The sequence below is a fragment of the Podarcis tiliguerta genome, assembly GCF_965153285.1.
Source record: "Podarcis tiliguerta genome assembly, chromosome: 6".
NCBI lineage: Eukaryota > Metazoa > Chordata > Lepidosauria > Squamata > Lacertidae > Podarcis > Podarcis tiliguerta.
In genome coordinates, this window is record NC_139539.1 from 5,474,253 (window position 1) to 5,605,484 (window position 131,232).

Here is a 131,232-nt window from a genome sequence, read left to right on the forward strand (position 1 = left end):
TCACATGATACGTTTCTTTACATTTATCACTGTTACATTTAAAACTATGTCCATAGCAGGATTGAAAGCCAAAAGCCAAATCAAGGAGTACTGTTTTTAAAATTAATGCATACTTCGCATAGTCTCAGATATGCAAATAAACATATTATCTTTCCCACCTTTCATAAGTCAAACATTTGGAAACATGCCATATATCTGCCATATATCTATATCTGTATCTATATCTATACACACAGTGGTACCTCGGGTTACATACGCTTCAGGTTACAGACTCTGCTAACCCAGAAATATTACCTCGGGTTAAGAACGTTGCTTCAGGATGAGAACAGAAATCGTGCTCCGGCGGTGCGGCGGCAGTGGGAGGCCCTATTAGCTGCAGTGGTGCTTCAGGTTAAGAACAGTTTCAGGTTAAGAACGGACTTCTGGAACGAATTAAGTTCTTAACCCAAGGTACCACTGTATACATATATCTATATATCTATATATATCTATATATATATATATATAATCTCCGTATATATACATCCATATATATACCCCTTTCTTCAAGGAGGCACAGTGGGGCATGAGGATTGTTTTAATTAAATAAGTCATGGCAGATCACCATCTTTTTAATTCCATCAAATGTATTAATTCTCATCTATCATCACATTGTTGTTGTTTAGTCATTTAGTCGTGTCTGACTCTTCATGACCCCATGGACCAGAGCACGCCAGGCGCTTCTGTCTTCCACTGCTCCCGCATCATCACATTAATCACCATGTTTTGATCAGCATTGCTTTCTGATAAGCCTAAGAATCAGGACAGCTGTATTAGTAGTCCCAATTGTCGGCATCAGCCCCACTGCGCCTGTGCTGAGGGAACGGCACTATTTGTTGTTCACCTATCGGGCTATGCACAAGGCCTTGTTACTAACATATAAAGTGCTGAACAACTTGAGACCAGGTTACCTGAAAGACTGCCAGCCCCTGTATAGACCGGTTAGATTAGTCAGATAAATTTTACTCATTACACTGCACCTTAAAGAACATCACAGGGAAGTGACCGAAAACCCATTTTCCCCAAACCCATTTTCTACTATAGTGACCCTACACTATGAAATACCTTCCCACCCCCTGCCATATATGGAACATAATCTTATTAGCTGCTTCAGCCATCTTGGGAAGAAGACAACATATTTTGGGAAGAAGACAACATATCTTTTTACCTAGGATTTCTCTGACCCAATAAGATTGGACTCTTACTACTGCTGAATTCCTGTTTATACCTGTTGCTCTTTTTAATCAGTTTTATTTACTGGTTTGATGATACTTGGTTTTAGTGTTAATATTTACAAATCTTTAAGTGGTATAGGAAGTGATTTAGAAATGCTTAAAAATAAATAAATATCATAATAATCAGCACCCTTCATATTTTCTGAGGTTCAAAGCACATCACCACATGCACTGTCTTGGCCATTTTTACAATCGCGCTGTAAGGCAGGTCCATATTATTGCTATCACCATGTTGCAGAGTTGGGATTCAGTTTGAGACTTGCCTTAAGCCACTGAAGGAGCGTCTCCACCCCCATCGTTCTGCCCGGACACTGAGGTCCAGCTCCGAGGGCCTTCTGGCGGTTCCCTCACTATGAGAAGCCAATTTACAGGGAACCAGGCAGAGGGCCTTCTCGGTAGTGGCGCCCGCCTTGTGGAACACCCTCCCATCAGATGTCAAAGCGATAAACAACTACCTGACATTCAGAAGACATCTGAAGGCAGCCCTGTTCAGGGAAGTTTTTAATATGTGACATTTTAGTGTATTTTTCATCTTTGTTGGAAGCTGCCCAGAGTGGCTGGGGAAACCCAGCCAGATGGGCGGGGTACAAATAAAAAATTATTATTATTATTATTATTATTATTATTATTACTTTGGGAATTTACAGTTGATGTGATGTCTTCCTGACAGGCAGCTCATGCTCTAACCATGGCAGTGCCCCAGCTTTCAAAAACGAATTGGCTCTCATGTTTGAATATGCCTGAAACAGACATCAGACTTGACTGGTGATACAATAATTTAGGATTCTGAAGAGCCAACAGACTGGAAATTAGTATCTCTATATTGCTGAGGTGATGTAGTCTGCATAAATGGTATTATTTAATGGGCATACTTTAAGCAGCTTTCCGTAAGGAGAAAACTTCATGCCAAATAAACTGTTTGGCTTAGATGGAGTCATTATATATAAAACTGAGAAGCTGAAGGGCTATTGAAAACTTCGTCTGAATACTTGAAAGTCAGATAGTTTTGCAAAATCCCCAACCAATAGTACAAAACATGAAGTGTTGGTATTATGATTATGATTATGATTATTATTGCCCCGCCCCATCTGGCTGAAGTGAGTCTTCAATAAAATTGTCCTCAATGGAATTTCATTGGACCTTCAGAATGTCACATGGGTTCCAAGCACATAATCAGTAGAATGGAAATGTGGAAAGAGACCCGCCAAAAATTAACCAACAGACACAGAGTATTCTAAGAACGCACCTGAAGAACCAAAAACATTTTCCAAAGGTGACTGAATGCCAAGTAGAAAGCTGATTCATAAAAGTTACCTGCTCAAAGGTACTTAGCAGACCAAAATTGGAATGAAAGTTTAGTTATACGTCCTGACTCAATTGGTTAAAACTCAGAACAGGGTCATTTCACTTGTTGGCATTATTGGCATTGCAGAGCTCTGTAAAGACCTCCTGAATGTTGTAGAGAGATTAAAAAAACAAAACACCCCCCTACCCTCAGGTTCACAGTCTAAAAGGCATAATACAAAAGGGAAAAAAGAATGGGAAGGAAAGAAGCTATGGCAGGTTCGAATCTCTGGTCTGCTGTGAGGCATACCGTGTGACCTTGAGTTACAATTTCTCAGGCGAACCTTTCTCCAAGAGTTGGTGTAAGAATAAAAGGGGGGATGAGGTGACATCAGGTGCACCATCTTGTCTTTTGTGGAGGAAAGGAAGGACTCAAATGCAATAAATTAAATAAATAATCATAAATATCAGGAAAGATTAAAATGTGTTGTGGAAATTAATGGCTTTGTGGCGTCTTCCAACTCTACCAGTTGTATAAAAGCCAGCTACACTGAGTGGAGTGTTCTTTCCCATTCTGAAGGATTACTGCAACTCATCACTACACACAGAGCATACAGTTTACACAGAGATGCAATGCAATTGAGCCAAATCTACTCTCTGCTTCTTTTGAGCCAGTGTGGTGTAGTGGTTAAGAGCGGTAGACTCGTAATCTGGTGAACCGGGTTCGCTTCCCCGCTCCTCCACATGGAGCCTTGGGGTAGTCACACTTCTTTGAAGTGTCTCAGCCCCACTCAACTCACAGAGTGTTTGTTGTGGGGGAGGAAGGGAAAGGAGAATGTTAGCCGCTTTGAGACTCCTTCGGGTAGTGATAAAGCGGGATATCAAATCCAAACTCCTCCTCCTCTTCTTTGTCTTCGTCTTCTTTTTCACTTTGCTTTCTTCCTTGAGCTGTGCCTGGCAAGTGTTCTCTTTCTGCTGCAGGGAAATAGACTTGGTTTCCCTGAAGGTAAGCCAGCTATGAAGCGATAGGCCAGAAATCTAGACTGCCCAGCTGCTTCCCTCTCTGTTCAGTACGACCCTGCTGACAGGGATCTTGCAATGAATGAGCCACATAAAACATGGGAAGACACAAGAAGGAACGAATGAAGCATTTCGTGGACTTGATAAAACCCTACAGTTTCCAGTTCTTTCCATAGCCTTGTTTTTTTAAAGGAACAATCTGGGCTTAAATGTAAGTATTTGATGCATTCAAAACCTCCCTTTTTTTTCAGGTAACTATCCCATACTTCGGATTATTCTCCCTATTGAAGGTTGTAATCCTAAACACAGAGAGACTTACTTGGTCAGGATTGACCTGCAAGTATTATTGTGAAGGACATCTTAAGGGCAAACAATGCAAAGCAGCATTTGGGGGGGCTCTTGAGGAAGTGATTTAGAGAAAAACCAGTGATACTGCTATGCTAGAGTTGCAGTATTGGTAAACTAGGGCAAAGATACAATGGGAAGACAGAGAAGCATCCAGCCAGAGCTGAGTCACATCAGAATCTATCTATAAAAATAAAACAGTTCCTGACTCATTGTATTTGCTACTTGCATTTGGGAGTTGTCCAGGATTCCCTTTCCCTGACAGAATTTGCTTTCTTGATCATTACTGTAGAACTCACCCATGCTTGATATAATGAAATTCCCTGAAAGATGCAGTAAGATAAAAGGAACAAATATGAACAATACGTCCTGGAAGTGTCACTATAGCATGCTATATGGCAGGTGAGAAAGAGGCTTGGAAGCTTTTGAAACTGGCACCTCAGTTCTGCAGATACATGTATCTGTGATGCAGAATGACTTGATAGGGCTGCAGTGTAGTCAAGTGGATAAAAGGTTTGCTCTGGAAGATGTGCCTTAAGACCTACTTTTCCCATTGACCGACCATGATGCCTTGGAAAATTGATAAGCCTGCTATCAGTAACTCAATGATTGTATGCCTTTCTGTTGCTTTTAAAAGGGACTGGAGCACTATATTTTGTTTTGCTGCACAAGATGACAACAAATAATAATAATAATTTATTATTTGTACCTCGCCCAACCGGCTGGGTTTCCCCAGCCACTCTGGGCAGCTTCCACAGAGACCAAAAATACACTAAAATGTCACACATTAAAAACTTCCCTGAACAGGGCTGCCTTAAGATGTCTTCTGAATGTCGGGTAGTTGTTTATCGTTTTGACATCTGATTGGAGGGCGTTCCACAGGGCGGGCGCCACTACCAAGAAGGCCCTCTGCCTGGTTCCCTGTAGCTTTGCTTCTCGCAGGGAGGGAACCGCCAGAAGGCCCTTGGCGCTGGACCTCAGCATCCGGGCTGAATGATGGGGGTGGAGACGCTCCTTCAGGTATACTGGACCAAGGCTGTTTAGGGCTTTAAAGGTCAACACCAACACTTGGAATTGTGCTCGGAAATGTACTGGGAGCCAATGTAGGTCTTTCAAGACCGGTGTTATGTGGTCTCGGCGGCCGTCCCCAGTCACCAGTCTAGCTGCCGCATTCTGGATTAGTTGTAGTTTCCGGGTCACAACAAATTTCAAATAAGCCTGCAGACACCCCTGCTGAAAATCGGTTCCCACTTCTCTCCCACCACTAGTCCTCAAACAGTTCCCTCATTCTAATCTTGCCCCACCCCTTGCCTCTGACTTCCCTTCTTCCCACATTCCTGACGCAGCTGGTGCTGGCAGAGGCTCCTCATGCCAAAGGCTGACTTGAGCAGAAATAAATGACCATGACTATGCTCTCTCCCCTCCCGCCAACAACCTCCACTGCCGCTGCTTGTCTCAGCCCCAGCGATTGACTAGAGGGTTGCTGATCCCTGGCTCCGGACATGCTTGAGTGCAGGAGAATACTCCCTCCTCTCTGCTTGCAAAAGTGCCTGCGTGCTGCTTGCTGCCAGGAATATTCCCTGCTGTCATCGTGGAAGCTAGGCAGTGGGAAGCAGAGAAGAATCTGAGCCCCTGTTGTTTTCTCTTGCTACTGTGGAAGGTTGCTCTTCTTGAGACTCTTTTCCATCTTGCTGCTGACACAGACATTCATCTTAGTATAGAGTGGGAAGAGACCCCAAGGGTCTTACCCATTGCAATTCAGGTACCACATAGAATCTCTGATAGATGGCCATCCAATGTAATGATCACACCATTGATCAAACCATTTGCATATGTTCCAGCTTGCCAATATCCTTCTTAAATTGTGGGCACAGGATTCCAGGTGTAAGGATGCAGGTGGCGCTGTGGGTTAAACCACAGAGCCTAGGGCTTGCCGATCAGGTCACCGGTTCGAATCCCTGCAACAGGGTGAGCTCCCGTTGTTCGGTCCCTGCTCCTGCCAACCTAGGAGTTCGAAAGCACATCAAAGTGCAAGTAGATAAATAGGTACCGCTCCGGTGGGAAGGTAAACAGCGTTTCCGTGCGCTGCTCTGGTTCGCCAGAAGCGGCTTAGTCATGCTGGCCACATGACCCGGAAGCTGTATGTCGGCTCCCTCGGCCAGCAAAGCGAGATGAGCGCCGCAAACCCAGAGTTGGCCACGACTGGACCTAATGGTCAGGGGTCCCTTTACCTTTACCTATTCCAGGTGTGGTCTAACCAAGGCAGAATAAAGCGGTACTATGATTCCCCTTAATTGGGCCACTATATTTCTGTTGATGCAGCTGAGAATAGCATCCACTTTTTTCGCTGCTGCATCACACTGTTGACTCATGTTCAACTTGTGGTCTACGTAGGCCCCTAGCAAGCCAGGTGTCCCCCCATCTTATATTTGTGTAGCTGGTTCATCCTGCCTAAGTGTTGTTGTTGGCATCTGTCTCAGGAGACAATGGAAGAGCGGGGGGACAGGGGACAGGAGAGAAGGACTGGGGTGGCAAATCTTAAGTTATTTTATTTAGTGTATGCTTGAGGTTTTTCTGTCAGCGTCACTTGGGGAAGTTAGCTTTCTATTCGCTTGTTATGTTTCCTTGGTGGTGAGAGAGGTTGGGGTGGCCTAGGGTGTGGTTGATTGTCTTTGGCTGGCTGCAGTGGGATTTGTTTGTGCGTGGGTGAAGGGGGGGTTGTCGGGTTAAGTTAGCCATATTGAATCGTATGCTGTCAGTGGGTTATGAGCTCTTTCTAGTGTGAGTGGGCATTGTTATCTTGGAAGATCTTCAGCAGGGCCAGTTCTGGGATGAGTTCTAGTACCTGTTTAGTTATTTTGCTTATTTCTGGTTTGACTGTGCACGCTCCTTTTCTGACTGGGTCCACGATTACTTGGTTTGGTGGGATCTGCTGATTCAGACACAGCATATGTCTGAGAAGGCCCCACGAGGGATCATGGGGAGGAGGTGTGAGGAAAAAACTGTTGTGACATTGATTTCTTGGGCAACTTGGAATGGCCGTGGTGGGATCCAGAAACAACCACCTCCAACAGCTCTCTTCTCCATCAGCTTGGGAGCTTTTTCTGAGACGCTTGCGGGGTATGATAGCATCCTTTGTTGTTTGAGCATCTTTATCAAGATGCTAACAGATCTGCCTGCCTTTGATCAGTTGTGCTTCAAGGAAAGCTCACCAGTCCTCTGATTCTTTAATATTTTCCAGCCCAGATAGATGTTAACCAAAGGATCTCACAACAGTCATCTCTTTGCAGTAGCAAGAAAGCACAGGAGAATCAGATGCACCACAAGAGCATCTCGCAAGGAATGGCTTTCAAAGAGGACTAGACAATTGCATGGAGGAGAGGCCTATCAAAGGCAACTAGCCATGATGGCTATGCTCAGCCTCCCCTGTTGGAGGGAGCAATGCTTCTGAAAAACACTTGCTGGAAGCCACAGACTCCCCAAATGTGTTTCACCAGGACCCCTTCTCTGCCCCAGTAGGGTAGAGAAGTCTCTTGAGGGTCGTCAAGTCTCTCCAGGGATTTGACCAGAACAAAGTATATATTGGGAAAAGGCTCCCTCTCTGCAAAGAATACGGAGGAATCAGCAGGCGCCTGGCTCCCAGCCATGCTAGCACCAGTCTGGCGCATGAGGGTGGGGGACACAGGAAGGAAGCATTCCTATAGTATAGGGCACTCAATTGGCATTTCCACCTACCTGAACTCTGAGTCTTTCCCCCCTTGTTCTGGACTGCCTCTCTCTTAAGGAAGATGCAAGTTCTTGCTGCTGGTAGCCACTGCTGGGGAGAGTGTTCCTATGATTCCCAAATGTTTCAGAAGCATCTTTTTGTTCCTTTAGCTGCTTGATATTATCATAGCATGGCAGAGGTGGAAGGGATCCCAAGGGTCATCTAGTCAAACCCCCAGCAATGCAAGGATCCTGTCCACAGCCAGCCCTGGCTGGCCTCCAAACTCCAGCCTTCTGGTTACCATTGCAGTTCTGCATGTTGTGGAGAAAGGCGAGAGAGAAATGTGTTGCTGACACTCTCATAACACTGATATGAGATCAACACCATGCAGCCCTTTCAATAAGTAATGTCTAAAGGGCTGTCACATGGAGGATGGAGCAAGCTTGTTTTCTCCTGCTCCAGAGGCCCTTAGGGCCTGAAGCAGAAGCACTGACTCTCCTTCCTTGGAGGTTTTTAAGCAGTGCTGGGATGGCCATCGGCCATGGATCAACTAGTTGAGATTCCTGCATTCGCAGGGGGTTGGACTAGATGACCCTCAGGGTCCCTTCCAACTCTACAATTCTATGATGCTATGGTTTAAAGAGCTTTCAATGCACCTTTAAAGCACATTTAAAAGGTAAAGGTAAAGGGACCTCTGACCATTAGGTCCAGTCGTGGCCGACTCTGGGGTTGCGGCGCTCATCTCGCTTTACTGGCTGAGGGAGCCTGCGTACAGCTTCCGAGTCATGTGGCCAGCATGACTAAGCCGCTTCTGGCAAACCAGACCACAGCAGCACATTACTTCTTCCGAAATTATTTGTGCCATTGTGGCTTCCCTCTCACAGACCCACAATCCCCAGAACCCCTAACAGACTACAATTCCCAGGATCATTTGGGGGAAGATACCCGGTTTTTAGAACAGGGATGGAGAACCTGCAGTTTGCTCATCCCCATTTCCTGGGAATCAGGAATGGGAAGCTCAAGTGCTTCTAACGGTATGATTATAGGGAGCTGCGTGAATAAAATATTGTAATAGGGTTATTAAGGTAATTGTATCAGAATTATTATGGGAATGTTAAGGAGGGAGGGGAAAAGAGAGATTGTGGAATTCTGGTGGTGAGTAATGATTGGATGAGGATTTGAAAGAGTTTAAATGTGAGGCAGTTGAGAGCAATGGGTTCTGGAGGGGGTGGTTGGGCAACTAACTATTCAGTTTAGGATCAGTAGTCTAGTCGTCATTTTTGTAATAAAGCAGCATATAAGATAAAGAGAATTTGAGGCCATAAGCCCAGGTACACATTCATCATTTAGTGAATCATTCATACAATCGCCTTTAGTGAGGGTGTAGTACCTAGATTCTGAACCAAACATTGATATTATTTGCTTTTTTATAGGAAGGATGTGGGTGGGGAGAATTCTGGGATTAATCTCCACAGAAGCATTCCCAACCAGTGTGGACACTGAGCTCTCAAATTTAAAGGGTGCCCTGTGCAGTGCTAAAATTCAGCACCCTTCCCTCTTGTTCTTCAGCATTGTTTTGGCACCCTCTGCAGTGTGATGCCCAGTGTAAGCACACCAGTCGTGCAATCCTAAAACTGCCCAGGCCCAACCTTGGGATGTGTTGTTGGCATGGGAGAGGTCCTTGTCCTGCCCAGGTGGACCACAGATAAACACTTCCCATAAAACTATAGGAATATCTAAATCAGGCCTGCTCCAGCTGGCAAGATGACCGAGAAACACTTCCCCTGCCACAGAATATCTGCAAATTCTGGGTTTTCCCATGGCACCACTGGGCTGCTGCTGCTGCTGCTGCTGCTTGGCCTTTCCCAAACCATGGCCCTGTGAAGAAAGAAAGGCATTGTATTCTCTTGGCACAGGCATTAGCTCTAGGGGACAGGGGTCCCGTGGGCTCTTCCCAGTGCTTTTCTTCTGGGGCACAGCCCCCTCAATGTTTTCTCTCCCCCCCCCCCATCTGCCTTCCCAGCTCCCTCCCTTCCTTAGTCTGCTGCCTCCCCCCAGCCACATACCTCCTTCTCCTGTGTGGCACAGAGCAGCTCAGAAGTAGCACAGGGGAAAGCAAGCCAGCAGAGGCAGGGCCCTCCTGCACTGGGGACATAGGCCCTGGGGGCCCAGCCCACAAACTACTGCAAGAACATCCTGAGCACCAGCAAGGGTGCCTGACCAGCGGACTCAGGGAAGGAGGGAGGCAGAACAAGCAGCCCTGCCATGCTGCCCACGCCCGTCACCACTGGCTGCCAATGCTCGCTGCTCCTGCCTGGGCACACGATGGCCCAACCCCTTGCTTGGAAGGAGTGGGGTGAGGGGTTGGGGCGAAACGGACCTACTCCCCACCCCAGCCCCGTTTTGCTCAGGTTGGTGCCATAACCTCCTGGCACATATGGGGAATGGATTCCCCATGGAATTAACATACCACGACTTCCAAGTTGCAGTTTTTATACATGGCAGCTTCCCCTTCTTTCATTTGCTCATGAAGCCACAATAGCTTCTGAGGCCTTTTCTCGCAAGTATCTCACCATCATCTGACAGGCATCCCTCTTGCAGGGCATTATAAGGCTTGCTTGCAAAGCAGCACTTTGTGACATCAGCTGGCAAACAGGGGCCAGGCTGCTGGGTTGCCAGGCAGCTGAATTCATAGGAAAAAGGGGCGGGGGGGGGGGCAAAGTGGGATGAGGCCACCATGGGTCAGGCCAGAGTGTGCTGTTGGGGTGTGGTTGTGCCTCCCCTTGTTCTCCATCTTGCTCCCCCACCCGTTCCTTTAGCTGCTCGATAGAATTACCGTATTTTTCGCCCTATAGGACGCACTTTCCCCCCTCCAAAAATGAAGGGGAAATCTGGGTGCGTCCTATGGGGCGAATGCAGGCTTTTGCTGAAGCTTGGAAAGCTCTCCAGGCTTCAGGAAGACATCCACAGCCTAGGCAGCCCTGTGGGAGGTCCCGCAGGGATGTCTAGGCTGCGGATAGCAGCCTGCTTCCCGGAGCGTCGGGCGCCCTGAAAGCAGAGCGCCCGGCGCTTCGGGAACACATCTGCAGCCTAGGCAGCCCTGCAGGAGGTCCCGCAGGGATGTCTAGGCTGCGGATAGCAGCCTGCTTCCCGGAGCGTCGGGCGCCCTGAAAGCAGAGTGCCCGGCGCTTCGGGAACACATCCACAGCCTAGGCAGCCCTGCGGGAGGTCCCGCATGGATGTCTAGGCTGTGGATAGCAGCCTGCTTCCCAGAGCGTCAGGCACCCTGAAAGCAGAGCGCCCGGCACTTCGGGAACACATCCGCAGCCTAGGCAGCCCTGCGGGAGTCCCCCACAGGGCTTCCCACGCCGCGGATAGCAGCCTGCCGCCTGGGGCGCTGGGCAGACATCCGCAGTGTGGGGAGCCCTCCAGGAGTTTTTCTTTATTTTTTCCCCTTTATTTAAATTTTATTTTTTTTAAATAAAAAATCCTTTATTTCCCCCCCAAAAACCTAGGTGCGTCCTATGGGACGGAGCATCCTATGGGACGAAAAATACGGTATAGCATGGTAGAGTTGGAAGTGATCCCAAGGGTCATCTAGTCCAACCCCCAACAATGCCAGGATCCTGCCCACAGCCAGCCCTGGCTGGGCTCCAAACTCCGACCAACTTCTTACCAGCCAGATGCACTGACCCCTTGCAATTCTGCATGGGATGGAGAAAGGGGAGAAAGAAACGTTTTGTGCTCTGTCTCAGGACACTGATATGAGCATGCCTTTGGGAGGTAAAGCCAAACAGTTGGAGAGTGAGTCCCTATTGAAATTCATGTTGTTACACGTCTCCAGGCTGTTAAGGTTAGAAGGTTAGGAAAGGCCTCATCCTGAAACCTTAGGGGAACGCCTGTCAGCTGATTAAGACCAAAGCTTGGCAGAAGGCAGTCCACTGGTGCCTATCTAACGTCCCCTGGTTGCTGGAGTTTTAACAATGAGCACAGGACTGGGCGGACTTTGAATGTGGGAGGCAGCAGTGCTTCTGAATACCAGTTGCTGGAAACTGCCTAAGTGCTCCTCTGCTCAAATTCTGCTTGCAAGTTCCCTGCAGGCATCTGGTCGGCCACGGTGAGAACAGGATGCTGGACTAGATTGAGCCGTTGCTCTTATTATGTTCTTAACAAAGCACATTCATTGTGTGGAAGCAAACTGAGTGACTCGGGTGCCAAATTCAGCCGTCAGACTAGCCTCCCTCGTGGGGCTGTTGTGCAAGGATGGAAGGGAGAAGCCTTCTGGGGAGGGAGGCCCGAGCTCCGTGGCCTGTTGTTGTGGTTATCCGTCTGTCTGGGGAGACAATGGAGGAGGGCACCTAATTCAAGGCAAACGTTACTGTTTTTGTTCCTCTGAAACAATACGTTGGGAAAACACCGTCCTGCCTTGCGGGAGAAACTCTTTAAACCCCCCTCAAAGCTCTATAATAGGGGAGGGCAATGCTTTTCTTGGTTGGTTTTCCCAGTAGTGATGTATGGAAGTGAAAGCTGGACCATAAAGAAGGCTGATCGCTGAAGAATTGATGCTTTTGAATTCTGGTGCTGGAGGAGACTCTTGAGAGTCCCATGGACTGCAAGGAGATCCAGCCTAGCCATTCTGAAGGAAATCAGCCCTGAGTGCTCACTGGAAGGACAGATCCTGAAGCTGAGGCTCCAAGACTTTGGCCACCTCATGAGAGGAGAAGACTCCCTGGAAAAGACCCTGATGTTGGGAAAGATGGAGGGCACAAGGAGAAGGGGACGACAGAGGACAAGATGGTTGGCAGTGTTCTCGAAGCTACCAGCATGAGTTTGACCAAATTGCGGGAGGCAGTGGAAGACAGGAGGGCCTGGCGTGCTCTGGTCCAGGGGGTCACGAAGAGTCGGACACGACTAAACAACAACGATGCTTTTCTTCGGGGTGGGGGGCGCTGAGAGGGAGTCGAGTCCCCCCTCTTCCTCTCCATTTCTGACTGGGGCGACTAAGGGGGTAAAAGTAGACCGCGGAAAATCCGAAGCCCCTGCGACTTCCATGGCAACGACACCAGGCCGCTTCGCCTCCCCTCAAGGCGAGAAAAGAGGCAGAGAGAGAGGAGGGGGGAAAACGGCTGAGGGGAGAAGCATCCGCATCCAGGCCTCCTTCCTGCCGTTGCCGGGGCAACGCCTAGGGGAAGCCTCGCGAGACCTTGGGAAGCCGGCGACTCCCTCTTTCTCGTGAGCGGGAACAGGAGGAGAGCCGCTTGGCGAATGGGGTTGCGGAGGAGGCGTCACGTGGCGCGGCGCGCGCGCGGGCTGCCAGGAAAAGGGGAGGGGCTGACTCCGAGGTGCGTGAGGGGATTTTGTTACCGGCGGGTGGCGGGAGGCTTTGGAGGCCTACTCGGGTCCGCTTCGCCTCAGCGGGCCGCCTTCCCCGTACCCTCCGGTCCTTTGCCTGAGGAGCGGCGGAAGGAGCCCGGAGGCGGAGGAAAATAGCCCCGTCCCTAGATAATTGGGATGAATGGATGGAGGAGGCGGCGGGGGCTGTGTTGTAGGCCCAGGGGTGGCCCCCTCAGGATGGGAAAGCCAGCCAGCGCGCCCAGTTGGGCCTTTGTAAGTCGTAGCCCAGCGGCGTGTGAAGGGCCGCGAGTTTTCGCATTGTAGGGGGTTGGACTAGATGACCCTTGGGGGTCCCGCCCAGCTCCATGGTTCTGAGATTCCTCCTGCCGGCGCCACTCGCAGTCCTGGCGGTGCTGGCTGGCCGGAGGCGGCGAAGCTTCTGAATATTAAGCAATTCATTCTAAATGCCGCCCTTCGGGGTCCGCAGGGCTGTTTGCAGGACACCAGGAAGGGGAGAGTCTAACTCGGGCTCAGACTCTTCCGTTCTGCTGAGAGATCTGAGCCCATGTTTCCATCTAGCCCCGTGTTTCTCAACCTGTGGATCCCCCGATGTTGTTGGACTACAACTCCCATCATCCCTGACCACTGCTCATGCTGGCTAGGAATGATGGGAGTTGTAGTCCAACAAAACATCTGGGGACCCACAGGTTGAGAATTATGGCCTACTCTGACTCAGTAGATGCCTTTCCCAGCCTTACTAAGTGAGATGCCAAGGAAGGACACAGGAACCTTTTATGTGATGAGTGTGTGTTCTACCACTGAGCTGTGCTTCCTGTTTAAATGTAAGCTCATGAAGCTTCCTCATATCTCATCAAACCCATCAGTTCATCTAGCACAATTGCTCCAACTGTGAGCTCCTTTCCAAGGTCTTGCTGATTAAAATCCTGTTATCGAAATGTCAGGGATTACACGGGGGTGGTGCTCTGCCACGGTGCTGTGATCAGACTCTGCATTTACTGAACACTTATAGAACAGCCTTGCCAAAGTTAAGCAAGGCTGGGACTGAAGATCCAGGGGGCAGCAACACGAGAATGGGCCTTTTTTTGTAGTGGCTACCTGCTGGTGGAATGCTCTCCCCAGGGAGGCTTGCCTGGTACCTTCACTACAAATCTTTAGGCACCAGGCAAAGACATTCTCTTCTTGCAGGCCTTTGGCTAATTAAACAATTTATGGCAATTTAAACTTGTGGTTTTTATGTTGTAAACTTCCCTGTGATCCTTGGATGAAAGGCGGCATAGGAGCCAACTCCTAGGGCTTGAGGTCTCTTCAGCCCCCCCTCCCGTGGCGTGGGGGGCACATAGCAGGCAGGGGTGGGGCTGGCATGTGTCCGGGAGGGGGGGGCAGGGCGCATTTTCTGGGGGCGGGGGGGGGCAGTCATGATGGCACCCTGCTGGGAACGTGCTGCCGGGGGCAAGGCGCTACCCCCCCGCACTCCTCTTCCTCCACCAGTGCTCCCCCCCAAACATTTGAGGAGGCCGGGCATTGCTATTCAAATGGAGTGTGTGTGCTGTGTCTTGTGATTGTTAATGTGAGGCGGGGCTTACTTGCCCCCCCCCCCCATATTTTATTCAAGTTGGCACCCCTGAAGGGCTGTATAGAAATATAATAAACAATAATAATGTCTGGGCAACTGCATTTCGTAAGTTCCATGGAGGCAAGATGAAATATAAATAAAATAAAATTGACCAGATTTACACACCTTCAGGCAATACTGTAGCATTAAGTGGGCCCAGACCATTCATTTGGCATAGTGATATATTTTGAACATTAAGAAGTCACAGTTTTCCAATGTTAAATCTTGCCAGTTGTTTCTGGAATGTTCAAAATAACCAGCTGCTATGCATAAAGAGATATGCTTTAAAGGTGAAGCGACAGGCTGCAATTCAAACTTCTTCTGCACTGGGTGGATTGGTCAATGAAGAACTCATCATTCTGCCTACTAAACATGCCGATCGATAGAAGTATTGCCAGTGGAATCCCCACAGCAGCCTGTGGAAAGCCTCAGAATTGGCAGTTCTGGGGAACTGGGAGGAGCTGGTCTGGGATCCACTGGATCCTGAGCCAGCCCCTCTGCTGTATTGCTTGATAGCATTGGCAACATGTCCAGTGCAGGACTTTCTGCCCTGGTTGGTGTGAGTGGCAGGGGCAAAGATGGCAGGGCCGGATTGGGATTGCAGTGATACACCACAATTCTATATTCTCCACTTAAAAGCGTCATCATTGAGTTCTCTGGAGCTTCTTCCCAGGGAAACGTCCAGAAGGTTGCCGACTTTGGGCCATAATCCTGTGCATGCTTATTTGGGAGTAAATCCCATTGTATTCAGTGGTACCTTTGAATGATTGTGCATAGAATTGAACTATGCCAAGAATAAATTGCACCTAGTCAGATGACAACATTATTTGACCATTGTCAAATACAGTCGTACCTTGGTTTTCGAACAGCTTAGTTCACAAACAACTTGGAACTCGAACGCTGCAAACCCAGAAGTAGGTGTTCTGGTTTGCGAGCTTTGCCTTGGAAGCTGAACGTCCAGTGGTGTGGCTTCCGCAGCTTCCAGTTGACTACAGGATGCTCCTGCAGCCAATCGGAAGCCACACCTTGGTTTCTGAATGTTTCTGAAGTCGAACGGACTTCCGGAATGCATTCTATTCGAAAGCCAAGATACGACTGTACTTCAAAGTGCTCCAGAAACAATACTTTGTAAATGGCAGGTGATCTTTTTGTTTCATGATTTTGCTGTTTATTAGCAAGTCTAGCTTGTGTTATTCCAGACTAAATGGGTAGACTGCAAAGCAAAGTGTTTGGTCTTTTATCATTTGGAGAAGGGAGGTTCTAAAGTAAGCCTAAGAAACTAATCTTATCCCATTATGTTGCTGACTGGCTGGGATTAGGATTGTGAAGGTGTCCCAGTGCAAAGACCATCACTACACCTGCAGAGAGCTTGGTGGACAAAAAAGTGCTGCTGCCGCCAATATTCCCACAATTAATACCAAGCAAAGGGTCACAAAATGGACTTTTGCAGGGGCAGAGGCAGAAGCAAATGTGGGTTTGCCGGATCCAAACTGGTTCTGTTCCTCGAGGGGCTTAGATTTACATGATTTCTCTGCCCGCCTCCAAAATAGGAATTGGGAGGAGGAGTTTGAAAACACTGTCCTTGTTAATACTGTATTTTAGCAAAATGACACCTTTAACTTAAGGAAGTGTGCTGTTGATTTCAGACTCTGAGATCCTGACATGTCTGATGAAATATGCCCCAAATAAAATTAAATGGCATCACTGTGGACTTCCCATTTCAACCCTACAAATGTCAGGAAGAATACATGTCTAAAGTGCTGGAATGCCTGCAAAAGGTAAGTAATCTGAGAAATCCCAGCCAGAAACCTCTGCAGGGCACTTCTTAAACAATGTTTAATAATGTGTGTCAAGAGCAGGAAATTTAGAGTCTAGTCATGCTAACATCTCTGAAATAATGTAAGGTCCAGCATTTGGGATGCTTTGTTGGGAAAGAATAGATTACTCCTGGTTACCATTAGTTTGCTCTCAGACATAGTTGCAGTATTACACAATACATAATACACACAGGGGAGAAATGTGCATATATTATGCATAACACCATGAGATTGCTGACCAAGCCATTGTTTTATAAGTTTTGAATGTTTCAAATAGATGCAAAAGTACACTGTTTCAAAATGTCTTCTTGAAATGAGTTTTATTATTTATATGTGTTCAGTTTTGGCTCCCATCGAATGCAATGCAGGCTTGGCATTGTGAATGACACAGTTGTTTGTTTTATAAGTATCTTTGGGAGGATTCGAAGACAGCAGAGCATATATACTTGTGGCCTGCTTGACTGTGAATATCATGGGCAATTTTTTTATTTTTAATTGGATAAACTATTTTGGGATTTTCATGTTATATTGCATTTTTGAACTAAATTTGTTCATTCTACAAAATTATCTGCCTAATATTCACAGTTGTAAATGGTAGTATAATGTTCTGATTAAGTAAATGAAGTATCGTGAGCTTGGAAGTAACTGGGTCATTTCTCAACTCACTCATGAAATGGGACAGTGCAGTATAATGCTAAAAAAATTGCCATGTTGTAAAGATTACTGTTATAGAATATGAAGTGCTGAGAGCATTCAGGAGAAATGCTATTTAAATAATAAGAGTGCAATAATTTAGACTGCAAATAATCTAGACTGCAATCCTTTTCGTGCTTACTCCAGTGTAAACTGCTGAACCTAGTAGTACCTACTTTCAAGTAAATTTGCATGAAACTGTTGATTTAGTTGATTTATTTAATTTTCATATCTGCAAGGGATAGAAATCAATAGTTCCAAAAGAAAAAAAATCATATTCTTGATTTTAGATGCACATATGTCACAGTAAGCATCTTAGAGGATGCTTCTATCTGCAATTATAAAATTTCAGGATGGTGTCACTCATGATGCTGCTATTAATAATCAAGAAACTGCAATGCTTGTTATTTAGAAGTAAATCCTAAGGCAGCAAATCATATACTCATATACTGTTGTCAGTTTCCTGGGAGTAAGTGCCATGGAACTCTGTGGAACTGAATTTTGGATTAGGATTGTGTTTAGGATTGTATCTAAAGCTATGTTCACATGCAAGTGGAATGAAGTATGCTTGTGCCACAGGGTCTTGCCTTCCCCCACCCCCTTACATGCTCTCAAAATAATTTTCTGGCGGGTAGGTGAACCCTCTGGAGCACCTTCTAGGGATATGTGAAAGTTTGTAGTGGGGAGGAAATGAAATTGAAGTTCCAGTGCACAAGGAGAAATATACTTGTGTAATGTTCAGTTTCACTCCCAAATAAGTATTCTTTGTAACTTAAAATCTTGCATAAATTCCCGTTAGTTGAAATTGGCTAAATTCAAGACATTGACTTCCATTTCTTGTTTTTGAGATATATTTTTATACTGTTCAGAACGGATGCATTTTGAACATATGAAACCTGCTCAACACTTCCTGAAAAGAGGCTATTTTGCAAACCCTTCTCTTGTTAGTGCCAGACGTATCGCATTAGATCTGTTTGTAGAGAAGTGGGTAGGTGGGATTTCTCTTACACTTGCAGATGAGGGGAAAGAAGCAAATAAGTAGACCTTATGTTCATACAATCTGTTCTTAAGGCTTGAGAACTGAGACCATGCATTCCATTATCTCTTTTGCACGTCTGCAAGAAAATCTCTTAAGGAACCATTGTGCTCAGAGGCCATTTTGTAAATCTTTATTATTATCACTGTCCTACACAAGTGCTCTAACAGCTGTTGTAGAAGCAAGGGGATCTGTTTACAAAGTGACATGCAGGCCTTGCCATTGCTGTAATGCTGTACATGAGTTTCAGGGACACTCCTCTGTAAAAAGTGTGCATAATTTCAAATGCAATTCAGCAGCAGAGGTTTTTTTCCCTCTCCAAGAGTTCCAAATCACAGAGTTCCTGTTGTCAGACTTGGAACAATTGTTTAACTCTGTCTCAACACCAGTTTGAAGTACCAACTAATTTAAACAGATCAATTGAAACTTGTAATCATAATATTGGTGCGTAAGAACTTTGGCATGTTTGCCCTAAAACTGAGTCTGTCAACGACCCTCTCACTGTCACCAACAATGCCTGTTCCTTTCTTAAGTATTTCAGTCAGAGATGGCTCTAGGTTAGAATAACCTTTGGAGCTCTGTCTTGCTACATTTTCCTTTTCCAGTCTGGTAAAACAAGAAGCCAGAAAGAGAGCTTTGGTTGAAGTTTGTAACGTCATAGAATCAGAGTTGGAAGATACTTCTAGAACAGGCTGCTCACAGCAGGGTATTAAATTACTGTGGACATATAAATTCTCCAGTAAATGCTGAGTCAAATGATTTATGCAGATTAAGCTATACAGTGACAGCTAGAGAGAACATTGTTCTTGGTCAATTTAACTAAACCACACAGTCCAGATGATATGTGTGCATCATCCTGTTTAGAGTGGTAACTTCCAGAGAAGACCAGGTAGCCAGCTGTGATCCTCATTACTAGTTTGGTTCTGTCCTTAAGAGTTAGGTTCTAACTGAGCAGCTAGAGGAAGCTGCCCTAGCTTTCCCAGTTAAAGCTCACCCTGCCTAATCTGCTACCTAGTCCTTCCTAGCAACCTGTCTTCCATCCAGGCTGCCAGCATTTGTCAGCCACTTACCATATTTTTCACTCTGTAGGACGCACCCGACCATAGGACGCACCTTGTTTTAGTGGGGGAGAACAAGAAAAAAATATTCTCCCCCTCTCTGCTCAGCGCTCCTTCAGCGAAGCGGCAGGAAAAACGGATCCCCTTCCATTTCTCCTCCTACTTGGCTGAAGGGGCACTGCTCAGCTCTCCCTCTCTGCTGAAGCTGGGAGAGCAAGACTCTCCTGGCTTCAGCAAAAGGAACCTGAAGCCTCCGGAGCACAGCAGGAACTCGTGTTGCTATCGCTGAAGCCAAGGAGCCTGCATTCGCTCCATAGGACGCACACACATTTCCCCTTAATTTTTGGAGGGGAAAAAGTGTGGCCTATAGAGTGAAAAATACGGTATTTGTTTCTGTACAGACTCATGGGGAAAATGCTTGACAGTTAGCTGGCACTTAAATTGACTGTCCACTTTTCTAACTGTTTCTTTTCTCTACTTGTTACCATTATTTAAGCAAGTGAATGGGATTTTAGAGAGTCCCACAGGCACGGGGAAGACACTATGCCTCCTTTGTGCATCTCTGGCTTGGCGGGACCACTTCAAAGATGCCATCTCTGCACAGAAGATAGCCCAACGACTGAATGGAGCAGAACTCTTCACTGATCGGCCAATGTCATCTTGGGGCAATGCTACCACAGGTGCTGATATCCCAGGTAAGTCCTGGGTCTTGTGGTTCTGTAAGCAATGTCATGTTCATTTGGAAGCTACAAGGTGGCATTACTAGGGTTCTTAGACTGGACTGTTTGACCTTATAGAAGAAGTAGAAAATGAGATGTGACAAGCTGGCAAACATTGCAGTTGCCCAGCCTCAATAGAGTCACACACTCTAGTTGTGGAAATTCAGGTGCATGGAAGGTGGGGAACATGTGAACCTAGGCAAACATTGCTGAGTGTTATGGTTAGTTTCTATTCTTTATCAGAAGCAAGAGAAAAACTTGGGGACTCTGTTAATTTGATTCTTTCATCAGTGTTGGAATTTGCTCATTAGCAACCCAGTGGGACAAAGAATAAAGCATAATCAGTGATAAAAGACCACAGACTCAAGATCGTTTTTGAAACAAATCAGTTTATCGATGTACAGTGCTTCATTCAAATCGTATTATCTTCATATGGAAGTTAATGATATTCTAAACTTTCAGTTATAACATAAAAATAAAGTAATGTAAGAGAGCAAGTTAACACTTAGAAAATAATATAGAGTAAGAATAGACTAAGATTATAATTGTAATTACATTGATAAAGGAGCTAATCAGAGTTTGTTTTTTCCCATTCTAACTGAAATTTTGGCCTTCTAACATCCTCCAGCTCATGTAGTTGCTAAAGTTTCATAGCATATCTGTATTTCTAGATTTTCTACCACACTTTGGAATAGAAGTCCTAGTTACTCAACCAGTGCAGGGAGGGAACATATAAAAAGAGTGGGAAAGGCGGCAGCAGCAAGGAAAGAAGGAAGAGAGTGAGAATCAATTCACTGAACACTTTTTATAGGGATTAGAAACTGGGCCAGGAAGATTAGACTTCCCATCTTTTGTAGACCAAGGGTTGTCAACGTGGTCCCTACCGCCCACTAGTGGGCGTTTCAGGATTCTAGGTGGGCGGGAGGGGGTTCTACGGCACAAGCTGAATCCTCCTTCCATCGATGGTAAGGAAATTTTACCATCAAGAAAGATGCATTAGTGGGCAGTGGGTATAAAAAGGTTGACTACCCCTGATGTAGACTCTAGATATCCATAATCTATGGGTGAACATTTTTTCACCAAGGTCAGGTGCAACCTTGACACATTCCAGCAATTCCTTTGAAACATTCTAGCAGTATCTATAATTCCACATCAGGAGCAATCCCATTCCTCCTCTCTTTAGGATCTTATTATACTGGTGGTGGGATGTTGTATTTAACATTATCATTAGGTTTTCGTCACCCAAGATGCCATGGTCTCACATGACTGTCTCTGAAATTCAGTAAAAAATTTTCAGGGAGCCTTCACAAAGTGACACAGTGTTGAAATCCATTTCATCCATGTTGATCCATCACGGTTGCTGTGCTGTAGTTGTTCACTCTTCAGGTCTGGCAGGGCCCAGATTTGCACTCTTCCTTACATTCTGATATTTTGGGGGCCTCTTTTCCTTACTAACTTCAGTATGTATAAATCAGGGCATTAGTTTTCACTGTCATGTGCAGATGCTTATCCTACAGGTGCTTCATAGAACGACTCTTAGCTAAAGTGATTAAAAATATGCACTCTTGTTCCTTACAGGTGAGTGGTTGAGTTGCAAAATCCGCCACTGCCTCCGCAGGCTGAGTTGTTACCATAGCACCAGAAGGGGAAAAGCAGACTGATGATATATTTAGCACTAAACAAGAACTAATTTTTTCCCTTTCTGCTTCCTCCCCCCAATCCCCTTCTCGCCTTCCCCACTTGACAGCTTATTACACTGACGTTCCTAAAATAATTTATGCCTCCAGAACTCATTCTCAGCTTACTCAGGCCATCAATGAATTAAAGAACACAGTTTACAGGTAAAGAAACTTAAGATACTGATGCTCACTCCAGGTGCGAAACAACTTGGGATATATGTGTCTGGCAATTTTTGTTTTAGCTGTATTATTGTTGATAGAAATGTTTTTGAAAACATTGGTTATATAAGCTGTCGCTAAGACATTTTGCAGCCATAGTAAAGGAGCTCTCCCTCAACACAGAGGGACTATAGTTTTTGCAAAATACACTGCCCGTTGATGCTGAAAAGCTTATGCATTATGCCCTGCTTCATTTCCATGTTTGAAATGCTTGCCACAACCCAGCCATGTATATCTTCAGTGTCTTGTCTTGATTAAAATGTCAGTGCTTGTGTCATCCCCCCTATTTAATAGGCCAAAGGTATGTGTATTGGGTTCTAGAGAGCAGCTCTGCATCCACCCTGAAGTTAAAAGACAGGAAAATAACCACACGCAGGTAAGAGCATAAAAGTAAAACCGCACTGACTCTTGTTCATCCAGTGAGTGTTGTGGGCAGTGGGAATTTAAATCCAGGTCTCCCTCACTAATACTTTACCTGCTTCATCCAGCCCATTTCTGGGCCCATTCCAAAGTTCTGATCGGCTTTTCAAGCCCTCCACTGCTTAGGTAGTGTATGGCACCTTTTCTGGGTTTCCACCTGTGGCATCTCTGTGGTGGCACCCCAATTATTGAATGATCTCACCTGAAAGGTTTGCATGGAAGAGAGGTTCCCCTGAAACCTACTTTGTCATTTTGGTGCCAGACAAAGACATTTGTATGTTCTCGGGCCTTTCAGTCATAAGTTTAAATCCTGCTGATTGTTTTTGTTTTGCAACCTTTAAACTCTTTTTCTTTTGGTGACTATTTGGACATTTTGGTTTGTTTAAAGTAAACCAAAAACCATATTTCTTTGGGGGAGGTTGCGATTGCAGAATCAATAATAGATATGAAATAGATCGCTATGGAGCAGTCAAGTTACATGGCTTTTGTTATATGAATTATAGCATATTCTCTGCTGCTTAGTAGGGACGGATGTTTTTCCCTGTTCATTGTCCAGCAAAGCTTTTCTGGAAATTGCCAAGTAACAGCACTTTCTACTTGAACATTGTAGGAGAGCTTGCAGAACCATTTTTCTCAAATCCAGTTATCATATGTTGCCCTCTCTTGAGAGCTATTTGTGGTAGTGATTTATATTGTGCCAGTAATGTACATGGTATTTTAAAGAGTTGCATAAATTAAGTAGATGGGTCCCTGCTGCAAGGAACTTACAATGTAAATTCCAAGGGAAATAAGGGGTGAATAGGAGCAAGTGCAATTATACACTTATTCGGGCTTCATTATGTTATGCACTGAACTGGAATTTATATTGTTTTGCAGATCCACATGTGCCGTATGAAGATAACAACTCGCACGTGTCATTTCTATAACAATGTGGAAGGTATGAATAAACGTTTGTGAAAGTAATTCTCAGTTTGGGAGTCTGGTAATTGATGTTGGGCTGGTTTTATATCAGTCTTTCTGTTGACTACTTGCATGTAACTGTTTCTTCCGGGCAAAACTGCCAGCCTCTGCTGTTCATTTTGGTTAGGTTTGTAAGCCTCATTAACTAGTTCAGATTGTACAACCCATACTTGTCTGTACGCTTGTGAATGCTTTGCTTTCAGGTAGATATTGGCTAATTTAGTTCTCAAATTGCTGGCTGTGGAAACTGGATTCCCACCTAAGAAATTGACCTAAGAGGTTCAGATGTGGCAATTTCCTGTGTTCAGTGGGCTACATTCCAGCTAGGCAAAATGTAAAGGTTTCTAAATATACCCCCATGCACACTTCTCCATTACCCATTTAGGCAGACAATAGGTATAATTGTAGCCAGGTAAAAGCACACAAGGAGGGTGCAGACCAGATGAGCGAATTAACCTGGTGAGGGCGTGTGGGAAAAATCCCAAGGGTGAATAGAAGCACTTACAGAAGGCTGCATTTCGGCCCTGGGCCTGAGGTTCCCCATCCCTTACATTGCAGAAGGAACGCTACTGAAAAGCACTCCACCATACCACCATAGCGCTAGTCCACAAGAATTCAGTTATAGGTGCAGATGCTGCAATATCTAAAGTGAGACTTCTCAGACATAGTGCTGCTTTAATATAGGATGCAGAAGCGCTGAAGCTCAGTGGGAAAGTACATCAATTACATGCAGAAGGTCCGAGATTTAATCCCTAGCAATCCCAAGGAGATGGGGCTGGGAAAGTCTCCTCTGAAACCCTGCGAGCCATTGCCAGTCAGTGTGGATGATACTGAAATAAATGAACCAAAGATCTGACTCCGTATAAGGCAGCTTGCTAGATTGCTAAAAAGTAGCTAGGCAATGAGGTACCACTATCCCAAAGATTTTTGAAGTTCTGATCCTATCAGAAAGTCTCACTTATATTGAATACTTATTCAGTATACAAACTTCACTCGGAAGATAGCTTCCAAGAAGTAAAGCTGGGGGAACCAGGCAAAGGGCCTTCTTGGTGGTGGCGCCCATCTCCCATCAGATGTCAAGGAGATGAGTAACTATATTACGTTCATGAGACATCTGAAGGCAGCCCTGTATAGGGAAGCTTTTTAAGATTTAATGTTTTACTATGTTTTTATATATGCTGGAAGCCGCCCAGAGTGGCTGGGGCAACCCAGTCAGCTGGGCAGGGTACAAATAAATCATCATCATCATCATCATCCTTTTAACAGTGTTGAAGTTCAAGCTTATGGCTCTAGGTAGTCAGCTGGTTTTAGAAAGCCACTGACTATTATACCATGCACATTCAGCTATAGTTTGCGTTATGTGAAGTGACCTGCTTGCACATTCAGAGACAATAAGGCCTAGGAAGGTAAAAGGCTGCCTCCCTGTATAAGGAATACTAGGAGCCCAGAATTTGGGGACCATAGAAAGTGGCATTGATCAATAATTTCAAGTTAAAGTAAAACACTCCCCCCTCCCCCCCTCTCTCTCTCACACACAAAAATATACATACATAATGGGGGGGGGGGGATGGTGCCATCCATGAGCAGAGTGTGTCATCTGCATATAATGTGGTATCTTATGAGAAACGTAATTAAGAACTAAATCAACAGATGTTCAGATATTTTTGGAACCTTTCCTGGAATGTGGAAGCAGCAGGCTCTTATGTTCATATAATCGTGTAAGTTAAAGATAGAAGGAGCAATCCATCAAGTGCTGTTGATGCGCAACCTGCATTAATTTTAAATGTGATTAGTGCAGGAAATGGGCAGAGGTTGCTTAGCAGCAGTGTTGGGTGGTTGCACCCAGAAAATGATAATTAAGGGCGCACATGAAAGTATATAATTTAAGCAGCAGGGTCATCGTGGAATCGTACTCACTACATTTTGTTCACAAGTAGAGTTCAGGGGAAATGCTTCTGTTTTCTGCTAGGTTGCAGCAGAAGCCAGCTGCACACTACACAAATTAGCTGGTGCCTCTGATGTCATGAATCCATGTCTTGTCCCATCGCAGGCAGGGTTTTTTTGAATTAAAAGGGGGGAAAGGACTTGCAGGTTTGCTTGTTTTAGGGCTGCAGTATTAATTGATTCATCAAATGAATAAATTAAAATGGTAGAACTCAATTAAAACTTAAGGCCTGATTAATTGGGCATTGCCGCTATATCATCCAATCTTCTATGAAACCCCCAAGGGCATCACCCTTTCTCTTCTGCTCAGCTAGGCACTGCTTCTAGTGGAAAATAGGATATCATCCCAGGGCCCCCCTATGATGATGAAGGGGCCTCCAGGATGACATAGCATTCCTCACTGAGAAGAGTGTTTGGTGTAGGACAAGTCTTCTCTCCTCCAGTCTTTCAAACTTTCTTGATAGGACCTGCTTTCCATAACCCTGACCAACTAAGGCAGGGGTTGGCAAGGTTTATCTTGCCTGGGCCAAATCGGTCCTGTGGAGATCTCTCCGTGGGCCGGATTGTGTGTGTGTGTGTGAGCGTGCACACCCATGATTTTCGGCGTGTTCGTGTCCGCAATTTTCAGCGTCTGCACAGACGTGATTTCCAGCATTGCAGAAATGAGTTCCTGCACTGCGCCAGTTTAGTGCAAGCGGGCAACTCGGTTCGGGGGCGGCTCATGCGCCGGTCAAACGACCTCCGTGAGCCACTTCTGGCCCATGGGCTTTAGGTTGGTGTCCCCTGACCTAAGGCTACAATCTGGGGAATTTGGATTGGGCAGAGGTGTCCTTTGCCCAGCCCTTCTGGCCACCCAGCTGTGGAATGATGCCAACATTTCTCTGCTAGTCTGGAACTTGGCATTCTACCTGCTGAATGGGTGGGCAGGCCCAAAATGGGATGTTCAAGGAGCCGGGAATCGATGAGCCAGCCTGGGATCTGCTGGAATATGCTAACTCCTCTTTTCTTGTCTATAGAGAAGAGCACTGAAAAAGACCTGATCAGCTCCATCTTGGATATTGAAGACCTGGTTAAAAATGGGAACAAGCACAGGTCACAATTCCTCTTCACTTTTCTCTTTCTTTATGCCTCTCCCCATATGAACCAACACGGACCCTATGTTCATCATCTTAGGCCCGTGTTCATGTGCCTCCTTCATGAGAAATCCAGAGGGTGGCAACATGAGAAGGAGCCTTTTCTGCAGTGGCTGCCCTTTTGTGGAATTCTCTCCCCAGGAAAGTTGTCGGCTGCCTTCATTGCATATTTTAGGTGCCAGGCAAAACTGTTTCTCTATAACCAGGTCCTTGGCTGATTAACATTTTATGGCCTTTTAAATGAGTTTGTGGGAGGTGGGGTTATTAGTTTGTTTTTGTTTTATGTATTTTGTGTTCTTATTTTGTATTTTTATGTTGTGAAATGCCCTGTGATCTTCAGATGGACAGTATACAAATTTCATTAACAAACAATTATTAATAATTTTAGCAGCATATTCTCAATAGATAATTGCATTAGTGCTGAACTGAAATGAGGAAAGGATTCAGTTTTTACAGTCTTTTTCAAAATTCAGTCGTTGTGCACAGTAAATTTGTGCATGTATTTGTATATAGGAAATGTATATGTGCATGTATAAAGGAAAATATAGGAAACTTTTCTAGTATATTAGGAAAATGCTCTTTAAATATGAAGTGCTCAAACAATTTCATATAGTCTATGTTGGTAATCCATACATCAAACCTGAACATGGGGTAGGCTTAGACTCAGATGTATTGCTTTGATTTAATAACACCCAATGAGTTCATGACTAGGCTGAAATTTGAAGTGGGGATACTGTCATTTGTCGCTCACACCTTCAACCACCATGCCATGTAAGTTGTATGATCTTTCTATGAATAGAAAGCGCTGGCTGCATTCACTTACATCTACATACTTGACTATTGCACAAAGAGTCAACCCAAATGTTTTATTTGTTGGCTAAATTTATATCTTGCCCTTCCTTCCAAAGGAGCATTAATCAATCATAAATAAAATTGTTATTGCAGAATTTGGAAATTCATTAAAGAATGGCATGGAAAAAGAAAAACCCACTGTTATATGAAATTACTGCTTCATTTAGTCATAGAAAGATTAGAAACTGAATTGCATTCCTTTGGCTAGGGAATTCAAAATCTCCAGTGCAAGTCTGTGTAAATACCAAGACATCTATGACTAATTATCAAACGAGCGCTATTGGATCTATACCACTGTAGCCGATGTTCATACAGTGATAAGCTCATCAGGTGGGAGATAATTCCAAATCTCCCTTTTCTATACTTTCTAAATCATGAACAATCCATCTTTGTAAGCATAAGCCCCATGACACATCTAATTAAGTAAACAGATACTTGCTTAATGGGCTATAAAGCTGTGATTGAAAAATGACTACATGATAAGCATCCGCCCCCCGCCTTTGTGTAATGATTTATCAAGGTTCCTTCCCTCTTTTACAGTTTATTTTTTTGGTTGAAGGTCTGGTTTTTTAAAATATTATTATTATACCCCAGCCACTCTGGGCAGCTCCCAACAGAATTAAAAGCACAATAAAACATCAAACATTTTTAATGTTTGATTAAACATCAAACATGGCTGCCTTCAGATGTCTTCTAAAAGCCCAGATAGTTGTTTATTTCCTTGACATCTGATGAGAGGGCGTTCCACAGGGCGGGCACCACTACTGAGAAGTTCCTCTGCCTGGTTCCCTGTAACCTCCCTTCTTGCAGGAAGGGAACTGCCAGAAGGCTGTCGAAGCTGGACTATGTCAGTGAAAAAGTTGAATGCCTTAAATCAGGCATAGGCAAACTCGGCCCTCCAGATGTTTTGGGACTCCCAGTGGTCAGGGATGATGGGAATTGTAGGCCCAAAACATCTGGAGGGCCAAGTTTGCCTATGCCTGCCTTAAATGCTAAGCTTACTAGCAGCCTCTGCACCACCACCTTCTTTTATCTTGTTGCACTTGCAGGGTCAAGCATTCTCTTTTATCAAATGAGAGAGGGGACGGGCCCATGTAAACCCACCAGACCATCTGCCTTTAAGACTAGCCCATTAAGAATATTAATACAGTGGTGCCTCGCAAGACGAAATAAATTCGTTCTGCGAGTTTTTTCGTCTTGCGAAGCACCACTGTGTATTGACGGTTTCCCATAGGAATGCATTGGGGGTTTAAAAAAAAAGGCACAAGACATTTCGTCTTGCGAAGCAAGCCCATAGGGAAATCCGTCTTGCAAAGCAACTCAGAAAACGGAAAACTCTTTCGTCTTGCGAGTTTTTCGTCTTCTGAGGCATTCGTCTTGCGAGGTACCACTGTAAATGACTGTGGAAAGCATTTGGTTGTCTTGAAGCACTCTGTACATTTCCCTCCCTCTCTCTTTATACAGAGTTTGCCCTTACTATCTTTCTCGGAGTTTGAAGCAGCAGGCAGACATCATTTTTATGCCTTATAACTATTTACTGGACCCAAAGGTACGTGGGGTATTACTTTAAAATTCAAGTCAGTTTTACTGAATATTTTAAGAGGGTTTTAGTGGATATGCCAGTAAACTGCTTAATTAACTCATTACAGGAAACATTACAGATGCTAAATGCTTATCATATAAGGCAGAGATATGTCTGTGCGTGTGCGCGCGCACATGTGTGTTTCTTTTATTTTAACATATTTCCTTATCAGAAAGGGAGATAGTTTTGTTCACTAGTTTTTTTGTTGGAAGTCATCATTGTAGCATTTCTCACTCATATGCTGAATATTGTTTGGTTTGTTGAGCTTCCCTGCTGGGCTAGGCATACAAGGGAGAGCTTCAGTTGCTTTTCTTTGTTTTCATCATAGAAACTTTCCCAGCTAAATTTCTCCCTTCTGTATAACTAATTCAAGTCACAGGAGTCTTTGTATATCTCCCTGTACTGACTAACAAGGCTAGTTTAGTGGTGATGTGGCAGGCAAGTTAGAGCCATGTGGTCCTTGATCCACCTTGAATATGGTGCTATCTACTGAGTATTAGAAGCCTATTTTAGAAAAAACTGCTTGTGTAGCTTTTATTCTCCCCTACCCGCTTCTTTTGAAGGCTAAAAACCTTTTCTTTAATCATTACTGCAGGTTACCAGGATTTGAGTGACCTGTACTAGGATCTCCTGGTGAACTGTGGATAATAATGAAATCCCAGTACAGGTCACCATTTTGGGATTGTAGCAATGCAGATTTATGGATCATTTTCTAGTTTTATGAGGTTGATTGAATAATAGAGGTTTCTGATGTGCCGACAAAGCTGTTTTACTGCTTTTCTTCGTGAAATGTGCACTGAAGAAGCAAAATGACATGTTGCTTTGGTTTATTGGCATTAACTGTTCCTCAAACACGTGTGTGCAACAGATAACACCCACACACAACTTCCTGCTTATTGTGGGATTTTAAAGGATATTTTTATGGATTGCCTTACTGTATGTTACTGGTTTTGATTGTGCTTGCTGCAATATTTTTTTGATATTGTTGTGCACCACCTTTAGATGTCTGGAAAACAGGCAGCATATAAAATATTTAATAAATAATAGGTTTGCAAGGAGCACCTGTGTGAGTGCCATTGAAATGGACGTTTACAGGTCCATGCTGAACTGCTTTCACTGGGCCATGTGCAGTTGCCATACCTTGATAGACTGCTTTGTGATGGCAGACGTTTAAGGGTGGTTGCAAATAGTTGTAAACAAGTTGTCCTTCCATCCTGCCTCACATATCTCCCTCTTTTTTTTAAAAAAATAGAGTCGAAGAGCTCACAACTTGGACTTGAAGGGAGCTGTAGTGATACTTGATGAAGCTCACAATGTGGTAAGAAAAGATGCATCTAGCTTCTCTCCATTTTTAACAGGCAAAGAGCCTTGTAGGTATGTTTTCATATAAGAATTCAAGTAATCTGTGACTATTTGTTCCCTCAATAAGTATTGAGCAACTGAGATGATAGGTCACTGGTGTTATTTTTAAAAGAACTTCTCTCTTCCTTTGGTCCTTTGATAATGTTGTCTTCCTAGAGCAGGAATTTGTCCTGACAGACAGACACAAAGTGTGTGCATAGCTGATGTGGTTAAGAGTTTACACTACAAGTGTAACTTTTTGTCTACACCCCTAGGAAAAGATATGTGAAGAGTTGGCATCGTTTGACTTGACACCCTATGACTTAGCTTCAGCTGTGGATGCCATTAACATAGTTCTGGAAGAACAAGTGAAAAACGTTCAGCAGAATGAAAGCAACTCTGAATTCAATGTGGAGCCTGCCAGTTCAGGTAGATTGCCTGTATAGGGCAGTGATTTCTTGAATGCAACAAGAGCTTCATTGGGCTGCATGCATTTAGAAATTACCCTTGAGTTCTGCAAAATCAGTCTGCAGAATGTGGAGTTTGGTTGCTAGGCAGTTCATGTATTAGGATTATGGCTGGCAACTGTTCTGTGAAAACCCCAATGAAAGAAAGATACTTGTGCAAGAACATGAAAATCTTTTGTGCAGCTGTGTATTAATGCCAGTAGGGTTCTGCAAGAGTTTTTTCAGTGCATTCATTGAGCTTGTTTAAAGGGGTGTGTGTGTGTTTTCCATGCCAAGGCAAATCCAGTATAAATTAGGTACTTAAAAGCAAATTGTTTAAATGGCACTTTTGATATTTGTGCTTTGGATTTCTGGATTTTGGTTTGGAGAATTGGTCAAGGAGAGAAATGAAGAGCACATAAAGCCTGCAGGATAGCTATCAGAATACTTTGTAGCCTTCCTGGCCTCCTCTCTTCCACTCATCCACAATCAGAGTCTAATAAGCATTTAACATGCAATGCACGTACATTGCACTTGGAAAGGTACATTAGTGTACAATCTAAATATTGAGATTTATACAGGATGGGCTGGGGGAAGAGACATTGATACAGTATTGCAGTGGAAACTGCCTGAATAAGAATTCTTTCTCAAACAGGATTAAACATGGAGCTTGAAGACATCGCAAAGATAAAGCGTAAGTACAATTATTAGATTTATATTTGTCTATAGAGAAGTTTTTTTAAAAAACGTTTTTGGCAATGGATGGCTTTCAGCTTAGCCAAGAGGATCGTGTAGCTGATTACTCTCTATTGCACAGATATTCCAAATTTTGTACTTTATGCACCACTTTGGTGCAGTAAATTAAAGATCTGTCGACGTAGGTAGTATGTGAAAAACTGAATGCCTTGAACAATACCCAAAGAGACCAGAGGAACATTTATTAAGGGTTGTGTGCATGAGGGGAATGCGCAGTATCCCTTGTGGAAGCAAATTCCTAATCACTTTGGTTTGAGAGAAACATACATGGTGGATGAGAAATGCTAGCTAATTTACTGACAACTTGTTGAATACTGAAGGATATTTCATGTTTATGCATTTGGCTGGCAAGCTACTACTCATTTGCATATTTTAATTGCCTGTAAACAATGTAATTTGCCTGTCATTTTTGTGATATTGGCATATGGCAGATCATTGGTTGACTGGATTCTACTTATCTTACTCAGAACGTATTACCCCCAAATGTGAAAATCTTGCTTCAGCCCTAGAAAAAGTCCTTTGCTTTAGTTCTTTAGTTCTTTTTAACAGTTATGTCCTGCTTTTCAGTAACAAGCCCACTGAGGTGGCCTGTTGTGTAAATGTGGCAATGCAACCCGCCCACCCTAAGGGAGTGTGTCACTTAGAAGGAGCCCTTGTCTTGTTGGGAAGGCAGTGAGAGAGTGCCTGTGTTGCAGTCTCGCCTGAGGAGAAAGAGCAGGATAATTTGGTTATATGCCAGCTGCGTAACATTCCTCCTCTTCCTTTGTTTGCCTTCAAGAGATTCTTCTTCAGCTAGAAAACGTTATAGATGCTGTCGAGCTGCCACCAAGTGGAAGTGGACTCACTAAGGATGGAAGGTATGTTTCAGGAGATACAAAGCGTGTGCCAAGTTGGCATTTCTTGTTTTTGTGTGCCTGCCCATAGACTCATAAAATTGCTGTGTTGCTTGTTTTATGGTGGAGGGTGTTTCCTTGAGAATCTTAGGCCTGAGTCATCCAGGTTTTCTGGAGCTACAGTTGTGGCTGCTGGAAATTGTAGCTGCAAAGGACGAAGGGTCAGACTGGGACACTCGGTTCAAACCCTTGCTTGACTGTGAAGCTCACTGGGTGTCCCGTCAGGTCAAGTAGTACATAGAATGTTTAGACTAGTAAGCAGTGAAGCTCATTTGGAGGCCTTGGGGTACCTCCTACCTCTCTGCTTAACATATTCTACAAGGTTGTTATAATGATAGGGAATGAACGAGCCATTTATGCCACCTTGAATGATAGGTGGGATATAAATATAATAAATTAATGAAATATTGCTTAGCCTGCCCTATCTCGCAGGTTGGTTTGGGAGGATAAAATGCCCAGAGGATACACTATTGGGGCAAGGGTTGATTACAAATACCAAATAAAACAAATCACTCGACTTTCATCAAGCCACTGCATTTCACATTTTCAAAAACAGATACTATTTTTTAAAAGAAGGTTTCTAGCCCTCATGTTTATGGAGGCTCATCAAGCTTTGGTAGGAGGTGGCGGATGGTATTCAACTAAGGTTAAAGGTGAAGGTACCCCTGACTGTTAGGTGCAGTCGCGGACGACTCTGGGGTTGTGCGCTCATCTCGCTCTATAGGCCGAGGGAGCCAACGTTTGTCCGTAGAGAGCTTCCGGGTCATGTGGTCGGCATGACTAAGCCGCTTCTGGCAAAACCAGAGCAGCACATGGAAACGTTTACCTTCTTGCTGGAGCGGTACCTATTTATCTATTTGCACTTGACGTGCTTTCAAACTGCTAGGCAGGCAGGAGCTGGGACTGAACAACGGGAGTTCACCCCATCGCGGGCATTCAAACTACATATTTGATTACTGCTCTCTGTTACGGAATAGGTTCTCCATACTTAGAGGGAGGAATTCAACATGGCATTAAGCAGATTGCTCTTTCAGCGCAAGCTTTTCTGCTTGTCTGATGGAATGATCTGCCTTTTCCTTCCCCCACCTGCTGTCCTGGGGGTTCTCCCACTCTCCCCAGAGTTTGTACTGTCAGTGCTCATTAGCTGAATCTCATCCACTTTATTTTAGCACATCCTTTGTAATAATTCTCCTTCTAGCTGTTCCTTTTTGTTGATTCAGATCTAGGATTAAATATTCTTTAGGCTTAATCCTAGTTCCTTTAGAATTTATCTGAAATCCGGGGTTGATTCTGAGTAGTAGAAGAAGAAGAGTTTGGATTTGATATCCCACCTTTCACTCCCTTTAAGGAGTCTCAAAGCGGCTAACATTCTACTTTCCCTTCCTCCCCCACAACAAACACTCTGTGAGGTGAGTGGGGCTGAGAGACTTCAAAGAAGTGTGACTGGCCCAAGGTCACCCAGCAGCTGCATGTGGAGGAGTGGAGACTCGAACCCGGTTCCCCAGATTACGAGACTACTGCTCTTAACCACTACACCACACTGGCTCTTCTAACTCTATATACATAATGTTTATATCTGCTGAGAACCGTAGAATACCTTAGTGAGAAATGGAGTGAGACTGTTTTGTATTTTGTACTTTGGTTAGCTACTAGGATAAGACTCAGTATTTTGTTTATGTTTCTTCTTGAAATTACAGCTATATATTTGACCTGTTTGAAAAGGTCCAAATCACATCCCAAACCCAAGCATCTCTCCTTGAGTCACTGGAACAAATCTTACAGTATTTAGCAGGCCGTAAGTGTACACATTATACTTTGGAAAAATAGGGGGTGGGGAGAAAGTTTGAAAGTAGAGTATAATATTGTGAGAGTGCACAGCATTGCATGAGCCCAAGAAACAGACCTGAAAATAGTTAAGGTACATCTAGAGAAAATGAAACAAGGCGGGAGAGAACTAGAATACAGGTGAGAGATTCATGGTGAATATGATTGAACACAAGAACTCATTATGAAACCTATACTGTATGGTGGGGGTGGTGAATAAGCAACAGAGGTCCATGGGAAGAGATCCCAGAATTTTCAGAGGCATCTTATGATAAGTTTGCTAAACATTTTGAGTATACAGTGCCTCCATGCCTACAATGCAGTGTTCATAAATGGATTTTTGATGATTGTGAGCAAAGTCATGTAAAAATGTTACAATATTCTCCCCTGCCTTTAGGTACTGGCATATTCATCAATACAGCTGGGTTGCATAAATTGACAGACATAATTCAGGTAAATATATCTTGCCTCCTCTTTTGTACTTTCAAAGACTGAAAGGCACCATGGAGAGAGTTGTTAATTCAGTAATAACATTCCAAGTGAGCTATTCATGTCATTCTGTGAATATCTTCATAATGCACATTATGTAAACCTGGGGCAAGTTGGTAATTAGAGAACAGGATGGTTAAAATCACCTTACAGAATTCTGCTGCACTCTCATGTTCAACCTGCTCAGGTCCGAAGCTGTGATAAGGTAGGGTGGTTGGTTGTGTTTGTGTAAGTTTATTATGGTGAAGGAAAAAGAAATTTTGCTTGATGGTGGCAGCAATCAAGGCTGTGGTCATTTTCACTTGGTATTCTTTTTCTTTGAAGAGAGGCTTTGAATGCCAATTTCCTGTGCACAATGGAATGAGAGTTTTAAGGGATGTGGTCTGCATTTTTCAGTTTAGAAACTATAGCATATTTGTGATTCACTGGAACATAATTGGGACAGATTTAAGGAGACCAGATTGAGCTGGTGCAGTGTAAACCGGGCATAGACCACTGGTCATTTTAGCTGGGGATGATGGGAGTTGTAGTCCCAAAACATATGGAGGGCCAAGTTTGCCTATGCCTGGTGTAAACCTTTCCTTCAGATCAAGAACAAATCCTATGGGAATCCTATCCGTTAGACACAGTAACCTCTATGTTTGCTTTGAGCACTGGATGGGTCTTGACAGGAAATGCTGGCGAGGGTGACCAGGATGATGATAGAGTCTGGGGAAAAAGAGCAGTAGAATAATCTGGGTATGTTTAGGCTGGAGAAGAGGCGGAGGATGACCAGGAAATTGACAGTGTCTAAAACCAAGAGGTTAGGTATGTTTAGTCTGCAGAAGAAAAGATTAAAAGGAGATGGATTCACTGGTGGTATTTCTACATAGGTTTTCATTTCAAATCTTCAAGATTTCAGGCAAGTCATTATCCATTGCAATTATAGGAAATGAACTAAGACTTATTTAACTTGTTCATAAACTTAATGCAAATGAGTTAATTTTTTTGTACATGGATTAAGTTTTGATAGCCTTAATTTTGCTCTTTCTACAGTGCCATGAAGTATATTTAAGAGTACTGAGAAAGGGTACCATCCTTTCAGATTGCCTAAATTTGCGTCATATTAATATCCATATTATAAGAAATATCCATATTATAGGAATATCCATATTCATATCCATATAATATCCATATTATAGGAAACGTAAATCTATCCAAACTGTTTTATCCAGAATATTAGCAGTGATTCTTGGCCATTTCCCCTACCACAAAATGTCCAACAGCATCTCCTGCCCAGTTACCAGTAATAATGAAATTAACTGTTTTTTTAGAAACAGAATTGTAGTAGTCCATTCATTTTTATTAACTTCTTGAGCTCTCTGATGTAGTTTTTTTAACCTCCACTAGGGGGTATTACTCTCCAAGCTATAATACATACTGTACTTTTCTGTGTATAAGACTAGTTTTTTAAAAAACTTTAAAATAAGGTTAAAAATCTGGGGGCATCTTATACACAAATAGTGCATATGCCCATTTTCTAAATTTGGGGTCCCTAAAAGTAGGGGGCGTCTTATACATGGGGGCATCTTATACACAGAAAAATACAGTACTTTTTAAAGATATTTGGAGAGTAGGGCAGCAATAGTTATTTTAATAAAACACATCATATTGTCATTGTATCTCTTTATATCTTTATTGGTGTTTACATATTTGTAAAGTACATTTATTGATGAATTAGGCATGATTACATGCCAGTTAAATTATATACGAGTGAGGTGCTTTGGCAAGGTTGGGCAGGGCAGAGTGAGTTGGAAGGGGCTGCGCCCCCTTAGTAACACTAAAGTTCAGGTAAAGGGACCCCTGACTGTTAGGTCCAGTCGTGGCCGACTCTGGGGTTGCGGTGCTCATCTCGCTTTATTGGCTGAAGGAGCCGGCGTACAGCTTCCTGGTCATGTGGCCAGCATGACTAAGCCGCTTCTGGTGAACCAGAGCAGCACACGGAAACACCGTTTACCTTCCCGCCGGAGCAGTACCTATTTATCTACTTGCACTTTGACGTGCTTTCGACCTGCTAGGTTGGCAGGAGCAGGGACCGAGCAATGGGAGCTCACCGCATCGCGGGGATTCGAACCGCCGACCTTCTGATCGGCAAGCCCTAGGCTCTGTGGTTTAGACCACAGCGCCACCCGCGCTAGTAATACTATAAGAAGGTAAAAAGAGCCTGGCTGCTGGATTAGGCCAATGGCGCATCTAATCCAGCATCCTGTTTTCACAGTGGCCAACCAGATGCCTTAATGGGAAACCAGAAGCAGGACCCAAGCACAAGAGCACTCTCGCCTCCTGTGGTTTCCAGTAACTGATATTCAGAAGCATTAAGCCTCTGGACAGAGCACAGCTACCATGACTAGAAACCATTGCTAGCCTTCTCCATTAATTTGTCTAATTCTCTCTTAAAGCCAGCTAAGTTGATGGCCATCACTGCCTGCTGCAGGAGCAAATTACATGGTTTTACTATGTGCTGCATGAATAAGTCCTCCTTTTTGTCCAGAGCGCTGTATAAGATACACCGTTCATCTCTTATACACCAATATCATGTTCCCCCTTAGCTGCCTTTTTTCCTAAACTGAAAAGTGGCTATTTATGTCTACTCAGAAGTAACCCTGTGGAACCCTAGGAGTAATCGGTGGCAAAATGAGAACTAAAATGCCCACAAATTGCCCTTCGGCACGCTGTTACCCTTTCCTGTTCTTTCAGCCTGGTGATGGAGTTGCAAGACTTTGCAAAGCAAAAATCCTTTATTTTGAAATTATTTTGTTGTTACGATGAAGCCATTCAGAAGCATTCATAATCTTATTTACCTTGCTTGAAAGGCATGGTGGGTTTTCCCTCCCCATCTTACATTTTCTCCCGTCTTGTTTCCTAGACTGTTTTTAACTTCCGTCCATCAGAAGGCACGTCTAGTTCGATCCTGGGCTGCTCGGTGTCAAAGTATTATAAGGTATGTTGTGCTGTTCTGAAGCTGATTTCCTACTTTAGCTTGCTGAAAATAGGGACACGGGCTTGCCAATCAGAAGGTTGGCGGTTTGAATTCCCGCGACGGGGTGAGCTCCCGTTGCTCGGTCCCAGCTCCTGCCAACCTAGCAGTTCAAAAGCACATCAAAGTGCAAATAGATAAATAGGTACCACTCCGGCGGGAAGGTAAATGGCGTTCCTGTGCGCTGCTCTGGTTCGCCAGAAGCGGCTTAGTCATGCTGACCACATGACCCAGAAGCTGTACGCCGGCTCCCTCGGCCTGTAAAGCGAGATGAGCGCCTCAACCCCAGAGTCGTCCGTGTCTGGACCAAACGGTCAGGGGTCCCTTTACCTTTATGGTGCTGAAAAGTCAAAAGATTTTAGTTTTTTATAGGCTTAGCAATAAATGGTTGAATTAAGTTTGAGGAAAAAGAGGGCTGCATGAGTTCACCATTGTATAATTAGTGACTTTATACCTTTTCAGTTGTAAGATACTGCAAAAAAGTAAGTTAATACCTTTTCAGAATTTACTCAGTTCCTTGTTCAAATTGCATATGCCCACTTACAACATGTTGCCTGCTAGTAGAAGCTGGTTCTGTTCATTGCTCCCTTACAAACATCATTGTGGTGATGCAAGTAGCATAGACGTCCTATTCTTTTACTTCATATTTATTGATTCTGCTTCTTAGGTCCACATCCATCTAGATGCAAGTAATCATAAAAAGAAGCAGAGGACAGACCTGTGGAACTCATCAGCAACTAAAAAACAAGGTGACAATGCTGATACATTGCTTTGATCATGAAAATCTTTCAGCCCAGGTTTCTTCAACTTAAATTAGAACTGGAGGCAGCTGTGTGTGCCATGACAGCAGTCTATAATCTCATTTGGCCAGGACATTTTCTAGCCAGCTTTTGTGAAACAATCGCGTAGTTTTGTCATTGCACTGTGTAATTGTGCTTCCAAAATTTAATGTTGTGTTTGAAGGAATTGATGCTGTGCTGTTGATTTTGGGAAGAACTGAGGGGGCAAAGATAGGCAGAAGCAGGGCAAACAATGGCATGACCATGTAGGTTAGGTAGTCAGGGACTGGGTGTCTTAGACATAGGAAGGAAGCTAGGAGGACCAGTATCTTCTATTTTCATTCCCCAGATGATATGCATCAGCCTTTTGACTGCACACACAGACTCCTTACCTCTCTCTTTGCCACAAGTTGTCATTAAATCAGGAAACCTCAAATTAAACAGATTTTCCTGTTTTGCTGCTATTTTTGGAATAAGCTGACTTCAAACTGTGGCTTAATATTCTGGCTTGCTCTGAAGTTTGCAACCATGGTTCCCCTGCTTTGGACAAAACGGGAATCAATGCTTAAATCAGAGCAGGGGTGGGGAACGTGTGGCCCTCCAGACATTGCTGGACTACAACTCCCATCATCCTTGGCCATATCAGCAAGGGATGATGGTGGTTGGAGTCCAACAGCATCTGAAAGGTTACATACTTCCCATCCCTAAATTAGAATTAAGTACTGATTTGTTTTCAGCTTGAATGAAAGGAGGTGTACAGAAGCAAAGGGTGTGTGTATATCTCACATTATTACAATAGCCAAACTTGGTGTGTTCTAAAGAGCAAAAATGAATTCATTTGACCTTTAGCCTCTAATGATGCTGATGCAATTATAAAGGTATGTTCCCATATAAATATTTCACCCCCCACAGTTGTTGTCGTAAGTAATTTGATAAATTATATTTATTTTACACATACCAATTCTCAGTGGTGAAACTCTTGTTTAGGTTTACTTCAAGTGCTTCCTAGAGTTCATAGCATGTCCTTGTACTTTAGTTCCAGAAACTCTTGCAGGCAGTCTGGGCAGTCCACATTTTCCTTGTTCCCCTCAGAGCCCATTCTTCAACCATCTCAGCATTTCTCTATCTTCTCATGTCCTACAGCTAAGCACTTTTTGAAAGTGCTACCTGCCAGTGATAGAATACGTAGCTGCATGGAATTTTTTATTTTGTCCCAAGTCAGCCAATGGCTATTTCTAGTCAATGTGTTCATCCTTCAGAACAGTTTTTCTAGAGGCGATATGGTGAGCTGTCTGCGCTCAGATCTGACTCTCCTTGTATCTATTCAGTTCTGCAGCGATAAACATTGAGGTACACCCAGATACTGCTTTCCTTCCTAAGATTGAATTGTTTTATATCAGTCAAGAACTTGCTCTACCTAACTTCTTCTCTTCTCCATCAGAAGGGAAACCAGTTCTGCACAAGACATTAAAGTAAAGTTGCCTTTCTGCTTGGAAACATCTTCCAAGGCTCTAGGGCGTTTATCAGATACTGCTCTGTACAAAGGACCACTCAAAGGATCCTTTGAATAGTGTTTACATGTTTTAGGGCATTTTTTAAAATTAGTAACTTCTGTAAAAGTGTTTTGGAACTCACAGTTTCTAAATGCTGTGCATTAAGAGAAGATATTAATTAGTTCAAGGCCCGTGATTGCTTACAAGTGGCCTGCTATATCTGCTTGCAGTAACTTACGGGTCGGTGCTCTTTGCTCCAGCCACAGTGAATACCTCTTAACGTTTTGCCTTGGTGTTTTGTTTGATACAGGAAAGGTCTTGAGCTATTGGTGTTTCAGTCCTGGATACAGCATGCACGAGTTAGTTCGTCAGGAAGTCCGAACAATCATTCTCACTAGCGGGACACTCTCCCCACTGTCGTCTTTTACTATGGAAATGCAGATGTGAGTCTCTTTCTGTTGTTCCTATGACAAAAGGCAGCTGGAGTTACGTAGGTCATATCCTGTCCTGGGTTTCAATGGAAGTCATTGAGGAACGAGTACGGGATTTTCAGGATCAAGGTTCATTTCTTACGTGTGGGATGCTTTTGACAAGGTATTTGAAGAAACATCATCACACATTTCCTGTGATGCAAAGTGAGCCCTGAGCACACCAATGATTGGCTGTTCTTGGAGGTCAGTTTCAGGACATGTGGAAGTGCCATGGGAAAAGTCCTCCCTCTAAATCGTTTGGAAATCGTTTAAACCTGCCTCTTGAATTTACTAATTTGCCATTTAATTGTGATCTGAGGATGAGGATGATAATTGATTGCTCGCTCTTCACCCTATTGTCCCAGGGCAAGTTACAGCAAGTAAAACACAATGTTAAAACAAGCCTAAAACAACCTACAGTCACAGAAATAAGGTGGGTCCTAAAAGTATACGTGGCAGAGAGATGCCCAAAAAATTTACTGAAGAGATACATGTTTTTTTCTATTTTTAGTCTACTTACTTTGAGGCAATCATTAATTACATACTGGACCACTATTTATGTTCATATTAACAGGTGCTCAGTTTTAAATGCTGTTGTGCGATAGATTAGTCCACAGTGACCAACCAGATCATAGAATCTAAGAGCCGGAAGGGACCCTGACTTAACTCAGTTTTTTGCTTCTTGTGTATTCTCCTGCCCACAAAACCACCAACCTTCTTGTTAACAGCCAGGCCCATTGGCCCATTGTGCCGCCTGAGGCTAGAGGACTCATTCTTTAAATTTCTGCCTGTTTGCTAAATGCACCTTTTTCCTTGGGCTTGCCTCTTTGGTGTTGTGTATTTTATGTGCACATACTCTACCTCATTATTTTGGGGCATCCCTGTTTCTATGTCATTCCATACCACCTGGGCCAGTAACTTGTTTTAGCTGACCGGACTCCTTTTTTCAAAGGACCTATACAGTTAGGTTTAAAAATATCCTCTGGCTTGCTAACATGTGACGCATCCGCATGAAGGGTTCATTTGCCCAGGCCACACAGGGATCATGTGACTTTGATGATCCACATAACAACCCCTCTCCTGTTTTTTGTCGCTGCCTCTACCCATCCAGTTTGTGTATAACCTCCTCTCTCTATTTCTGGATTGTGCTTTGTTTCCCCTACTTCCATTTTCAACTCCACCTCTTACTCAGTTTTTGCTCCTTGACTGCTCTCTACATATTTTTATGTGTGTGAAAAAAATCCTTACCTTTCCCCCATTAGTTCTCCCCCATCATTCTGCCCGGACACTGAGGTCCAGTGCCGAGGGCCTTCTGGCGGTTCCCTCATTGCGAGAAGTGAGGTTACAGGGAACCAGGCAGAGGGCCTCCTCGGTAGTGGCACCTGTCCTGTGGAACGCCCTCCCACCAGATGTCAAAGAGAACAACAACTACCAGACTTTTAGAAGACATCTGAAGGCAGCCCTGTTTAGGGAAGCTTTTAATGTTTGATAGACTATTGTATTTTAATATTCTGTTGGAAGTCGCCCAGAGTGGCTGGGGAAACCCAGCCAGATGGGCGGGGTACAAATAATAAATTATTATTATTATTATTATTATTATTATTATTATTATTTATTATTATCCATTGCTTTCCAGTGCATTTTCCCTTTCCACAAAAAGATAATTTTTTTGAGGGTGGGGAGCAGCTTTATTGCACGAGACCTTCCAATCAGCTATACCTGTATGACTGGAATCTGCTGGCATCCCACTCGAAAACAGTGGCAGCCTGGATTCTGGAATCTGCTCTGGGGAATCTGCTGGGGAAACCCAGCCAGATGGGCGGGGTATAAATAACAACAACAACAACAACAATAATAAATAATTTGTTATATCCCCTCTTCTTTGCTGCTATGCTGCCTGCAGGCAAAGATATGCTTAGTTCTCAGTCTGAAAAGTGGGACAGCGAAGACAAATACCTTCCAGATTGGCCTATAGCCAGACTGGCAAAAGCAGGACCCAGTCAGGTCCCTACTTGGTGAAAGGTTACTATTCAGTCACCCAGTCAAAACACCTCACCCATGGGGCCTGTGCCAGTGCTGGGATTGCAGCAGGCAGTGTTGGAAGACCCAAGTGCTTCCATCCGTGGATTCTCCCCATGTGGAATCTCTCTTGGCCACCAGGCTTGGGGTTAGAAGAGCATAGGAGGCTGCATGAGGATTTGGCAGCAGCAGGCCCCTCACTTCACAGGCCTCCCCTGAAGTCCACTGCTCAAACCCCAGCACCCTTTCCCCCACCTCTACAGTTGGAGCAGCAGCCATATTCACTAGAGCACCAGTCTTCAACTGCTGGATCAGAACCCTCTATCAAGCCCCAGCCTGATCTAAGGCAGGTCACAACAGCAGCATTGCTGCCATAAAGTACACGGTAAAGAAATGGGTCCCCAAATGCATGTTTAAGTTAAAGTTGGGTCCCGTCTCTGAAAAAGTGTGGCGATTACTGATCTCAAAGAGTTAGGCTGCAGTGTTTTCTTTGACCACCAGAGGCCATCAAAGGACACGATAAGTTTAGTACAGGGGTAGACAACCTAAGGCCTGGGGGCCGGATGCGGCCCAATCGCCTTCTCAATCCGGCCCGCGGACGGTCCGGGAATCAGCGTGTTTTTACATGAGTAGAATGTGTGCTTTTATTTAAAATGCATCTCTGGGTTATTTGTGGGGCATAGGAATTCGTTCATTCCCCCCAAAAATATAGTGCAGCCCACCACATGGTCTGAGGGACGGTAGACCGGCCCACGGCTGAAAAAGGTTGCTGACCCCTGGTTTAGTGCCTTCCCTTCGATTTCAGCTAATAGGGGAACTTTCCTTTCTAAATGGCAGCAGAGCCCGGTAGGCTTATCACAGCTTTACATTTCCTCTTCAAGTGGCTTTGCTGAGTTGTCTTCATTCTTTTGTCTTTCCTGTTATCAACTCTCAGATTTTAGAGCTTTATCACAGACCAAAAGAAAAGAAAAGAAGGGAAACTGGAGGGAGGTTGTTATACCAATAATCAAAGTCACATGATCCCTGGGGAAATCAGAACATAAAACTCCTCATACAAGTTCATTAGGTCTATGCATGGTAAGTGACCTAATGTTCCTTTCTGGCTTCACTGCTGTGATCCCAGAACACTGGGGGTAGAATGCACATATATAGATATCTGTCATACAACTTTTAAAAGAAACTGCAGATCACTAAGAGCATCATTTTCTTCTTTAAATTTTTATTTTTTCCCAATATTGTTCCAAAAACAGCCTCACTATAACAGCAGAATGGGGGGCAGTCAAGGCAGCTGGAGTGCTCTGTGCACCCAGTGCCTTTCCCTGGCCTTGCATTCCATGGGGAAGCCGAGTGCCAGACCACCAGGCAAACTGTGGATGGGAGCCTGGTTCCTCTTACAACCGAAGAGGAATGCAGATAATGGAATTCCCCCATCAATTTCTGATTAACTCCATCTGTCTCTCTCCCACCGTGTTGGGAGAGACTCTGATTCTGGAAGCTGGAAGCCCAGAGCATCATTCTCTGAATAGGAAAATTGATTGTCAAGTGTGACGCCTGTGTGTTTGGAGATAGGATTAAGTTGGTGTCCTCCTACCATGGGTAGAATTCCTTGAGCAACCAAGATGGTTCCTGACTGCTGGAAGGAATAAGAGTTAACGTGCATCTATTTAATGTAGCGCAAATTGCTCCTTAAGTTACCAATTGAAGACAGAAGTTCCTGGCGTGCTCTGGTCCATGGGGTCACGAAGAGTCGGACACGACTGAACGACTAAACAACAACAACAAAGTTACCAATTGCCTGCAAATGGTTGACATCCTAACTGGCATCATATGATGGTCCTGTTGCTCAGGTTTAAGCTAATCTATAAAGTCTATAGAACTGACAGGTTGGTGAAGTCTGACTGCCTTTTTGTTTTCCTTTAGCCCCTTCCCAGTTTGTTTGGAAAACCCACACGTTATCGATAAACACCAGATTTGGGTGGGGATAATCCCTAAAGGACCTGATGGTGGTTTGCTGAGCTCCACCTATGAAAAAAGGTAATAGGGTAATAGGGTTCCTTCCTTCCAGTTAAAAAAAAGGTAATAGGGTAATAGGGTTCCTTCCTTCCAGTTTAATAATCTTGTTGCAGACTTGGGTACTGCATCAATTTACTGCACATGCGCTCGGCACAAATTCTCTGCAGAAAAATCGTATTTGTGATTTTTGGGAATACAGAGCCCAAATTCATACATAACAGAAAATGCTTTATGAGACTGTGTTATAGTGAGACTTGAATTTGACCCCTCCCTCTCTTCACTCCTTCACATGGAAAGGAAAAACAGTTAATATTTTCATTTTCTGTTGTGGAACAAACCCCAGCTTTCTGTTACTCTAAAATACAATTTTTTAGGTCCAGCAACTAGACCTGTGCAAGGTGTTCCAAGTGTGATTGCACCAGTTTTGTACAATGGCATAATGATATTGGGAATTTTTGTTTCATTCCCTTTCCTAATAACCCCTAATATGGGATTCACATTTTTCACAGCTGCAACACACTGGGTCAATATTTTCATCAAGATACCCACAATGAACCCAATATCTCTCTTTCTGGAGCAGTCACCTCTAATTCAGAGAGGAAGGTCTGGGAGGCAAACACAAAAGAGCCAGACAGTAGAGGAAACTTGTGAGAAGTTTCTGTTTCAGAGTTAGAGCTTCACCATATGACTCTCTGTGGCCAGAGATAAGAGTCTACTCCACGTAGGACAATAAGCATGATTTCTGAGGAAGGCTAAACCAGGCACTGCACTCATTTTAACCCCACCTACCCCTTTTTGTTAGTTTAATGACCATGGGCGGCATGGGGGTGGGCAGGGAAGGCAAAGCCCCCTTCATCAAACAAGAAGATTCCTTCCCCCCATTTGCTGGACTTCCATTAACATATCCTGTTAATTTTTTTCAGAGATCTTAGCACGCTCACCTAGAAATATACTTTGCCTCTTCCGTCCCCCACCCATTGTTTCTACTGTTGACACTGTTAATGACTCAGCTATTTAAACTTTTATAACTTCTGTAGATGATTCTTTGGATCATATGACTAGATACATTCTAATAAATTACAGGGACCTGTTTTTTCAGTGAATCAGTCAATAGGGGAAAGAAGAGAGTGATAGTCATGTCTTAAGGGTGACAAACGGTTCATTGTATTCCATTGGTGATGACTGTGGGGGCACCAGGCATTCTTTACTTTCCAACATGTAGAAGCTGGGTGCTGACGGGTAGTTTTTGTTTTTGCAGATTTTCATCAGAGTGTCTGTCATCTCTTGGGAGAACAATAGGTAAGACCAAGAAGACCTTCTGCTTCAACATGACTGAAATCCACACGGATTTAAATCAAAACTGTGCACTTAGCCAAGCAATGCTGCTGCTACACCATGGGTAGGCAACCTAAGCCCTGGGGGCCAGATGCGGCCCAATTGCCTTCTAAGTCCGGCCCGCGGACGGTCCGGGAATCAGCATGTTTTTACATGAGTAGAATGTGTGCTTTTATTTAAAATGCATCTCTGGGTTATTTGTGGGGCACAGAAATTCGTTCATTTTATTTTATTTTTTGGTCAAAATATAGTCCGGCCCCCCACAAGGTCTGAGGGACAGTGGACCGGCCCCCTGCTGAAAAAGTTTGTTGGTCTCCCACCAACTGAGGTGCTAAATACTGTTGGGGGGTGGAAATGTGTCCTTGACTCCTCCACCCTTGAAGAGCTGCTGCCAATCAAAATGCAAATAAAATTTTTAATTAAAAAAAAATAGCGAAATCAGGGTAAACTTGGTCTTAATATTTGTTTGTTTTGTTTTGGCAGGTAATCTTGTTCGAATCACACCACATGGGCTGCTTGTTTTCTTCCCTTCATATCCTGTCATGGATAAAAGCCTGGAATATTGGAGAGTAGGTTTCCATGGCCTTTTCTGTCCTATAAAGTGACATTAAGCAATATGCATTGTTCACGCTGCTCGTTATTAACGAGAACCTATACAAACAATATTAGTGTTTGTGCACAGTTTTTGTGCACAGTTTTGACAGATGGTAAGGAAATAATAAGATTGCTCCACAGTCTTCAGCTCATTCCTCATTAACTGCTGTCACTGCATTGTTGCCAAAAAGGAGTTGAATGGTGACATGGCTTAAAGCTGTAACTATTGGCAGCCTGAGCATCTTCCCCATCTGATCTGAAGCGATACAATCAGATTCTATACAATGAGGAGTTAGGCAAAGTAACTTGTTCACCAGAGGGCATAAAACACAATTGAGATGGCATTACCTTACAGGTTCCAACAGCTATCGCCTCTCTTTCATGTTCTGGCTTGATTCAAATTAGTGCAATGATTTGCAATAATTTTAATTTAAAACTTTCTGGTTTGTGGCATTGGAATAAAGCAAGAGACTATATTTCTTGTTTACTTTAGGAAACCTTGAGTTTCAAAAATACTCACATGTTGGAAACATGCCCCAGGGTTCTTGCTTGCTTTCCCAAAGAATCAGAGCTTGTTGTCTGGTGCTAACAGGCATGAAACCTTTGTCCGGTTTTGGTGTGGAGGCGGGGGGTGTCTTAGGTGACTGCACACCTGCTTGCATTACATCTATCAAGCAGGCAGGAAAATCCCACACCTTGTTTGAAGTAGCTGATTCACTTGCTTGACTCACTTGTACTAGTCCCTCTCTTTCTGTTTTCTCACAGGAAAATGATTTAGCTGGAAGAATTGAAGCAGTTAAACCAATGTTTGTGGAACCAAGAAACAAAGGAACCTTCACAGAGGTTGGCAAGACTTTACACTGTTATTCTGCATAGTAACTTGGTTCCTGGCTGCTTAGTCAGACTGCTACTGAGCAACCTTGAGCCTGGTCCCAGGGAAAAGAGAATCTGGTTGTTAGTGATGTCCGATATGCAGCTTGAGATTGTTGTTGTTTAGTCGTGTCCGACTCTTCGTGACCCCATGGACCAGAGCGCGCCAGGCACTTCTGTCTTCCACTGCCTCCCGCAGTTTGGTCAAACTCATGCTGGTAGCTTCGAAAACACTGTCCAACCATCTCGTCCTCCGTTGTCCCCTTCTCCTTGTGGTCTCAATCTTTCCCAACATCAGGGTCTTTTCCAGGGAGTCTTCTCTTCTCATGAGGTGGCCAAAGTATTGGAGCCTCAGCTTCGGGATCTGTCCTTCCAGTGAGCACTCAGGGCTGATTTCCTTAAGAACGAAGAGGTTTGATCTTCTTGCAGTCCATGGGACTCTCAAGAGTTTCCTCCAGCACCATAATTCAAAAGCTTCAATTCTTTGGTGATCAGCCTTCTTTATGGTCCAGCTCTCACTTCCATACATCACTACGGGAAAACCATAGCTTTAACTGTACAGGCCTTTGTTGGCAAGGTGATGTCTCTGCTTTTTAAGATGCTGTCTAGGTTTGTCATTGCTTTTCTCCCAAGAAGCAGGCGTCTTTCAATTTCGTGACTGCTGTCACGAAGGTAGGTAGGCTAACAGGAATAGTGGCAGTTTCCTCCTAGCAGTTTTATTGGTTTTATCCTGCTCACATAGCACTCCATGCACCAGAAGGTATCTGTTTTTTCTATTAGTGTTTTCCTGAAGCTTGAGCCTTAATCAAAATCCTGGCATTTGGGTTATATGCAGTAGTGGTTGGTAAAGCAGAGTTGCTCACGTGGCTTCCCAGTGCCAAGCATCACTGCCTGTTACCGAAAGGGAGATGGGGAGAGACAAGGCGTCAGGAAGCTTGCCGCAGGGTGCCGCAGCAGTGTAACCAATCAGATGCTTCACCCGTGATGCCAAGTTCCACCCCTCATCTTCCTCTTCCCCTTTTCAGTAATTGATAGTGATAGGGTTTGGAAACCAGGTGAGCAGTGCCACTGTGACAGATATATGACATATCAGAAGTACACATTCATCACTTTGGCCTTGAAACACCATATAACTCTTAATAAAAATGTACAATGAACAGCAAGTTAACAGTAAAAAAATCATTCAGAAAGTTCAAGTGAGTTAAAAGCAAATTGGACATATTTTTGACTCCTGGCAATTTCAGATTTTCCTTGCTTTCTTTATATTTTTATAGACTTTTAATTCTTTTTAGTTTTTCAAATAGTTTTTTTGTATTTTAAATAACTGTAAACCTCCCCCCCCCCCCTTTAGGCTGGCCTATGAACGTAATAAAGATTTGATTAGCTTTGACCCCTGGCAGAAGCACTTTGGAAACAGTGCAACGTTTTGAATAATCTTCTAAAAATCTCTGGAACTTTATTGCATAGAACAGCCCTCGCACACACACACCCCTTAATGAATTCCTATGTATCACTCTTCTTCGGCAAAACCTTTTTACAGGAAAGTTTTTTTTTCTGAAAAAGCAGTGTGTACCCTGCAGATAGGGCTTCCTTCCTTCATCATTGCTTTTTCTTCTTGGTGGGACGGCACGTTCAACTCTTCTTATCAAACAGTTAGTCATGCTTGAATTCCACCGAAAACAAAGTGCAGTGGTGGTTTTTAAAAATAACTTTGTTTATGAACTTTCATTTAAAAACCTCAGATCGATCCATAAGTAAACCCACCATTCTCCTAACCTTGAAATTTCTCTGCCAGGTTATCCTAATTTTTCGAACATTTATGTGCTTATAAAATGCTATATATTTCCTGTTTGTCTTGTCTTGAACATAATTTGCGGGAAGATAAGGAACGGGAATTCTTTGTGTTGTGTTCCATGGAAGCTGCTGTCTCACATGGCCTGATATGAGATTTGCAGGTTTCTTGTAATGAAGGGTGGCTCATTCATGGAACTGAACATCTGCCCGATTGAGCAAAGTCATCAAGATACCGGGATCCTAGATCCTGTATATTTCAGTGGAAGTTGGAAAGCTGTTACGCTCCAGGGGATGGGGCCACAATCACAGAAGCTGTAAGCCTTTATGTAATGACAGGACTGCAGATACAGTACGTTCCAAGGAAACCAAGAATCAGTCGAAGGCCAAACATGATTCAAAGACAAAGTCAGGCAACAGTCTAAGCTCACAGGTTGTCCAGGCAAGGTACAATGCATCAAGTCAGAGTGACTAGATCTGGGACCCAGATGTTTCCAGCAAGTGGAAGGCTCAAGAGGGAGGCCTCCTAAACCAGATGGTAGCCACAGCTGCTGTCGATCATGGAGTGGCATGGATTCCTTACTCACGAGAAGCCCCCTTACGAGTAGAGTGACAGCTTTGGGTCCATAGATGCATAATGTGCCATTTCTCTTCAGCCCAGAACTGAAAGCTTTTGGTGACGGCACTCTTGAAAACAGGGAACGGCGAGGAGCCTTCTCCACCTCCTCCTCTGGCAGTTTTATTTGTTTTATTTATTTCAGAACATTTATATACCACTTGACTGTAATAAAACCCCAGAGCAGTTTACAAAAAGAATAAAGCAATAAAACTACCTGTTAAAAACCCAGTTAAAAAGACTTAGTTTAAAACCCAGTTTAGAACGTTCAAAAGATAATTAAAACCAGCAATAAACCAAAAGCAGATTAAAACACATGATAGCTTCTACATGTCTTGTTAGATTTGCTTAAACAGGAATGTTTTTAAAGGTAAAGATAAAGGGACCCCTGACCATTAGGTCCAGTCGTGGCCGACTCTGGGGTTGCGGCGCTCATCTCACTTTATTGACTGAGAGATCAGTGGACAGTGGAATTTGCTGCCAAGGAGTGTGGTGGAGTCTCCTTCTTTGGAGGTCTTTAAGCAGAGTCTTGACAACCATATGTCAGGAGTGCTCTGATGGTGTTTCCTGCTTGGCAGGGGGTTGGACTCGATGGCCCTTGTGGTCTATTCCAATTCTATGATTCTATTCTATCCGGCGTACAGCTTCCGGGTCATGTGGCCAGCAGGACTAAGCCGCTTCTGGCGAACCAGAGCAGCGCACGGAAACGCCGTTTACCTTCCCGCCAGAGCGGTACCTGTTTATCTACTTGCACTTTGAGGTGCTTTCGAACTGCTAGGTTGGCAGGAGCAGGGACCGAGCAACGGGAGCTCACCCCGTCGTGGGGACTCGAACCACCGACCTTCTGATCGGCAAGCCCTAGGCTCTGTGGTTTAACCCACAGCGCCACCCGCATTCCAAGAATGTTTTTAGCAGGTGCCAAAAAAAGGATTTTTATTTACTTACTTACTTACCTACCACCCTATACCTGGAGGTCTCGGGGCGGGACAGTGAAGGCACCTGGCCGGTGTCAATAGGCAGGGAATTCCAAAGTGTAGGTGCTACATGGGGTAATGCAATCACAAAAGTTTATGGGTTCCAAGCTCTGAAAGGTGTTATATACCGATAGCAGCACGTTTAACTTGGCGCAGTAGCAGATCTGCAGTCAGTGCAGGTCTCTGAGCAGAGGTGTCATATGCTGACGGGGTTTTAGTCCTGTCAGCAGTCGTGCTGCAGCATCCATCATCAGAAGGGCCCCTCAAAGGGATCCTATGCATTGGATTCAGGGGACCGTGCCTGCTCCTCAAGGTCCTGTAGAGTGTCTTGAGAACTCTGTGTCTGGTACCATGCCAGAGCTAGGCACGACACAAGTTTGTCCTTAAATTTTCATTTACATTTCTCTCTCTCTCTCTCCTAGGTCATAAATGCCTATTACGAGAAGATTGTCTGCCCCAAGTCTAATGGCGCTGTTTTCTTGGCTGTGTGCCGGGGGAAGGTATGTGTACCAGATTGCAGATGTCTGAAAGTTATATTCTCTGCAGAAGCCTTGTGCAGAGCAACAGTGGGAATTAATTTATTTAGGAATCATAAGAACTGGGGAAGAGTCGGATTCATATCCCCACTCAGCTATGAAGCTCACTGGGAACTTTATGCTTGAAATCTCTTGGCCTAACCTATTTTACAGGGTTGTAAGAATAATAGAAATCAATTAACAGAATCTGAGCAGTTGTGTTAAATAGTGCAAATATACCGCAACATTTTGTTGCAGTCCTACTTCTGTGAGTTGTTATTATCAGTTACATTTTTATACCAGCTCTCTTCCAGTTCGCTCAGGGTAGTATATATGGTTCTCACCTGGTCATTTTTATCTCTGCAAACAACCCTATGAGACAGTTTTGGCTGAGAGAGAGTGATCGAGAGGGTCACCAGTGAGCTTCATCACTAAATGAGGATTTGAATCCCTGCATTTCCTGTGCTAGCTCTAACCACTGCACCACACTGCTTCTGAAGTTCCATTACACACATGGAAATAATATAAGATTTGTTGGCTGTTACTATACCATTTTCTCACTAGTTTTCATCAGTAAGATGGGGAAATTTTAACTCATTTCCTACTATCTGTTTTTGTCTTTCACAACCCTACCTCCAACAAAGTTTCTCCTTTCATAGGAACTTTAACACACCAGATTGTGTGTCAAATACCCCATGCATGGGTGCCATGAAGCTTGTTTGTGTGGTGTTGCTGGACTGTGGCAACTTCTAGTCTGCATTTCCTCTGGACCATGAGCTTGTTCAGCTGTCTTGTGTGAACTAAGATAATGTCCTGCAGCACTTCCCAGCTGATGTGCCTTCTAAGGAAAGATTGGTAGGAGTGGGCCTTTCAAGGAAGCTATTCCATCATTCCATATCTTTCTTCTGAGAAACTCATGATAAGCTTCCAAGAAACCTCAGGATATCCTGGAACTATTTGAAAATGATGTAACTAGCACAACCTTAACTTTTGAAGCAGCAGCATTGAAGCCAAAATAAAAATAAATGAAGCATGTTATCAGCATGCTTTGAGACAAAGAGACATAATAAAGCTGGCTTCCTGTATTTACGGTTGGGGTTTTTGTTTTTGTTTTGTCTTTTGCTTCTTATGGAAAGTGAAAGTGAAAATGTTAGGCATATTTCTTGACCACTGTAATACTCAGGTTACATTACAGACCTTATTTGGCATCCACCGGGAACTTCCCGGTGACAAGGCTCTACACAGAAGAACAGTAACTTGTTAGCTTTTCCTTTTTTATTTGTGTATCTATTCATTCATTCCTTCATTTACCATATATGACCTTTTTTAAAAAAAAATCATATTTCCCCCCCCCAACAGTGGACCTAAGCTGCAAGATAAAACATAAACATGTACTTAAGCTACAACATATTGCAGTGGCAAGTTTAAAAGGTCTAGATAAAATGCTGGTGGTGAAAATAAAAAAAAGATGTGAGGGAAACTTCTCTGGAAAGGGTGTTCCATAAATAGGGTGCTATAGCTTCAAAATGCCAGTTTTTTATTGCCACCCTCCTTACTTTACCTGGAACTTAGTGTGTGTCCTGGTCCAGCCTTGGAGTGCTCTCTCCACTGTGATAGGAATTTTGAGGACTTAGATATATGGTAATGTTCATAAGTGTGCCAACCAAGCACGTACATAGATCAGCACAGGAAGACCGACCTGGAACCATTTTGATTCCTAAACTGAGCAAATGTTTTCTCTGCAAGGTCAAAGTGGGAAACCTCCCCATTGTCTTTTCCTTCACAAATCCTGTCTTAAGGGTATGTCTGTGTTTGAATAGGGTGTGAGCCTGTGACCTGGCCCAGGAACTAAGTATTTATCATTACAAAAGACTGGCCAGGCTACCCAGGAAATCCAGTCAAGTAACCTGCGAGACAGGAGATAAACAAAAACAGGAGAAAAACAATATTAAAATTTCTATTTTGGACCGCCTTTTCTGTGATGTAGGTGTGATGTATCTGAGGGGTGGTCTTAGGTTACACCCCTTCTGTGATGTATGTATGATGTTTCCGGGGGTGGTCTTGATCTACAGGATGGGAATTTCAAAAGTCTTTATAAGGCCTTGCACACCATTTTTCTAGGTCCTCCTCCTTTCCTGCATGTGAGGGGAGCACCCTGTTGAAACAGATCAATAAAGATCAAGCTTACTAGCTGCTTTGCTTCTCAATATTCTCTGGTTGGCCTCTGTTATTTTCTCCTACAATTAGGGAACCCAAGTAAGGACTCTATATGGGCTCTTGGATACCCCATAAGGGAAAAGGGCAATTTTTGTTTACAACACCACATCCCAGGAGGCCAATGACTTGATCATGTGATGCCTTCACAGAGTGCTGCTTGCAGAATTTTTGAACTTCTTGATGTGTAGATCGAATGGGCTACTAGGAGCCAACAAGTGGGTTCAAAGCATAATTGAGATTCTAACTCAGTGCTTCCTAACCAGCAGCTTACTTTCATCGCTCCTACATTGCACTAGAGGGATGTGGGTGGCGCTGTGGTCTAAACCACAGAGCCTAGGACTTGCCGATCAGAAGGTCGGCAGTTCGAATCCCTGCAAAGGGGTGAGCTCCTGTTGCTCGGTCCCTGCTCCTGCCAACCTAGCGGTTTGAAAACACGTCAAATGCAAGTATATAAATAGGTGCCGCTCTGGTGGGAAGATAAACGGCGTTTCCATGCGCTGCTCTGGTTCGCCAAAAGCGGCTTAGTCATGCTGGCCACATGACCTGGAAGCTGTACGCCGGCTCCCTTGGCTAATAAAGCGAGATGAGCGCCGCAACCCCAGAGTTGGTCACGACTGGACCAAATGGTCAGGGGTCCCTTTACCTTTACCTTACATTGCACTAGTATAGTCATGAAGTGGCCTTTAGACTGAGGCATCCAGAGAATTATATCATAGGCCTTGGCACCATCAAGCGGAGAGACACAGCTCAGATCTTAAGCACCCCCTGTTTGCAACCTTAAATTCTGGCAAGTAGGCACAGCAGCCTTGCAGTGCTGTTCTTGAGCTCATGCCCCTGCCAAGTAGCTCCCCTTCCAGAGATGACCTGGAGCCCCCAAAAACTCAGGAACCAACCCAGAACAACAGCTGAAGTGCGTTCGGGACCCTCAGGGAAGACTGGAGAAGCTGGAAGCGGAGCAGGAATTTGTCTCTGCCTCTTTTAGTGACAGACATCATCTGTTTTCAGGCCAGCGAAGGTTTGGACTTCACAGACAGGAATGGTCGAGGTGTCATCATTACAGGCCTTCCTTTCCCCCCTCGCATGGACCCAAAGGTCATTTTAAAGATGCAGTTCTTGGATGAGATGAGGTCAAAAGGTGCTGCTGGTGGACAGGTAAGAAGGGAGCCCTCCCATTGATATTATGGATATTTGTCATCAAAGCGAGCCCTGCCATTAGGCAGAGTGAGGCAGCCACCTTAGGCTGAAGGAGCTGAACTGTGTGTGCTACATGGCATGCCCTGCTGCACCCCTTAACCTAGCTTGCTGCTCTTGGGTCTGATTCATCACCAATGCTGAAATAAAGACAAACAATAACAGTCCAGTTGGCATGGAAAGTGAGTGGGGCATCAAGTCCTTTGCCTCAGGCAGCAAAAATTCTTGGTCTGACCCTGTTTGTCTCTGTTCTCTCATTGCAACTTTTCTCTATGGATATCGGTCCCAATTCCTTGGGCCACGGATATTTGCTGAAGGCTTCTAAAACTGGCTTGGTTATTTATGAGAGAATTCTCCATTGGCTGTAGACAGTTTGCAAGTGGCAGAGTTAACCTTGTATTAATGCATATCTTTCATCTATCGAAAAGGAATGTTGCAAACGTCTGAAGCACAATGCACAGTGTTATTAATCCAGATATAATAATAATAATAATAATAATAATAATAATAATAATTTGTACCTCGCCCATCTGGCTGGGTTTCCCCAGCCACTCTGGGCGGCTTCCAACAAAGATGAAAAATACACTAAAATGTCACATATTAAAAACTTCCCTGAACAGGGCTGCCTTCAGATGTCTTCTGAATGTCAGGTAGTTGTTTATCGCTTTGACATCTGATGGGAGGGCGTTCCACAGGGCGGGCGCCACTACCGAGAAGGCCCTCTGCCTGGTTCCCTGTAACTTGGCCTCTCGCAGTGAGGGAACCACCAGAAGGCCCTCGGAGCTGGACCTCAGTGTCCGGGCAGAATGATGGGGGTGGAGATGCTCCTCCAGGTATACTGGGTCGAGGCCATTTAGGGCTTTAAAGGTCAGCACCAACACTTTGAATTGTGCTCGGAAACGTACTGGGAGCCAATGTAGGTCTTTCAAGACCGATGTTATATGGTCTCGGCGGCCGCTCCCAGTCACCAGTCTAGCTGCCGCACGATAAATCTTCGTGGCAGGTAGGGGCCAGTTGGGGTGACCAGTTCCTCTTTCAGAAAAGAGGTGGTCCTAAGCTACAGAAACAGAGGGGAAGGGGAAGAAGGGCATTCTTTGTAGATGTGTTTTCAGGGCATCTCCTTAAAGGATGGTATTAATTTTGGTCCGGTGTTTGATGCATTTTCTTGGACATTTAGTATTTATCCGGGAACAGCTGGTACAAACAACAGGCTTCTCGTGCAGTGAACCAGGCCATTGGTAGAGTCATCCGGCATCGACAGGATTACGGCGCCATCTTCCTCTGTGACCACAGGTGACCGACCTTCTTGCTTGGGTAGAGTTCTCGTGCCCTCATCTCCGTCTACTTGAATTCTGTACCATCTGTGCCATCTCCTTGCTTTGTTACTGTGGAACAAGCCTTCAGAAAGTAGGAGAAAATGGACAGTTTTCCAAATGGAGGAATGTAGAAGGTGGAATCGCCCAAAGTTTCATATTGGGATCTGTGTTTTTAAATTAGATCATAAACAAGCTAGAGCTAGGCGAGAGTGGTTAGGTGGCCATGTTTTCTGATGATACTAAATTGCTCGGGGTAGTTAGGACAAAAAGATTGTGATGAGCTCCAAAAGGACTCTCCAAACCGAGTGAATGGGCAGCAAATTGGCTCAATTGGTGCACCTCTCTGATTTCCTTGCTTGCCTTGTTGCCGTGTAATTCCAATGTAATGTCCCACCATTGTGACCATCCTTGTGACTTCTTCTGAGCATGCTTGGTTCCCATTTTCAATCTGAGCTTGGATGGAAGAATGCAGGATGGCTGTGCTGTTCAGATTTATTTGTTTCTAAGGTGTCTGTTCTTGGCGAAGGGTTGGGTGTGTTCAGTTCTTTGGTTAATGTTTTTGTTTTCTCTATTCTAGGTTTTGTGTGGATTTTTGTGTTCGTATATTTTTTTAAAAATAGATGTTTAAATTACTTTAATAAAACAAAACAGCAGAATAAAAATATATACTTAAAAAAATTGTTACAGCAAAAAAATAGTCTTGAGGCACCTCAAACATGACAGAAGCCTTTTCTTTATTTTCGAGAAAAAGCAAGTCAGAGGTGACATGATACTGTATAATTGTATAAAATTATGTACAGTGGTGCCCCGCAAGAAGAATGCCTCGCAAGACGGAAAACCCGCTAGACGAAAGGGTTTTCCGTTTTGGAGGTGCTTCTCAAAACGAATTTGCTATGGGCTTGCTTCGCAAGACGAAAATGTCTTGCGATTCCTGGGGTTTTTTCCCCCCTCCCAGCCTTTTTCCCAAGCCCCTAAGCCGCTTAACAGCTGTTCGCTAAGCCACTGAACAGCTGATCTAAGCCGCTTATCAGCTGATCTAAGCCGCTAATAGCCTTTTAGCAGCTAATCCGCTAATCCCTTAAGCCTTTAATAGCCGCTAATAGCCTTTTAGCAGCTAATCCGCTAATACCTTAAGCCTTTAATAGCCGCTAATAGCCGCTAAACCGCTAATAGCGCTAATCCGCTAATGGGCTTGCTTCGCAAGACGAAAAAAACCGCTAGACGAAGAGACTCCCGGAACGGATTCTTTTCGTCTTGCGAGGCACCACTGTACTGCATGCAAAAAGTGGATAGAAAAATGTTTTCCTCCTTTCATGTTACTAGAACTTGTGAACATTCAACAAAGCTGAATGTTGAATGATTCAGGAGGTACAAATGAAAGTACTTCCTCTTGCAGTGCATAGTTCAACTATGGAATTTGTTCCAACAGGAGGCAGTGATGGCCACCAAGTTGGATGGCTTTGAAAGACAAACCTGTGGAGGTAAAGGCTACCTGGGGCTACCAGCCACAATGGCTATTCTCTGCCTCCACAGTCAGAGGCAGTGTGCTCCTGAATACCACTTGCTGAAAACTGCAGGAGGGGGAAATGGTCTTGTGCTCTGGTCCTGCTTTTGGACTTGCCTCAGGGCATCTGGTTGGCCACTCAGAGAACAGGATGCTGGACTGGATGAGCCATAGGCCTGATTCAGTGGCCTCTTACAGTGGTGCCTCGCAAGACGAAAAGAATCCGTTCCGCGAGTCTCTTCGTCTTGCGTTTTTTTTCGTCTTGCGAAGCAAGCCCATTAGCGGATTAGCGCTATTAGCGCTATTAGCGGTTTAGTGGCTATTAAGGGATTAGCAGCTATTAAGGGATTAGAGGCTATTAAGGGATTAGCGGCTATTAAGGGATTAGCGGATTAGCTGCTAAGAGGCTATTAGCGGCTTAGTGGATCAGCTGATAAGCGGCTTAGATCAGCTGTCAAGCGGCTTAGATCAGCTGTCAAGCGGCTTAGCATCAGCTGTTAAGCGGCTTAGAGAACAGCTGTTAAGCGGTTTAGGGGCTGGGGGAAAAGGGGGGGAGGGAAAAACCCCCCGCAGAACTCGCAAGACATTTTCGTCTTGCGAAGCAAGCCCATAGCAAATTTGTCCTGCGAAGCACCTCCAAAACGGAAAACCCTTTCGTCTAGCGGGTTTTCCGTCTTGCGAGGCATTCGTCTTGCGGGGCACCACTGTACTTTCTTAAGTGATATTTAAAAATAATAATGTGCAGCCACAAGCCTGCAGGATGCAGCTGCACCTGTGACTAGAACTAGGCAAATTAATGGGAGCAGCTATTCAGAGAAAGCTCTGAGTTGTTATTCTGGCCAGTGGAAAGGAAAACTGTTTACCCCATGTATCCCTTGGTTCAAAACCAAAATAAAGAAAGAAATATGATCTAACCAAAATATTTCTCATGTGTTGCTAGCCTGGGTTTCTAAATCCACATCAGTAGTCTTAGAATAATAATCCAAGTTAAACGTATTCTTTCGGGAGAAATTGCATCATCTTTTCGCGGATTTCTTCAAAAACAGGAATGCTCTGACTGAGAATTGGGGGATTCTATCTCACCGCTTGCCACCATATGTGCAAAATGTGGGCTTTGTCCCACTGCAATGACATCAAATGTGAAGAAAGTCACTAAACTGGAGTATGTGGTCCTTATAATTGCACTCCTATCATAAACAGACAAATAAATTTATCTCTGCAGTACACCATCTAAAATGGGGTATTAGGTTATCGGCATGGGATGCAAATAGATGGAGAATGGTTTATTCAAGACTTACTTACTCATGCTGCATATTAATATCCATTCCTATATGGTGTCTAAGGGACACCTCCCAAGTTTAGAGGGGATGCCCACAAGCCTGGAGTTTCTGCTTGAGGGCCTAGGGAAGGCTTTCAACGCTAAACCCCTTAAAAGTCAGGTTGTAGTATTCTCTGCTGTGGGAGAGTTGAATCTGTTTCAGGCCACTCCCATGTCTGCAGGGTGGTTCTAAGTAATCCTCTGGGAACGCACTATTTTCTAAATGGAACCTGTAACTGGAAACTGAACGATTCCAGATGAGCTATTATCTGCAACTGGTGCTCTCTTCCTAGGAAAGGAATGGTTTATGAAACCAATCTATTCTTAACAGCAGTGGCGAATTAAAAAGCAGATCTCATAAGCTGTATAGTTCAGTCAGTCAATTAGACTCTTCGTAGGAATTGCAAAGGAGGCTGGCCTGATCCAGACATTGTGGAGGGGAGCCTGGTGATAACTACTTTATCTCCCACAGGTGGCAACCCCGCAAAAGGGGTTTTGGAGCTCTTAGCTAATTCATGGGTGATTTCTGGCCAGCACTTCAGTTGACTCCCTTATCCAGCACTTGCAATCCCACAGTGTTTTGCAATTTACCATTTAACCTTTTGCTGTATGGAAGAATGAGACAAATGTAAATGTAAGGTTACTGTTTATCCTCTTCTGTTATTTTTGTGATGGGGATAAAATTATTATGGGGTGCTATATCCAAAGGTCTTTTCTTTTACCAATGGTTATCAGATGTTGCAGAGCACTTAGGCATCCAATTCCATCTTTCTTCTGGGTTGTTTTGGTGGGAAAGTGTTACAAACATTTCTAGGCATGTCCCGAAACTGTTTTTGACAGAGCTTACTAGTGTTCTTTCCCACTTTCCAACAGGTTCATGAATACAGATGCAATAGCCCAGTTGCCTTCCTGGGTCCGTCCTTACATCAAGATTTATGAAAAATTTGGGCATGCCGTCAGAGATGTGTCTCAGTTCTTCCGTTTTGCCCAGGAAACTGTAAGTTTCAAGCAACTGTAGGCGAAAGCTATTAGTCTGCAAAATATCTGAGAGTTACCTTATGACTAGCATTCCAAAGGCATAAGGCTGCCCAGCCAATTGTTCACAGACTGCTCTGGGATCTGATACACTTTGGGTTTTATATATATATACAGTGGTACCCCGCAACACGAATGCCTCATAAGACGAAAAACTCGCTAGACGAAAGGGTTTTTCGTTTTCTGAGGTGCTTCGCAAGACGGATTTTTCTAAGGGCTTGCTTTGCTAGACGAAACAGCCCCGCGTCTCCTGTCATGGCGATGGTCACTGCATGCACGCACGCTCGCTTCCCCGCTCCTCCGGCTCCCTCCCACCTTCCTGCTGACGGCTCCTCCGGCTCCCTCCGACCTTCCGGCTGATGGCCGACCTTCCGGCTGCCTCGCGCCGCTGCCCACCCCCCTCGTGCGCTCCCCTCAGAGAGCCGTTGCCGCCTGCAGCCAGCGTTGCAGCCAGAGTCGCGCTCCTGAGCCCCACCGCCCTCCAGCAGCCGCGTCGCGCGGTGTCCACAAGGCGTGGGTGAGTCCAAGGACCGGCTGCGGCAGCTGCCCTGCTTTTAGAACAGTCCAAAGAGCTGTAACACCCTAATGTACAAAGTAACAAAAGGCTTCCCAATGCTGGCCAAACTTTTTACAAAGGAAGCTTTATGCTGCAGCTTTTTTTCTCCATATGTACAAAATGGTACAGTTCCAAATATAGTGTGAAAATTGTATAGTTCCAAATATAGTGTGAACCTTGGACTGAATAAATATTGTATGCATCTGCAGAAATCTCTTTGCTTCTTGAACTTTACATATGTAAAGTGGCTTAAGATCCTAATCTCTTCACTGATTTCTCACCATGTGAGAGAGATCACAATTATTTCTATTTTACAGATGAAAATACAGCACAAAGGGAGTTTCCAACAGCATCTTTTTGCTGCTCAGCTGTTTTGATCGGGTGCGGTGGGGGGGAGACCTATTAGCAAGTACAGCTATAGGATACATCATGTAGTTTTCTCTTTATTAGTTATTCTCTTTAGTCACTAGTTGTTGTTTCTTTCATTTAGTTATTCTGGCATAGCAGCTCTGTTATCAAATGGATCATACACTTTGATTTTAGTGCACTCCAAAAGACATACCCCCCCAAAGGTTTTAACTGTTCTATGGTGTTCATGCCTATCATGGCATATTAATTCTAGCCATCTGGCTTCTCATTTCACCAATACAGAATGTTTTATTTATTTCATTTATATCCTCACCTTTTCCTGAAAAAACTCAAGTTGACATTTGTGGTTATCTTCTTCACCCCACCCTGAGAAACAATTTCTTCACAATGGCTCTGTGAGATAGTGTAATGGTTCTAGGGGTTGCTCGTGCGTAAGCTTGTCCCAGCGTCTGGCTGGGTTGCCTGAGTGAACCTTTCCTGTCCGGGCAGCTACCTGCCCGTGACCGTCTCAATTGCTGGTAGAATCCGTCAGTGGGCGTTTCTTAAACTTCTTCCAGTTCTTTGACGCCCAGTCTCCGCCTACTCTCCCTGCGCGGAAGCCTTCTGCGCAAGGAGGGCGTGGGCAGCGGAGGACCCCTTCTCTCCCCGCTGGTCCCCGGCAAGGAGTCATGGGATCGCCTCGCCGATTCCCCCATCTCCCCCCCTTCTCCACTGGAGCTACGCTGATTCTCTCCCCCAGAAGATGGGCTGCCCCTCCCACTCCCGGGGCGCTCTCTGGGATCCCTTCGGAGCTTGCTCTCTCCCTCGGACACTGATGGCAGTTCCCTGACAGATAGGTTAGGCTGAGAGAGTGTGTCAGTGAATTCCATGACTGAGCAGTGATTTGAAATTGAGTTTTGCCCGTCCTAGCCTAGAACCATTACAGCACAAGGACGTTCAGCACCAGCAGCACTTCCTATGAGCCAGACACAATGGCATGTGCACCTTTTCTATTCAGGCACCTCTCCTTTTCTCATATCAATTGGGGATGTGTCTATATTTTACATCAGATAAAACAGTCTTCATCAATCTCGCGCTGTGATGGCTTGTGAGTGCTCTCCGCAAGAAATGCCTCTGCTCACTCAGAGATACATATATACATCCTTTATTTTACATATGTACAAGCAGCACACATAATTATACGTCCGAATCCTGTGAGTCAGATTCTCGGAGTGACTTACGTCCGCCCCTTTTCCAGCAGAAGAGGCGAGGCATTCTCAATTGATGTCTCTGCCCCCTCCGCTTTAACCCTCTCCTTTCCTGAGCAGATGGAACCGGCACTGCATCGCTGTCTGTGCCAGAGCTTCCTGTGTGGAGTTGAGGCTCTGCTCCAACACCTGCGTTCTCCGTCAATACCATGACACGCGCCCTCCGAAAGCTTTGAACTACAACTTGCACCACAGTTCTGCCTTCTTGCTAGGATCAGCTTTTTCTCTCTTTTCCACCCTACTGCCTTGTCTTGGCACTGGTCCAGAGCCCTCACGGACTTCCCTGATCCAAATAGCATGAGGAGAACTGCATGTCATTGACATGCTGGAGGCACCTTCTCCCCAAAGTTCTAATGACTGTTCCCAGTGGCTTCATATAGATATGAAACAGCATTGGGGAGTGAAGAGCGCCCTGCAGCAGCCCATAGCATAACTGCCAAGAAGCCCAAAAGCACTCTCCCAGTTCTACTTTTTGGACTCAGGCCCGTAGCTAGGACCAGAACCACTGTAACACAGTGACCTCGCTTCCCATTCTACAGAACCATTCCAGGAGGATGCCATGGTCAATGGAATCAAAGGCTGCATAGCACTCGAGAAGCAGGAGCATGGTTGCACTCTCCCTGTCTCGCTCTCTGCAAAAGTCTTCCATCAGTGCAACCAAAGACATCTCAGACCCATGGCCAGGCCTGAACCCAGATTGGGATGGATCTAAAATAATCCCCTTCTTCACCTCTTGTTGTTGTTGTTGTTTAGTCGTTCAGTCGTTTCCGACTCTTCGTGACCCCCTGGACCAGAGCACGCCAGGCACTTCTGTCTTCCACTGCCTCCCGCAGTTTAGTCAGACTCATGTTTGTAGCTTCGAGAACACTGTCCCACCATCTCGTCCCCTTGTCGTCCCCTTCTCCTTGTGCCCTCCATCTTTCCCAGCATCAGGGTCTTTTCCAATCTTCTCTTCTCATGAGGTGGCCAAAGTATTGGAGCCTCAGCTTCAGATCTGTCCTTCCAGTGAGCACTCAGGGCTGATTTCCTTCAGAATGGATACATTTGATCTTCTTGCAGACCATGGGACTCTCAAGAGTCTCCTCCAGCACCATAATTCAAAAGCATCAATTCTTCGGCGATCAGCCTTCTTGATGGTCCAGCTCTCACTTCCATACATCACTACTGGGAAAACCATGGCTTTAACTATACCTCTTGTACTTTATCCCAATCTGGCTCACGTCCATTATTGGGGGTGGGGGGAAGCAAGGGGAGTTCCAACTCCCCTCCTATTCTTCTCCTTTTGATGGAAAGAACACACACTCGTTCGCCCACTTTAGAGATGAACAGCCCAGCAGGCACCTGGCTAAACAAACACATTAGCCATCATTATGACTAGTTTCATCCTAATTCTCTGGGGTGCAACTGGGATTCATTAGCTATAAAACTTGTCTCGGACATGAAGCACATTGTTCTGTAAATCTGTTCAGACAGCAGTTTTTAATTACAGCTAAAGCGAGGGCTACTAAGCGACAGTAGATGGACCTGTGGTCTGAGCTGATAGAAGGCAGCTTCTTATGCTCCTCCAACCAGATTCTGAGGTGGCTGTCACCATCTTGCCCTGCCCTTGGCTTTCAGCATTCATTTGATTACTGTTGGCAAGAGAATGATGTAATGGGTAGATCTCTGAGTAACCTTTTCAGGATTGGAACTGTCAGGTTGTTAATTATATTAACTGTCCTGTTTTACATAATTTCACGCTGTGGTCAGATGAGACGTGGTTCTTTGCTAAGGGTGTGTGTCTCCTAGACTAACCTTAGACTTTCTTACCAGTATAATTAGATGGGCCTCATCTCATCTCGGATGGGCCACATATGACTTGTGTCATGCCAAAGGCTCATTTATACCATGTGTCTTGACAGAGTCGTACAATCAACCTGTGCCACCTCATTATTGGTATCCCTTCTAGGCATTATCATAGTCCCACAGATGTATAGCCCAGTTTCCACCTAAATATAATATATTAACCATGTGATTTCTCAACACGCTTCTCCATATCATGCCGTTGTGTCTTAACCTTCACTATTTTTACCATGTTTAAATTAAACACTGGTTTAATGCAAACAAGCAATTTGCTATTATTGTACACTGTTCTAAAGTCCCACAGTGCTTCTACCAGACTCCTTTCTTCAGCATATTGGGAAGAAAGAAATCAGAGGCTGGCTTGTTACATGCCAACCTGTGCTCATGGTTTCTTCGTTTGCTCACAGACCCATGATGGTTACTCAACATCCTTGGCTTACCTCCATGGTTTGTAAAGAGGCAGACACATAATGGCAAGCCAACCTCTCGTTTGTTTACTCCTTGGCGAAGTGATGAAGTAAGAAGTGTTGCTCATTCATATTAAACCGTAGTTTAATTTAAAAGAAGGCTTTAAGCAGGGCTTGTGAGCACAGTGCCCATGGGTGGGATGGTGCTCTAGAGGTCTTCCCCTGGTGCCCACAAAGCCTCTGAGCGCCACTCACCCCACTCATTGTTCCCCTGGTCATGAGCTGTTGCCTTTTTCTCCCTTGAAAAGTACATAGAGCTGGAGGAGGAAGTTGGAAGAGTGATGGTCTTTCTCACTCCCTCTTTCAGGTCTATGGCTCAGATTAATTCCACTGGGTGTGATTTTTACCCAGATCCCTTGAAAAAGCAAAGGTCCTATGGACAAAGGAGGGAGGGGAGAAGGGAACAAAGTGGGTGGTGCCTACAGCACTTGCTCAAAAATGCAAAGGCCTAAAAAGATTGGAAAAAAATTAAAGTATATTTACAGAAATATTGCAAAATTAATGAATGTTAGAAGAATACTGGAATGAAGTTATATGGTTTTAGCAGAAATGTTATAAAGAATTAAGCAAAAACTGATTGTTAATAGGCTAAAGTGGAAAGTTTAAAGTTAGATTGTGTTAAGATAAATTATAGAACAAAAAATTGAGAAAGAGGGAAAGGATTTGCTGAATTAGCTAATTTGAACTAGAATACAAAAGAGGGAGGTGTGAGGAAGTCGAGAAAATAAGTAAATGAAAGATAAAGATATGGAAATTGGATGTGTTTTTAAATGTTTTTGTTTTTTCTTGTTGTTTTGATGTATTTTTCTTTCTCTTTATTTTCGATGTAATGTTTGTTAAATTTTTTATTGCTTTTTTTCTCTCATACTTTTTTTTTGTATCTATAAAACTTCTAATAAATATTAATAAAATAAATAAATAAATAAAAAGGTTGCTGACTACAGTTTTAAAGTGACGTGTGAATCAGGCTGTAGAGTTCAAGTCATAATATTTAGGCAGGTTCTTAAGATGTTGGAAGTTGAGTGTTTTACATTTTTTCTTGTGTAATGCTTCCAATTTCTGTGCAGGTGCCTCCTCCCCCACTCCGAGACCCCTCTTGCACCACTACTGGAGAAGAAGGCAGCCCTACAACTTCGGCTTCATGTGAGAAGTTCCTTTCTGTGACCAAAGCCAGCAACACGGACAACCATGTTCCTAGTTTGAAAAGGAAGAGGATAGGTAAGCGGTTGCCTTTTTCTGTTGTGCAAAATAGGCACTGGAATAATCTCACCTCAGAATCTTAAAAAGGCAAGGTGTGCTGAGGTCATAAAATGTCAGCAAAACGAGCTAGGGAAAGTTGAAACACCGAATATTTGTCTGAAGGCAGTTCTGGCATGGGGGAGGGCAAACAAGCCAAGACTTGAGAATTGCTGCTGTTAGATAAGACTTCTCATGTAGATAGAAGCTTGTAGCATGTATGGGTATTTTCCAGGACTTGGTACTATTTATGGAACTACAGGTGACATCAGTGGCTAGGAGTACCTCTTCCCATCTTCATTTTGTTCAGCAGCAGTGTTTAGAGAAAACAGACGTGGCCTGAATTACACATGCCTTGGTTGCATCTTGGGTAGATTACAGCAACACTCTTTTGTTCGGCTGCCTCTAAAGACAGTATTTATATCTCACCTTTTAGACTAAAACCCTCACAAGGCAGCTTACAGCAGCCACAGCAATTAATAATAGTATGACAGACAATAAAGCACAGAAAACAAAATCAGTGCATCAAAAATTAAAGTAGCAACAACTAAAACATGAAGCCAGATAAAGGCATCATTGAAAAGCAAAGTGGAATTAGAAAGTTAATTAAGGAACCTTCTTTAATGTCACCAATGAAGGGTCCATAAATAACTCCTAGTGGTGGGAATTCCACAAAAGTAGGGCCACCACTGAAAAGACCCTATCCCTTGTATGTGATAAACTGATGCTATTTAGTGATAGGCTAGAAAGAAGGGCCTTTGAGGCCAATATCAGGACCCAGTCAGGTATAATATGGGCACAGATTTTCCTTCAGGTAGTCCTATGCCAAATTAAAACAATGTAAATCAGAAGTAAATGAGATATCTAGAGCCAAACATATAGGAACAGACCATACCAAAATAAAACGTAATAAATTAATATCACAAAGTATTAATATCCAAGTAACACAAATGGATTTACATACATCTGTACTTTATTAGCATTTGAGATCAGTTCTAGCTTAATTATTACTTCCCCCGCAGCTGTGGTTTCCTTAAAGGAAGTCAGTATGAACCCATAAAAAATGTTAATCACTTGTGTTCTCACAAAAGGTGGTTTCCATGTATTTAAGACCCGCGTCAGCATTTAGTCAAATATACCAAATGCACCAGAATGATTTGATTGGGGAGAGCCTCTAGATTTACCATATTTAACAGTGCTCAAAAGTCCTCTATGCAGTCATATATTATTCAGCTGTCTCTTTTGAAAACTTCTGCAGGAACATAATCTTTACCATAATAACAAAACTTTCCCTAAAACTTAATAAATACATGCTTTGCTTTTAGTCCCAGATTTTTGTTTCATTTCCTTGTCCATGGATGGAGAGGGCATCTTTCTGACACTTTAGTGGACTGAATCTTGCTGGCAAGTCCTTCAAACTTCTGCTTTATTGTTTGTTTAACTTTCAGACTGCCCTTCATCCTGAAGGATCCCAGGGTGGTGCACAAATAAATGCACATTAAAAATAATGATGATAAACACTTTTAAATACCCCTTATCTGCCCTTCTGCACAATTTGGGAATCTGCTCATTAGTGTTATGGCATCTGCACTTTGGAATTCCCTCCCTATTATTATTTCAACTTATACACCGCCCTATACCCGAAGGTCTCAGGGAGGTTCACAAGAAGACCACAACTTATAAAATGAAACCAAAAGCAGTAACCCAATAACTCCCCCTCCAAAAAAATCCACATTCTAAAAGGTTGTTGGATGAATATTAGGCACCCTCTCTGTTGTTGTTTTCAGTGTCTACTGAAAACCTTCCTCTTTCAACAAGCTTTTTAAGTGGAGATACTAGTCTGCAGCTGTATTAGAATTGTTTGTAAGATCTTTTTATTGTTTGCTTGTTGCTCACATGCTCAGAACATTTTGGCCCCAGCTGAATTTGAAAATAGACTTCTTGCTGGTCATGCTTTTAAAGTGGAGGATGCTTACCTTCCGGAGACAGAAATTGGTATAAATTTTAGGATTCTTCTCATTTTATTCTGAACATCTAAACTGGATATACTCTTCTTTTTACTCCTCCTCTTCCTCCTCCTGTCTCAAACTGATCTAACCCTGAGCAGAGAAAAATGAGTTGGGACATTCAGAATCTAGGTACTTACAGGCTGTGTATCTTGTCTCAGATAATGGAGTGGCCAACCTGTGTGTAGAGTATGACCAAAGGCCGTCCACCTCACAAAGACAACCTGGTAGCCTCTTGGCTGCACTGGAGTGCAATGAAAAGAACTGCGGAGAGGCAGGTGAGGAAGACAGCTTGCCAGGAGAGGAACAGGTATGAGAGCACAGTTTGAGTTTCAAGTCCCTGATTTCTCCCCACCCTCTCCCAAAACAGGTAATAGACTAGTGTCCTTCTGTTAGGCAGAGATCTCGGGCTACAGAGGTGTCACTCAGGCACCACTTTTTACATGCTACAGTGAACACTAAGAGTACACCTGGGGGTACAGGTGTGTGCCTAAGATTCCCATGAGCCAAGGCTTCTCAGTTTTCTTCAGAGCCTGCATGTTTCTTGCTTATTATCTCTTGACTAACAGTATCTGTTTTGTTTTACTGTCATAGACAGAGTCATATAACAGCACTATATTGCTGGAATGAGATGTGTCTATTCAGTTTTCTCAGATTCTTGGATTCTCAGGTCAAAGCCAGCTCTTCTAGGCAAGGCACTTGAGGTCCATTTATTGGCTATCCTGTCCCTTTAATGTGTAAAGGTAAAAAAAAAGCAGGCGGGGAGATAATTCACAGCATAGTGCTGGAGGAAGGGCAGGGGTTAATCCTTTCCCCATTCGCTGTTTTCCAGATAGAAATTGCCTGTGTGATTTGACCCACTGGGCAGAACTTAAGAATATCCATGTGTTTTCCCTAAAAGGGTGTTTTCCCACTCAAGGAGTGGGGTGAGCAGGGTGTAAAAAACCCCCCAAACACATCCAGTATTATGGTTGCAATCTGAATCTTCCTCACCACACATTCACTTATCCCTTAGTTACTTAGGACCCTCGTACCTATGGGACTGCGTCTCCTGGTATGCCCCGCGGAGGACCTTAAGGTCCATAAAAAACAACACTTTGAAGATCCGAGCCTCAAGAAGGTTAGATTGGTCTCAACTAGGGCCAGGGCCTTTTCAGCAATGGCCCGGACGAGGTGGAACGCTCTGCCACAAGAGACTAGGGCCCTGCGGGATTTGACATCTTTCCACAGGGCCTGCAAGACGGAGCTGTTCCGCCTGGCCTTTGGCTTAGATTCACTCTGACCCCTTATATGGGATTTGGTATATAATTTTTTTCTTGGCTTTTTTGCTGGCCCTTGTAGGACCAGCAGGGATAGCTGGTTCAGGTGAATCTGATGTTTCCTCCCTTTATGGTCTTGATTTAAGGGCTACTACTAAAATGAGAGGGACGCAGGTGGTGCTGTGGTCTAAACCACAGAGCCTAGGGCTTGCCGATCAGAATGTCGGCGGTTCGAATCCCCGCGACAGGGTGAGCTCCCGTTGTTCAGTCCCAGCTCCTGCCAACCTAGCAGGTCAAAAGCACGTCAAAGTGCAAGTAGATAAATAGGTACTGCTCCAGCGGGAAGGTAAACGGCGTTTCCGTGTGCTGCTCTGGTTCGCCAGAAGCGGCTTAGTCATGCTGGTCACATGACCCAGAAGCTGTCTGCGGACAAACGCCGGCTCCCTTAGCCTATAGAGCGAGATGAGCACCGCAACCCCAGTGACTGGACCTCACGGTCAGGGGTACCTTTACCTTTACTAAAATGAGGCTTCATTTTAAGCTGTATTTTAAGCCTTTTTTAAAAAAAATTAACTGTTTGTTGTTGTTTCTGTTACATTTTATTGTAATTCATATTTGGTGTTATTATTGAATCTCACTGCTTGATAATAGTGGCTCTGAGTTGACCTGATTTTTTTCAAATGTTAGCAGCCTATTTTTTATTTCTGTCTCTGTTGAATTCTCCCCGCCGACCCACCTTGAATGTGAGGTTACTAAGAGATGCAGAAGAGATGGACCATAGCTTTGAAGTGCTAGCATTACTTTCCAGTTAGGGAAACCCCACATTTCTAAACGTTGGCTTGCATTTCCGCCACATCTCCAGGACAATGACTTCGCTTTGTTCTCTCTCCATTAAGTGGGTGTCTTCCCAGAAATGTGAACATCCTTTCATGCACGACATACCTAGTCAGAGCAAAGATTGCTTTTTTGTTCTTGAGCATTGCTGGGAGGTCAAGCCCAGCCTTCAGTGCGAAATTCTTCTGAAAGAGAGGGAGGAGATTGCATTAACCCTGTTAACATTTACAGGCAAAACGTTTGTCAACTCTCTCCCTTCGATATGAGAAGAAGCTCATGGATGAGCAGAAAGGAGGCAGGAAGAAAATCAAGATAGTCAGCAATCCGGTATGTTTCAAGGAGTCAGCGAGCTTTACGAGAAATAGGAGAAAGATGAGAGACCCCCTTGAAGCCAAATGCAGGTGTTATTGCTCAGTCCTCAAATGCTTCATTGTTCAAAAAGCACAGGTGGCCTCTTGAAAATAGTGATCTCTAAAAGCCAAAATGTAGATGAGTCACTTGGGGAAACCTTTGGCATAAAGGTTTCGGTTAGTAGTGGGAAACTATTTCCATCCCAAAAGCCACATTCTTCGGCAGCCTTTCAGGGGCCTCATGCCAGTGTTAGGTGGGGCCAAGTGCTAAACCAGGCACAGTGGTGCATGGAGCTGTTACCTTTGCATGGTAGGTTCCATTCCAGGCATGCAGAAGTCAGAGGTTTCCATACACACACACACACACCCTCTCCATCCTCCTTCCAGACAAACGAGTCATTCCAGGCAGGCAGGTGGGCGAAGGCACTCAAGGAGGGCATGGCATGTGGGACCAGTGGGGCCCACGAAGGGTCTTGGGCCACATTTGGTACCCAGGCTTGTAGTTTCTCAACCCTGGTTTATTTCCTGAAGCTCATCTCTTAAAACCTTTTGTTTCCACAAACCTTCCCAGGCATTTAATTATAACATGTAATGTACCATTGTTTTTAAATTGTCGCTCTTGTTTGTAATTTAAAAACTACAGTGGTGCCTCGCAAGACGAAAAGAATCCGTTCCGCGAGTCTCTTCGTCTTGCGGTTTTTTTCGTCTTGCGAAGCAAGCCCATTAGCGGATTAGCGCTATTAGCGGTTTAGCGGCTATTAGCGGCTATTAAAGGCTTGAGGGATTAGTGGATTAGCTGCTAAAAAGCTATTAGCGGCTATTAAAGGTTTAAGGGATTAGCGGATTAGCTGCTAAAAGGCTTAAGGGATTAGCGGATTAGCTGCTAAAAGGCTATTAGCGGCTTAGATCAGATGATAAGCGGCTTAGATCAGCTGTTCAGCGGCATAGCGAACAGCTGTTAAGCGGCTTAGGGGCTTGGGAAAAAGGCTGGGAGGGGAAAAAAAAACCCCAGGAATCGCAAGACATTTTCGTCTTGCGAAGCAAGCCCATAGCAAATTCGTTTTGCGAAGCACCTCCAAAACGGAAAACCCTTTCGTCTAGCGGGTTTTCCGTCTTGCGAGGCATTCGTCTTGCGGGGCACCACTGTATACATGACCTTGTTTTTTAATCCTCCTTTTGCTGATATTTTTAATGAATTTACTGGTGTTTTTAAACTGCAGGTATTTTTAATTACTATTTCAGATTTCCCTTTGTAGAACAAAGAAGAAAACTGCTTAGAGGTTTTCTATCAATTAAGTGGTATATACACTTTGTTAAATAAAATAAAACAATTCCATCTCCCCTTGGTTGCTTTGGAGGAGGGAGAACTCTTCTTCCCTAATCATTTGTTACAAGGAAGAAATTGGGTCTGGAGAAGTGTGTGCAAAAAAGAGCTTGCTTGTGGATCGTGCTTACTTAAATCTCTCTCTCTCTTTTTTCCAGCAGGCTAGCAAAGCCCAAGACCTCTCAGAGACTAAAACTGCCAGGGCTGCAGCTTTCATTGCAACGGTGAAGCAGTCTTTGAGCCAGCTGAATTTTAACACGTTCTCAAGGGCTCTGCAGCAGTACAAAACCACAAATGACTTCAGTACTATGTTGTGCCAGATGAGCTCACTTTTTGTGGAAGACCAGAAAAAACATGTCCTATTGAGAGGTATTGTGGCTCCTGGATATCTCTTGTGGGCACCTGCTGGTTTTCATGCACAAATTATTATGGTTAATGAAAGGTCTTCTGCAAAGTGCAATGCAGGAGAAAAACCCGTGCGCTGGTTGCACTTTTTAATTATCCTTTTATTGTTATTCCTTCTGCTGTGCAAACAGGTAATGTTGGCTGTTTTTATCGTCTCACTGAAGGAATCCATTTGGATTTGCGATTGTGTATCTGGAAAAACAAGCAGTTTCCTCGCTTAACCCTGACTCTTTTAGGATGCAGATGCACGTTCTTTCTGCTTGGTTATATAGGGGAGGGGGAAATAGTCCCAATAAGTCTTGTGATCAAGGAGACATCAGAAGCGGGGCAATGGAGGTATTGGGACAACGCGGGATAGACACCTTGGAATAATATCAATAAAAATAAAATAATCAGGCCAGTGGCCTAACCCCTTTGTCCATGTGCTATTAGAAGATGTGATGGTGGCCACTGGCTTAGATGCTTTTAAAAGGCGATTGGACAAATTCATGGTTGGAGGAGGGTGGTCTTTCAAAAGCTAATAGTTGTGATAACTAGATGGAAGCTTAGATGCAGCTTGCCTCCAGATACCAAAGCAGGGAGAGGAGGAACAATGAGGGAGCTCTTGCCTTTATGGGCTTCCCAGAAGCATCTGTCTGGCCACAGCTGGAAATGAAATGCTGGACAAGACAGAGTGACCCTTGAATCTAATCCAGCAGGGCTTTCCTTTTGAAGATGGTTTTGAAAGAAATTTGGTATTAGCGGCAGTTTCCCATTACTTGTCAGAACTTGAATAGACTGTAACATGAGCTATGGAACGTTAATCTCAAGGTGGCAAGCCGCCTTTTGTCAATGTGCTACTGTTGTACCCTGAAAATACTTTGGAACAGGCAGGTGGGGGGTGACAAATTTCTAGGAACATGTTGATGCCTTCCTGAATAAAGCACCTTTTCAGTGTTTGATTCCTTGAACTTACCCTTCCTTCTTTTCTATGCAAGAATTTTACCAGTTTGTTCGGCCTCAGCACAAAAAGCAGTTTGACGAAGCTTGCTGTTCCCTGACGGGGGTGGGCTGTGGCTACAAACCTGAGCACAGCCTGAAGCTGGAGGAGAGGCTGCGGCTGGCCAAGAACCCAGGTGAGAACAGCCTTACTTTTGAGGAGTTGGCAGCCCTCTGAGAGTTCCTGCCTCTGTATGTTCTCAGTCAGGATCAGGGAGGGATTCTTGGCTTTAGAATGCGTGCATCATTGCTCAGTCATCCCGAGTTGCTGCCCACCTGATCATTAAGTCCTTAAAGTCATGGAACTTTGAAGTGTCAGGCATAGCTCTAATGGCTTTAGCCCAAACGTAGCAGAGTTTTCCTGCACAGCAAAGAAGCTAGTTGAGGTGGAAATGACTAGTCAGCTAGACTCAGAATAACTATTTACAGGATTTATTAAAAAGGGAAAAGAAAACAGCAGAGTTTCTGCATACAAAACAAAGCAAAATAAATCCTTTCTTTCTCTCTCTCTCTTAACCATACACAGCACTCCTACTCCTAACACACCTAACCCCAAACTGTGCTAGCATTCCTAGATAACAGAGTTGAGTGCTGGTCGTTAACCAATCAGAGTAAGTAGTTTCTAGGTCAAGCAGACCTTGGCTTTCTGCCAAGAGTAAATTGACACTACCTTGAGTTAATTGTGTGAAGCCAGAATATGTAAGTTTTCATGAGAATCAATTAACAGAAACTGAACATAAAGATCCCTAGCTCAGTGTTCCCTGCACTGACTGCCAGCAGCTCTCTGGGGTTTCAGGAATTGAACCCGGAACCTTTTGCAAGCAAAGCGTGTGCCCTGCCAACAAGCTAATTCAAATTCAAAAACCCTTTATTGGGCATAGCAAACCACACATTATCAAACAGACACCGTATGCAAATTGTGCAAAATACGAGCTCAGCGTAACAAGGTTTGTCCCAGTCAGATCTTTAACTCCAGAGGAAATCAATTTGCATAAATAATACAATACAACACGACCACATCACCAATCAATTAAGAACCACTAAATCTCTTTATAATGGCCCAGTCTTTCTACATGGACGGCACTCAAAAATTCAGCCACTATTAAAGTAATTTGATCATTCCTAGAATCATAGAGTTGGAAGAGACCACAAGGGCCATCGAGTCCAACCCCCTGCCAAGCAGGAAACACCATCAGAGCACTCCTGACATATGGTTGTCAAGCCTCTGCTTAAAGACCTCCAAAGAAGGAGACTCCACCACACTCCTTGGCAGCAAATTCCACTGTCGAACAGCTCTTACTGTCAGGAAGTTCTTCCTAATGTTTAGGTGGAATCTTCTTTCTTGTAGTTTGGATCCATTGCTCCGTGTCCGCTTCTCTGGAGCAGCAGAAAACAACCTTTCTCCCTCCTCTATGTGACATCCTTTTATATATTGGAACATGGCTATCATATCACCCCTTAACCTCCTCTTCTCCAGGCTAAACATGCCCAGCTCCCTTAGCCGTTCCTCATAAGGCATCGTTTCCAGGACTTTGACCATTTTGGTTGCCCTCCTCTGGACACGTTCCAGTTTGTCAGTGTCCTTCTTGAACTGTGGTGCCCAGAACTGGACAAAAAAAGGTCCTGTCCAAAAGCAGGTCCTGAACCGTTGGTATCATGGAATTCAGCCTATTGACTTGTAAGGCCTCTAATAATTGTCTTCTGGCATAAATGCCAAAATCACAAGAAAAGAAAATATGCTCCAAAGTATCAGGTTTCTGTCGCAGAGAAGCTCTGATTCTGGGAGAGCTAAATATCTTCCTTTCACTGTCATTGAGGGAAACATATCAAACTGCCAACAAGCTATGGCAGCTTCTTTGGAAGAAGTGCTAAAGACCCTCAGTGCCCGTGCCGTTGCTAGAAGAAGCTTATGCCTGCGTGGTTAGTGGATATGACGTAGGAACAACCTGGCAGCACCGTCCTCCTTGAGTCCTAACCATTTTGTGGAAGCTGTCAATCAGGGACAGGTAACCTGTGATCCTCCAGATCTTGTTGGATTTCCAACTCCTAGCCAGCGTAGCCAGTAGTTTAACTCCTTCCTATAAGTCCTAGCCAAGGATAAAAGCCTTCTTAGTAATAACCCTGGGGTGCACCCTACATATTCCAATTTAGGGGCTGTATTCAGTTATTTCTAACCTGGTAGGACCTTGCATTGTATCATGGGCTTCTTAACTCTGTGAGAGTTTCTTCATTAACAAACGACAGGTTTCTAGAGCAGCAAACATGGAAATCATCACTCTCCACTTTCTCTGTGCCATGCATAACTTTAAAAACCTTGATTATATCCTCCTTTGCTTGCCTTTTTTTCAAAACTAAAAATCCCCAGATGTTGTAACCTGGCCTTTTAAGGGAGTTGCTCCAGCTTGCAAGAGGAAGAAAATCACCCTGTGTCAATTTGACTTCAAATGTTTCCCTAAAAGTAATTAAAATGTTATATAAACCCATGGTCCCACTGGTTTCCTACCTGGACCCTGGACTGAACTTTCCAGTCTCTTACTAAAGCTCCATTTGGCTCATTAGACCAAATTTCCATTGAATTTCCCTCCTAGAATATCATTCTCCGCCCAGAACTATCCTCTGCTGGGTGGATAGCACACTTGGTTAGACTAGAGCCTGGTGCTGATAACACCAAGGTTGCAGGTTCGATCCCCGTCAGGGACAGCTGCACATTCCTGCATTGCAGGGGCTTGGATTACATGATCCTCAGGGTCTCTTCCAACTTCATGATTCACGGTATTTTGGAAGTGTCCAAAATACCATAAATCAGTGACTAATATATGATATGTCAGTGACTAAGATGCTCTTGTGTTTCGTTCCCTAATCTAGCTTTTCTGCGGTGAATTCAGTCTTTCATAGACCTCAAGACCTCTCCTTTGCACTGATAGGAAATACTCCCACAAAAAATCTGTTGCATACTCAATATTATACTGATATTATATTGGCTCTGCCAGACCATTTCAGCATACTAGTTCTGTTTTTTGTTCTCTAAATAAGTATGTCTTGCTCAGACCTAATTGAGGAGGCTTACTGCAACCATGACCAAGTGCCATTTTGGAGCACTGCTACCTCAGTAGCCTTGTGGTTCTGAAAAGTACCTCAAAGGTCATCTAGTCCAGCCCCCTGCAATGCAGGAATCTCAACTAAAGCATCTATGACAGATGACCATCCAATTTCGCCTAAAATCATCCAATGAAGGAGAGTCCACCACCTTCCAAGGGAATCTATTCCACTGTTGAACAGCTCTTACCATCAGAAAGTTCTTCCTGATGTTTCATTGAAATCTTTCTTGTAACTTGAAGCCATGGGTTCAGGTCGTACCCTCGGGAGCAAGCAAGAACAATTGAAGATGGCTATCAAGTCTCCTCTTTTCCAGGCCAAACATGCACAGCTCCCTCAACCCATTCTGATAGCCTTGCCAAGCCACTGGGAAACTACCCTTCAGATAGGCACCAATTGTACTTCTTATTGTACACCACTTTGGTATTGTTTTAATGAGATACGGTATATATGGCAAACAAATATGTGGTATATTTTACATAAAAATGGTCAGAATTGGCCTCCCTTAGGAAGAAGTTGTTATTCTGTTCATTTTTCCTATTGTTTGGGAAAGGGATTTTCCTGTCATTTTAGGATTAAGAATAAGGATACATTGCAATGATTTCGTTGGACTTCCTTTCTTTTGTTCTTAAAGTACTCTCAAGACTTCCCACCTTCATTCAAGCAATTTTTGTATCTCATTCTCTTTGATATTAGAGAAGAAATGTAATGAGAAAACCACCTTTTCGGATGGTTCAACTGGGCAGCTGAACACTGAGCAGCATTTGAATAAAGGAGGTTCCCACCTAACTTTTGGGTCGGACGGTGCAGGTATGCTTCCTGTAAAGAAATGCATAAAGTATGTTAATGGCAGGAGCAATAAAACTTGATTTTACTTCCTGTATGTCAATGAAAATAAAGAAAGTGGTCCCTTCAGTCAAACCTTCACACGTTCATTGGGCTGATATTAAGATCACGAGATTGCACACAAACTCTCTCCCCCCCCCCAATCGAACAACCCTATGTTTTTAATTTTATAATTGTAATGATTTTTTTTAATTTAGTTGTATTTTAATGGCTTCTAACGCAATCATGAGATGTTTGGGGTTTGTTGTGAAATGCAGCAAATAAAACAGCGATGGAGAACTTGTGGTCCTCCGGATATTTTAGTTCAGCAACTCCCAGCATCTCTGACCACTGGCCATGTTGGCAGGATGGATGAGAATTTGATTCCCACAACTTCTGGAGAACCGGAGGCTCACTAACCCCAATATCAGAGTTAAGATTAAATAAATCTGTGAGTCACTTTTGACTCATTGAGTTAGTTTTGACTCACACATGATTTGCGTACCCTGTACATGTTAAATTTCTTTTTTGTTACCATTTTTCAGCATTGCACATCCATCACTAAGGAGGAAACTTTTCCTATGGCTTACATCAGTGTGTATTAAGAGATGTTGGGCAGTATGCAAATAAATTGCTGTGCTAGCAAAGCAGGATCCCATCTCCTCCAAAAAGGGGGAAAACCCCAAAAACCCTAACAAGGAACATTCTTAACTTTGCTTCATTCATTTCATATGGCTACATTTAGGATCCTGTCCTTATGTGACTTGCCTTGTGCTTTTTAACAGGAGGAGACAGTGCCTGTGTGACTGCTGAGCCCTCCAAAAAAATGCCCAGCTCCCTAAAGGAGAGCCGTAACCAAATAATCCGATCAGCCTACCTGAGTGACCTCAAGGTGGCTCTGGACCAAAGCAGCTTAAGCAGTTTCTTTTCAGCACTGTCAGCATACAAGAAGACTGATGACTACGATGCCATGGTGTCTGTGGTTGCAGCCCTCACCACAGAGAAGCCAGAACATTTCCATCTGCTACAAAGCAAGTATCTGCCTGATTGTTTTTCAGAGTGTCTTGCTGCCCGCATAACTCTGCTCTTTCCACCCACATGTTACTAAGCCCGTTCCTCAGTGTGGTGGGGCAGGGAGTTCAGTTGCCATCACTGACAAGCTGCGTGACAGCCGTGGCCGAACTTCTTTATGGCACATCAGCATCAGATACGGATGGGGGAGAAATTTGCATTTTGATCCGAATTTATTTCGTTTGAAAAGGTTTGCGGATTGAAACACATCTAGGCTTTGAAATTCACCTTTCCAACCAGAAGCATGCTGGAAAATACATATGTTAAGGGCAATAGTTCATATACAGCGAAGGCGCCTACTTTGATATTAGCAGGCAGGGACTTCCAAAGTGTGGGTGCCGCCACACTAAATAATCAAGTTCTTACAAATCCAGGTATTGATTTGGATAGACAACAGTTCCGCTAATAAGTTCATCAACCTCCAAGGAGGTTAAAGATTAAGTGCCGTGCAGAAGAGGCACTCTGTCTTTTCATCTCACTAGATTACTTTAGAAGCACCTTTACACTCAGACAAGTTGACTCAACAGGCCAGCTCTGGATCTTGTACAGTCATTCTTGGCACTAGACATATTTAACCAGAAAACTGCAAGGCTTCAGACACTGTAGGTCTAAGACAATCATGCAATATTCCATACTGGTTCCCAAGAGGATTTCCCCAGCATGTGTTTTTCAGAGGGCAGACAAGAACGCATTTTTTGCTGCTCTTTGTGTGAATATGACATTCAAAGAGTCTTTCTGACTAGTAAAATGATTCCGCCGCAGTAGCTGGAAACCAGAACAGGCTGGATTTAGGGACAAGCCACAGGGGTTTTTTTGTTGTTGTTGGTCTTGATCGTTTTGAAGTAAAGTGTTTTCCCCGTTCCCCTGGAATTCCCTGGCTTATAACGAGCTGGCTCCAACTGTGTGTGCATGTCATTGTTTGTTTATGTTCACAGGGTTCTCCATGTTTGTGCGCCCCCATCACAAAAAACAGTTCAGGCAGATGTGTAAAGAGCTGACTGGAATGAGTTGCCCTGAGGAGAATGAGGAGGCTCTGCTACCAGCACAGGAGGAGGGCTCCCTTGGCTTGAGGGACTCAAACTGCACGGTGGAAGAGAGTAAAACTCAGGATAAAGCTGCCAGCCCGATTCCAGGTTTGAGTTGCTTATTTCAGTACAGTTTTCCCTCCTCCCCAAATAAGTCTGCTCCAGGTTTTCTTCTTTCCATCCACCGATAAGGGAAATAAAAAGAAGTTGCAGCCTTCTCCTGTTCACTGAATCAGAGGAAGATTAACACAAGATTAAGGATAAGATACAACAGCCTCTCTTTTTTTGCAGTGAAATTTGCTGCTTAATAGGAAAAATGCGGCACCCCCAACCCTGGCACAACAAGCAAAAATGAGGCAGAAATGTGGCCTCTTTGTTTGCTCACCAGATAAAATTAAGTTACAGGTAGGTAGCCGTGTTGGTCTGCCGTAGTCTAAACAAACAAACAAAATCCTTCCAGTAGCACCTTAGAGACCAACTAAGTTTGTTATTGGTATGAGCTTTCGGGTTCATGCACACTTCTTCAGATACACTGTGCATCTGAAGAAGTGTGCATGCACCTGAAAGCTCATACCAATAACAAACTTACCGTATTTTTCGCCCCATAGGGTGCACCGGCCCATAGGTTGCACCTAGATTTTTTTTGGGGGGGGGGGAATAAAGAAAAATTATTTCCCCCCCAGGCGCGGGGCTGGGGCGGGGGAAGCCCGAGCTTCCCCTGACCCCAGCCCCCAAAACAGGCTGCTATCCGCAAGCCTAGGGAGCCCGGTGGGAAGTCGCACCGGGCTCCCAAGGGTTGCGGAGAGCTGCCCGAAGCCTGGGGCGAGCTGAACAGCCTGCCCCAGGCTTCGGGATGCAGGCAGCTCTCTGCAACCCTTGGGAGACCGGCGCGACTTCATGCTGGCCTCCCAAGGGTTGTGGAGAGCTGCCCGAAGCCTGGGGAGCGCTCCGCTGCGCTCCCCAGGTTTTGGGCTGCAGGCTGCTGTCTGCAAGCCTTGGGAGCCCGGTGGGAACTCCCGCGGGCTCCCAAGGCTTGTGGATAGCTTCCTGAAGCCTGGATCCCTCTCACTCTCCAGCCTTCAGCGAAAGCCTGCATTCGCCCCATAGGACGCACACACATTTCCCCTTCATTTTTGGAGGGGGGAAAGTGCGTCCTATAGGGCGAAAAATACGGTAGTTGGTCTCTAAGGTGCTATAGGAAGGATTTTTTTATAGATAAAATTAAACTATTGTTCATCAATACCTCTTTTGTCCTCACTCAGACAACTAAGGAAGAATGAATTAAAGATTAGCTGTAGCCACAAATCTCACCCAGATTTTTAGATTGTGAGTATATTGTTATAAAATGGGCAGAGCAGGCTGACGAAGGCTGAAAGTGTCTGAAGCTGGCAGTTCACACTACATCTGATGTGTTACATATCTTTGTTGACTAATGGTGCAGTGCATTACTGCCATAATTGTTTAACTTATTTTCAATGACACATCTAGGCTGAAGTGTTCTTATCCATTGTCCCCGTCCCCCCCCCCCCAATACCGGTAGTTTCCTGATTACTCATCCCGAGAATACAGATGCTTTGGTGTTGCCCCACCTACCAGAAGGAGGCAGAGCAGTTTGTAAGTTTGACTCCTCCGTAAAGATGTTTTCATCTTCCCAGACCAGTCCTATCGCTCTCTTCTTTCACACTACAATATGATAACAGCTACAACAGCTACCTAAAGGCAATTCACAGCCCCAGATCAGTCCTGTCTCATGGTACGAAACAGGTTCTGTGGTGGAACCTTTTCCTTTTCTTGGAAGCGTATGGTGGGCATTCTGTCCAACACTGCTTCTTCAGGTAGTATCAGTGTAAATTATATCATTTTGCTTATACAGTGGTACCTTGGTTTAAGAACAGCTTAGTTTATGAACAGCTTGGATTAAGAACTCTGCAAACCCGAAAGTAGGTGTTTTGGTTTGTGAACTTTGCCTTGGAATAAGAACATGTTCCGCTTCCTGTTGAGCGTGTTCCATTTGTAAATTGAGCCCCCCGCTGCTATGGGAAAGCACGCCTTGGCTTAAGAACGCTTTGGTTTAAGAACGGACTTTTAGAACGGATTAAGTTTGCAAACCATGGTACCACTGTAGTTGCTAATAACACTGGTTTTAGTTTGTTCTTTGAACTGGGTTTAGTTGTGTTGGCTTTTGTCTTCAAGGAGAAACATGTCCCTGCTCTTCGTATTAGCATTTGTGTCCTCCTATGTGTCTCCCAGCAGTGGTTATCCCATTGGACAGCCGAGATAGTTTCCATCCCAAATCCAAAACTGAAGCCCAATTAAACTGGACCTATATAAATTTTTCATCTGAGTTAAACTAGAGTCGATTGGCCATCCCTCTCTTGAGTGTCCAGGAAAGGAACGTTGGCCATCAGCCCTGTAGTTATTTAAATTGTGGAGCAAGTCCCAGATGTCCTAATCCTGGAGGATGGGTGGTATAAATAAGCAATAAATAAATGGAAGAAAAAACTGCTCATACATAGTTGTGTGTGCTTTTTGAGATGTAACTGTATGATCTCCTCTGCAGGTTCCTCCAAGAGTGAGATGCTAGAGAAGATGCTAAGTAATGCCACCCCTATAAGAAACTTGGAATCACAGAACTCCAAGGGAAGTCCAAGCAGTGTCCGCACAGCCATGGATTCTGACAGCGTGCCCATCTCACCATTAAGGGGTATGTAAATATTGGTTCAAGGGATGCGGGTGGCGCTGTGGGTTAAACCACAGAGCCTAGGACTTGCCAATCAGAAAGTCAGCGGTTCAAATCCTCGTGACGGGGTGAGCTCCCGTTGCTCGGTCCCTGCTCCTGCCAACCTAGCAGTTCGAAAGCATGTCAAAGTGCACATAGATAAGTAGGTACTGCTCCGGCGGGAAGGTAAACGGCGTTTCCGTGCGCTGCTCTGGTTCACCAGAAGCGGCTTAGTCATGCCGGCCACATGACCTGGAAGCTGTACGCCAGCTCCCTTGGCCAGTAAAGCGAGATGAGTGCCACAACCCCAGAGTCAGCCACGACTGGACCTAATGGTCAGGGGTCCCTTTACCTTTACCTTACCTTCAAAAGAAAGGATACCTCAACTGCATCAGAAGTACATTATGAATGCAGTAGCTCAATGACAGGGCATATTCTTTACATGCACCAGATCCCAGTTTCAGTGTGCTGCACCATCAGCTAAAGGACCTCAAATTTTAAGGGTGGGAAATATTTGGTTACCTAAAGCCTTGGAGAATGTATGAGTCAAGAGCAGACGGTAACAAATTGGATGGGTTATAATGGCCTCATTAAGTAAATAGGAGCTTTACATATTCAGTTGTCTAAAGGTGTTCCAACCTTGCCACTACCTGCTGTTGCCAAAATTTGAGAAGAAGGCAATTCCATTAGTTAGTTCCTATCTGTGTTCATTCTGGCTTCTTCCCAGAAGAGGCTAGAGGTCAGAGTGTGTTTTCCTTCATCTCTGCAGTCCTCGGGGAGCTATAATATCCAACAGCAATAAATCTGACAGCTTCTGTTGTACGTATTTTATCTGTGCAAAAAAGGCCATTACTGTGTAGGGGGGGCAGTACTTCAGCTGCCAAAAGGAGTCCGCCTCTTAACAGTCACACTCTTTTTCAATTTTCCAGAAGGGTTCCAGTGTGGAAAATGCAAATCTGAGCATAGTGTGCCTGTTAAATGCCAGCTGTGCGACTTCACTTGTTGCAAACTGTGCTGGGAGAGTCTCCTAAAGGTTGGTTTTGCTTGTCGAAGTTTTGCTTTCTCCTTTCCTCAAAACAACATTGTCTGATTGGTTTCCCTATTCACTGGTAGAGCAGCTACTTCATAATATTGTAATGGAGCCATTTTCCCAGTCATAGCTGGCAGGGTTAGTGCCAGATTGGCAGTGTGTCTGCACCACCAGCATCACAGCTTTGTCCCTCCTCGTAAGCCGTAGTAACTGTGATAGGAGGTCAGGTAAGCAGCTGCATCTTGCCCTGCTCACCACTACTAGCCATTACTTACTTTCCCTGCCTCCAAAGATGTGTGACTTGCACATTTTAAAATCTGTTTTCAACTGTGGAGTTGTTACAGTTTTCCTCTGCCAGAAAAAAATGGGTTGTTCTTGTGGTCCATTGCAGCCACAGGCCTCCTCTCTCTCATGAGGCAGTGGCACAAACAAGCATGCACAGAGCTTTCAGAAGGTACCAATAACACCTGGTCATTCAGCTTTATTCAGGGAGTGTGCATTGCAGAGAAGGACAATATGTGATTTTCCATGTTCGTTATTTGAAGCACATGAGTCAGTCATCTGGTTATGCATTGAAATTACCATTGCAAGCTTTAATCTCTTGATCAGTTTAAATTGTATGAAATTGCAGTTGAAAAATGTTCCCCATTTCATGGTAAGTATATGCAAATGCAATTCTTCTCTGGGCTATCACTGTTCCGGTTAAGCTGATTAATGAGAGAAGATAGGATGACTGAGGGAGCAGCAAGTACAGGGAGTTACTGTTAGAATTCCTGCTCCATGGTTGCAGTCATGGCATTGTTGTCTATCACATGACGGTGTATATTTTGACTCCACAAAGAGGGAAGTGACGGAGACAGGATGTCTGTGTTACTGTGTTCCGTGAAGTGGGACTATTGTCCTTTGTTCTTTCTCTTTGCTGCCTGATGCTAGAGAGAGAGGGAACCATATTGCAGTGCTCCATGTGTGTTTATATGTAAATAAAGTAGATTAGCCAACATGCTGAGTTGTTGAGGTCTGTCACGCAAGTTGCGAAGACTCTGCGGATCTCTAAGTGTGCCGGTGTCTGTTGGCATTGGTTGCTGTGATGTTCGGGCAGAAGAAAGCTTTTGAAGCTCCCAAACAAACGACCAGGAGAGGGAGAACATGCCAGTCTGGTATGTGTCTCTACCAGGGTCCTACTCGAGTGTAGGCTGAGCTCCTGACAGTTACCCCCCCCCCCCATTTAATCATGGAATTGCAATAGTTCCAGAGAAAGGAAACCACTAGTTGGCAGTGATCCTTTATGCTTATTTGAAACAGAGCTTGTTGAGTAGGGGCTCCTGCCAACTCCTACCCCGCTTCCCATTACATCTCGCCCCAAACCCTCATCCCCTTACACAGCTTTTACATCCAATCCCTATCCCCTTCTACCTGCCACCTCCACCCCATTGCCAATCCCCATCCCTGCACAGCTCTTTCCAAACTCCCTGAAAGTTCACCCCAAACTCCTCCATGTGACACAGCTCACCCAAAACTTTTCTGCCCCTCAGAGTGTGAAGCCAACCCCCTTTCTTACAGGAGTAATGCGCCAGGCACGATTGCAGTGTACTCTGGGTCTTGAACCAAGCAGCCCTGGCAGCCAAAACTTAGCTCTTCTTGTCTCACTAAGGCATGTAGGTCATCAGGAGGTATCAAGCGAGCTCTCTGCCCCTTTGGGGCACCAACAGGGCAGTAAGAGAAAGCATCTAATCATCACAGAGAAATGAGGCCTATTTAGGTTACCAAATACAGTGAGCAGCATGTGGAATTATGCCTTCGGAAAGCTCTCCCTGACAAGTGACCTATGAGTTGGGTCCTTGAAGCACTCATCGCCTTCCATGAAGTGCCAACAAAATAACATGCATGGCCAATTTGCAAAAATCAGCAAACTGATTTTCCCCCTGATGGGAAAGAACCTGACTCAGACATTATCAGGGGTGTGGGAGGCAATGCCAATGAAAACTGAGGTCAGCAACTGTTAACCAGAACCGCGGTGAGTTCACTTCTTTTAACACCTTTGGAACAGTTTTGCTTCCTCCTTTCCTAGACTGGGATTGCATAAACGAAGCAGGAACTTAGAACTGAGCTCTAAAACCCAGAGTTGGGCAATGCCTTTTATTAGAACTAACCAAAATGTCACAAACGGGTGGCAGCCTTTTGAGTTCGACCAAAAACAAAGTGAAGGGGAAACGTGTGTCAACTTCATATTTTTATTAGAATAATAAATACTTAAATAACCTGTCAGATGAATAAATGCTTCAGTAATAAAGCCATAAGACACCCAAAGTCTGGTGTGTAACCCCTATCTGTCCCAAACCTTAAATAAAATATGCAGGTTCATGAGATAAAAGGAAGAGCAGAAGATACTTAGAAATCAAACTGTTAACTAAAGTTAGATTATCCCCCTCAGTTGGCCAAGCATTCTGCAAGCTTTACATTGCTTCTCTATTGTGGCTTATTGTTCTGTGAAGTTCATTAAAAGAGTTTTTTCACCCTGTGCTAACCTTCAGTTGGAAAAGCCATTCTGCAATTCTTGGCTTTAAGGAAGCAGGTTCTTAGATTTGGCTTTTAAGTACATGACTGACCCTTGTGTGCTTTGCTTTTATTTACTAAACTAGCTGCTGCTGCCCCTACCTGTTCTGCTCACCAACCCCGCTCCCCCCCCCCCCTTTACCCCTGACCTGTTCTCTATCGCCAAACCCCTTTAAAGAAGGGGGGTGCTTTAGAGAGTCATTTGCAAAACAGCTCTCTGAAGTGCCTCCCTCACCTGTTAAACCTCTTTTGGGACGCATGTAACAGGGATGGTGGGGAGGTGCTTCAGAGCAAACTGCTCTTTGAAGCATCTCTCCCCCTTCCCATTAAACCTTCCTTCCCCCGTCATACATCCTTACCAGATCTTGGAAGCAAAATGAGTGATATAATTTGGGTTAATCATGTGTGAGTCAGATGCCACAGATTGAGCACCAAAAGCTTACTTCTTGTTGTTTAAAATACTAACAGATTCAAAAGAAAGAGGGGGGTTTGCCCTGCCGGACTTGAGGTTGTACTATGAGGCTGCAGCCTTCTGCTGGCTGAAAGATTGGTTTTTGTTGGAAAACACTGATGTCCTAGATCTGGAAGGATTTAATAATGCTTTTGGTTGGCACGCATACCTATGGTACGACAAGGTTAAAGTACATAAATTGTTTAAAAGCCACATTGTCAGAAAAGCAATTTTTGCAGTCTGGATGAAATATAAAGACCTACTAGAGAGTAAAACTCCGAGGTGGTTATCACCAGTGGAGGCCAAGGCCCGAAAAAGACCCAATATGGAGGCCTACTGGCCGAAATATTGGGAACTAATTGAAAAAATTGGAGACAATTGGAAGCTGCAGAGCCAGGAGAAATTAAAAAACAAGGTGCGAGATTGGTTACATTATGCTCAAATTCAAGAGGTTTTCAAAATGGATAAAAAAGTTGGATTCCAGGTGGAAAAGTCGAAACTAGAGACAGAATTGTTAGAACCAAAGACAAAGCTGTTATCTAGAATGTATAACTTGCTGCTTATGTGGAATACACAGGATGAGATAGTTAAATCTGCTATGATTAAATGGGCACAGGATGTTGGACACAACATTATGTTTGAAGACTGGGAAAGGTTATGGAACACCGGAATGAAATTCACGGCAAGTACTGCCTTGAAGGAAAACATCATGAAAATGATATACCGGTGGTACATGACCCCAGTCAAGTTAGCTAAGATACATCACCTGTCTGACAACAAATGTTGGAAGTGCAAAGAAGCAGAGGGGACATTCTTTCACCTCTGGTGGACTTGCCCAAGGGTTAAGGCCTTTTGGGAAATGATTTATAATGAGTTGAAAAAGGTATTTAGGTATACCTTTCCCAAGAAACCAGAGGCCTTCCTGTTGGGCATGGTGGACCAGAGAGTGTTAAAGAAGGACAGAATTTTGTTTATGTATGCTAGTACAGCAGCAAGAATACTCATCGCTAAGAACTGGAAGACACAAGATCTACCCACGCTGGAGGAATGGCAGACGCAGTTGATGGATTACATGGAGATAGCTGAATTGACCGGCAGAATCCGAGATGTGGATGTAGAAACAATTGAGGCGGACTGGAAAAAATTTAAAGATTATTTGCAAAAGTATTATAAGCTGTATGAATCTTAAGATTATGCATGATTTGGAAATGATATGCTTTAGCAACTATGATTAAGTGAACAGTAAATTAAGTGAGAAAAGAGAAAAGGAGATAATATGAATTGAACATGTTACGTTTATTTTTAAAGGTATAAAAATGGTGACATAATATATTGAATTTGGATACATAACATGTGAAAGTTACAATAAGGTATGATATAAGGTAACAAATTGCTGACATTGTTAATACAAAGAATGCAGAATCGGAAGGGGTGGGGAAGTCCAAGTTAGGACTCTCTTTTTGGTTTGATTTATATTGTTTTGCTATACAAAAAAAAAAAAAAAAAAAAAAAAATGGTTTCTTGTAAATTTGTAGGTATGTTTGCAATGCACAAAATTTGGAAAGAAACGCAATAAAAAATATTATAAAAAAAAAAAAAAAAAAACAAAAGCTTACTTCTTGTTGTTCTTGGCCATTGTATGAGTTCTTGGCAGAATGGCAGGCGTCAAACATCTTTATTGTTCTTAGTGGAGTTGCTCATGTTGGGCAGTGTTCATTTCCCCCCCTGTTTTCTGCTTCACCCCCTCCTCACCCCTCAGGTTGACAAGAAGTGCCCGGAATGCAAAGCTGATACCAAGAAGAGACATTTATCTATGAATTATTGGCCAGATCCCCAGTGAGAGAGGTATACATTGAGGCAAAAATAGCCCAGGACCATGGAAAGGAAGCAATGTGTACATTTGTTTTAAGCAAGCTGCTCTTTGTTCTCTGGACTGATGTTGCCACCTCATGCCGCCACCCTCTTGCTGAAGTTCCTCCATCGGAAGAGATTTTCAGCGCACAGCAGAAGCTTGGAGAAGCAGCATTGTCTTCACAATGACAAATGGCAGCAGAAGGTGAAAGGACAGAGTGATCTTTAGGATTACAGTTCCCCTGATACTCTCAAACATTCTAACACTTTTGCAGCTGTTGGGCTCTTAGAATGACGTTTTTACACAAAAGCATAAAATCATTTTTCTTATAAGAGTCTCTTCAGTGAGGCAAGATAATTATGGCTTGTCTCTGAGGACAGTTTGTGGCTTCCATGCCTGCTTTGTAAAAGCAATCACTTTGTAGGTGCTAAAAAAACTCTTTGAGGTGTTGGCAGGGCCTTGTGATCTGTTTGCCAGCTGCCTACCAAAAGAGTTCAGAGAAACTGACCAAATGAAAACCTCAAATTGAGGTGGATTATCTGCTCATTAGAAGGCTGTGTGTATTGATAGTCAGCTGTCAATTTTGATAGTTGATAGTCAGTGTAATTTTGGTCAGTCCTGAGCTGGTGCTCCGGCTAATTAAATAGAAAGCCTCTGAATTTTGCTGCTTGTGCCTCGTGTCGGAAACTTCTGCTGATAAGAAGGGATTCTGCTCTACTCTGCTTTCTGATGTTTCAGAAGGATTTCTGCAACAACCAATTGGTTCTGTTGCAAAAAATAGAAAATAAATGGAACAAATTTTAAGTGCTTTTATATTTTTATAAACTGCAAGTATTTTTGTGAATTGAGAAATTGCATCAGTTTTCAAAATTGGGAAAGAGTACGTGTTAAACTATGTCAATAAATAAAAAACGCATTCGCCGTGTGGCTTCAATATCAGCAGCATTCCAAACATTGTGGACAGCATCCAGTGACGGCCACCCACTTGCGCAATGGATATCTGCTTGTACAATCAGACGCCTGGTTTCTCTTTCCCCCAGTCCAGCCCTCCACATAACAAAATTAACAGTTTTTTGCTTATGGTGTGTCACTTGGCAATAAAGCGTTTGGGTTAGTAATCATGGCTTCAGAGGTAAAGCTAAACAAATGTGGTTGCATTCATTTACTGAAAATAATGCAGGGTTTTGTGGGAGATCACTGCATACGGAGGAGAAAAAATTGTGTATGGAGCAACTGATGAAAGGAAACACGGAATATTTTAAGACTACTGAACACTAGGGAAACAGTTATTTGAGGAGGGTGAGCACAGCCTTCCAAGGTCGTAGGCATCTCTTACACTAAAATTTAGGACTCCTGGGCATCTGTTTGGTGGGCAGGGGATCAGTACTGGGAGTTAAGGCTACAGTGAATGATAGTGGATGGGGAGCCAGCCTGTACACCGCCTCTGATTCAAAGAAGTCTCTCTGCAAATAACTGTCCTTAACCACGCGAAAGGCTAGAGCAACTTTCCCCTTGCTTTCTGGCTACAGACCATCTCCACCTCTCCTGGCCGAGAGCAGTAGGGTCAATTCTGCATGGTGCTTCATTGCAAGCGGTTTTCCTGTAGCGAAGTTGCTTAGAGAGGAGGAGCACCTCACAGGACCAATGCCTCCACTCAACAGACATTGCACCATCAGGCTCCTCCCTTCTGGGAACATGCAGCTAATGGTCAGGCAAGTCTTGGCCTTTTCATTGAGCTTTCCCACCTCTTGCCTGCTTTGTGCCCCACTCCTTGACAGTCTCAGATTGCGCTGGGCCACCCATTCCAACTCAGAGCAGTCCATAGAGGTCTCAACCTAACTCAGCCGACAACAGAATCTCTCTACAGGCCCAATTTGGCTCAGGCCCTAGCCAAACCCACTGCACAGTTCAAATAACTAACTTACAGAACACAAATACACACACCTAATTTTGACTCTCTTGGAAATAAGTAGGCTATTCAGTTGCTTTCAAGGAAATGGGTGAATTCTAAGAATTTTCAGGGTGTGGTCTTAACCTTCGCAAAGTAATAGAGGCCTTTTCTTTGATGCCATTTTGCAACAAAGAAAAATAAATTGCTTCCAAGCAGCAGGTGGGCTGCCCTCAGCTGCCTGGCCAGATTCCTGGTGCAGAACGCCTAGCGGGAACTATGCTGCACCAGGACATTGCCCTGTTCCCTGGTGAATTCTTGGGTGGTTTTAAATGGGAACTGGAGTAAATTGTGGAGGATAGGTCTAGCGGTGGCTGTATTGCCCATGACAGCTAAATGGAACATCCACATTCAGAGACAATGTACTTCCATAGAATAGAATCATAGAGTTGGAAGAGACCACAAGGGCCATCGAGTCCAACCCCCTGCCAAGCAGGAAACACCATCAGAGCACTCCTGACATATGGTTGTCAAGCCTCTGCTTAAAGACCTCCAAAGAAGGAGACTCCACCACACTCCTTGGCAGCAAATTCCACTGTCGAACAGCTCTTACTGTCAGGAAGTTCTTCCTAATGTTTAGGTGGAATCTTCTTTCTTGTAGTTTGGATCCATTGCTCCGTGTCTGCTTCTCTGGAGCAGCAGAAAATAACCTTTCTCCCTCCTCTATGTGACATCCTTTTATATATTTGAACATGGCTATCATATCACCCCTTAACCTCCTCTTCTCCAGGCTAAACATGCCCAGCTCCCTTAGCCGTTCCTCATAAGGCATTGTTTCCAGGCCTTTGACCATTTTGGTTGCCCTCCTCTGGACACGTTCCAGTTTGTCCAGTCCAGTGGGTGGCATTGGCTGTCAGCTTCTTCCTCCATAGACTCAGCATTACACGTGTGCAACTCAGCAGCAGGGAGGATGGGAACGAAACCGGAATTTCTTGCCTCTGGCTCCATCTACTGTTGGTCTTCCTACACACTCCATGCCTCCCAGGCTCCACTGTGTATCTCTGAATACAAGCCGCCAGGGGCAAGCACCCGGTCCTGAGAGATCTTCATTGGCTCCCAGTACGTTTCCGAGCACAATTCAGTGTTGGTGCTGACCTTTAAAGCCCTAAATGGCCTCGGTTCTGTATACCTGAAGGAGCGTTTCCACCCCCGTCATTCAACCTGAGGTCCAGCTCTGAGGGCTTTCTGGCGGTTCCCTCGCTGCAAGAAGCCAAGTTACAGGGAACCAGGCAGAGGGCCTTCTCGGTAGTGGCACCCGCCCTGTGGAACACCCACCCACCAGATGTCAAAGAGAACAACTACCAGACTTTTAGAAGACATCTGAAGGCAGCCCTGTTTAGGGAAACTTTTAATGTTTGATAGACTATTGTATTTTAATATTCTGTTGGAAGCCAGCCAGATGGGCGGGGTATAAATAAATTATTATCATTATTATCATTATCATTATTATTATTACTGGAGAAGACAACTCTCTTCATGCCCTGCTTGTGAGCTTTGCAGAATCACCTGGTTGTGGAAACAATTTTCTAGACCAAATGAACTGTTGGTTTGGTTCCGCAGGGCTGCCTTATGTTCTTATAGACTTAACGGGTGCAGTTGAGGGGTTTGTATGCTCCTTAACTATCACAAGCTGCCTGGCATCAGGGAGAAGCCCCAGATTAGGACCCGTCTCCCCAACATGTTCATTTTCTGTAAAGGCTTCATTCAATAATGTGATCCGATGATCCACATTCTGAAGTGAAGCAGCCCTAGCAAAGTTGTGCATGATGCCTCTAAATCTGGGTCAGCTCTTAGAGAAGGTGAGAGCACAGAGAACAATGAAATACATTTTAATATTTCTATTTAAATGGAAACCTTGTGAAAAATAATGGCACCCTAAAAATATTTCTCATTTATGCACAGTGTTCCTCAAATAGAATCCTGGCTTGCTTCACAGAGTAACAGCCCAAGTTAAACAGAATGGCAATATTTTGGGGTATGCCTACTGAGGGAGTGCAGAATCTGAGAACTGGCCCCAGAATTCCCTCCTACAGAGCACACTTCTCCAGTGATGTGGTTAGGTCAGCTTGGTCCAGAAAGCCTCTCTTAAAAATTAGTTCTATGTCTTATGCCTTTTTTAAATGATAAACAAGCCCCACATCTCCGGCCAAATGCAGAGATCAGAAGAACTATTCTATTGCAAAAGAATAATGAAGATGTTGAGGGTTTAAAGCTGTTTGTGATATGCACGTGTTAGCAATGGATGTGTGTGTGTCATTTTGTTCATATTTAAAGGCCAAACTGCCCAATTCTCACGTTCTGAAACACATCCATCCTTCACTATTCAAACTTCTTTAAATTTTGTGATGCAGTTCGGCAACCAAGTAATTGTGCAAGGATCCATATAGTGACATATAAAGTGTGCATAAACATTTGTATGTTGGTGAAAATAATGTTGCATTAAGGGAAATTCCTTTGCAAAAATGGGTATATTGGGCAAAATTGTAAATATTAGGAGAAATGTACACTACAGTGCTGATGAATTTTCAAAGTGATGTGGAGAACTGAACTTTAGATTGGAAAAATGAACAATTCAGAAACCAAACTGGCCTATTCATGCTTCCGTGGCACACACACAACCCCTCCAAATAAACATAGTCTAGTCTACTGAGTGACTGACCAAAAGCAACTCTTCTGTGAGGCAAGATTTTGGCGCTGAATAATTAGTAGTTTCTAGTAGTGTTTACTGATGGGAGATAGCGCCAGTTTACGTAACGATAACTCACTTGCTAGCCAGCAGCTGCCCATTCCGTTGCGCTCAAGGCTTGGAAGGATGCTTCTATGTACTCTTATTACAAACTTGATTTTCCAAAGCCTTATTTATTGCCACATCAGAGAAGTTCACCACCAACTCAGGATTCAACGTCTGGTGGTTTTCATGTAGCTTATTTAACCACATGACCACATGGGTTGCAAGTTCCATCCAACTATGATTTCATCTGGCCCTGTTTTTTATTATACGAGTTTTTATTTGCTGTTTATGTCTTATCTTGGAAGGCTGCCATATTGCCTCTTTTGCAAAAGTTTCTTTGAATATATTTAGTCTCCTTGACTTAGAACACAGTGGTTCCCAAAGGGTGCAGTAGCGCCCTCTGGGGGGGGCTACCTGGGGGGTGCTAGGGGGCAAATGGGCAACAGGGGGCATTGGAGGTGAGTCCCTCCAAGCACGATGGTCACTTAATTGTGATTGACGAGGTAGAGCCTAGAACGAAACATCTCCCTTGCTTCACATTTAAAGTTCCACTGCTCTTACAGCTTTCAAAACGATTTCTTTGGTTACAGTTATTTATATTGAAGATTCTGAGTTGTCACAAGATAGTCAAGTTACAAGACACTTGGGGTAGTGGAAGAAGAACTAATTGAGCTACAAATTGACACTGAAGCCAAAGTTTAAGAAATCCTGCCCAGAGTTCTGGTGATAGAAGGAAATTCCTCTTCACTATCTTGTGCTATGTTGTTGTTTAGTCAGGTCTGCCTCTTCGTGTCCCCTGGACCAGAGCACCCCAGACACTCCTGTCTTCCACTGCCTCCCGCAGTTTGGTCAAACTCATGTTGGTAGCTTTGAGAACACTGTCCAACCATCTCGTCCTCTGTTGTCCCCTTCTCCTTGTGCCCTCCATCTTTCCCAACATCAGGGTGTTTTCCAGGGAGTCTTCTCTTCTCATGAGGTGGCCAAAGTACTGGAGCCTCAGCTTCAGGATCTGTCCTTCCAGTCAGCCCTCAGGGTTGATTTCCTTCAGAATGGAGAGGTTTGATCTTCTTGCAGTCCATGGGACTCTCAAGAGTCTCCTCCAGCACCATAATTCAAAGCACCAATTCTTCGGCCATCAGCCTTCTTTATGGTCCAGCTCTTACTTCCATACATCGCTACTGGGAAAACCATAGCTTTAACTATACGGACCTTTGCTTTCTGCAGAGACATGTTGTGCTATAGACAGTAGTTAAGAAGCTCCTTGTTACCTTTCCAACTGCATATTTGATGGGACTTGGTTTTAGAGCCAACTTCTCTTCAACCTCTCTCCAGGAAATCAGCTCCAGATTACTAAATTCAAGCCTCCTGCTAAGGGACTTTAAACCACATGTTGGAAAACTAGAATGTCATCAAGCCCATCCATAGCAATAATTTACTGAGCAATGGGTTACCAAATGTGGTATAGAAGACTCCTGTTATATGACTAACAGACTTTGAGAAGCTGGTATAACTGGTTAAGTTCATCACTTTTGTTGAATTAACAGCTAATTATTTTAAATTGGATTTTGAATAAATGCACATCATTTTGAAAACTAATTGTGTTATTATCTTCCTTAGTGGATTGTGCAAACTGCTTTTCTCATTGCAGGTCTTTGTTCCTTTTTAGCTAGGAGGGTTTTGCAGTTGACCGAACCAGAAGGAGGAGGGTCTGTTACTGATTCTGCTCTCTCCATGTTGAGCATTGCCCATGTTGAGCTTTTCCTGCGGCTGATTTTAAGCCTGTCATGGTCATGTCTATCACACCAAACCGCCATCTTGGGATACAGAGAAACCTCACAATTCCTTGGGGAGATGCCCCACCTGTTGGAGATAAACGCCATCAAACCAGTAGCTCGCTCAGAGAGCAAGTCAGGTCTGTTCAATTCTTTCCTTCATGCCACAAAAGAACAGTGACATCAGGGCCATTTTCAACTTGAAAGTGGGTTAAACAAAGGGGTCACCAAGAAGCACTTCAAAATACAAGATTTTGAGGCGGTGGGTAGAGAAAAGCTTTTCTCTCCCTCTCAACACTAGACCTCGACCTCCAATGAAGGTGAATGTTGGGAGAAGCAGGACAGATAAAAAGAAAGGACTTCTTCAAGCAGCACATAGTTAAACCATGGAACTTGCTCCCACAGGAGGCAGTGATGGCCACTGTGACGTTTGCCCTCCTGTGTGTGTGACAACATACTAGGTTCATAGGGAAAGGGTTAACTAATGGTAAAATGACTAACCCATGGGAACCCAGGGGGCAGAGTTAACTGTGTATAAGGTTTAAGCACAGAGGTTTTTTAGAGGGTTAGAGTTGTTGAGAAGACAGTCTGGGGTTAGGAGAGACAGAGAAGATAAGCCTGTGGGTTGGGCTAGTCTGGTGTGAGAGAGGGAGAGAATTTGTTAAGAGGAGTCAGTCAAACAGTTGAGACAATCAGTCAGAAGGTATTAGGAAGGTAAGGTAAAGGGGACCCTTGACCATTAGGTCCAGTCGTGGCCTACTATGGGGTTGCGACGCTCATCTCACTTTATTGGCCGAGGGAGCCGGCGTACAGCTTCCGGGTCATGTGGCCAGCATGACTAAGCCGCTTCGGGCAAACCAGAGCAGCGCACGGAAACGCTGTTTACCTTCCCGCCGGAGCGGTACCTATTTATCCACTTTGTACATTGATGTGCTTTCGAACTGCTAGGTTGGCAGGAGCAGGGACCGAGCAATGGGAGCTCACCCCGTTGCAGGGATTCGAACCACGACCTTCTGATTGGCAAGTCCTAGGCTCTGTGGTTTAACCCACAGCGCCACCCACATACTTATTAGGAAGGTATAGGCCGGTAAAGAAATTAAAGTTAAGATACCGACAGGAATATTATCTGAGAAACCATAAACTTGTTATTGTTTGTAAAATAAACTTGTTTTTTTGGTTCACTTTTAACAACTGGACTCAGTGTTTTACCAGAGAGTAACTGGTTGGTGGCAGTGGGGAAGCGATCACAGTGGTGGCACAGGGATCAATAGACCGTTAAACATCCGGGGACCCTGTGTGATCGCCACAGCCACCAACTCAGATGGCTTTAAAAGAGGATGACAAAATTGATGGAGGAGACTGATGGCGGCTAGCTAGGATGGCTATGCTCTGCACTCCACAGTTGGAGGCATCGATGCTTCAGAATGCCAGTTGAGAAGAGAGTGGTATTGTGCTCAAACTTTTCTTGCGGGTTTTCTGCAGGCATCTGGCTGGCCACTGTGAGAACAGGACTAGATCCTGCCGGCTCTTCTTATGCTCTTACAGGAGACCCTAACGTCCATAATCGTGGTGCAAAGGAAAGTTGCCGTGGGCACATCTAGCTCGGTATAGCCTGGGCTGTCTTAAGTACTGTATTTTTCGCTCTATAAGACACACCAGACCACAAGACGCACCTAGTTTTAGGAGGAGGAAAATAAGAAAAAAAATATCCTGAATCTTAGAAGCCAGAACAGCAAGAGGGATCGCTGCGCAGTGAAAGCAGCGATCCCTCTTGCTGTTCTGGCTTCTGTGATAGCTGTACAGCTTGCATTAGCTCCATAAGAGGCACACACATTTCCCCTTACTTTTTAGGAGGGAAAAAGTGAGTCTTATAGAGCAAAAATTACGGTATATCCGGCACCGTGGTGCAAAGATCCCTCTGGCGCCCCCCCCCCCCCGAGTTGCTGACCTTTTTACAGTGCTGCCAGCAGCTTTGCGGGGCTGGAGGAGGCAGCAAGCGGATGGAGGGCAGCTCCTCTGGTGGGGAAGAGGCGGAACCTCCAGGCGTGGCACTGCTTCAGTGAGGCGGGCGAGAGCGGCGAGCTGAAATTGGGAGGCACCATGCCCAGCCTCCGCCTCTTCCCTGGCGCCCGTGCCGAGGTGCCCACGGCAGGCAGAGGCTCTGGGCGTGCTGCTGCTTTGGCACGGCATGGCGGAGGCAGGCAAGGGCAGCAAGCTGATGCCGGGAGCCTCCGCCTCTTCCCTGGCACCCTCCAGAACTTGGCGACCTGGCGCCCCGCACCACTTGCCTCTATGGGCAAGGCGTCCCTGTGTATAGCTGAGCCATTGGTTTGTAGCTAACAATTCTGGGGCACCCTGGCTGACTCAGAGCCTCTACGTGCTTTCTGCTCATTGTGCACCAGAACAGTTAATACCCTGCTCATCTGATGCTGTCTCATTAAAATACCATACGTGTTTTTCGGAATTTAATTCCCCCCCCCCGCCAGCTGTGTAATGGAAATAAACATGAGTGCAAAATACCTCCTGAGCTAGGGACAGGCTAAAATTGGGGTTTTGCTCTATGTAATACTGGAAATCTGTTTTAGAGTAATGTGTTTCTGACTGGCTTCCTCTTTGTGTTGTCTTTCACAGAATCATAGAGTCATAGAGTGGTAGAGTTGGAAAGACCCCAAGGGGCATCTAGTCCAACTCCCTGCAATTCAGGAATTTCAACTGAAGCATCTAAGACAGATGGCCATCCAATCTCTGCTTAAAAACCTCCAAGGAAGGAGAGTCCACAACCTCCTGAAATGCAGAGTTCACATAGATTTCGTGTAATTGCATGGGCTACATGCTTGCATGTTGTCGTTGTTATATTTATTTATATCCTGCCTTTTCCCTGTACGTCCCTGTTTTATGGGATTTTAAAAATAGGCTACATTACTTATTGTTGTTGTTGTTGTTGTTTAGTCGTTTAGTCATGTCCGACTCTTCGTGACCCCCTTGACCAGAGCACGCCAGGCACTCCTGTCTTCCACTGCCTCCCGCAGTTTGGTCAAACTCCTGCTGGTCGCTTCGAGAACACTGTCCAACCATCTCATCCTCTGTCATCCCCTTCTCCTTGTGCCCTCCATCTTTCCCAACATCAGGGTCTTTTCCAGGGAGTCTTCTCTTCTCATGAGGTGGCCAAAGTATTGGAGCCTCAGCTTCACGATCTGTCCTTCCAGTGAGCACTCAGGGCTGATTTCCTTCAGAATAGATAGGTTTGATCTTCTTGCAGTCCATGGGACTCTCAAGAGTCTCTTCCAGCACCAGAATTCAAAAGCATCAATTCTTCGGCGATCAGCCTTCTTTATGGTGCAGCTCTCACTTCCATACATCACTACTGGGAAAACCATAGCTTTTACTATACGGACCTTTGTTGGCAAGGTGATGGTCTCTGCTTTTTAAGATGCTGTCTAGGTTTGTCATTGCTTTCCTCCCAAGAAGCAGGCGTCTCTTAATTTCGTGGCTGCTGTCACCATCTGCAGTGATCATGGAGCCCAAGGATCACTGCCTTGCCGTGGTGAAGGGGCTTGAAGAACTCAGAGAAGCTATGAACTATGCCGAGCAGGGCACCCAAGATGAACAGGTCATAGTAGAGAGTTTTGACCAAATGTGATCCACCTGGAGGAGGAACCGGCAAGCCACTCCAGTATCCCTGCCAAGAAAACTCCATGGACAAAGACATTACTTATTAAGAATGGACAGAAGAGAGAAAAAGTGGTGGGATAGGTTCTGCAGGCTTCCCACCCTTGTTACTACTTATTCCTGCTTCCATTCTGGATCTTAAGTGTGCTCACTGAGTGCTCACATACGTAGCTTTAAGATCAGCCACAAACAATTTGGTTAGTTCACTTATAGTTAAAATAAAAGGCTGCTTATTAGACTCCAGCAGTAATAACCAGTTGTATCAAGAGATTATCTAGCAAATTTGCCCTGGAACAGTGTGTGTGTGTGTCTGTGTGTAGAGAAATGTCTGGTTTTTGTGTGGCTGGAATATTAAAGGTAAAGGACCCCTGGATGGTTAAGTCCAGTCAAAGGCGACTATGGGGTTGTGGCGCTCATCTTGCTTTCAGGCCGAGGGAACTGGTGTTTGTCCACAGACAGCTTTCCAAGTCATGTGGCCAGCAGGACTAAACTGCTTCTGGCGCAACAGGACACTGTGACGGAAGCCAGAGCGCATGGAAACGCCGTTTACCTTTTTATCTACTTGCACTGGCATGCTTTCGAACTGCCAGGCTGGTGGGAGCTGGGACAGAGCAACAGGAGCTCACCCCATCATGTGGGTTCGAACCACCGACCTTCTGATTGGCAAGCCCAAGAGGCTCAGTGGTTTAGACCACAGCGCCACCCACTTGACAGAGGTATACACTGCACCTGTTGCTCTGCCCACCTTTGCATCTGGAAGGTTGCCCATGAGAGAATTTAAACTGCAAGTTGGGAAAATTCCTGAGTCCTGGTGTGCACTGACTGCTGGTGGCTCTGTCTGAAGATGCTAGAGATTGAACCCTAGAGATTGAAAAAGTCTAATATAATAAAATATTCAATCCCTAACCCTCTTGCTGAAGCTGTGGGATGATCAGATGAAAACTTTTCATTCCAAAGAACCTTTGACATGGACGCTGGCTGCGACCAGGATTTCCGTAGCTCAACAATGGAAAATGCAACAATGGAAAATGCAACAATATATTCATCTTTATTTATGGTTGTCAGAGCTGGCTCCTGGTCCCAGCTCACCAAGGACCAACGCTAGCCGGTAGTAAAGTATCAAAGTCTTTATTGAAGAATAGTCTCCATTTCCAAGTCTCAGCGTCCCAGCTCTACGTCTGGACTCTAGACCGGCGAAGCTCCGTCTGAGTCTCCGCCCCCTGTGCGCCAGTTTAAGACTCTAATCTTACTCCACCTCTTCCTTCTCTCTCTCTTCCTCTGGGTCCTACTACCCCCCGGGGTCTCCTCCCTCCTGGACTCTTCTGACGCAGACGTTGACCCCTCTGACTCCTCCCCCTCTCTTCGGCGGGCTTTAGGACCTGGCTCCCTACCCGGGCTGCCCACCTTGCCGCCCTCCTGTACATTTGAACTTGGCGCGCGCGCGCGTTTAACTTTCCTGATGACCGTTTCCTCGCTCCCTGACGAGGGTGTGGTCACTCCTGCCTCACGTTCTCCCGCTGCCCGCGCGCCACCTGATCCCGATGCCTGGGACTCCTCCCCCCTACTGCGCTCTGGGGGGGACGCTGGTCCGGATTTCCAGCTGCTACTCTCTGAGTCCCCTCTGGCCCCTTCTTCCCGAGGTGTCCCCCTGGGCACTCCCCTTGCCCTGACTATGGGGGCCCCTTTCTGTGAATCCTCCGAGTCACTGGAGAGACTCAGAGACCTCGGACTGCTGTCACCGCTGACATTTCCTTCGGACTCCTCCCCCTCTGAAATATACTCAGAGTCGCAAAGTGATTTCATGCTCTTTATTCAGCTCATAGTGGTGAGGAGGAATGAATGCCAGTCCCCTCAAAGTATCTGCCTTATATACATTATTTACACAATGGGCTGCACATGATTGGCTAATTCCGGAATTCTACTGTAAGCCAATCAGGTTGTGGATTCACTTCTATCTGGAGCATGATTGGGTGGTTCCTGCCAACCAATCATACTGCTGCATTGTTCTAGGACCAATCAGACTGCTGCATTCTGAATCCTATTGTTCTAGGACCAATCAGACTGCTGCCTTTTGGATCCTATTGTTCTAGGACCAATCAGACTGCTGCAGTTTGGATCCTATTCAACTCAGTACATAACACCCCTCCCCTCTAAGTTCCAGTCCTGCCCGGGAGGTCGCATTCATAGTCCTCAAGGTACGCTGGCGGCCTACGTGTGCGTTGCGGCCTCTGGTGTTCCCTGGTCCGGGGTTCCGGTTCTGGCTCGTGTTCCAAGGATGCTGGCTGTGATGGGGCTGTTTGGTCTGGCGCAACTGGCTCGCTCAGTCGTGGTTCTGGTTCTGGTGTCCTTTCGGCCTCACGGGTCCTCTCTGTATTTACTGATTCTGCCTCTCCTGCTGGCCCCTGCTGCTCTATGGGCCTCACTGCCCCACTGTTCCCTTGGGACTCCTCTGACCTGTCCGCCGCCTCCTGGTTATCTCCCGGGAATCGTCGCCGTATCTGGTCGCAGTGGCGGCGCCAGCATTGCCCCCCATCTGTTAGCACCTCGTACGACACGGGGCCAGTGACCCTGGTGACCGTGGCGGGTACCCATGCAGGGCCTGCCCCAAAATTCTTTGCGTACACTGGGTCCTGGGCCTTGAAGGTCCGGGGGTTCCTGCCTTCCCCCACCACTACCTCATCCTGAGCTCTATCGGGGTGAAGGCGGTCCAATCTGATTGCAAGGCGCCGACCCATTAGTAGTTCAGCGGGGCTCCGGCCAGTCGTTGAGCTGGGGGTGCTGTGCTGTGCTAGAAGGAATGTGGCAAGGCGGTACTCCCAATCCCCTTGCGTCATGCGGCGAAGGGTGTCCTTGGTGGTCCGCACCATGCGTTCTGCTTGGCCATTGGTGGCAGGGTGGAATGGCGCCGAACGGATGTGGCGGATGGCATTCTGCGCTGTGAAGGTTTGGAATTCTCCTGACGTAAATGCAGTCCCGTTGTCTGAGACGAGAGTGTCAGGGAGCCCGTGGGTTGCAAACAGCCTGCGTAGTACCCGGATGGCTGCAGATGCAGAAGTGGACGGTACCAGTGCGACTTCCAGCCATTTGGTGTAGGAGTCCACCACTATGAAGAATGTTTTCCCCTGAAAGGGGCCAGCGAAGTCCACATGCAGGCGTGACCATGGTGCTCGGGCGGACTCCCAGGACTGGACTGGGGCCCTTGGGGGATCTGGGCGGGATTCTTGGCAGGCCTGGCAGTGTTTGACCCAGGCCTCTATCTCTCCGTCGATCCCCGGCCACCACACATAACTCCTGGCCAGGGCCTTCATTCTTACTACCCCTGGGTGTGTCTCGTGTAGGGCTGTGAGGACCCTTTTGCGGAGGGGCTGGGGAACAACGACCCTGCTTCCCCATAACAGGCACCCCTTGTGGGCCGACAGTTCATGTTTGCGAGTTGTGTAGCCAGCGAATTCTGGCCCAGGGCTGTTGCTGGGCCATCCCCTCCACACCCAGTCCAGGACCCGGGAGATGACCCTGTCTTTCTTGGAATGGTGTGCAACTTCTTGTGCCTGAATGGGGCGGTCGGGAAGCAGCTCCAGGCTCATAACCTCTTGTGCAGGTGCTGGGTCGGGGCCTGTTTCCGGTAGTGGTAGCCTGCTGAGGGCGTCCGCATGGCCCATTGCCTTCCCAGGGCGGTGAATCAGTGCATACTGGTAGCTGGCAAGGAAAATTGACCACCTGAGGACGCGAGGAGACAGCACTTGGGGGGTCTGCTTTTCGGGGGCAAACAAGCCAAGCAACGGCTTGTGGTCAGTCACCATGGTGAAGGGCCGCCCGTACAAGAAATCATGGAATTTTTTTACTCCCTTCACGATTGCCAGACCCTCCTTGTCGATTTGCGAGTAGTTCCGCTCGGTTGCATTGAGTGTCTGGGAAAAGTATGCCACCGGTACCTCTCTTCCATCCGGGAGTTGGTGTCCCAGGACAGCGCCAATGCCATAGGGTGAGGCGTCGCATGCTAGCACCACCGGCAGCCTCTCGTCGAAGTGTGCCAAGACCGAGTTTGAGACAAGCAAGTCCTTGACTGCCTGGAATGCGGCCTCCTGGCGCTGGCCCCACACCCAAGGGGCCCGCTTGTCCAGGAGTCTGTGTAGGGGCTCTGCTACCGCTGCCTTGTGGGGAAGGAAGGAATGGTAAAAGTTCAATAGTCCCAAGAAGGCCTGAAGCTCAGTCTTGTTCTTGGGCGCTGGGGCATCGCAAATGGCCCGTACCTTGTCCCCAGTCGGGTGGACCCCTTCTGCATCCACCATAAATCCCAGAAAGTCCACCTGAGGCACTCCTAGTAGACATTTTTCCCGCTTCACCTTGAGACCCGCCATCTGGAAACGGTGCAGAACGGTGCGGAGGCGGTCCTCAAACTCCTCTGGTGTGGGCCCGGCAATCAACACATCATCGAAGAAGGGGGTGACGCCAGGGATTCCTTTAAGGAGAGAGTCCATTAGATTCTGGAATATGCCTGGTGCCACGCTGACACCGAATTGCAGCCGCTTTACCCTGAACGCTCCTCTGTGCGTCACAATCGTCTGTGCCTCTGCTGTGGCCTCATCTACTGGTAGCTGTTGATATGCTTGGGCCAAGTCCAGCTTGCCAAAAATTTTCGACCCAGCCAGGGTGGCAAGGACATGGCTGACCACTGGCACTGGGTATGCATGGGCCGTGAGGGCCTTGTTTATGGTACATTTGTAGTCTGCGCAGATGCGGACCGAACCATTAGGCTTGACGGGTGTGACGATTGGGGTTTCCCAGGGGGCATTAGGCACCGGCTCCAGCACTCCTTGCTCCACGAGCCGGTCCAATTCCTCGTCTATACGGGGTTTCAGGGCGAACGGGACCCGGCGGGCCTTGAGCCTGACTGGTCGTACTGCGGGGTCAAGCTGTAGAGCAATGGGGGGCCCCGTATACTGTCCCAATTTCCCATCAAAAACCCCCGGAAATTCCTTGCATATGGCGTCCACGTCCACTTGTAAGCTAGTGTGGTTCACCCCGGTGACGGCTAGCCCCAGTGGTCCAAACCATGCCAATCCCAGTAAGCTAATGTAGGGGCCCTTGACCACAAGCAAGTCCAGTTGCCGCGTCCGCCCTCGGTATTGCACCCTGAAGGTCCCCACCCCCATTGTGGGGACCTTACGTTTCTGGAAGTCCCGGAGGGTGAATGGGGCCGGCCTGAGTTTGGGACCCCCAGTAGGACACAGTTTCCTTAACGTCCTTGCCGAGATTATGGATAGAGTTGAACCCGTGTCAAGCTCCATGCGGCATGGGGCCCCCTCTATCTGTACCTCTACATAAATTTTCTCTACGTTGGGGTGGGGCAACTGGTATACCTGGAAGTCCGTGAGCTCCGTTGAGTTGCCTTGGTGCGTTGGGCCCCGGGACCTGGGGCTCTTGGATTGGTCATCTGATGCCTGCCGTCGGGTGGGCCGAGCCCGACACACCCGGGCGATGTGTCCCGATTTTCTGCACTGCCTGCACTCTGCGTTGCGGAAACGGCAGGTCCTCCTCTCGTGACTTTCTCCACAGCTTGCGCAGTTTCCTCCTTCTCGTCGAGGCAGCTGTGGTATGTGGGCTGCTTGAGTGCGCTGCTGTACTCGGTGCACCTCCTCCCTGTCAGATCCTGAGTCGTCGGTGAGGTCTTCGTGGTGGACCCTCGGTTGGGGCGGCTGGCTCGGCCGTGCCTCTTGCGTCGACCTCTCGGCAGCTTCCGTTGCCAGGGCCTCCTCCAGAGCAACCTGGAACGTTAGGTTCTTCTTAGCGTAGAGGCGCCGTTGCAGCTTCTCATCCCTCAGGCCACCGACGAGGCGGTCACGAAGCATGTTCTCCAGCTCTGAGAAGTTGCAGAACCGGGCGGCTTGGCGGAGAGAGGTCACAAACCCAGTTATGGTTTCCCCAGGGGCTTGCCGCTTTGCGTAGAAGGCATTTCGCCGAGCCACCTCTGAGGGCTGTGGCGAAAAGTGCCCCTTCAGCTGCTCCATTATTGTTTTGTATGGAACCGTAGCGACGTCTTCAGGCGCAAGGAGAGCCCGGGCGATTTCAAACGTCTCCTCTCCGCAGACGCTGAAGAATATTGCCCTCTTCTTGGCGTCTTCTTCATCGGTGACCCCTTTGGCTTCTAGCAGGAAGGTGAAACGGGAGGCGTACGCTTCCCAGTCTCCAGATGCTGGGTTGAACGGCGAGAAGCTGCTGTTGGTTGCCATTCTGAGTTCCTTGTGTCCCGGAGCTGAAGCCTGGATACACGGTGCGAGGCAGCGGTGCGGCAGGTGGCGGTGCTGCGGTGCTGTGTGTGGCAGTCAGCTCAGCGGGATCCCATCCTCGTCGCCAGTGAAATATACTCAGAGTCGCAAAGTGATTTCATGCTCTTTATTCAGCTCATAGTGGTGAGGAGGAATGAATGCCAGTCCCCTCAAAGTATCTGCCTTATATACATTATTTACACAATGGGCTGCACATGATTGGCTAATTCCGGAATTCTACTGTAAGCCAATCAGGTTGTGGATTCACTTCTATCTGGAGCATGATTGGGTGGTTCCTGCCAACCAATCATACTGCTGCATTGTTCTAGGACCAATCAGACTGCTGCATTCTGAATCCTATTGTTCTAGGACCAATCAGACTGCTGCCTTTTGGATCCTATTGTTCTAGGACCAATCAGACTGCTGCAGTTTGGATCCTATTCAACTCAGTACATAACACCCTCGCTCTCCATTTCCTCCCTCTCCTGTGACTCTGCTCCTGAACCCCTGACAATGGTGCATAAAGTTTGTGGACTTTGGCTGTTGCAGAAAAAGTAACATAGAAATTGCTGGTCTCTGGGGGGATGGGAGACCCAAACCGCATCAGGTGGGACTTTAGTTCTTAGATTTTGGACTTGGGTGCACAACACTCACTAACTGCTCCATCTCAGGAAATATGACTGTCTTGAGCTAACTTTTCTATATGCCCTGTCCAGCTCTTGTAATTTCATTTAATTTCCCAGTATTCTTGATTTGCATTTGTTGCTATATTTCAATAAGTTGCCCCCCCAAAAAACACTGAGCCAGTCTACTTCCCTCCCATATGCCACATTAGTCAATCTTTTAATATCCAATGTATACCTTTTAACTCTCTCTTTTTTTTAATGTAGCTTGATCTCATTTTTATTTACTATAATAGTATTTGTTGTTGTTGTTTAGTCGTTTAGTCGTGTCTGACTCTTCATGATCCCATGGACCAGGGCACACCAATAATAGTATTTATATACCTCTAAATCACAAAACATATCAATGTGGTTTACATTAAAAAGATGGAAATCATGCAATAAAAGCATTAAAAAGACCACTTTCAATGAAAAGAGAGGGAGAGAATTAAAAACAAGCATCAATAAACCGTTTTGGGGAGATGTACTCTTAATTGACTGCATAGGCCTGGCGGAATAAATAATAAAAAAAGCTTTCAGCAGGCATTTAAAAGTTGGCTGTAATGGTTCTAGGGGTTGCTCATGCGTAAGTTGCCACCACTCCTGGCTGGGTTACCTGGTTGAACCCTTTCTGTCTGGACAGCCTCAAGTTTTGTGGCTGCCTCAGTCGCTGGCAGAATCCGTCAGTGGGCGTTTCTTGAACCTCTTCCAGCATAGAAGCTGTTTGACGCCCAGTCTCCTCCCCCTTTGCCTGCGCGGAAGTCTTCTGCGCAAAGAGGGTGTGGGCAGCGGAGTACTCGTACTTTCTCCACTGGTCTCCGGCGAGGAGTCCTGGAGCCACCTCTCCGATTCCCCCATCTGCCCCCCTTCTCCACTGGTGTTACGCTGATTTCCTTCCCCAGCGGATGGGCTGCTTCTCTCCCTACTGGGGCCCTCTCCGACATCCCTCTGGAGCCTTCTCTCCGCCTCCAGCTCCGATGGCAGTTCCCTGACATTGGCATAGAAGGCCGCTGCTGCATTTCTGTTGGCAGAGCCAATGTGGTGTAGTAGAGTGTCAGACTACGTCTTGGAAGACCAGGATTCAAATCCTCACCCAGCCATGACTCTAACTGGGTCACCTTGGGCCACTCACTCTCAGCCTAACTAACCACACAGGGTTGTTCTGAGGATAAAATGAGAAAACTATGTGCACCACTTTGAGGTCATTGGAGGAAAGGTGGGTTATAAATGCAGTAAATGAGACTGTTATAAGAAAACCCCCACTCCTTTTCCCTTATGGGGCACCCAAGAGCCCACATAGTAGAGTCCTTTTGTTGGTTCTCTATCGGCAGGAGAAAATAACAGAGGCCAACCAGAGATTATTGAGAAGCAAAGCAGCTAGTAAGCCTGATCTTTATTAAACTGTTGCAACAGGGTCCCCACTCACCCCATGCAGGAGGGAGGAGAAACCCAGAACAATGGTGCACAAGCCCTTATATAGACTTTTGAAATTGTGGCTTAGTCCTGCTGGCCACATGACCCGGAAGCTGAACGCCGGCTCCCTCGGCCAATCAAGTGAGATGAGCGCCGCAACCCCAGAGTCGGCCATGACTGGACCTAATGGTCAGGGATCCCTTTACTTTTACCTTTAGCCCAAGGCCACCACCCCAATACATCATGCATACATCACTGAAGGGGCAGTCTACAGCAGAAATCCTGTCTGGCTGGAAACCTGTTGATGGGTTTACCTGGAGAGCCTGGCCATTCTTTTGTGACGATAAATACTTAATTCCTGAGTCCAGGTCACGGGCTCACCCTATTCATGCACAGATGGGCCCTTAAGACAGGATTTGTGAGCAAAGAGACAAGGGTTGAGGTTTTCCCATTTCCTTTGACCTTACAGAGAAACATTTGAGGTCAATTTGGGAGAGACAAAATGGTTCCAGGACTTTTTTCCTGTACTGTTTCAGACATGTGATTTATGTATGTGTTAGTCTGGTACATTTATTTCATATCTTATAATTCTCATAACAGAGATGAAATAAAATATTTCACAGGACTGGGCTCAGGCTGACATCTAATTTCCCAGCTAATGCAGAACAGCTAGGTTTGTAAAAAGTCCCTTGCTATCAGCATTCTCAGCCACTTGACTTCCTCATCATCACCACCAGAGTTATATATCAGTTCTTTCGGATGACAAAGCGGTTTTTTAAAGGAAGTTGCATATAAGGGCCTCTAAATCATAACGTCTCAGTCATGTATTCTAAACGGAACGCCTATGAAACCAGTTAGAATCATTCTGACATGTGTGGCCCCTTTCGAGACAGCGTCTCTTTTTATTTTTAGACCTCTGACAGGATTGTCACGGTGGCCTAGTTCTCATGAAGTGGTAAATCTGTGTCGCCTTGCCTGCAGTTTCATTAGGTGGTTCACATGATTTAATGCTCCTCATTCTGGTAATCTGAATGAAAACGATCTTTAAAAATAAAACACGCTTGCACGTAGAAAACCAGTGTGTCAGTGGGAGAAGACAGGCTAGAACCCTTCTCCTAGAAACCCTAGTTTTCTTTGCAAAAGGACAGGGGCAATTATGGAAGAGCATTCCACCACATGCAGCCTCACTACGATCTGACGTTGGAGAGCCCTGCCAACACAGGTTGACAGGAAGAACTAGGATTATGAAGGGGTTCCGTTCAGTCTGTCTCAACAGAAATCAATAGGTGTCATGGACTTCTATGAGGAAGGAAGCAAAAAGGCTGCAATCCAGCTGATGGAGGTAGCAAACCTGCAGCTGGGAATGGTGTCTGAGCAGGTGATGTGTTTATTCATTTTTGCAAATAACTTCAGAAGAGCAATTCAAATTGGGGGGAATTGCATGGCAAGGGAAGCATGTGTTTGCGTGTGCGTGTACACGCTAAAATAAAAAAAGGCACTTCTGCCGTGATCCAGTTTGAGTCACCCCACATTTAACTAACAGTGGAAAACATCAGGAGACAGATCAATAGCATCTTACCATACTTTGCCCTTCCTAATGGTTACACTATGGAAATTTTAAAAATCTTTCAAGTAGTACTTTAAAAGCTAAAGGGTAAAGGGACCCCTGACCATTAGGTCCAGTCGCAGACGACTCTGGGGTTGCGGCACTCATCTCGCTTTATTGGCCAAGGAAGCCAGCGTTCAGCTTCCAGGTCACGTGGCCAGCATGACTAAGCCGCTTCTGGCGAACCAGAGCAGCGCACGGAAACACCGTTTACCTTCCCGCCGGAGCGGTACCTATTTATCTACTTGTACTTTGATGTGCTTTCGAACTGCTAGGTTGGCAGGAGCAGGGACCAAGCAACGGGAGCTCACTCCATTGTGGGGATTCGAACCACCGACCTTCTGATTGGCAAGTCCTAGGTTCTGTGGTTTAACCCACTGCGCCACCCGCGTCCCAAGTAAGTAGCACCTTAGAGACCAACTAAGTTTGTTATTGGTATGAGCTTTTGTGTGCATGCACACTTCTTCAGATACACTGAAACAGAAGTCCCCAGACCCTTATATATAGTGAGAGGGTGGGGAGGGGTATTACTCAGAAGGGTGGTGGGAACCTAATCTTAAACAACTCCTCACCCACAATAATACAACAACCAGACTTAACATGGACACTGGTACCAGAGCCTACCTAGATGCCAACTTTGCTGCCACACACACCCGGACAACACCATTACTGGCCCCAACAACATCAAACATACCATCTCAGGACTATTTCATTGCTCATCTTCTAACTGTGTATGCCATAAAATGCCAACAGTGCCCTTCAGCTCTCTATATTGGACAAACAGGCCAAACCCTATGCCATAAGATAAATCTGACACCAGGAATCACAAGACAGAGAAACCAGTAGGAGAACACTTCAGTCTCCCAGGACATTCTATACAAGATCTCAAAGTAGTTGTCTTATTACAAAAGAATTTCAGAAATAGACTGGAAAGAGAAGTTGCTGAATTGCAACTTACTACCAAACGTAAAACCATGGAGAGACCTGATCTAACAGAGACATTGGATTCTTATCTCATTATACATGATAAAGCTATTTTTAGCCATCTCACCCCTTGCTTTTTCCTTTAAGACCAATTGCAGTCGTTAACAGGTTTACCACACCTATCAGCTAATCACCCATTCCCACCCCCCCTCAGAGTAATATTTCTCCCCACCCTTTCACTATATATGAGGGTCTGGTGACTTCTGTTTCAGTGTATCTGAAGGAGTGTGCATGCACACGAAAGCTCATGCCAATAACACTCTTAGTTGGCCTCGAAGGTCCTACTGGAAGGAATTTTTTTATTTTGTTTTGACTATGGCAGACCAACACGGCTGCCTACCTGTAACTAGAACTATGGAAATACACGGCTTCAATTGTTACACTATTTCTATGCAATCATTACTGAAATATACTCGGAGTCGAGTGTGAATTTCATGCTCTTTATTCAGCTCGTAGGAGCAATGAATGAAACTTTTCCCCAAAATGTCTAGCTATATATACATTATTTACACAATGGGCCCCTCGTGATTGGCTAATTCCGGGCTGCTCCTGTAGGCCAATCAGGTTGTGGATTCACTTCCTCCAGAAGCCTGATTGGCTGCTCCTGCAGACTAATCAGGTTGCTGATTCACTTCATCCAGGAGCCTGATTGGCTGTTCCTGCAGGCCAATCAGGTCGCTGATTCACTTCCACCTGGAGCTGGATTGGGTGGCTCCTGCGGACCAATCAGACTGCTGCATTCTGGATCCTATTGTTCTAGGATTCAGCTCAGTACATAACACCTACACTGTGGAAATGTAAAGGTTTCAGGGTGGAACAGTCTCTGCCCTCTAAAGAACTGCCTTCCAGTAGACTGAAGGGGCTTCCAGTAACAATGGTCTCAATGGAAGGGCTTGCCTTCAGCCCTTCCTAGGTAGGAGACAAAAGGCTGCTGGCCAACTTCTGGAATCCCAGCTGTTGCGACACCGCTTGACCTTTAACTTCAGCAGTTGGTTTCTTTTTCAAGAGAGGCACTCTTTTGGGCAACGACTTCATTCTGCCCCACCTCAGAGTCCGAGGGACGCCATGTTGTGGAGGATGACAGAGCATTCCTGCAGAGCCACTGCTCCCTTGCAAGATGGGAAAGCAGCCGCTGAAACAAGAAGCATGTGGGCACTGGGCATGAATCTTCTAGCTGTGCACCATCCTCTCAAGGTGGGTAGGGAACTTTGTGGCAGGGCAGAGTTGGTTGGGTCAGAGGGTGGCAGGGCCCGATGGCAACATTAAGGCTTAGCCTTGGAGAAACAACAAAATGGAGAAGGGTGGTAGCTTCTGGGCTAACCCCTCCTAAGCAGCTGCCTATCAACCCTGTTCCATGGAGAAAGCAGCAGCCTTGTTGCCCAGAAGCTAAGGCAAATATTGAAAATGGATCTGCGCTTAGATAAATTCAAGCATGTGGGCTTTAAAGGTAAAGGTAAAGGACCCCTGACGGTTAAGTCCAGTCGCGAACGACTCTGGGGTTGCAGCGTTCATCTCGCTTTACTGGCCATGGGAGCCGACGTTTGCCCGCAGACAGTTTTTCCGGGTCATGTGGCCAGCATGACTAAGCCGCTTCTGGCAAAACCAGAGCAGTGCACAGAAATGCCTTTTACCTTCCTGCTGGAGTGGTACCTATTTATCTACTTGCACTTTGACGTGCTTTTGAACTGCTAGGTTGGCAGGAGCAGGGACCGAGCAATGGAAGCTCACCCCGTTGTGGGGATTCAAACTGCTGACCTTCCGACCGGCAAGCCCTAGGCTCAGTGGTTTAGACCACAGCTTCATGCAAAAAGGTTTTCCTGCCTTTTCAGGGTTTCGAAAGAACTATTTCTAGGGGATTTTTGCATGCAAATAAAGAGTGCGTTCCAATCAAAGTGTGGGCAGTTTATCCTTCTTCCTTGACATAGACCTTTATTTTCATTAATTTACTGTAAACGGAGGACCAGTCCGAAGCCTGAAGAATTCATGAATTTTTAGACCAGATATAGGACTGGCAGGAAAGGAAAGCTGTCATGTAAAATCAAAACATTCAGCCTATTTGCCCTCAGAGAACTGGAGAATGGCAAGCTCTCTGAATCCAGAAGTTATTCCAGATGAAACAAATTCCACAGGGTGCAGAGCCCTGCTTGCTTTTGAATCTACCCAAGGTGAGGGTTGAAAGTCATCTCACCACTGAACGCTCAGTGACAATACTGGGCAAAGTTCTTCCCTCTTCTCCTTCTGCCTGAATATACCTGTTCTTGGAAGGAGTTTACTTTCCTGGTTGTCACTGGGTTTTAAGCCAGAAAGAGCTCCCTCTTGCTTCTTGCTGCGTCTCCCACACTGAGGAAATGCTTCACTTTCTCTGCTTTTCACACCTATGCTGATACTGCAGCTACTCTCTCCTCACAATCTTACCCTCTTCTTTGTAATTTGCAGAGGAAGTAAATGCATCCAACACAACTGTGAGGCTTCAGCCAAAAAACAAAAACAAAACAAAATCTTCTGAAAACCACCATGGGTCAGCTAAGGATACATACCCAGATTTCTCCATTAAAAAAACCGGACACATGAAATCAAGACTTTCCTTCTGTAGCATGAGGGTAGATTTGTCATGGAAATTTACATTTTAGTCACTCAGCCGAAATCAGTTCCTCAGACCAACCAGAAAGCATTTTTTCGCATTTGTGGTGGATTTCCAGAAAACCAGGAACATGGTTTGGTTCCAGCAATTCCAGCCCTAAGGTTCTGCTCACTTAAATCTAAATACTGTATCAGAGGCTGTCTGCAGCTGGGAAAGGTCAGAGGCTTGGCATAGCTAACCTTGTTTCTCTCAGCCTGATTAAATTCTGAGTTGCAAGGGCACATGTACTTAAAAAGAACCACATAATCCTGAAAAACCATTTCCCGTGAATTTCCATCCTCAGGGTTTCCAGTGTAGGTGCAGTCTTTCTGCTCATATTTTAAAAGTTGAAACCTGATATTCCTGAGTGCATGCCTGTGGCCTGTGGTTTGTCCTTTACCTGAAGATCATAGAATTGTAGAGTTGGAAGTGACACAGGCTCATCTAGTCCAACCCCCTTCAATGCAGGAATCTCAGCTAAAGCAGCCATGGCAGATGGCCATCCAACCTCTGCTTAAAAACCTCCAAGGAAGGGAGGTCCACAACCTCCCGAAGGAGACCGTTTCACTGCCAAACAGCTCTTACTGTCAGAAAGTTTTGGTGATGGGTGATACAGTGGTGCCCCGCAAGACGAATGCCTCGCAAGGCTGAAAACCCGCTAGACGAAAGGGTTTTCCGTTTTGGAGGTGCTTCGCAAAACGAATTTGCTATGGGCTTGCTTTGCAAGACGAAAATGTCTTGCGATTCCTGGGGTTTTTTTTCCCTCCCCCCCTTTTTCCCAAGCCCCTAAACCGCTTAACAGCTGTTAGCTAAGCCGCTTGACAGCTGATGGCTAAGCCGCCTAACAGCTGATCTAAGTCGCTTATCAGCTGATCTAAGCCGCTAATAGCCTTTTAGCAGCTAATCCGCTAATCCCTTAAGCCTTTAATAGCCGCTAAACCGCTAATAGTGCTAATAGCGCTAATCCGCTAATGGGCTTGCTTCGCAAGACGAAAAAAAACGCAAGACGAAGAGACTGGCGGAACGGATTCTTTTCGTCTTCCGAGGCACCACTGTATTCCCCATGAGGATGACATGAGGAAGGAAGAGGCAGAGGTCCACTAAAGTCTTTGGCCATCTCTACTGGAGAAGAACTGATCCCTCTCTCACTAGATCAACCCTGCCTGTGGTTGGGGATGATTTGGTCCTTGTGTTCCTCTCATGCTAGTTTTCCTCAGTCCCAAATTTCCTTGGATTCCTTTGTCTTCTTCATCCATCTATATATCCTGCGTGTTTGGGACAGAAACACTCAGAAGAGCCCTGGTGGATCAGGCCCATCTAATCCAGCATCCTGTTCTTACAGAGACCAACCAATGCCTTCAGACCCTCCAAGTGTCCCTATTTTCCAGGGACAGTCCTGGATTTACAGAGGCTGCCCTGGTTTCTGATTTGATCCCGGAATGTCCCAGTTTTTCTTTTTCCTCTCCTCCATGTCTCGGAGAACAAGGAGATTAGTAACTATACAACCTTTAGAAGACATCTGAAGGCAGCCCTGTAGAGGGAAGTTTCTTAATGTTTTATTATGATTATATATGTGTTGGAAGCCACCCAGAGTGCCTGGGACAACCCAGTCAGATGGGTGGGGTATAAATAATAAAATAATAATAATAATCACGATTACGATATCTTTATTGTCATTGTCCCTTGCAGAACAATGAAATTGAAAAACTACATAAAACTACATAAAAACTACATAAAACTACATAAAACTACATAAAACTACATAAAAACTACATAAAGCATTCATAATGGGACATTCCTATTTTCATAGGATAAATGTTGGAGGGTATGTGCACAAGAGCACTCTCATCTTTTGTCTTCTGGTATTCAGATGCATTGCTACGTCTGACCATGGAGGCAGAACAGTGGCGTAGCGTGGGGGGTGCAGGGGGGGCCGGCCGCACCGGGCGCAACATCTGGGGGGGGGGGCACGCTCGCACTCGCAGCTCTCTGCCCCTACCTGGCTCACTCACTCTCTCTCACTGCAGTGCTGGCTGTGCGAATCCTATCCGAGCCGCCGGGTCGCCGCCCACTGTGGAGGGGAGGGTGCCAGGCGTGCGGTGCGGTGCGGAGAGAGAGCGAGGGACTATCTGGGGGAGGGACAGTGCAGCGGGGGAGGGCGCAAATTACTTGCCTTGCCCCGGGTGCTGACAACCCACGCTACGCCACTGAGGCAGAACAGAACCATCATGGCTGGTAGCCATCGACAGCAGCATCCTCCATAAATTAGTTTAATCCTCTTTTAAAGCCATCCAAGTTCCATGGGAGGGAGTTTCGTAATTTTAACTATGTGCCACATAACGAAGTGGTTTCTTTTCTCTGTCCTGAACCTTCCAACACGGCTTCATTGGATGCCCATCTGTCCAGGAGCGCCGTTTTATTTATTGCCCATCCTCAAATGGCGCCAGCCTTTTGTTTCACACAGAAACTGGCGCTTGAGCACTTATCTCCCTAGGCCCTTATCTCCCTTTCCCTTTCCAGTTCAGAGGTAGTTTTAATTAGCTTTCAGCGTTTCTTTCATTACCTAACCCACTAAGAATGCAAGCCTGTGGCGGTTGAGAGAAATCCTGACAGAAGGGGGTTCTCTGGTGAGTTCCTGCTGTTTCCCGCTCTTTTTCACTGTGCAAGCTCCATTTTAACTTCATGGCTTCTTCGCCCATCACCGTTGCCTCTCACCAAGATGGCAGCCTAGAAGGGAAACTTGCTAGGTTCCCTGCCTATGGTTAGGAGCAGAATGAGTTCATCTAGCTCTCTTGAGAGGCTTGTCTTTTGTGATCCTTCACATCCTCTTATTTGTGGGTCTGACCACTCTGACCCTGCGTTTTGAATTTCCCCACACACGTTCTATGCCGCCATGTTTTTCTGCCTGCCTGCCTGTCTCTCTGTGTGTGTTCATCCTTTTTCTAGGAGGCTCTTTGAATGCTTGCAGCTTCTCTTTCTTCAGGGTGTCTTTGAAAGTCACAGTTGAGGTGTGGAGCTTCGTCAGGTCCAGTCAATGCACTTGCTAAACAGGAATGCCATGGGCATAGCCAAGGGGGCAGTTGCCCCCCTAAATAAATCAAAATCAATACAAATCTGAGGTTCTGCCCCCTAACGAAAGCCTGTCCCCCTTCCCAACAAAAATCCTGGCTACGCCCATGAGAAATGCCGTTTTGCTTGGCCAGTGAGGCCCATGGCTCATAATACTGGTGTTTTCCTTCTGCCGCATTTTGCGCTGGTGGGTCCCGCATGCCTGATCTCCACTGCTCTGTGGCAAGAGCTGCAAGAAGCGACTGTTTGAGCAATGGAGGGTTTGTGCTGAATCTTACCGATAAATTGGCTCAGCAGGAGCATCACGTAACATCACTGCTGGTGTCTAGAGTTTTGCTCGGGTCAAGAATGATCTTGCCTTCTCTGCTCCATTTATTTTGGCAAGTTGCATGCTAATAACCCTGCAGGATTGCCTGTTTCCCCTCTCACTGTTGTGTGACAGAAATTTCTAATGTGCCAGTCTCCTTCCTGGGAGAAGGTGATTTTCCTAAGTTTCTATTCTAGCTTGGAAGCTTCATTTCCCAGAAGGTTATTTCCTCCTCATTCATTTAAGTCTGACAGGGGGAGATTTTCTATGCACAAGGCAAAAGGAAACTGAGATCCAAAAGGCACCAGAGCCCTCACAGATTGCCTTCAGGTTCTGTGGATTCTCTTCTTTTAATTTCCTCTAGGAGTTGCCGTATTTACGAGAATCTAATGCGCGCCTCGGTTTTCAAAACTTTGAAACGCAAAAAGTATTTGCTATGTCAGTAGTGTTTTTCAACAATCGAAACTAACACGCTATCAAATCTAATGCACACCCTAATTTTTATGACATAATTCGGCCAAAAAAGGTGCACATTACATTCCAGTAAATAGGTTTATGGGGAACCAACTAGTAAGGCCGTTTGGGCTGCTTCTGCTCTGAGCTTATAGAGGAGCAGTCTGCTCTTTCTCAAGGCAGACTTTCACCTTAAGTTTTTTCCTGGCTCTCTGGCAAAGTCCAGATGGATTTTGCAGCTGACAAACAGCCTGTGGCGTCTGAGCTCACATCATAATCCCTGGCTACACATCTAAAAGTTTCCCCCTTTTGCTCCCACCTAGCCACCTACAGTGTTTTTCCCGCAAAACATCAGTAATGTTTTGGAAGGCTGAGTGGACTCTTTCCAACACGTCTGAGTGGTCTTGTTTTGCTTTGTTCTTGCCTTGATGGCTGGTGTTAGGGGTTTTTGCTCAGAGTTTCTCTGCCAGGGCAAAGGGAGCCCACTGGGAGATTATGCATGAAGGCTAATCATGGAGAATTACCGGTAATATAAAGTCAGAATGTACTGACAAAGTATTGCCATCCTCTTTGTCCCCCCCCCCCAGACATCAGGGGGACAGGTTCAAGGAGGGGGACTATGGATTTATGTGGAATAATCACTGAGGAAAGGCCACATGGTATATGTTGTATTGCATCTATATGGATTTCCAGTGTGTTCTCTCTGTGTCCAGGAGTTACAGGAGGCAGTGAAGGCGGTGAAGGTCCTGTGTGAGTGTCTGGAGGCGGTTGGAGGATGGATGGCAGCTAACAGATTGAGGTTGAACCCTGACAAGACAGAAGTACTGTTTTTGGGGGACAGGAGGCGGGCAGGTGTGGAGGATTCCCTGGTCCTGAATGGGGTAACTGTGCCCCTGAAGGACCAGGTGCGCAGCCTGGGAGTCATTTTGGACTCACAGCTGTCCATGGAGGCGCAGGTCAATTCTGTATCCAGGGCGGCTGTTTACCAGCTACATCTGGTACGTAGGCTGAGACCCTCCCTGCCCACAGACTGTCTCGCCAGAGTGGTGCATGCTCTAGTTATCTCCTGCTTGGACTACTGCAATGCGCTCTGCATGGGGCTACCTTTGAAGGTGACCCGGAAACTACAACTAATCCAGAATGCGGCAGCTAGACTGATGACTGGGAGCGGCCACCGAGACCATATAACACCAGTCTTGAAAGACCTACATTGGCTCCCAGTACGTTTCCGAGCACAATTCAAAGTGTTGGTGCTGACCTTTAAAGCCCTAAACGGCCTCGGTCCAGTATATCTGAAGGAGTGTCTCCACCCCCATCGTTCAGCCTGGACGCTGAGGTCCAGCTCTGAGGGCCTTCTGGCAGTTCCCTCACTGCGAGAGGCCAAGTTACAGGGAACCAGGCAGAGGGCCTTCTCGGTAGTGGCGCCCGCCCTGTGGAATGCCCTCCCATCAGATGTCAAAGCGATAAACAACTACCTGACATTCAGAAGACATCTGAAGGCAGCCCTGTTCAGGGAAGTTTTTAATATGTGACATTTTAGTGTATTTTTCATCTTTGTTGGAAGCCGCCCAGAGTGGCTGGGGAAACCCAGCCAGATGGGTGGGGTACAAATAATAAATTATTATTATTATTATTATTATTATTACAAGGAGATGCCTTCACAACTTGTCAGCCTTTAAGTCAGGGGTGCCCAAACTTTTTTCAAATTGATGAAGTGAACATGCGTGAGGGCTGACCAAAGTTGTGGTTTTTTTAGGTTTGAAGTTGCTGAGCTTTTTTTGCAATTTTACCTCAAAATTGTTGAGATTTTTTTAGGATTTGACCCCAATAAATCAACTGCCAGATAAAACCGGCCCCCAGAATGGACTTTGGGCATGCCTGCTTTAAGTGATCTGTGTTGCTTATCGCCCCCCTCAGAAAGGCGTGAGACGTTTGGTGAGGAATCTCTTGAAGTGGCACTTCTGTGGGATCTCCTCTGGAGTGCCATGTTTATTTCTGCAGAGAAAAGTGAGACACTTTTCTCCTCAGAACAGACAAGGATGTGAGCAATCGTGTGGGCAGAGCCATGGCAGTTGCCCTCCAGCTGAGGAGTTTCCCGCTCTTTTTCTCCCTGAAGGTGCCAGAATATAAGGATTAAATTGCCTCCGACTCTCTTTCTTTCTCCCCACAAGTCCTGAAAGGGTCAGAGCGGCATTTCAAAGGGCAATACTCCTCAGAAAGCCAAGTCCAACAAACAAACAGACAAATATTCCCTCAGGAATTCCCCCTGAGGATTCAAAAGGGCTTTGTTCTAAGGGAAGACCCCGTAATATATCAATGTGGAAGCATTTATAAAAGCAGTTAACTCTTCTACATAGCAGCAGTTTAAAATAAATTATAGAATTATGTCATGAGTCTGTGATGAGTTTGAAGGCTTTACCTGGAGGATGAGTTGAGTTACTGGGTGGATGAAACTGAAAGATGGGCTTAATTCCTTTTCAGTTTTCATGAGGCTTTGACCTTAGCCTCTTAAGAAGACATATCTGGTTTTCAATTAATTGGCATTAGGAACTCCTGAATTATGCAGCTTCAGCAGAGTTTAGTTTTCTGTAGAAAAGTGTAACTTGGCTAAGGCTTGCAGATAAAAGTTTAGGTGCTAGCCTTTTTTTCCTGCCAACATCTCGTTAGTCCAAAATTAAATTACATGTTTACAGATGTTTACTTCTTGTAAGCCGCCCTGTGCTCTTTTGATGAAGGGTGGTATATAAATTTAATAATAATAATAATAATAATAATAATAATAATAATAATAATAATAATTTCTACATTGCCTAATTAAGAGGAAAAGACGCTCCCAAACCTTCTAGTAGCGCATTCTGTCCCCTTTTAAACATTAGTTTAAGTGTGAGGATGGCTGGAATATGTCTTACAAGAAATTTCCGTTTACTGGGGATTATGGATGGCATTCTGCCTAGCTCTCCTTTTAGCTTTGGGTTATGAAACTTATAAAATGATTTGCATACATTTATTTTTTTCTGAAGAGAGAATCCAATGTGTTGACTTAGTATGATTCTGCGGGTCAAATACCAGAATTCAGTTAAGTTCCTGGTAGACCTGGCCCATACGTGACTTCTGATCAGATAGACATGCCTTGGTGCAATATGTTTTACTGGGAAGGCGTAGTCGGGCAGAGAAATATTGGAGCAGTTCTGCTTTGTGGCAGGAATGACGGCTGAATTTCCCCAGCCACGTCTCTCAGGGAGGTCTTTCACACAAATCTTTTGGTCTTCTGAGGTTTGTGCATGGACAAAAACAAAGATTCTGGCATGGAAACTCCCAAGCTTAATGACTGTGATGGAGAACTAGAAGTCTTTGTCTTCCTCTTCTGCATCCCTGTTGACCCAAGTGGAACAAGAACAGGCGAAATAATAAATTCACCGAGTCTTGCTGGGAAATATACAAATGAACCAAACTGCTGCGAACTGACTAATTTCAAAAGCTGCACCCTTAATTTCTGGGGTGACCTCATTATGCTGTAAAGGCCTCGTACCTTAGTGGCAAATCAAATGTTTTGCATACAGTGCATGTCCCAGGTTGAACTCCACCATCTCCAATTAAATGGCTCTAAAGTAGCAAGGGTCAAAGAGACTCTTCTGCCCGTGACCTGTAAGAAATAAAGCCAGTCAGAGGACTAGCGGGGCCAATGGTTTGACTTGGTGGTCGGCTTGCATAAGGCCTAGCTAGGTTCAGTTCCTGACCTTTCTAGGTTGCACTGTTCTAGGGAACGGCTGTGAAAGACCACTCCCCTATACACCAGAGAGCACGCTTTGTATAGCGTGCTAAACAGCTTTCTACTGTGTCATTCCCATTTTGCAATACCCACCGTACAAAGGGATTAGAGTTCTTTACAATTCTGTGAGGTAGGGCTAATTTGAGAGTGACTCACAAGGAAAAGGAAGAATGCAGCAGAGGTTTAAATGAAAAAGAGTTTGGGTGAATCCCAAAACTTGCTATTGTGCCTCTTTCATTTTTAAAGAACTTCCTACACCTGACAAGTCCTTGTTGCAATGTGCAGCTCTTTATCAGAAGAGATGACAGGCACTATGTAAAAGAACATTATTATAGTGCTATTTTTCTAGTAAAAGAGGTGCCAGAAGTCCCCATGAATGCCTCCCCATGAACACCTCCCTTGTTCTCTTATAATGGCAATGGCGCCCACCTGAGAGGTGCTAGAACTGAGTTCCGGCTGAAAAAAAACCCCTGGTTATTACCGTAATTTTTTCTCTATAAGACTCACTTTTTCTCTCCTAAAAAGCAAGGGGAAATGTGTGTGCGTCTTATGGAGCGAATGCAGGCTGCGCAGCTATCCCAGAAGCCAGAACAGCAAGAGGGATTGCTGCTTTCACTGGCTTCTGAGATTCAGAATATATTTTTTCTTGTTTTCCTCCTCCAAAAACCAGGTGCGTCTTGTGGTCTGGTGCTTCTTATTGAGCGAAAAATATGGTATTATGAAAACAATAACCATAAGATAACTGTGGAGCCTGGAGGCAATCAATTAGGTCACATATCCAGAGCAGTGACCAGAGAAGGAATGACCATTGGGAGGAGCAGAGAGAGAAGAAAGGCCATGTTGCAGACATCTTCAGCTGCCCAGCTGCAACAAAACATCTCTCTCATGCAATTCTCTCTACAGCCACAGCAGGCGCTGTAACTCTCCAACAGTTTGACCTCACCCCAAAGGCACACATTCTTCCCTTGTCTCCTGATACAGATGAATGCCAACCAAACCTAAGATTAAGCCCCCTGGAGATCACCATATGCCACCTAGCTCTCAAGCAGCTTCGGAGGCAAGTCCTAGAAGTATCCCTGCTAAAGTCACCTGGCAACTGCCATTCCGCTCCTCCTTTCCATTACTATCAAAGTGGCAGAGCTTTCTTCTGAAGAGCCTAACCTCTAGCAGGCAAGCACAGCCGCAGCAGTGAGACCAGTCATAGTCTGATCCAGCTTTGGAAACTGGGACAAGTTATCCCTTCCAAAACAAAAGACAGGTTGTGGTATTCATTTGCAGGCTCAGGTCAAGGGGATGTTCCTCATTTTTAAAAGCTCTAAAGCAAGGGTTGTCAAACCTAGACAGCATCTTAAAAAGCAGAGACATCACCTTGCTGACAAAGGGCCGTATAGTTAAAGCTATGGTTTTCCCAGTAGTGATGTATGGAAGTGAGAGCTGGACCATAAAAAAGGCTGATCACTGAAGAATTGATGCTTTTGAATTCTAGTGTTGGAGGAGACTCTTGAGAGTCCCATGGACTGCAAGAAGATCAGACCTCTCCATTCTGAAGGAAATCATCCCTGAGTGCTCACTGGAAGGACAGATCTGAAGCTGAGGCTCCAATACTTTGGCCACCTCATGAGAAGAGAAGACTCCCTGGAAAAGACCCTGATGTTGGGAAAGATGGAGGGCACAAGGAGAAGGGGACGACAGAGGACGAGATGGTGGGACAGTGTTCTCGAAGCTACCAGCATGAGATTGACCAAACTGCGGGAGGCAGTGGAAGACAGGAGAGCCTGGCGTGCTCTGGTCCAGGGGGCCATGAAGAGTCGGACACGACTAAACAACAACAATCCCACTTGTCCTCCAAGGAGCCCAAGGAGGCTTACATTTCATCCTCACAACAACCTTGTGAGGCAGACTAGGCTGAGTAACTGGTCCAAGGTTACCCAGTGAGCTTCATGGCTGAGTGGGGGATTTGAACCCTAGTCTGACACTAACCACCACACCGCAGTGGCTCTCACAGGTTGTCACAAGAGTCCAAGGATTTCTAAAGGAGGTTGCCACAAGGATTTGTGCTGTGTCTTTGTGTAAGAATCCTTCCCGATAAAGAGCAGGAGATTAGTGGCAGAGCGCCTGGTTTGCATGCAAATGGTTCCAAGGTTCAACTGCTCACATTTCTTAGAATCGTGGGGTTGCAGAGTTGGAAGGGATCCGGACTGCTGGACAAGATCCACCTAAAACTGGGGAGTCACTTACCAGTTTCAGTAGCGCCGAACTAGATGACCCAATGACCCAACAATGTTCTAAGGCCTTTTCCAAGGAAGAGGAAGCCGGGTCAATGGCTGCGTGGCTCCCACTCACAAGGGCACGTACTGGGTTGCCTTAGAAGCGACAGCACAACCGGCCGGAAAGGAAGCACAGCACAGCACAAATTATTAATATCTGCATTGTGCTATTCTGCACATGTTCCCAATTGGGGTTCCGCTTCTCTTCCTTGTAAGGAAGAAAGCTATCACAGATACTTTCCGGTTCTGGTGGCAGAGTTCACTGATAGGCTATCCTGGTTTTGTAGAGAGAGATTTCTGGGGAAAGTATTTAAAGTGCGGGGTGGGGAGATAGATTGGCCCCTGGGGTTTTTTGTTTTTGTTTGTGGGGAGGCATAGAGTTCAAGCATTACTTAGTCCCAAGAGAGGCAGAACTGAGTTCCCAAGTCTTCCTTTGGGTGGTAGCAAGCAATTTCTGATGGCGGAGAGCAGGGCCAGATTTAGGTTTGATGAGGCCCTAAGCTACTGAAGGTAATGGGGCCCTTTATATGTCCAGCTATCCTTTGTCAACAACAAATTGTCACTGTTTTTTTGTGTTGAATATATGCTAAATGGTAATTTATGGACCTGAGAGGTATCTAAAGCCATTTGCACGTGTTGCAGTGCAACCAGTCCATGCAGAACGTAGGCACCCTATATATAGAAATGAGCAAACCAGGGATATTTTAGGGAGCAGGCTAGCAGGTGGGGCCCATGACTTACATCATAGGAGCCTACACAACACAAAACACTGTTGCTGTATGTAGGATGGATGGATTTATTTATTTATTTATTTATTCGATCTTATATTTTTGGAAAGTACATCCAGGGGTGCCTAAAGTATAGCTTGTTTAGCTTATACATAAATCCAGCACTGGCGGAGAGCGCAAGCTACTTAGTTACTGGTTTGATCAGCAGAATTGGCACTTTTGCACGTGCCGCAGGATACCCGCACCACATCTGTAAGAATGCGATCATTTAGTGTGGCAGCACCGACACTTTGGAACTCCCCACCTCTTGACACCAGACTGGCACCTTCACTGTATTCTTTTTGGCACCTGCTGAAGACATTCTTATTTAGACAAGCCTACCCACATGTTAGGGACGTGGGTGGCGCTGTGGGTTAAACCACAGAGCCTAGGAGTTGCCGATCAGAAGGTTGGCAGTTCGAATCCCCATGACAGGGTGAGCTCCCATTGCTTGGTCCCTGCTCCTGCCAACCTAGCAGTTCGAAAGCACGTCAAAGTGCAAGTAGATAAATAGGTACCGCTCCAGCGGGAAGGTAAACGGCGTTTCCGTGCGCTGCTCTGGTTCGCCAGAAGTGGCTTAGTCATGCTGGCCACATGACCCGGAAGCTGTACGCCGGCTCCCTCAGCCAGTAAAGCGAGATGAGCGCCACAACCCCAGAGTCGTCCACGACTGGACCTAATGGTCAGGGGTCCCTTTACCTTTTTACCCACATGTTTAGGAAGCTTTAATGAGTTTTAATTTGTTTTAGTCTGTTCTACTGTGGTTTTAACCTTCTGTATGATTCAAACTGCAGCTGTAATTTTTTAGTGGTCATTTTATTGTTTTATATTTTTTTTGTAAGCCACCTTGAGGTTTCCCCCCCTACAACCAAGCAGTATATTCATTTAATGGAACGAATCTAAATCAAGAAATAAAACTCACTTGAGCTTGATATTTGTCTATTTCCATCAGAGCAAATGTAAATTCTTTGCCCAGAGTATCTTACAACCTAAACTGGAAACATTTGGATAAAAGCTCAGAGTAAAGCAGGGGAGGGGGGAATCAATGATATAAATGAATGGATAAATTCTCAACAGTGCTATGAGCTGAAAAGGGACAGGAGATGCAAGGATTTTAAATGGAGAGAGGAGGGGGTGAGCTGTAAGCGTTGAGCGTGAATGAAACCTTGGATACTTGTCACAGGGGCTGGACTAGCTAAGAACACAAACTGAGGACTTTGGATAAAGGGTTTTTGAATTTCAAACGAGAGTGTGCTGACGCTTTTGTGCAGGGCAGGCACAATGATTATAAAGTTGTGGTTTCGTTCACCAATCAAACTGAAACACCAGAACAAGACTGCAAACTAACAATATATTTAGCTTGATGTGTTCTTAATTTGCAGCCTCTGGGTGCAATTCTATATCACAATCTTCCAGTTCTTTGGACTGTGCAAGCATTTCAGCTTGCCAGATGGAAGGAGCCCCACTCCCGGCCAGGTACTGGCTGGATACTGAGGAGTGGTGGTCAGATACTGACGGACAGGCACCTGGAGAAAGGAGGGTTGGAGACTTGGCTTGGAAGAAGAAGCAAGTAATCTGGTGGAGCCTGTAACAGTCGGAGGCGAGACTCAGAGGCAAGAGAAGCTGCAGGATTGGAGAGTGAAGAACAGGTGCAGGAGGAAGGAGAGAGATAGGTCAGGCTGGTGTTGAGTTAAGGGCTTCCACACCTCTTCCTTCAACCCCCCACTCTCCTCCTCTACTGTCTCCCAGGACCAAGAGAGGATGGAAGAGGGAGGAGCAGAAAAGGTTTCACGCAGGCATAGTCTTCACCTGCTTGCACACAGTTCAGGTGGGGGAGATAGATAACTGCCTCGTCAGATGCTCACCTAGGAGTAACTAAGTGTGACTGATGGGCATGCCTTTCCCTAAGTATAAAGGTAAAGGTAAAGGGACCCCTGACAATTAAGTCCATTCGCGAACGACTCTGGGGTTGTGGCACTCATCTCGCTTCACAGGCTGGCATTTGTCCACTTCTGCAGACAGTTTTTCCAGGTCATGTGGCCAGCATGGCGAAACCAGAGCAGCGCACAGAAATACCGTTTACCTTCCCGCCGGAGCGGTACCTATTTATCTACCGTATTTTTTGCTCTATAAGACTCACTTTTTCGCTCCTAAAAAGTAAGGGGAAATGTGTGTGCGTCTTATGAAGCGAATGCAGGCTGCGCAGCTATCCCAGAAGCCAGAACAGCAAGAGGGATCGCTGCTTTCGCTGCGCAGCGATCCCTCTTGCTGTTCTGGCCTCTGGGATTCATAATTTTTTTCTTCTTGTTTTCCTCCTCCAAAAACTAGGTGTGTCTTACGGTCTGGTGCGTCTTATAGAGCGAAAAATACGGTACTTGCACTTTGATGTGCTTTCGAACTGCTAGGTTGGCAGGAGCAGGAACCGAGCAACGGGAGCTCACCCCATCGTGGGGATTCAAACCACCGATCTTCTGATCAGCAAGTCCCAGGCTCTGTGGTTTAACCCACAGCGCCACTCCCTAAGTATACTTTTGGCAATTAATAGTTAATTCCTCACTCTGGACACTTTATTGTATGACAGTGGCATGGCACTCCCACTTTGCACTATTCTGGGGGTTCTGCCAGAGCTACTTGTAAGGGGGCACAGGGGAAGGAAGTGGGGAAGAACCATTGTGTAAGCAGCAGTCCTTGTGCAGGGCATAAGCACATAAGAGGGCCCTGCTGGATCAGGCCAATGGTGCATGTAGCCCAGCATCCTGTTCTCACAGCGGCCAGGCAGATACCTGTGGGAAACCCGCAAGCAGGATTCGATCACAAGATCACTCTCCCTTCCTGTGATTTCTAGAAACTGATACAATGGTACCTCAGGATGAGAACGAGATCCGTTCTGGAGCCCCGAACACAACCCACAACTGCACATCTGCACGTGCATGGGTCATGATTCGCCACTTCTGCACATGTGCATGACGTCATTTTGAGCATCTGCGCATGCGCAAGCAGCGAAACCCGGAAGTAATGTGCTCCATTACTTCTGGGTCGCCGCGGAGCGTAACCTGAAAATGCTCAACCTGAAGCACATTTAACTCGAGGTATGACTGTATTCCGAAGCAATAATGCCTCCAGACTGTCGTGACAGAGCACAGCCGTCATGACTAATAGCCATTGATAGCCACCTCATCCATGAATTTGTCTAATCGTCTTTACAAGTTGTCCAAGTTGATGGCCTGGGAGAGTGAGCTCCATAGATAAGCCATGCACTCTGTGAATGAGTGTTGTTGTTTAGTCATTCAGTTGTGTCCGACTCTTCGTGACCCCATGGACCAGAGCACGCCAGGCACTCCTGTCTTCCACTGTCTCCTGCAGTTTGGTCAAACTCATGCTGGTAGCTTCAAGAACACTATCCAACCATCTCGTCCTCTGTTGTCCCCTTCTCCTTGCGCCCTCCATCTTTCCCAACATCAGGGTCTTTCCCAGGGAGTCTTCTCTTCTCATGAGGTGGCCAAAGTCTTGGAGCCTCAGCTTCACGATCTGTCCTTCCAGTGAGCACTCAGGGCTGATTTCCTTAAGAATGGATGCGTTTGATCTTCTTGCAGTCCATGGGACTCTCAAGAGTCTCCTCCAGCACCATAATTCAAAAGCGTCAATTCTTCGGCGATCAGCCTTCTTTATGGTCCAGCTCTCACTTCCATACATCACTACTGGGAAGACCATAGCTTTTACTATACGGACCTTTGCTGGCAAGGTGATGTCTCTACTTTTTAAAATGCTGTCTAGGTTTGTCATTGCTTTTCTCCCAAGAAGCAGGCGTCTCTTAATTTCGTGGCTGCTGTCACCATCTGCAGTGATCATGGAGCCCAAGAAAGTAAAATCTCTCACTGCCTCCATTTCCTCCCCTTCTATTTGCCAGGAGGTGATGGGACCAGTGGCCATGATCTTCGTTTTTTGATGTGAATGAGTATCTGCCCTGAATCTTCCATCAATCAGCTTCACTGGATGTCCAGGAGTTCTAGTATTCCAAGGGAAAAGATTTTCCCCCATCCACTTTCTTCATGCTATTCATAATTTAATAAACTTCTATTGGTAATCCTCCTTTGGTAATCCTCAAGGACCTTAATGGTTTCCATTAATTTGATTTTGAACTGATTTTAAAATGAATTGATTTTGGAATGTTGTGTTACTTTTATTGTTGTTAGTCGCTCTGAGCCCGGCTTCGGCTGGGGAGGGCAGGATATATAATAATAATAATAATAATAATAATAATAATAATAATAATAATAATAATTTTGCCTCTTACTCCCCTTTTCTCCAAAGCATCTCAAACACTGCAACCATTCTTCATAGAAGAGTTGCTCCATTATTATTTTTTGAGGTGAGGCTTCCAGAACTGTACACAGTATTCCAAAACACAGTCACATGGTAGCTTTTTGCAACAGCATTATGATATTGGTGGTTTTATTTGCAATTCTTTCTCTAATGTTGGTGGGGCTTCTTACGTGAATCCCAGCCTCTGAAGCTACAATTTGGCCAGGCTAGTAAAAACGAGCTAGCTAACTAAAGCTGTAAAACAACTGAAAGTTTGCAGGTGAGGTTAATTTGCATATTTTGCTTTTATATTACCAAATAAGACGGAGGATGTTTTAAGGGGAAACCACCACTATTTCAAATGATGATGATGATGATGATTGTGCAGGGGTGGGGGTGGGGGAACTGCTCAAATTCTCTGGCAATACAAAACAAAGAGGGGGGGGAGAAATTCCACCCCGGGAAGAAAACACTCCTACAGATTCCTGAATATATTTACACCCTTTCCCAACCCACCTAAGCCCAAAGCTGACTCAATTTTATTTACATGATGTGTCTCAAATACACTGCTGAGGGCAAGTAATTTGAACACTTTACAACCAAAGAAAGTTCCCCAAAGTTCCCCCAATCCATCCCTAGCAATAAACGTAACATCTGCCAGCATTTACACAACAACAAAAGGCACAGGATGATGTTCCATTGGATCTCCTCCAGGTGAACAGGCAATGTTTCGAGATCAGTATGCTAACTTATGCGAAGGGACGTGGGTGGTGTTGTGGGTTAAACCACAGAGCCTAGGACTTGCTGATCAGAAGGTCGGTGGTTCGAATCCCTGTGACGGGGTGAGCTCCCGTTGCTCGGTCCCAGCTCCTGCCAACCTAGCAGTTCGAAAGCACGTCAAAGTGCAAGTAGATAAATAGGTACCGCTCCGGCGGGAAGGTAAACGGCATTTCCGTGCACTGCTCTGGTTTTCCAGAAGCGGCTTAGTCATGCTGGCCACATGACCCGGAAGCTGTGCGCCGGCTCCCTCGGCCAATAAAGCGAGATGAACACCGCAACCCCAGAGTCGGCCACGACTGGACCTAATGGTCAGGGGTCCCTTTACCTTTACCTTATGCTAACTTAATGCTGATCTAGTAAATTTTCTGCTTTCGTATTTCTCAATGGCACATTCTGGAGGTCCTGCAGTAAGGATTGGTGACCATGGAATGCCCCGTTATAAAAGTACTGTGTGATGTTATCTCTGGAGCAGCACTGGCCGTTCAGACATGGGGAAGTGAGCATTTCCCGTCATTGTCCTCTGAACAGTCACAATCGCGTCGGATTTTTAAAAACTATTATGTGCCTGAATTTACTCGGGTTTCCTGCTTCTCCAAAACAACCTTTCATTTTTTACGGTCCCTATTAAATTGGGAACTAGGGTTGGGTGTGTTTTTTCAGCCCAAGGTCCATGTTCTCTTGTGGGCAACCTTCCAGAAGCCACATGTCGAGCCATGGGCAGGACCAGAGAGAAAAGTAGGCACTCTAAGGAAGGTGACCTTCTAACAAAACTTAAGCCAGAGGTTTCTGCAAACACACAGAGATGCAACGTTCCCACCTGGGAAGCCAGAGACATTCTGACAGTTCAAGGACATGGTCCAGCCAGGCTAGCTGTGGATTTGATGCTCTTTATTCAGCTCATAGTGGTGAGGAATGAAAGTTCCCCCAAAATATCTGCTTTATATACATTATTTACACACATGTGATTGGCTAATTCTGGGATTCTCCTGTAGGCCAATCAGGTTGCGGATTCACTTCCACCTGGAGCTGGATTGGGTGGCTCCTGCGGACCAATCATACTGCTGCACTGTTCTGGGACCAATCAGACTGCTGCATTCTGGACCCTATTGTTCTAGGACCAATCAGACTGCTGCATTCTGGACCCTATTGTTCTAGGACCAATCAGATTGCTGCCTTTTGGATCCTATTCAGCTCAGTACATAACACTAGCGCACTCAAGGACAGCTCAGAAGAGGGCTGGCAATGGGAGGGGGGTGACCTGGGGAATGTACCCTGGACTGGACAGAGAGGCCTAGAAGACCACATTCAACCCCTGGGTCTCAGGTTTCCCACACAAGAGATTGCACCACCTGAGCTGTCGCCCCCACTTCTCCTCTCTCTCCCCCGCAACTCCTGTCCACTTTCCCCTCTTTTGCTGCCAGTTCTGTAGTGGCAATAGTGCTGCATCTCCTCCACCTCCCTGCCTATTCTTAGAAAGGGCCAAGTGGGCCCTTCCTCAGGTGATGAGGAGAGTGCCTGTACTGCCACAAGTCGAAATGTGTTTTCAACATTTTCACTCTGTGTGGGGCTACCTTTGAAGGTGACCTGGAAACTACAACTATTCCAGAGTGTGGCAGCTAGACTGGGGACTGTGAGCAGCGGCCGAGACCACACAACACCTGTCTTGAAAGACCTACATTGGCTCCCAGTATGTTTCTGGGCACAATTCAACGTGTTGGTGCTGACCTTGAAAGCCCTAAACGGCCCAGTATACCTGAAGGAGCGTCTCCACCCCCATCATTCAGCCCAGACACTGAGGTCCGGCGCTGAGGACCTTCTGGCAGTTCCCTCCCTGTGAGAAGTGAGGTTGCAGGGAACCAGGCAGAGGGCTTTCTCGGTGGTGGCGCCCGCCCTGTGGAACGCCCTCCCATCAGATGTCAAGGAAATAAACAACTCTCTGACTTGTAGAAGACATCTGAAGGCAGCCCTGTTCAGGGAAGTTTTTAACGTTTGATGTTTTACTGTGTTTTTAATATTCTGTTGGAAGCCACCCAGAGTGGCTGGGGAAACCCAGCCAGATGGGTGGGATATAATTAATAAATTATTATTATTATTATTATTATTATTATTATTATTATTATTATTATTATATATTATAATATATAATTATTATTATTATTATTATATAACAGGTGAGGTTGGTAACAGACGAGCAGGTAGCAGAGGGCCTTGCTGGGTGTGCAGCTGGGAGCAGCAGCAGGAACGAGACAGGGAGAAAATGAAGCAAGTAAACCAGAGTCCTGGGATGGTGGCATTGCCAATTTTCTGTTGCCTGAGGGAATAGCCTCCACATGCTTCATGGAAGAGATGGTTCTGTTCTGGTATTAAACTGAAAGCCTGCTTGGAAGGGCCGTGTTGTTTAGTCTTTGCTCATAGCCGCCAGAAAACTTTAGAGATGCTTATTAAATGTACGTGCTCACAAAGAGCCAGTGTGACATTGTGGTTGGACAGTTGGACAATTGTTCCAGAAACCTGGCTTCAAGTTTTCACCCTTACGGAACACGCTTACTCAGAAGTTTCATTGGAAGTGAAGTAACCAGGTGTTTGTGTAATGCTAATGTTGGAAGATCCAGCAATAGAAGTAATTTGACCCGGCTAAGCCAGATGGAAGGACCGTCTCCTTTAGCATCCTGCTTCTTGTTAGCCAGTTCCGAGTAATTCCAAGGATCCTGTGAAACAGAGTTGGAAGGGACAGAAGTTCAGAAGATTTGGAGTAGATTTGGAGTAGTCATCAAGGATTATTTAATGGTGACTAACACTCCTGAGGCAAAACAGCTCACAGCTAAAGCATGATACATGTGTACACCTATTGCTTAGGGCAGGGGTCGGCAAACTAAGGCCCGGGGGCCCGGATCAGGCCCAAATTGCCTTCAGGATCCAGGCCCTGGACTGTCTGTGGATCGGCATGGGGATTCTGTTCATTCGGGCTGCGTCATTTCCCCCCACACCATTCTGTCCCCCCCCACACACACACCGTGGCAGCGCCTCCTCCCTCCCTCCTCCCTGCCCTGCCTAGAGGAGGAAGGGGGCTGGGCTGAGCTGGCTGAACGTCATTTTAAGCAGCCCCTCTCCGGAGCCAGCCCTTTCGCGCTGCTCATCTTCCCGCCACCGCTGCCACCCTGGTGCTTCTGTGGGCCAGAGAGTGGAGCGGATGAGCTTGCTCCGCCTACCCACAAGAAGCAGCAGCCATAGTGGTGGTAGTGGTGGTGGCGGCAGCCCCTGGGGGATAAGCACAGCGGCTGGGGCTGGGGGGTGGGGAGGAGGACTCCTTGCCCCCCTCACATCTTCTTCCAGCTCCCCTCCCCACGTGCCACTAGAAGGTCTGAGGGACAGTGGACCAGCCCGCAGCTTAAAAAAATTGCCGACCCTGGCTTAGAGGGACAGCATCCTGATGTCTCATGACACACACACACACACTAACTATTGTTGTTTAGTCGTGTCCGACTCTTTGTGACCCCATGGACCAGAGCACGCCAGGCACTCCTGTCTTCCACTGCCTCCCGCAGTTTGGTGAAACTCATGCTGGTAGCTTTGAGAACACTATCCAGTCATCTCGTCCTCTGTCGTCCCCTTCTCCTTGTGACCTTTCCCAACATCAGGGTCTTTTCCAGGGAGTCTTCTCTTCTCACACACAAGAACTATCATGGATTAATCACCATACTGTCCAATATGTCAATACTCTTTCAGGAGAGACAGTTCACACATTCGGCTTGTAGTGGTGCGGCCCATACAAACCAAGCTTATGATACTTACTAATGGGAATTGACTGAGTAAAGCAAAATCTCTGCAAAGTGCTTTAGGTAAAGCTGAAGATGGATTTCAGCACGAGAGAATTGAGGGCATGCCTAATTTGATGTGGGCATATTTATTTATGCATATTTATTTGGGAATATGTTCCATAGAGCACAGTTCTGAATGAACAGGCATAGCATTGACCTGCAACTCCTACGCCTGTTTATTGACATATATGCAGGTTGTTATCCTGACTGTTATGTACTGAGTTGAATAGGATCCAAACTGCAGCAGATTGGTCCTAGAACAATAGGATCCAAAAGGCAGCAGTCTGATTGGTCCTAGAACAATAGGACTCAGAATGCAGCAGTCTGATTGGTCCTAGAACAATGCAGCAGTATGATTGGTTGGCAGGAACCACCCAATCATGCTCCAGGTAGAAGTGAATCCACAACCTGATTGGCTTACAGTAGAATTCCGGAATTAGCCAATCATGTGCAGCCCATTGTGTAAATAATGTATATAAAGCAGATACTTTGAGGGGACATTCATTCATTCCTCCTCACCACTATGAGCTGAATAAAGAGCATGAAATCACTTTGCGACTCTGAGTATATTTCACTGACCCTTTGAATTAGAGACGCTGCCGCAAATTAAATCCTAGTACAGTGGTACCTCAGTTTAAGAACAGCCCTGTTTACGAACAATTTGATTTGCAGACTCTGCAAAACTGGAAGTAGTGTCTAAGAACGGAATCCAAATGGTGGAAGGGCACCGCCGATGGCAGGCCTCATTAGGGAAACCACGCCTCGGTTTAAGAACGGTTTCAGTTTAAGAACAGACTTTCAGAACGGATTAAGTTCGTAAACCGAGGTACCACTGTACTTTGTTCTATCTAGGATGAAACTTATACTCCCTCTTGTGGCTCTTTAGACAGCAAGAAACTGTTGTGGGTTGGAACCAAATTCACCAGAAAGGAGTTCAATGCTTAATAAGCAGCCTGGCTACAGGGGGAGTTGTTTTCTCAAGATCTCTACACAGTGCCCCCAAGGGATTAC

The 131,232-nt window shown here is 45.3% G+C and overlaps 1 protein-coding gene and 1 long non-coding RNA gene across 10 annotated transcripts; both read left to right on the forward strand.

Annotated features, from left to right (window-relative positions):
- The first annotated feature begins 12,838 nt into the window (after window positions 1-12,838).
- RTEL1 (regulator of telomere elongation helicase 1) lies at window positions 12,839-88,165 on the forward strand. 9 transcript variants are annotated; one of them, XR_014512823.1, is made up of 37 exons: window positions 12,839-12,971; window positions 16,243-16,374; window positions 19,697-19,895; window positions 21,667-21,760; window positions 22,112-22,193; window positions 23,114-23,174; window positions 26,158-26,233; window positions 28,591-28,675; window positions 29,961-30,026; window positions 30,325-30,478; window positions 31,151-31,189; window positions 32,030-32,108; window positions 33,842-33,939; window positions 34,366-34,421; window positions 37,363-37,437; window positions 38,141-38,222; window positions 40,056-40,188; window positions 44,155-44,268; window positions 45,506-45,546; window positions 46,066-46,151; window positions 46,942-47,019; window positions 50,850-50,927; window positions 54,165-54,311; window positions 55,528-55,643; window positions 59,362-59,485; window positions 65,072-65,222; window positions 67,408-67,556; window positions 69,571-69,666; window positions 71,172-71,382; window positions 72,396-72,533; window positions 76,189-76,302; window positions 77,103-77,348; window positions 78,324-78,818; window positions 79,676-79,739; window positions 80,974-81,117; window positions 82,062-82,165; window positions 86,926-88,165. XR_014512823.1 is itself a non-coding variant. In XM_083447261.1 (36 exons), exons 2-36 carry the CDS (start codon window positions 16,273-16,275, stop codon window positions 87,004-87,006), a joined length of 3,897 nt encoding a protein of 1,298 aa, XP_083303387.1. In that variant the 5' UTR covers window positions 12,840-12,971; window positions 16,243-16,272; the 3' UTR covers window positions 87,007-88,165. The 9 variants fall into 9 exon arrangements, 8 of the variants coding, with proteins under 8 accessions (XP_083303387.1, XP_083303390.1, XP_083303392.1 ...); XM_083447261.1 differs by lacking the exon at window positions 79,676-79,739 and having other exon boundaries at window positions 12,840-12,971; window positions 78,324-78,521; XM_083447264.1 differs by lacking the exon at window positions 79,676-79,739 and having other exon boundaries at window positions 12,840-12,971; window positions 71,175-71,382; window positions 78,324-78,521.
- Window positions 88,166-92,148: 3,983 nt separating this feature from the next.
- On the forward strand, window positions 92,149-94,657 carry LOC310680748. Its single transcript, XR_014512904.1, has 3 exons — window positions 92,149-92,464; window positions 92,944-94,172; window positions 94,547-94,657. It is a non-coding gene; the product is annotated as an uncharacterized lncRNA (long non-coding RNA).
- The last annotated feature ends 36,575 nt before the right edge of the window (window positions 94,658-131,232 follow it).

What these genes read in the sequence shown, in the direction of transcription:
- RTEL1 (XM_083447261.1), top strand. Translation starts at nt 16,273, where the DNA reads ATGCCCCAAATAAAATTAAATGGCATCACTGTGGACTTCCCATTTCAA. An exon ending in TTGATGAAGCTCACAATGTG is followed by an intron (nt 30,027 to 30,324) that starts GTAAGAAAAGAT and finishes CTACACCCCTAG; the next exon opens with GAAAAGATATGTGAAGAGTT. An exon ending in ATCAGCAACTAAAAAACAAG is followed by an intron (nt 38,223 to 40,055) that starts GTGACAATGCTG and finishes TGTTTGATACAG; the next exon opens with GAAAGGTCTTGAGCTATTGG.